This window comes from Rhinolophus ferrumequinum, chromosome 25 (assembly GCF_004115265.2).
Source record: "Rhinolophus ferrumequinum isolate MPI-CBG mRhiFer1 chromosome 25, mRhiFer1_v1.p, whole genome shotgun sequence".
Taxonomy (NCBI): domain Eukaryota; kingdom Metazoa; phylum Chordata; class Mammalia; order Chiroptera; family Rhinolophidae; genus Rhinolophus; species Rhinolophus ferrumequinum.
This window is the reverse complement of record NC_046308.1, coordinates 30,462,110-30,606,288: the sequence shown is the minus strand read 5'-3', so window position 1 is coordinate 30,606,288 and position 144,179 is coordinate 30,462,110. Positions and strand designations below refer to the sequence as shown.

At 38.4% G+C, this 144,179-nt stretch overlaps 1 protein-coding gene across 6 annotated transcripts; it reads left to right on the top strand.

The window, feature by feature from the left end:
• Positions 1 to 58,796: 58,796 nt before the first annotated feature.
• On the top strand, positions 58,797 to 139,234 carry ZBTB44 (zinc finger and BTB domain containing 44). 6 transcript variants are annotated; one of them, XM_033098329.1, is made up of 6 exons: positions 58,905 to 59,226; positions 110,024 to 111,097; positions 130,573 to 130,657; positions 133,214 to 133,377; positions 134,745 to 134,828; positions 137,314 to 138,384. In XM_033098329.1, exons 2-6 carry the CDS (start codon positions 110,080 to 110,082, stop codon positions 137,322 to 137,324), a joined length of 1,362 nt encoding a protein of 453 aa, XP_032954220.1. In that variant the 5' UTR covers positions 58,905 to 59,226; positions 110,024 to 110,079; the 3' UTR covers positions 137,325 to 138,384. The 6 variants fall into 6 exon arrangements, with proteins under 6 accessions (XP_032954223.1, XP_032954221.1, XP_032954220.1 ...); XM_033098328.1 differs by having other exon boundaries at positions 58,999 to 59,226; positions 133,268 to 133,377; positions 134,745 to 135,045; positions 137,314 to 139,234; XM_033098327.1 differs by having other exon boundaries at positions 58,999 to 59,226; positions 133,265 to 133,377; positions 134,745 to 135,045; positions 137,314 to 139,234.
• The last annotated feature ends 4,945 nt before the right edge of the window (positions 139,235 to 144,179 follow it).

Sequence of the window (144,179 nt, the reverse complement as noted above, 5' to 3'; positions counted from 1 at the left end):
GGAGTGGGAACCCTGACCAGTTTTCACCAGTATAAAGAGTCTTCCTCATGAGCAGCTTCCTCCTGGCAGCTTCCACCACAGACTCAGTGCCTCGGGGACACTGTGCCCTTCTCCTGGCTGCACTGACCCCATGGGTTCCCCTACTCTGGATTAAGGAGCTGCTCCAGCCCAACAAACACTGGTGTGAACCTCTAGGACCTGCTCCAACACTCACCTCACCAAAGGGCAGGAAATCTGCTCCTCTCAGTTTCTATTCCATTGTCCTCTTTGACTCCATATCATATAGACCTTTAGTCAAGTGTCAGACTGGCTTCTGTTGGTCACTAACATTCCCTAAACGGTTGGCGGTAAAACACCATTCGAAAGGCATTTCACCACATTGTACTCTGTCTAAAGTGTCCTTATCTTAACGTTAAAACACTTTTTAAACATAATTATCACACCTTCATCACACTTATCAAAACTAACTATAATTCCTTAATGTCCTCTACTACCCATCCCTACGCATGGTTCTTTCATTTTTCTCAAATACACCTTTTTATTGTAGATTTGTTCGAATCAGGATCCAGACAAGGGCCTCCATAGCACATTTGGTTGTTATCTCTTCTCAGTCTTTTTTATGGTATAATGGTTCATCCTCCTTTTTTCTCCAATGCTATTTTTGTTAGAGCATAATGCATATTTTTTGAAGAAACTGGGTCATTTTACCTATAGAATGTCCCAGCTTTTGGATTTTGCCGATCATATCCTTATCATTTAAATAGTTCTTCTATCCCTCGTATTTCCTGTAAACTAGTAGCAGTTCCAAATACTTGATTAGAATCAGGATCAATTTTTTTAGCAAGAGATCTTCCTGTTGCATCACCTCATGAGGCGTACAGTGTTTGGGCTGTCCCACTTCGGGAGAGGCTGACCCTCCCATTATAATGTTCACCGTTGACATTTCAGCTAATAGTTTTAGCTTCATTAGTGAATGTTGCCTAGATCAATTATTTCATTAAAGGTTGAAAATGGTGCATTTAAAAATTTTTATCATTCCTTCTGCATTTATTAGTCGGAATTCTTCTACTATAGGTAGGACTTACTTTTATCGCATATTTAGTCATCCTGATATATAGTCAGCATAGGAAAGATAAAATATTTTCTCATTATTTATTCATTTTCTGAATAACAAATTATTACTCTAACAACTTCTAATGGCAAGCTATTAGTTAGGGTTTGTTTTACTATTTTAGGTATCATTATGAACTCATAGTTTTTACATATTTGACAGGTTTTAATCCATTGTAGTTATCATTCTTTTTGATGCAGAAGTTGCCCAACTTTGGCCAGTGGGAGCCCCTTTAAAGTGGATCCTGTGTTGTTTTGACATAACCTCAAGTAGTCTGGGAGAGCTTCCTTGCAAAACAAGTTGTCCATGGCTCATCAGATAGCTTTCTTGCCCCAGACCCGGAATCAGCCATTTCACCAAGGGAAATGATATTTAGAGACCTGCTTCCAGATTAATTTTTTAAATTAAGCATTGTGAACATAACTGAGACTTCCTGTGTGGACATCTCCCCAATTTCATTGCCTTTCTTTTTCTGTTAGAGGTAAACACTACCATGAATATATTACTTATCGTTCTTTTTAAAGTTTCTATTATTTTGCTACATATGTATTTTACACACATATATAGTAAATGGCATTGTTTTGCAGACATTTAAATATTATAGGATGGTATTAAACTATATGTGTCTTATTCGAACCGGTTTTTTTCCTCAAAATACTATATTTTTTTGTATTTACCCATATTGATATAGTTCATTTTAACTGCTGCATGTTATTTCATTTCTTCCTGTTGATGAATTCCTAGATTTCCAAATTTCTCTATTACAAACAATACTGCATTGAATATTATTTTTTTAATTTTATTGGGGAATATTGGGGAACAGTGTGCTTCTCCAGGGCCAATCAGCTCCAAGTCATTGTCCTTCAGTCTAGTTGTAGATGGCACAGCTCAGCTCCAAGTCCAGTTGCCACTTTCAGTCTTTAGTTGCAGGGGACATAGCCCACCACCCCATGTGGGAATTGAACCGACTTCCTTCTTGTTGAGAGCTCGCGCTCTAACCAACTGAGCCATCCGGCCACCCTTCCAGCAGCTCAGCAGCAGCTCGTTGTCTTCAATGTACTTGTGGAGGGCGCAGCTCACTGGCCCATGTGGGAATCAAACTGGCAACCCTGTTTTTCAGAGCTCGAGCTCTAACCAACTGAGCCATCTAGCCGCCCCTGCATTGAATATTCTTGAACACATGTCCTGTGCACAGCATGAGAATTTTTCTGGGATATATTTCTAGATGTCAAATTGCTGAGTCATAGCATTTTTCAAATTTACTAGACATTGCCAAGTTGCTCTCCCAAATGGTTGTGCAAAGTTATACTTCTTTTGGTGATGTACATAAATTCCCATTTTCTTCCTGCATCCTCACGGAAACTTGGTATCATTAGACTTTTTAATTTTTTGTCCAACTCATGGCTGTGAGGTGATTTCACCTTGGGATTTTAATTTTCTCTTCTCTGATTGCTAGGGAGGTTGCGATTCTTCTTATATGTGTGTTGACCAGTTGGGTTGATGTTTCTATTGAGTTTAAGAGCGAACATCGTGGTTAAGACCCTAAGAACTGGAGACAGACTCCTTGGCTCAAGGACAGCTTCACTATTCTACTTACTAGCTGTGTGACTCTAAGCAAGTTATCTAATCCTTTCTGTGCCTGTTTCTCCTTCTGTAAAGTGGGTATAACAAACACCCGTCTCACAGGGACATGCCAAAAATTAAATAAGTTCATATATCTCAAATGCTTAGGACAGTGCCTAAGTATCATCATCATCGTTTTTGGTTTGTAGGGGTTCTTTCGATATTTTGAATACTATTTCTTTGTCAGAGTTTGTATTTTAAATATCTTTTCCCAAATGTCTGCAATTTGTCTTTTTACTTTGTTTATGGTATCTTTTGTTTTTGAAGAAAATGTAATGTTAATATAATGTAATAAAAACTTATACTTATTCTTTCCTATATAGTTTCAGGTTTTGGTATAAAGTTTAAGAAATCTCTCTATCACAAGGTCATAAAGATCTATATTTTCTTCTGAAATTCCAAAGTATATTTTTTAAATTGTAGGATTTTAACCCACCTGTAAGAGAGGGATCCAATTTTGTGTTTTTCCATACAGATAATCAATTTTGCCAGCACCATTTATTGGACAGTCGTTATTTTGCCATTGATTTGTAATTCTACCTTTATAATATATTGAATGTTCAGATATGTGTGAGTGTGTTTCTGGGATTCCCATCTTGTTCAGTTGATTAATTTTCCAATACTTGCACCATCCCGCTATACACTAATTTCAAAGACATTTAAAAATAAGTCTTCATATCTTATAGACCAAGTCTCACCATCTTTTTTTTTTTTAAATGGAATCTGGGTTCTGGGCTCCTTGATCTTCCACAGAGTCTCTCAGAGTTTAAAGAACAGTGTAGACTGTGTCTAATATTTGAAAAATCAAAACGATGAGAGACTGGCTGGTAGCTATTCTGATGCAGAGCAAATGGAGACATTAGGGAGCTCCCACGTTCCCAGAATTTACCTGAGCAAAGTAGGGGGATATTTCCCATGGGCCGGTTATGGGCTAAAAGAAAGAGAATGTTTCCCTTTGTGAATCATCCTAGTGCCTTTTAAGAAGGACAGCTTCTATAAAGAACTAGAGTTGCTATAGGAGGAATCCAAGTAACCAGGTAGAAAAGATTCCCCTGCATGAACGAAATTGCGTTTGAGAGATTCCCAGAAATAAGAAGACTTAAAAAAAAAAAAAAAAACAAGCCCAGAGAGGACTCCCATGATAGAAAAAGTCAGCTTTAAACTTCCACCTAGTCCAGGGTTTTCTGATACCAGCTCAAACAGTATTGGGCAAGTAGGACCTTTCCTATTTCCCTTCTCCCTACCCCTGCTTCAACCGTAGAGGAGTCAGAGAACACTTAATGCGTGTACAGGGAGGAGGAGGAGGAGGAAAATCTAGTCAAGGGAAACAGGTGCGACACATCCCATACTGTCTATTCCACTTGCTGCAGGCTCAGATTGGGAATGAGGATAAGCTTTAACTTGGTGATGTTGGAAGTTTTGACTATTACCTGGGACTTTTCAGCTGACACAGTTTTGTTTTGTTTTTGTTTTTGTTTTAATCACCAAAGGATTTTTTACTTGGAGTGGCAAAAAAGTCAATGACTTTTCACTTATTCAGGGGTAAGAAAGAACTAGCCCTGGACGGCTGGTTAGCTCTGTTGGTTAAAGTGCAGTGTTCTTGACAACAAGGTTGCCGGTTCGACCCCCACATGGGCCACTATGAGCTGTGCCCTCCACAATTAGATTGAAACAACTACCATGTTTCCCCGAAAATAAGACCGGGTCTTATTCCATATTTCCCTGAAAATAAGACCAGGTCTTATATTAATTTTTGCTCCAAAAGATGCATTAGAGCATATTTTCAGGGCATGTCTTATTTTTTCATGTACAACAATCTACATTTATTCAAATACAGTCATGTCATCTTCTTCTGGAACATCGTCATAACATACTAAATGTGTTCATCTGGCTGACGATATTAACTGGGGCTTATTTTCAGGGAAACACGATACTTGATTTGAAGCTGATGGGTCCTGGAAAAACACACTTAAAATAAATAAAAGGTTTTAAAAAAATGAAAGAAAGAAAAAGAAAGAGAGAGAGAGACAGAGAGAGAGAGAGAGAGAGAGAGAGAGAGAGAGAGAGAGAGAGAGAGAATTAGCCCCACAATAAGCTTACAAGGACAATTGCAGGAGGAAAATAGTGACCATGTCTTATGGATCTTATTTATGTGAAGTATCAGATACCTATTAGCTTGATAACATTGCTGAATTAAATTTACTAATATTTTATTTAGAAATCTTGCATCTACATTCTTGTAATTCATAATCTTGTTTTGTCCTTGCCAGCTTTGGTATCAAAGTTATCTGACTTCATAAAAGGATACGGGTAGCTTTCCCCCTTTTTATTATCTGAAAGAGGTATAAGGATTGTACGTTTGTTGATGACTTTGTAAAAGTTGTCTCTAAAACCACCTGAGCCTGGTGACTTTGGGAGACAGGAGACTGGATAAAATAATCTGTAATTCCACTTAGGTACAGACGAGGACTGAATTGCCTGGAAGCCAGCAAAGGATGGGGGCACCATTATCCCTCTGTATTGTGGGATACTCTCGCTCCTCTTAGGACACCTAAGATACCATAGATGGCTCTGGGCTCACAGTTGGGGGAGAATGCTAGTATCAATTTGAATATCAAATTTTAGTAAAACTGTATTTTTTAAGAAAAAAATAAATAGAAATTGAAAAAAAAGGGAAAATATAGCCTCCTTAGACCACTAGAGAGTGGACTGAGCATGACCAGCACCTAGAGAAATTCCCTCAGACTCTCTGTGGGGAAAGGGAGAGGGTAGGAAGAGGAGCTAGCATTGGGCAGTGGTCATTTGCAGTTTTTTTTTTACCTGTGGGAGGCAGCATGATATTGTGCATTGTCAAAGTAGTCTGATCATAAGAATCATTGAGCACACTTGTTAACAAAAGAGATTCCCAGACTTTAGCCCAGACTTACTGAATCATAATTGAATAAGGGTGGGAGAAAGGTGTACCAGAACATGTATTTTTAATAAACACTCCAGAAAGTGTTATAAATGGACAAGTTTGGGAAACACACAAAAGGAGAATAAGCATGGGCTTTGGAGTTAAGCCAAGGTTGAATAATGACCTACTCTTTAATAGCTGAGAACACGTCATTTAATCTCCCTGTGCTTCCATTCCCTTATTTAGAAAATGGGGTTAATCATACCTCCCTGGTAGGGTAGTCGTAAGGATTAAGTGAGAGGATACATGTAAAACACTTCACACACATCTGGCAATCAGTAAATGGTCACCTTTATTATAGACAGGGTTCTGGGAGAAGACGAGGCTTAAATTACCAACCTACAAAGACATTCATTCCTGAAATTGAGATGAAGGTATAGTACCTCGGTTTTTCTTGTTTGTTCAGCATCCAGTCCCCTTTTACTGATAACAGTGCCCGTTTTTTCTTGGAGAATCACCACCACCTTCTATTGCTCGTTCGTGTGGTTCAGGTTGATGGATTTGACACTGCCTTTCACCTCTAGGGGTGAAGGTGATCAAAGCGTGGCCAATCAGCATACTCCATTCCCCTGGCCATCATGATTGGTTTAGAACAAGGACCATGACCCAAGTTGATCAAATGAAATTCAGTCTTTCACTAGGACTTTCACTAGAGCTGTGAGCTTGGAGCTGAGCTGCGATCTTGCCAGAGGAAGGGAGGACCCACCTGAGAATGCAGCAACAGAGGAAAGAAGAACTGAGATATGGAGAGCAAGAGACCCAATCTTGAAGATATTTTTGAGCCCCAGAATCTAGACATGCTGAAGCAATTCCATCCTGGGACTTGCCAGTTAAGTGAGACAATAATATTTTTTACTTAAGACATTTTGAGTTAGACTTTCTGTTACTTGCATTCAAAAGGGTCCTAACAATGATTTTTAAGGCATTTCTTCTATTTTAGTCTCCAGCTAACTGTGTAATCGTGCAAGCCCTTTTCTTGTCTGATATATTTCCTAACTTTATTAGGAAGAAGCAATCCCATGGCCTTAGCATTTAGATTTGATGGATAGTGGAAATTGCTAAGGCATGATCACTCTCTGGGGATTAGAAAACTCAAATCCTTTCCATCTAAATGGATTCCTTTCTCACAGGGTGGGAAGGAGCTGATATTTAGGTAGGTCTCTGTTTTTGTTCTCCAAACTCTGAGAAAGGTTGCCATTAAAGGGCAACACAACAATTAAAAACTGTTGGATATGAGAATGACAAGCTTGGCTGGTATGCAATACTGTGCAGCTGAGATGATTATTCTCAATTAATAGGCAAACATTACACAATTGTCTCTTTCAAGTCCAGAGTGCTAATATATAATACACAATCAGAGGGCATTGTGCATTGGAATATAACTCATTAGCCAGTGCCAATTCTTTACCGCCTCGAAACAAAATAATCCATTGTCTTTGAAAGACGCAATTTGTGGCTATAGACCAGGTGAGGGATTTCAATTTGAGAAGACTCTAAATGGAACTGGGAATAGAAATTCCTATTCGAATTCATGAGTAAGGCAAAACCGGTGGTTTGTAGAATTGCGGAAGGGTGGAAAGTGGACTTTGACCTCCCATGACTCCCACCAGGAACACCATTCAAGGACCTTTGGCAAATCTGGCTGAGGCTGCATCTGCCCGGCTGAGGGACATCCCAGAATGGACATGTCCCTGTGTGACTGCCCAGTAAATACCAAATAGATTGGGTCATTTTATTCAAACCTGGAGGACTTGGCTGCCTGCGCACATGCTCGGTGGATGAACTCACTTTTCGTTAGTCCCACATGGCTTCCCAAGTCTGAGAAGCTCAGACAGCAACAGACAGAGGTGAGGAGAACACTGGGAGGGCAATCAGAGAAACCTAAGGCAGGGGATTGGATTACTGTCAGATTGCAGGGTGTGGGACAGATTGGGACAGATTGATGGGAGAGCCTAACCGGCTGGCAGGGAGTTAAGAACTGTCACAGTCGGCTGTGCTAAGACAGCTGTCTTGTGTGTGCAGAGTGCGGGCTAACTGGGAAGAGGAAATCTTAGCAGTTACCAAAAACACCCAGCCGTCCATCAGCCCACCAAACTGGAACACAAAGCATTCCTTTTGGACTCTAAATCCCCCAACCAAAGAGATGTCGACAATGTCATCCAGTTCCTTGCTTCCTAGGGCACGTCTCCACCAGTCTTTCAACAAACACTTATTAAGAGCCTTCTAAATGTGAGGGCTGTGCTAGGGGGGTGAGGATGTGGAGGAAATATGTACTTCTCTCTAAGGAGCTCACCACCTAGTAAACAATTACAAAAAAAGGAAAAAATGCAGTCGTAGCTTTGATCAAAGAGAGCACAGATGCTGTAGGAGCCCTGGAAACAGGCACCAGATCATGTAAGTTGCGTTCTAAAGCTAAAGAATTTGCGAATATCTTCAAACACACACAAACCACTCTTCAAATGCCACCCAACATTATGCCCACCCAACAGTTTTCTCGCATCCAATCTAGTCTCATATCCATGACCTCAACGTGGTAAAAATATCCTCCATGGCTGTTAAGGTCTAGCAATAATTTAATGTTGTGTTCTTTTCTGTGTATGTTCTCTATATGTTTTCACATCTTTGCTGTCTTTCTTTTTGAGTGTGTTATTTACCCTGGTTGGTAGAACATTAAAAGGTTAGGGCTTTAAATTTTATGGGCCATTTAGTTTCATTTTGAATAAGAATAAAGCACCCATGTCCAGAGGTTTACCCATCAATCTGAGCCAGAGGCCTAGCAAATGTCTACTGTATCCTTAGTCAGTGGGGTCCAGAGCAAGAAGTTATAAATGGTTAGCTCCATTCAAACCTATCATCAGATATGTCATCAGGGAGACACAGCCTTTAGGTAGTTTGGCGGCAGCATTATATTCATAAATAAGTGTAAATGTGCACACATACGTGCGTGTGTGTGTGTGTGTGTGTGTGTGTGTGATGTTTTGCAATCTCCTTGAAGGCAGTAGAAATAATTACAACTATGAACCTACAGGCATAATCCTAGATATTGACAAGGCACACTCCATCATATCTTTCATGTCTGTGCTCAGAAAGCCTTTCCCTGACCATAACTAGAATGTAAACTCACTGGAATTTTTGTCTATTTGTTAACTATCCATAAAAGTAACTACTGGACTTTTAAAATATCATACTCTACCAAGTACATTAAACAACACACTCAAAAAAGAAGACAACAAAGATGTAGAAATATAGATAGAGAACATACACAGAGAAGAACACAAATGTTGAATTGTTATGAGACCTGAGTGGCCTGGGAGATATTTTCACCATGTTTAGGTCATGAATATGAGACTAGGTGAGACAAGAAAAAACTGTTGGATGGGCCTAATAGAAGATGTGGCATTTGAAGAGTGGTTTATGAGACTGAAGACAACTCTTTACTTTTAGATCACGACTTAATATGATCTGGTGCTATCATCTGAGCGTAGTTCCTCGAACAGTGCCTGACACATGCTAGGTACTCAACATCTATTTATTAAATGTCTAGTTAGTTAATCAAGTGCTCTTTTAATGAAGATTTACTCTATTTCTTTTCTTTTCATTTAATTTTGTAAAAATGTAGTGTGTTGACATAATTCAACATTTATTTTAGTGTAAAAAGATAATGCAAGTTTTCTTCTCACCCCATTCCCTCTCTCTCCAGCTCCCACATCCTGCACAGCAACCTCCCCATGACCATTTTTGTTAGTTTCTTATTTATTCTTCTAGACTTTGTTTATGCAAATCAAATAAAACTATATTTTCATTTTGTTGTGCAAGAGATAACATACTATACACTCTAACCCTAGCCTTGCTTTTTTTTCACTAAATAATGTAACTTGACGGATGAATAAAGAAAGCATTGTATATAGCCATACAATGGAATATTACTCAGCCATTAAAAAGAAGGAAATCCTACCATTTGCATCAACATGGATGGACCTTGAGAGCATGATGCTAAGTGAAATAAGTCACACAGAGAAAAACAAGTACTTATGATCTCATTTATATGTGGAATCTGAAATAACCAAACTCATAGAAGCAAGGAGCAGATGGGTGATTGCCAGAAGCAGGAGGTAACAGCAGGGGAAAATGGGTGAAGGTTGTAAAAAGGTACAAACTTCCAGTTATAAGACAAGTTCTGGGGATGTAATGTACAGCACGGTGACCACCAGGTCTGACAATTAGGTTTGCGAACTCATCCTAGAAAAAGTGCTACATACCTCATTGCTGAATATCACTACAGTCACCTTCGAAGTACTCCCCTTGGGAAGCAATGCACCTAGTTCACCCTTCAAAGCAATTTTGGAACTCTTTTTCTGGAATGGCCATCAGCGCTGTCATTGTATTATCCTTGATGTCCTGAATGTCATCAAAATGTCTCCCTTTCAATATTTCCTTTATCTTCAAGTAAACAAAGAAGTCATTGGGGGCCAGATCAGGTGAGTAAGAAGGGTGTTCCAATACAGTTATTTGTTTACTGGCTAAAAACTCCCTCACAGACAATGCCTTGTGAGCTGGTGCATTGTTGTGATGCAAGAGCCATGAATTGTTGGGGAAAAGTTTAGATTGTCTTAACTTTTTCACGCAGCCTTTTCAGCACTTCCAAATAGTAAACTTGGTTAACTGTTTGTACAGTTGGTACAAATTCATAATGAATAATCCCTCTGATATCAAAAAAGGTTAGCAACATGATGTTGACTCTTGATTTGGATTGACGGAACTTTTTTGGTCATGGAGAATTGGCTGACTTCCACTGTGGACTTTGATGCTTTGTTTCAGGGTCACATTGGTACATCCATGTTTCATGACCAGTGATAACATGGCCCAAAACATCGTCTTGCCTCTCAAAAAGGTCTTGGTAAACTTTGACTCTCCTTTGCTTTTGTTCATAGGCAAGCTCTTTCGGGACCATTTTTGCGCACACCTTTCTCATGCCCAGATTTTCGGTTAAGATTTTCCTAACTGTTTCTCTGTTGATGTTTACTTGGTCTGCTATGCTTCTCACAGTCAGCCAACAATTTTGACACACAATTTGATGAATTTTTGCAATGTTTTCATCAGTTCTGCTCGTTATCAGCTGCCCTGACCTCTCTTCTTCAGTGACGTGTTCTCTCCCTTCAGAAAAACGTTTAATCCATTTGCACACTGCTGTTTTCTTCATGGCATTATCCCCACAAACTTAGACTACCATGTCCCTGATTTCACTTCCACTCTTGCCAAGTTTAACAAGATATTTGATGTTTGTTCGTTGCTCTAATTCAATCTCAGACATTCTCACGATGGCACACAAAAACACGCAACAACAATAATGAACGCCACTCAGCAAGACACCACTCATCGACTCAAACACAGCTGTGAGACACTGATATACGACGTTTATGACACCTTACTGAGCTGTTGGTACAGTGCTGCCACTGTAAATACATGGTGACAAGTTCGTTCCCCCCTTCCACCTCCCCCCTTCTCCCTCCCCCATTTGAGAACAAACCATTGTTCTCAATCTAGCTGTAGAGGGCTCAGCTCACTGGCCCATGTGGTGACCTCGGTATTAGGAGCACAGCACTCCAACAACCTGAGCCCCCCGGCCACCCCTCTACTTTCATTTTCTTTTGTAAAAGCCTATCCAGTTGTCCTACACCAGTTGTTGAATCATCCATTTTTTCCCACTGATTTGTAAAGCTCTTTCATATGATGCAGCTTTCTTGATTTTAATGATCATAGTATTTACCATTATTTGAATAATAAATTTCAATTTTGATTGTAGTTTATAAACAGCTTCCCTGTGTCTGCACATTTGAATTTTTATCCGGTAGTGGCAGGTTTGGTAGATTATAATAGCTATAATATTTTTATGCCCAGCATACTTTCCCATCTTCTGTTTCCTGAATCCTTTAGGGAATACTCCCTCCATGCTGTGAGAGCCTGGAGAGGCAGTCAGTTATGGTATTCTAACCAAATCATGGGTGATACATATGACCTAAGCTGGCCAATAAAAAAAAAAATTCCCACCACACAGTGATTGGCTAGGGTTTAGACGTCAGACCTGAGCAAAGCAATATCATCTTCCCTGGGAGTAATATTTGAATGAGATTTTTCTGTTGGAATTGTTAAGCTGTGAGATAAATTTTTTAAATCTTCTTAAATGACATAAATTAAAACTGCCTGAGGATAAAGCTAAGTAAAAACAAGCAGAGCTAAGAAATGGAGAGCTGGAGAGGTCTAAAGGCATCCTTGCTCAAAAGCCAATGCCCCTTAGACATCCAGGAATGAAAACCTCTAAGTTCTTTTTTCTTTTCAATTAATTTAATTTAATATGCCTTCTTGTAATTTGCAATCAAAACAGTTTTAACTCTTTTTCAATAGCTATTATTGTTCCCACATTACAGAGGAAGAAGCAGGCTGGGAGAGGTTAAATTCAATCACAGTGATAATGTATTTCCCACTCTTAACTCTTACTTTCTGGTAACCATACTTCTACAATTGGCAGACTGACACCCACTTGTGTACTGTATCCCAAAGATTCTCTGATGATGACTAGGAAGAAAGGCCATATAAAGGTATGGAGGCTGCTTATTCTCCTCTAAAATAGTCAAGATCTTGAATTAGAAGACCTGTTCTATTCCAGCTCATTAGCCTTTCTTTTCTCATAGCAAGGTGAAAATCTCCTTGACCTGACTTCTCAGGTCATAATACGGCTCATAATACAAGCATGGGCCAGGGAGCTGTGTTCTACACAACTAGATTGAGAAACAAGGGCTTGAACCAGAGTGGGGGGGGGGGGTGGGCAGAAAAAGGGAAAAATAAAAAAGAATGAATTGAATTATACAGGTTTTCTGAGCCCTGCGGGAAGGCTCTAAGTTAATGCCAGAACTAGTCATTCTTTTCACATATTCTTCTATTTGGTCATTTTTGGCATTGCTCAAGACCCTTCATGAGCTGGAATTAATTTGCATCCAGAAATCAGACCCAACCATTCATAGCATGTAACTGCAGCTGTCCCATGCTGTCAACAAACACCAGCTCCCCAAGCAATTTACTACCTGGACAGAACTCATTTCATATGTTTATCTGTTCTCAACTGTCAGCCAATATCCTTGTAGATTCTTCATCTATAAAAGTTTAATTCTCCAAACAAATTACTATTCCAGACCTCTTTACAGTGGCTAAGAGTGTCTTTGTTCCCACCATTTTTTTGTGACTGTACACACTTTCATTTAGGTTATACGCCAAGTCCTCTGATGATCCAAGTGAAGGCAAAGCTATGTTGAAGAAGAAAATGACAAACTAGAAAGTTCCAAGCTTTCAACCCCCCACAGAAATATTATTTTTTCAATTTTTCAATTACAGTTGATATATTAGTTTGAGGTGTACAACATAGTAATTAGACATTTATATACCTTATGAAGTAATCACCGCCATAACTCTAGTATCTATATGACACCATACACAATTATCATAATATTGACTATATTTCCTATGCTATACTTTACATCCCCACATCCCCATGACTATTATTATAACTGTCAATTTATACTTCTTCCTCTGTTTCACTTTTTTCACCATTCCCCCTAACCCCTCTCCCATCTGGCAAACATCAATTTGTTTTTTGTATCTACCCCCACAGAAACTGTCTGAACCAAGCTTATTGGAGCTCGGAAAACAGTCAGAGGTTTACAGCCATCAACCAAATGCCCAATAAAAAACTAAATAAAATTTTTAAAAAGTCATGTTTAAAATGATAAGAAAGTTTTGTGGCATTTTTACTCATTCTTACTCTACCCCTCCCCAGCATGGCAGTAGTTTTGGTCTTGAAGTGGTGGCAGCCTGGTTCACAGTACCATACCTCAAACTAGAAGGAGAAAGCAGACCTTATTTGCAAATTATTGTGTATATCTATTCTAAACTGTCTGGTGGATACCTGAAGGACTGACACAAGGAACTTGTCTATGTTCTCTTTAACTCAGAACTCAGGTGGGGAAATTGATGGACACTACTTGTAAAACTTGCAAGATGACTACAGACACAGACTCCTGGGGCAAGAGATTACAGGTGGAGACAAACAATAGACCATCTAAGGCCCAGAAGAAAAGCTGAGGTGAGACAGGAAAATTAGGACATTTAAAAGCAGACAAATATATGGGGGAATTTAGGAAGCTACATGCACAACCAGGCAAGATGTATGCTCAGAAAAGACCTGAGAAGATCGTAAGACCTTGAAAAGACCTTGAGAAGATCCTCAACTTGGGCTGATTGTTAGCTTCAGCTAAGTGTTGCCCTAGCACAGAGCCAAACTGCAAACTTACTTGAGACTCAAGGAAATCTCTGTCAAAATTTCAGATGAATGTGAGTTAAAGGAACAGAAACTAGTGAGCACACATGACAAGGAATAGCCTCTGCAAAAATAGTTAGGAAAACTCTCAAAATAAACTACAATAGCTTTCAACAACAACAACAATAATAATAAAAACCCTAGGGAAGCGGAGAATGTGATTTCCAGAGTTACTGTATTATAATAGTTACCTACCTAATTTTCAGCCAAAAAAAAAAAAAAAAAGAACATCACAGGGCATAAAAAGGAACAGAAAAACATGCATCATTCAAAAGAACAAAATTAATTCACAGAAATCATTCTTGAGGAAGCCCAGACATCAGACTTACTAGACAAAACTTAAGTATGCTCAAAGATTTAAAGGAAAACATAGATAAAGAACTAAAGGAAATTAGAAATATGATATATGAACAAAATGAGAATATCAACAAAAAAATAGAAATTATAAAAAGGAACCAAACAGAAATTCTGGAGCTGAAAATTACAATAATTGAAATGAAAATTTCACTAGAAAGATTCAACAGCAGATTTGAGCAAGCAGAAAAAAGAACCAGAAAACTTGAGAATAAGACAATGGAAATTATGGAGTCTGAGCAGTAGAAACAAAAACAAAAAAAAAATAACTAAACATAAACTAAGAGACTTAAGGGACACCATGAAGCAGACCAACATACACATATGAAAGTCCCCGAAGGAGAAGAGGGAAAAGGGGGAAAAAGAAAATAATGGCAAAAATATCCCAAATTTGATAAAAATTCAACCCAAAACAGTACCCAATGACATAGCTTTATAATTATTGTTGATGCGTTTGTCTCAAATCCTTTATCAGAGATCTTTATTTTTTCATACAGCTTGAAGTTACTGTCTAGAATCCATTCGTTTTAACCTGAAGGACTCCCCTTAGCCTTTCTTGTAGAGCAGGTCTAGTGGTAATGAATTCCCTTGGCTTTTGTTTTACTAAGAGTGTCTTAATTTCTCCCTTATTTGTTTTTCAACTGGGGAATATTGGGGAACAGTGTGTTTTTCAAGGATGTCAAGTCATTGTTTTTCAATCTAGTTGTGGGGGGTGCAGCTCAGTTCCAAGTCAAGTCGTTGTTTTTGATCTAGTTGTGGAGGGCACAGCTCACTGGCCCATGGGGGACTCAAACTGGCGAACTTGGTGTAATGAGCACCTTGCTCTAACCACTGAGCAAACCGGCTGCCCTCTCCTTTAGTTTTGAAGGAAAGTTTTACCAGATATAGTGTTGGGGTTGAAAGTTTTCTTTTTATCTTTCAGTACTTTAAACATTTCATCTTGTGTCCTTCTGGCCTCCAAGGTTTCTGATAAGATATTGGCTCATATTCTCATTGAGGATCCCTAGTATGTGATGATTCACCTTTCTCTTGCTGCTTTCAAGACTCTCTTTTTGTCTTTGGTCAGCTTTATTATAATGTGCTTTGGTTGGGTCTTTTGAGTTTGTCCTCCTTAGAGGTCATTGAGCTTCTTGGGGTTGCAGATTTATGTACTTCATCAAATTTGGGGTGTTTTGCCATTCTTTCTAGTTCCTCTGTCTAGAATTCCCAGTACAGTTTTACATAAAATTGGCAAAAGTGGGCATCCTTGTCTAATTCCTGATCTTATAGAAAAAGTTTTCAGTCTTTTCAGTATTGAGTATGATGTTAACTATGTATTTTTGATATGTGGACTTTATCAAGCCAAGGAAATTTATTTCTGTTCCTAGTTTATTGGTTGTTTATCACAAAATTGTTTTCTGTACCAGTTGTTTTTTTCCCTTCATTTTATTAATTCAATTAATAAAAGGTTTCCAAATTGGGCAAAAAAATAAGTAAAATTATCTGTGTTTGTGGACAACATTATTTTATATGTAAAAACCCTAAAGACACACACACACACACCCTGTTAGAATAAACAAATTCAGAAAACTTGCAGGATACAAAATCAACACTCAAAAACAGGGCATATCTATACAATAGCAACAATTTGAAAATAAAATTAAGGAAATTCCATTTACAACAGCATCAAAAATAATAAAATACTTAGGAATACATTTAACCAAGAAGGAGAAAGAATTGTGCGTTTACAATTATAAAATGTTGCTGAAAGAAATTAAAGACCAAAATAAATGGAAAGACATCCCATATTTGTGAATTGGGAGACTTACGATCATGATGACAGAAATGCTACCCAAAGCAATCTACTGATTCAATGCTATTCCAATCAAAATCCCAATGACATATTTTTTTTCAGAAACAGAAAAATCCACACTAAAATTCATGTGGAATCTCAAAGGACCTCAAATAGCCAAAACAACCTTGAAAAGTGAAAACAAACTTGACTTCTTAATTTCAAAACTTAATACAAAGCCACAGCAACCAAAACAGTGTGCTACTGGCATACAGACAAACCTATGAACCAATGAAAGAGAATAGAGACCCCAGAACTAAATCCTCATATATATGATCAAATGATTTCCAACAAGGATGCTAAGACTATTCAATGGGGAAAGGACAGTCTTTCAACAAATGGTGTTGTGAAAACTGAATATTTACATGCAAAAAAATGAAGTTGGACCCTTATCTTACATAATATGCAAAAATTAACCCAAAATGTAGCAAAGACCTAGACATAAAAGCTGAAACTATAAAACTCTTAGAGGAAAACATAGAGAAAAATTTCATGACATTTGATTTGGCAAAGATTTCTTGGATATGACACAAAGAACACAGACACAAAAGAAAAATGAGATAAATTGGACTTCATTAAAATAAAAACTTTTGTGAATCAAAGGATGCTATCAAGAAAATAAAAAGACAACCCACAAAGAGGGATAAAATATTTGCCAATCACATATCTTATATCCAGAATATATAAAGAACACTTATAACTCAACAACAAAAAAGTAAACAATCCAATTTAAAAAATAGGCTTGAAAAGACATTTCTCCAAAGAAGATACACAATGGGCCCTCAAGCAAATGAAAAGATGTTCAATGTCTCTAGCCATTTGGGAAATGCAAATCAAAACCACCAGGAGATGCTACTTCATATTCAAAATGATGGCTATTATAAAAAAAGGGGGGAAGGGTGGGAAGAAAGAAAAAGAAAATAACTGTTAGTGAGGATATGGAGAAATTGGAACCCTTGTTCATTACTAGTAAGGTAAAATGGTGCGGGCACTATTTTACGGTATGGAAAACAGTATGGTGATTCTCAAAAAAGTAAACATAAAATGGCCATATGATCCAGCAGTTCCACTTCCAGGTATACATATCCAAAAAAATTGAAAGCAGTGACTCACATAGATACTTTTACACCAATATTCACAGTAGCATTATTCACAATAGCAAAAGGTGGAGACAATCCAAGTGTTCATCAATATATGAATGGATAAACAAAATGCAATATATACATACATTGGAATATTTTTTAGCTTTAAAAATGAGTGAAATTCTAGTATATGCTACAATATGAATAAATCTAGTAGACATTATGCTAAGTGAAATAAGTCACAAAAAGACAAATATTGTATGATTCTACTTATTTGAGTTACCAAGCCTAGACAACAAATTCATAGAAATAGAAAGTAGAATAGAAGTTACCAAGGGCTGGGGGGAGGGTTGAATGGATACAAAGTTTCTGTTTGAGATAAGGAAAAAGTTCTGGAAAGGGTTAGTGGTAATGGTCGTACAATTTGAATATACTTAGTCTCACTGAAATGTGCACTTAAAAAGGGTCAATTTTATGTTATGTGTATTTACCACAATAAAAAATTAACTATATTAAAGATAAAATGTGTTTTCATAGCCCTCTGAAACCACCTATTAAGTGCCATTTAATTTTTTCCCTTTATTAACCAAAATGTATTGAATGCTAACCAAATGTCAGCTCTCTGATACGTCCTCAGCTTTCAAAGATACACAAAATAGTCTCTTTTTCATCAAAGACTTCATAATTTGTTTGGAACAACATGGAAGTAAAATTAACAAAAAAAACCATGTAATAAATACCATAATATTGGTAAATATAAGGAATTTAGGAAGGTAGGAGTGTTTAGCTTAGGCAGGAAATATCTGGAAACACTTTCGGAAAGATGGGAGTGACTAAGCTAAGTCTCAACGTATGTGAGTTAGCCAGGAGAAAGTGCAAAAGTATTTCTCAGGCAAGAGGAGTAATATGCAAAAAGGCAAAGAGAGTAAAGAGGACATGAGCATATTGGGAAAATATGATAAAATATGCTATTAAATGGGTGCGGGTGGGGTGGAGAGAGGAAGGCGAATATTGGAGAGCTGGATGAGGTTCAGAAAAATAGATATTTTACATAATATGGAAGTTTGTACTTTATCCTAAGGAAAATAAGTAGCCATTGTATAAAATTTCAGAAAGAGGAATCATGGGATCCACTATGTCTTTAAAGCAGACCTCCCTGACTACACTGGAGAATGGACAGAAGAGGGCCTTGACTCTGCAATCAAGTAAGTGAGAACTGATGCAGAGCCTGAATCAAGGCACTGGTAATGGCCATGGAGAGTAGTAGACAGAGTCAAGAAATGTTCAAGATAGTGACTCAGAAGACTAGTTACTGGTTGGAAGTGGATCTCAGGAAGACTCTTGGATTTCTAGCTTGGGAAATTTGGCGAATGGTAGTACAATTCAAATGAGAAAGTCAGATGAAGAAATAGGTCTGGGGCACAAGAGATCATTTCTGTTTGGAGATGTTGCATTTGAGGTGACTGTGGAGCAAAAACAGATGACTATTTAGGTGTGGGATTTAGGAAAAATGCTTGATAGACAGATATAGATTGGAGAGCCCACTGAATTGAAAAGAGAATTTCCTTAAGTTAAAGGAATTGGTGTCTAAATGTACAATCTCATTATAGAAGTAAGTACATTCCTTCCACCACAGGGTAATTTAAGGAATGGAGCAGCTCCTCCATATGGCATCAAAATCAAACCACATGGGCAGTTGTCCACTCAACATGGCATGTAATAAGCCTTATGAAAATGAACTGGTTATGGATAAACATGGAAGTTTTTCAAACTGATTTTTATTTTGAAGCAATGAGGGACTTCTAATACGTATTTTGTCTATGGTGAATCAAAATTCTGTATCTCTTTTTACTCGTATATTTTAGATCAATCCTTTGGGAATTTTGTCACTAATCAGAAAAAAAGTGACTAACAATCAAAAAACAAAATAAAATAAAAACAAAACAAGTGTTAGTGTGCTCTGTTTTTTTAAATGGGCAGTCATCAATTTTTCCCATATCTGTTCTTCTTTCCTTCCACTGCTGACAGAAATTCATCTTCCTAGCAACTGGATCTATCTGCAGAATTTCTAAGGAACTGGATCACATCAAATATGGAAGAAGAAGACTGGGTTTTAGAGTAAAAAGATGCTGAGTTTGAATTCCATTCTGCCATTTATGTGATTTACAGGCAAATTTATTTATTCACTCACTCTTTCATTCATGCGACAAACTTGTATAGAGCACATTCTACACCATAGAACCTGTCCTATTACATATAATACTGAGTTTAAAATGCAATTCTTGTTCATAGACCAGTGAGGAAGCAGACATACAAACCCAGAGTTATAGAATGATGTAAATGAGAGAAAATTGGGGAACTAGGTACATCCAACTCTACTTTTAAAAATTATTAAAATATATCTAACATACAATATTATATTAGTTTCAGACGTACACCATAGTTATTCAACATTATATATCTAAAGAAGTGATCAGGGGCCGGCCCGGTGGCTCAGGTGGTTGGAGCTCCGTGCTCCTAACGCCAAAGGCTGCCAGGCTGCCTGTTGGATTCCCACATGGGGCAGTGGGCTCTCAACCACAAGGTTGCCTGTTGGATTCCTTGACTCCCGCAAGGGATGGTGGGCTCTGCCCCCTGTAACTAAGACTGAACATGCCACCTTCAGCTGAGCTGCTGCTGAGCTCCTAGATGGCTCAGTTGGTTGGAGCGCGTCCTCTCAATCACAAGGTTGCAGTTGGACCCCCACCAAGAGATAGTGGGCTGCGCCCCCTGCAACTAACAATGGCAACTGGACCGGGAGCTGAGCTGCGCTCTCCATAAATAAGATTGAAAGAACAACAACTTGACTTGGAGAAAAAAAGTCCTGGAAGTACACACTGTTTCCCAATAAAAAAATTCTTGTTCCCCTTCCCCAATTAAAAAAAAAGTATGCAAAAAAAAAAAAAAGAAGTGATCACCATGATAAGTCCAGCAACTATCTGACCGTCCCACGCTTCCGTGTTTCCCTGAAAATAAGACCTAACCGGAAAATAAGCCCTAGCATGATTTTTCAGGATGACATCCTCTAAACATAAGCCCTGATGCATCTTTTGGAGCAAAAATTTATATAAAACCCAGTCTTATTTTCAGAGAAATACACTATCACAATATTATTGACTATATTCCCTATGCTGTACATTACATCCCCATGACTTATTTGTTTTATACCTGGGAATTTGGACCTCTTACTCTCCTTTATCTTTTCCCCCTCTTTTTGAATTTTTCGATTACAACTGACATTCAATATTATTTTATATTAATTTCAGGTGTACAACATAGTGGTCAGACATTTATATAATTTATGACATGATCCTCCTGACTAGTCTAGTACCCACCTGGCACTATGCATAGTTGTTACCATATTATTGACTATATTCCCTGCTTTACTTTACAGTCCATGACTATTTTGTAACTACCAATTTGTGTTTCTTAATCCCTTCATCTTTTCACCCTGCCCCCAACCCCTCTCCCATTTATCACCCCAATAAATCTAGTACCTATCTGACACCATACATAAATATTACAATATTACTGACGATATTCCTTATGCTATACCCTACATCCTCATGACTACTGTGTAACAACCAATTTGTACTTCTTAATACATTCTCCTTTTCACTCACCCTCAACCACCCTTCTATCTGGCAACCATTAAAATGTTCTCTGTGTCTATGAGTTTCTGTTTTGTTTGTTTATTTTGTTCTATAGATTCCACTTATAAGTGAAATTATATGAAATTTGTCTTTCTTTCACTACACTCAGCACAATACCCTCCAGGTCCATTCATGTAGTTGCAGATATCAAGATTTCATTCTTTCTTTATGGCTCAGTAATATTCCAGTGTATGTATGCACCACTTACTCTTTATCTATTCAACCATTCAGAGATACCCAGGTTGTCTTCATATCTTGGTTATTGTAAATAATGCTGCATATGGATGCATATGTCCCCTTAAAGTAGTGTTTTGGGTTTCTTTGGATAAATACTGAGAAGTGGGATTACTAGGTCCTTCTTAATCTCTTGTTTGTCCCTTTTTTTTTTTTAATGAAAGTTTATTGGGGTAACAACTGTTGATAAAGTTCCAGGTTTCAGGTGTACAATTCTGTAATACATCATCTATATATCACATTGTGTGTTCACCAGCCTTTTTTGTTTTAAAGTCTGTTTTGTCTGGTATATAAGTATTACTACTCCAGGTTTTTGTTGGTTTGTTTGTTTTCATTTTCATGAAATATCTTTTTCCATCTCCTTACTCAGTCTATGTGTGTGGCTTTCAATCCGAAGTGAGTCTCTTACAGGCAGCACATGTTGGGTCTTGTTTTTTTATCCATTCAGCCACCCTGTGTCTTTTGATTGGAGCATTTAATCCATTTACATTTAAAGTAATTGTTGATAGATATGTAGCTTTTGTTTCTATGTAGTTATTATTTCTATTTTCTTATCTTCTTTTTTTCCCCCATCTTAAAAAAGTCCCTCTAACACTCCTTGTAATACTGGTTTGGTGGTGATGAACTCCTTTAGCTTTCTCTTGTCTGAGAAGCTCTTTGTTCTTCAATTATAAATGATAGCTTTGCTGGGTAGACTAATCCTGGCTGTAGGTCCTTGTTCTTCATAAATTTGAATATTCCATGCCAATCCCTTGTGGCCTGCAAAGTTTCTGTTGAGAAATCTGCTGATAGTCTTATGGGAGTTCCCTTGTAGGGAATTAACTGCTTTTCTCTTGCTTTTGTTTTTTTATTTACTTTTTAATTAGTTTCAGGTGCACCTAACAATGTAATAATTAGACAATTACCATTTATATCCCTCACACAGTGACAACCCCCCTTCCCCCATCCACTACCCCACTGACATCGCACACATCCATTACATTTCCACTGTCTCTATTCCTAATGCTGTACTCCACTTCTTGTGTGTGTGTGTATATATATATATATATATATATATATACACACACACACACATATATGTGTGTGTGTGTGTATATATATATATACACACACACACATATGTATATATATATCAAACTGTAGTTGACATTGATTATTGTTCAGCTTCAGGTGTACAGTGCAGTGATCAGGCATCTACATCACCCCTGAGGTGGTCTCCCTAATGAGACAAGTGTCCATCGGATACCCTACAAAATATTTATGACATTATTGATTATATTCCCCAAATTGACTTTCATATCCCCATGGCAAACTTGCGGTTACTGACTGTGCTTTCTAATCCCCTCATCTTTCCCTTTACCCCCACCAACCCCTCCCATCTAGCAACCCTCAGTTTTTCCTCAATGTCTCTGAGACTGTTTCTGATTAGTTCATTCATGTATTCTTTTCTTCAGATTCCACATATAAGTGAGATCATATGGTATTTGTCTTTCTCTGTCTGACTTATTTCACTTAACATATGTTCTCTAGGTCCATCCATATTGTTGCAAATGGTAAGACTTCCTTCTTCTTTATGGCTGCGTAATACTCCATTGCATAAATGTATCACAGCTTCTTAATCCAGTCATCTACCGATGGGCATTTCAGTTATTTCCAAGTTTTGGCTATTGTGTATAATGCTGCAATAAGCATAGTGGTATATACATTTTTTTGAATTAGAGTTTTGGATTTATCCGGATAGATACCTAGGAGTGGAATTGCTAGGTGATAAGATAGTTTCATTTTCAGACTTTTGAGATACATCCATATTGTATAGTGGCTGCACCAATCTGCAATCCCACCAACAGTGCACAAGGGTTCCCTTTTCTCCACATCCTCGCCAGCACTTGTTGTTTGTTGATTTATTGATGATAGACATTTTGACTGGGGTGAGGTGGTATCTCACTGTGGTTTTTATTTGCATTTCTCTAATGATTAGTGAGGTTGAGCATTTTTTCATATGTCTGTTTGCCATCTGTATGTCCTTTTTAGAAAAATGTCTCTTCATGTCCTCTGCCCATTTTTTAATTGGTTTGTTTGGTTTTTTGGCGTTGAATTGAGTGAGTTTTTTAATAAATTTGGGATATTAACCCCTTATCAGATATATCATTGGCAAATATGTTCTCCCATTCAATAAGATCCCTTTTTGGTTTATTGATGGTTTCCTTTGCTGTGAAAAACTCTTTAGTTTTGATGTAATCCCACGTTTATATTTTCTCTTACTTCCCTTGCCCAAGGGGATATATCAGTAAAAATCTTACTCCGGGTAATATCTGTGAAGTTTCTTCCTATATTTTCTTCTAGGAATTTTATGGTTTCAGATCTTACATTTAAGTCTTTAATCCATTTTGAATTTATTCTTGTAAAAAGTGTAAAGAGGTGGTCTGGCTTCATTTTTTTGCATGTGTCTGTCCAGGTTTCCAAGCCCTATTTATTGAATAGACTGTCTTTACCCCACTGTAGCTTCTTGCTTCCATTGTCATAGATTAAATGACCGTATAGGCATGGATTTATTTCTGGGCTCTATTCTGTTCCATTGATCTATGTGTTTTTAAGCCAGTACCATGCTGTTTTGATTACTGCAGACTTGCAGTGTAATTTGATGTCAGGTATCATTATACCTCCCACTTTGTTCTTATTTCTCAAGATTGCTGAGGCTATCCGGGGTCTCTTATGGTTCCATATAAATTTTAGGATTCTATGTTCTATTTCTGCGAAAAATGTTCTTGGTAGTTTGATGGGAATTGCATTGAATCTGTATATTGCCTTAGGCAGTATGGACATTTTAACTATATTAATTCTTCCTATCCATGAGCATGGTATGTGTTTCCATCTATTTGTATCCTCTTTAATTTCTCTCTTCAGTGTCTTATAATTTTCTGAGTGAAGATCTTTTACTTCTTTGGTTAAATTTATTCCCAGGTATTTTATAGTCTTTGAAGCAATTGTAAATGGGATTGTTTTCTTAATTTCTCCTTCTGATATTTTATTATTGGTATATACAAATGCAACTGATTTCTGAATATTAATTTTGTATCTTGCTACTTTACTAAATTCATTTATCAGTTCTAATAGTTTCTTGGTGGAGTCTTTAAGTTTCTCTATATATAATATCATGTCATCTGCATATAATGACAATTTTACTTCCTCCTTACCAATTTGGATGCCTTTTATTTCTTTTTCTTGTCTGATTGCTGTGGCTAGAACTTCCAGCACTATGTTGATTATTCAACATAGTGGAGAAAGTGGGCAACCTTACCTGGTCCCCAATCTTAAGGGGAATAGTTTTAGCTTTTCCCCATTGAATATGATGTTAGCTGTGGGTTTATCATATATGGCCTTTATTATGTTGAGATATGGTCCCTCTATTCCCACTTTCTTAAGAGTTTTTATCATTAATGCCTGCTGGATTTTGTCAAATGCTTTTTCTGCATCTATTGATATGATCATATGATTTTTATTTTTCATTTTGTTAACGTGGTGTATCACATTAATTGATTTGCGGATGTTGAACCACCCTCGCATACCAGGAATGAATCCCACTTGATCATGGTGTATGACCTTTTCAATGTATTGCTGAATTCTGTTCGCTAATATTTTGTTGAGGATTTTTGCTTCTATGTTCATTAGAGATATCAGCCTGTAGTTTTCTTTTTTTGTAGTGTCTTTGTCTGTTTTTGGGATCAGGGTGACAGTGGCCTCGTAAAAAATGTTTGGGAGCCTTCCCTCCTTCTGGATTTTTTGGAAGAGCTTGAGGAGAATAAGTGATAATTTTTTTTTGAATGTTTTGTAAAATTCAAAATTCACCTATAAAGCCATCTGGTCAAGGGCTTTTGTTTGTTGGGAGCTTGTTGATTACTGATTCAATTTCCCTGGTGGTAATCAGTCTATTCAGGTTTTCTGTTTCTTCTTGAGTTAGCCTTGGAAAGTTGTATGCTTCTAGAAAATTGTCCATTTCTTCCAGATTGTCTAATTTGTTGGCATATAGTTGTTCATAGTAATTTCTTAATTTTTTTTTTGTATTTCTGTGGTGTTTGTTGTCACTTCTCCTCTTTCATTTCTGATTTTATTAATTTGGGTCCTCTCTCTCTCTTTTTTGATGAGTCTGGCTAAAGGTTTGTCGATTTTGTTTATCTTCTCTAAAAACCAACTCTTGGATGAAGCTCTTTATCTCTCCTTCAATTTCAAATGATAGCCTTGCTGAATAAAGCAATCTAAGTTGTAGGCCTTTGTTTTCCATCACTTTGAGTACCTCCTCCCACTCCCTGTTGGCCTGCAATGTTTCTGTAGAAAAGTCATTTGACAGTCTTATAGGAGTTCCCTTGTATGTAACCCGCTGTCTTCCTCTTGCTGCTTTTAGGATTCTCTCTTTGTCTTTAACCTTCGACATTTTAACTATAATGTGTCTTGGTGTGGACCTGTTTGGGTTAATTCTGGTTGGAACTCTCTGCACTTCCTGGGCTTGTATGTCAGTTTCCTTCACCAGGTTAGGGAAGTTTTCAGCTCTTATTACTTCAAATATGTTCTCAATCCCTCACTCCCTCTCTTCACCTTCTGGTATTCCTATGATGCTCATGTTGTTGTGCTTGATGTTATCCCAGAGGTCTCTTAAACCATTTTCATTGTTTTTCATTCTTTTTTCTTTTTGTTGTTCCATTTGGGTGATCTTTGCTAACTTGTCTTCTAAGTCGCTAATTCGATCCTCTGCTTCATCTAAGCTGCTGGTACTTCCTTCAAGTGTGTTCTTTATTTCAGTTATTGTATTCTTTGGTTCTAAGTGGTTGTTCATTATGATTTCTCTATCCTTCTTTATGTCATCTCTAAGCTCCTTAAACATTCTTATCATCAGTGTTCTGAACTCTGTCTCTGATAGGTTGGCTACCTCTATTTCATTTGGTTCCAATTTTGGAGGTTTCTTCTGTTCTTTTATTTGGGACATGTTTCTTTGTTTCTCCTTTCTGGCTGACTCTCTGTGCTTGCTTTGATGTATTAGGTAGATCCCCTACCGTTCTTGATTTTTGCTGGATTATCTTATGTAGTATGTCCTTTATATTTGACTTACACCACTTCCTTATTCTCCTGTGTGTTTGCTCCAAAGATGATTCTTGTGTCGTGTATATTGTCCTGTTAAAATTGATCTTTAATTGCTTTTGGCTTGTCAGTAGGTGGGACTGACTCCTAGGCTGACTAGTTGTGAGACTTGGCTCTGCCCACAGTGGATGTTCTGCTGCATGAGGGTTGATGGCTCAGATGAGGCTTGGCCCCTGTGGGCTCTTGTGCCTGTGGAGAATTCCCTCTGGGTGTGTCACTTGTAGGTCAAACCTGGTAATACTCTGGTTTGGTCTGGAGTTGGCCTCTGGGTGTGTTGAATCTTGTGCCTCTTGAGCTGGGCCCTGGTGTAGGGCAATTTCAGAACAAAGCAAATGACCAAGCACTACAACAACAACAAAGAAAAAACCAAATACACTCACATGTAAAAACAACCGATAACCCACACTCAACACAGGCAAAAATATCAAAAATACAAAAGCAAAACAAAACAAAAAAAGCAGCACCAGTCTTGTCTTAAGCCCACCAAGTAATCTCCAGGTTGTCCTCTGCTGTATCAGAGAGTCCTCTGTGTCTTGTACAGGAAAAGCTGGTCACCTGGTGCCCAGAGCTACCCTGGGACTGCATCTAGATGAGTGGGGTTATGGGGTCTGGATGGTAGTTTTTACAAAGTCAGTGCAGATTCTGCTCTTGCCTGCACATATGTGCACTGAGAGTGACACAACCAGTCCTGTGTTGAGCTCTCCTGAGTTTTAGAGCACTTATACCGTGTGTGTGTGTGTGTGTGTGTGTGTGTGTGTGTGTGTGTAAGGTGGGAGATTTCTGAGCTGCTGAAAGCCCAGAGCTGCGTCTGCCACCTGCTGCTGATCCCTGGGTGAGTCTCCGCAGTTGTATTGCCCTGCCCTAGGCAGGCAAGAAAAGGTGGGGGTTGGGGATGGAGGAGTTTTCTCTCTCCCAGCCCAGCAGTATCACACTCTTCCCTGTGTCAGAGCTGCAGGCCAGGTATTCCCTGATTCTGAGCGCCATGGCTCCTGTGTAATCTGACCTCTCTTGCTGCTTTTAAGTTCTTTCTTTGTCTTTAACTTTAGGCATTTTAATTATGATGTGTGTTTGTGTGGGCCTCTTTGGGTTCATCTTGTTTGGGACTCTCTGTGTTTCCTGGGCTTGAATGTCCATTTCTTTCACCAGGTTAGGAAAGTTTTCCATCATTATTTCTTCAAATATGTTTTCAATTCCTTGCTCCCTCTTTTTTCCTTCTGGTATTCTTATGATGTGAATGTTGATATGCTTGATGTTGTCCCAGAGACTCCTTAAACATACTCAGTTTTTTGCATTCTTTTTTCTTTTTGCTGTTCTGTTTGGCCGTTTTCCGCTACCTTATCTTCTAAATTGCTGATTCGATCCTCTGCTTCATCTAATCTACAGTTTGTTTCCTCTAATGTGTTCTTTATTTTAATTATTTTAGTTATTGTATTCATTATTTCTTTTGGTTATTTTTTATGTTTTCTATCTACATTTTTATTTTTTCTATCTCTTTTTTGAAGTTCTCCCTGAAATCATTGGGCATCCTTGGAGTCTCCCTGGTCACCAGAGTTGGATCCTCCAGGTGTGTCCCTTGTGTGGGTTGAGTGTGCCCTCCTGTTGTAGTTGAGCCTTGGTTGCTATTTACACATCAATGAGACGGATTGACCCTTGGCTCATTGGTTATGAGGACTGGCCCGTGACTATAGTGGAAGAGTTGTGATGCAGGGGCTGACCCTATGGAGCAGGATTCTCTTTAGCAGGGCTCTGGTGTCTGCCCAGTCTGCCCTTTAGGTGTGTCATACTTGGAGGTGGATGGGTGATGATCTGGCTCAATCCCAAGCTGATCACTGGGCATATCAGCCCCAGAGTGAACAAACACTCTTATCCAGGTTGATGGAGATTCAGATATGGTGGCCACCTGTGTCTGCACACCAGGAAAGGGGAGGGCTCAACAAAGAAATAATGGCTTCTGCCAGCTCCTCTGTCTGGGAGCAAGCTGCCTCTCCAGCCCTTGCCCTGAAGCCAAATATTTCAGTTCCTCCCTATATGTTCCCAGCACCTTTCGAGCTGTTGCCCCAGTGCTGTAGTCCAGAACAAGTGAGTCCATCAGTGAGTAAATCCATGCTTGAGTCATTTAAAAGGGGCGCCTGGGACTGCAGCCACCCTCCATCTCACTCAGCCACAAGCTCTGCTGCTTTTCACAACCAGAAGTTATGGGGACTTCTCTCCCTGGCACTGAAACCCTGGGTTGGGGGAGCCTGGTGTGGGGCTGGGACTCCTTGCTCTTCTTGGGGGGACCTCCACAGCCAAGACAACCCTCCTGATTTCTAATGGGCACACGTGAGTGTGGGACCAGCCCATTCCTACCAGCCTCAAGGTGAGTTCTTCTGTGTGCCCTTAGGTACAGTTAGACTTCAGGCAATTCTCAATGATGATTGTTCTGTAGTTTAATTGTAATTTTGATGTGGTCATGAGAGAAGGTAAACACAGCATTTACCTACTTCACCATCTTGACTGAAAAAATCCCTAACTCTATTTTTTAGGAAAGTTTTACTGAGGCTCGAAGGACAAAAAAGTGTTCATCAGGTAGGAAAGGTTATAAGAAGTCTAAGAGATTAAAGGGAGATAAGAAACAGAGAGGGATGGGAGATTCCTGGTAGAAGGAACTACAAGACCAAAGTCAAAGAGGCTTTAGATAGCATAAAGTTGGACTTCAGGTGTTTCAAATTATTTTTTATTGTTGGAAAGTAGAGTAGGTACATGAGTAATAAAGACATGTGATAAGGATTGATGCATAGGCAGGGGGCACATCATATATATTTTGCCTTCTTTGTTGACTGGAGCCACACTGAAGCAACCTCCTCCCTCTCCACATAGACTCAAGAAATACTACCCTGTTGGGTAAATAGTGCTGTTTTCATACTACTGCTGTCTCTTGCTCTCTACATTGGAAACTCTCACTCACTATTTTGGGACTTTGACATTATGTTCATAGCTTTTTCTCAAAATTCTGTGGCATCCTGTATTACTCAGGGTTCTCCAGAGAAACAGAACGAATAGGATATATATGTACACAGAAAGATGTTTACTTCAAGGAATCAGCTCACACAATAGTGGGGCCTGGCAAGTTCAAACTCTGTAGGGCAGGCCAGCAAATAGAAAACTTAGGCAGGGTTACTATGTCACAATTTTGAAGTAGAATTGTATCTTCTTTGGGAAACCTCAGTTTTTGGTCTTAAAACCTTCAAATGATTTGATGGAGCCCACCTACATTATTGGGGGTGGGTAATCTGCTTCATGTTAATCACATCTAAAAAGTATCTTCACAGCAACATGTAAACTGATATTTTACCAAACAACTGGGTACCATATCCTCACTAAACTGATGCACAAAATTAGCCATTACATATCCCTTGAGATTTCAAACTATCTAGCCATATCAGGAAGAGGTCGAGCATGAATCATAATTCAATGAGATGGTTTTTGTAAAGGGACTATCTTTAAAGGTATCATCAAGTTTAAGAGAATAAACAAGAGAGGCCATGGCACCTGTCAAGTATTGTGAAGGATCTGAGATTTTCCCCTATTTAAATGCTAAGAAGATAACCTGTTACGATTTCATGGATGCTGATAGAAGATATGATACTCCTTGGTCAAAGGTGAAGGAAAGTTTATTACCCACAGCAATAATAGTAGCCACAGCATCAGCATTTTGTTCTGGTTTCCCAAGCCTCAATTCTTACAGAGTGATTAGAAGAGAGCCTGGTAACATCTTCACAGGTAAAGAGTTGAGTTACAGACCAAAAAATCCTGAGCTTAGGAAACCCAATCTTTTATAATGGGCACTAAACATGTCTGCCCTTTGCTTCAGAGGAAGACATTATTTTTGTTATACTGAATAGTAAGTATGATTGCCTTTTGCTCTAGGGTAGACACTCTCTTTACTTTCTAAGGCTATTTTGTACACAAATATCCTTGAAAAGATAATCAGAAACAAAGAGCAGTTAATACCTTTCTCATAAGATGTGCAAAAACATGAGAAACCTATGGAGAATTACCTCCTGACAGTACCTAGAAACCAGCGGTGGTAAAAATCTGTTATCATTCATAAGGCCGAAATGCAAGAAGAAATAGTCATCTGAGCCCAGTGAGAACTGGAGCCATGGAAAAGGGGTCACAAGTGGAAACTTCAGTTATAGAGAGAAACAGCTGCTACTAGAGAAGCAATGCTGAAGCAGGGAGAGAGTGAGAAAGAAACTGATCTCTTTCTCCCACTCTGATTTTTGGCCAGTGACTCCAATTAGCCAAACCTCACATGAGGCCAGCTAGCAAGGAAACCTGGATGACACAGTTCAGTTTCCCAAGTCCAAAACAGCCTTGTGAGGAGATTAGAGAGTCTATCTGGAATGCAGTAGAGCACATTATATGGTCCCTCCAATATCTTAGCTTAGAAACTTCTTGACATTCTGGGATCAAATGATCTTCATTCCACTCATGCTAGTCAGTTGCTCTCAAGACTACATGGAACTTATCAACACACAGGACTTCTCAACCTCTGAAATATTAAGCCTCAAAATACCGGTCCCTGACCACACTTTCTAGACCTCCAGTTGGTTCACTCTCCTTTCCCCCAGTAGACCTGCTTTGCTTACTTGAGCACCACTGCTTCTTGCATTCCATTAATTTATTCTGGTTCCAATTTCCTTATAATTGAATTATGACATTTAATAATGCTTTCAGAGTCACTGAATGATAAATTATCAGTCTTTTGACTGCCTGAAATGTTTTTATACTATGCTCAATATTGTGTTATAGTTTAGCTGAGTATAGAATTCTAGTGTACTAGTTATTTTCTCTCAGAACTTTAAAGATATTATTCTAGTGTTTTCTGGCTTCTATTCTAGCTGATGAGATACTAATTTAATGTTTCTTTTCCTCTGTAGGTAACCTTTGTCTTTGTCTCTTGTGTCCTACAGTTTTTCTATAATGTGTTAACATAGGGATTACTATTGATTCATTTCACTCATGACTCAGCTTTCTTCAGTTTGAGCAATCATGTCTTGAGCAATTCTTGGAAAATGCTCAGCCCGTATTTTTGATATTGCCTTCCCTCCATTCTTTCTACTTTCTTCTCCTAGGAATTACTATTCGATGTGTGTTGGGTACTGTCCTCCATACCTCAACTTTTCTTTTATATTCTCCATCCCTTCTCTTTGTGCAATCCTCTGGTTACCTTATAACTATGTTCCAGTTCACTAATTATGCATTAATGTCTTAGTCTATAGTTTTACCCACTTATTCACTTTTAATTTCAGTAAAACATGTTTTTCATTTCTAAAAGTTCTATTTGTTTTGTTTTAATGTACCTGGTCTATTTTCACAGAGCCCTGTTCTTTCCTTATGATTTCTATACCTTTAATCATTAGCAAACTACTTATTTTATAATCTTTTCAAGACTGTTTTATGAAAACAAGGTTTTATGGTTTTAATTCTACTGTATCTGATAAATGTCTGCATAATGGGTTATTTTCCATGTGGTTTGGAAGATTTACTATCAGCTCATCTTCAACAGGAATTAGTTTTCCCATGTGAGTCTCCTGGATTATGGAAGTGTGCAACATAATGGCTTTATATGTACATCTTTCAAGCACAAATATAATTTCATTGTCCAGGATAACAAGCTCTCCATCTGCTTTTATACGAATATCTTCTCTTCAAGATTCCCATTAATGAGAACAAGATAAATTTAGATTCAAAATCTGAAAATAGGATAAAAATACATTTCCTTGTTACTTCCCTGGGAAGTTTCTAGTTCCCACTTTCACTGAGCGATAACTCTACCAGAGTCCTGGCTTGATTTAGGGATCTCAGCTCCAGCTTCCTGCTTTGTTCTATATTAAAGCCATATCTCCTATCCTTATGCAGGTGGTAGAAGGCTGGTACCTAGCCTCTAGAGTATATGTACTGCTTTATTTCCCTGACTGATGCATCAGGTTTACAGATCCAGATTCTAGTTCCTCTTTCACTTTTGGCACCCAGGAATACCATTTCTATGCCTTTGCAGTGAGAAGGGGTAGCAAGAGATCCTCATTGGCTCATTCTGCCATGATGTTTAAACTGGCAGTCCCCCCTGCATTGCTACTTTATTCCTATCTCTAATTCCTTTGTTTCTCCATTAGCTTCTGGGAACCTTACTCCATTCATGGCTTTGGTGCCAGCCCTATTCCGCCTAGAATCCACATTACACCATTCAACTACTCTACTTCCTACAAATTAACATTACAGACTTCTTTTGTTCTGCCTCACCCACCTCAAAAACACTCAAGACTGGATCTAGGTGAACAGCCCCTTTCTTATACCACACCCATGACAAGCATAGTACACAGTGAAAGCATGGACTTTGGAGTAAAACAGCTAAATTTGAATACCATTTGTGGTGCGGGGAGGCCTGCTCGCTGTGCCATTTGTCACATGGGGTCTCAGCTCCCACTCCCCACATAAGAACACAGGATATGGTGAGGCCAAAAAGGAACACCCACGGAACCATAGATGGGGGAGTCACACCGCTATAATCTTGCTGGCGGCATCTGCAATCCGCTCTTGCTAGCTCAGCCACCATCTTCTTGCTAGCCCCCATTTTTTTCTGCTAGCGTAGCCACAGCAGTTATATTAGTGGCCAATGGCTCACTGGTTACAGCTGACGGCCAACTAGCCACAGCTGATGGCCATCCAATCACAGTTGATGGCCATTTACTACCTGAGCCAGCACCTTTCCACGTGAGGCTGAGAGCCTGGAAACTGCACTTCTGGCTCTGTCCCCACACCAGTTCTGCCATTTACTAGCTGGGTAACCTTGGGCAAGTGTTTAACTTATCGAAGCCTCCATTTTCTCTCCAGTAAAATGTAAATAGTAAAAATTTTCTCAGCGTTATTGTGAAGATAAAATAAGATAATGAAGACAAAGCACTTAGCACAGCTCTTGACACCTTCAAGAAAGGTAGCTATTGTTAGGTTCTAGAGAAAATATCCAGATTGATACTCACAAATATTCGTACATTTTCTTCAACCTCAGCAAGACCCTCTGTTAGATTTGGGAACCTTTTAAATGCTGCCTTTCCTATTTCTCACAACTTTTCTTGCAAATCTGTAACCTTCTCCTGAAGCCATGTTCCAGCAAGTAATTTTGCTTCTTATTTCAATAAAAGCATTGAGAGTATCAGGTGCCTTCACCATCAATTTAGGCAATCAATGAGGGCAATCAGTTTTACTGCCCTCGTGTGTGGCTCGTATCAAATTTGGCCTCCATCTCACAAAAATATTTTCAGTACAGGCTGTGTGCCAGGCAGTAGTCATCTAGGTCCTGTGTGTAAGTCAATAAATAAAAGAAACAAAAACTCCTGCCCTATATAGTTTACATTCTACTGGGAAGAGAAAGTGAGAAACAAAATAAGTAAATTGTATTTTATATTAGAAGGTGACGGGCAATGAAGGAAAGTAAAATGCTGGCAGGGTCGCAATTTTAAATAGGGTTATCAGGAAAGTTCTCACAGGCGATGAAGGAGTGAGGAAACAGAAAGTGCAAGGACCTGAGGTGCAGATGCACCTGGTGTGTATGAGGAAAGGAAGTGAGGCCAGGATGGCTGAAGAGAAGAGAGTAAAAGAGAACTGTAGGAGGTAAGGTTGGAGAACTAATAAGGGCCCAGATTGTGTAGGGCCTTGTAGGCTATTACGAGGACACTGACTTTTATTTTAAGTTCGATGGAAAGCCTGTGTTGGATTTTGAGTAATGGGATGACATGAGAAACTTACATTTTAATGGCATCACTCTGCTACTGGGTTGACATTTGACTGAAAAAAGGTAAGAGCAGACTTAGGGAGACTAGTTAGAAGGCCATGGAAATAATCCAGGCAAGAGATGTTGGTGATTTGTCTCAGGGCAGTAGCAGTGAAGGTAGTGAAAAATGATCAAATTCTGTATATATTTTGAAGCACCAACAGGTTTTTTCAATTGAGATATAATTGACATATAATATGATTTGATATTTGTATATGTTGCAAATGACCACAATAACTCTAGTTACCATCATAGCTACAACTTTTTTTCTTATGATGAGAACGTTTAAGATCTGCTCTCTTAGCAACTTTCAAATATGCAATAGAATATTATTATTAATAATAGTCACCATGCTGTACATGAAATCCCCATGACTTATTTATTTTACAACTGGAAGTTTGTACCGTTTGAGCTCCTCCACCCATTCTGCCTACCCCAGCCCCTGCCTCAGGCAACCACCAACCTGTTCTCTGTATCTATGATCTTACTGTTTGTTTTTAAGATTCCACATCTGAGTGAGATCATACGGTGTTTGTCTTTCTCTACCTATTTGAGAAATGTTCAAATGTTCAAATTCTGTATATATTTTGGAGTGCCAACAATTTTTGTTAATGGACTGGATGTGGAGTGGGAAAGAAACAGAGGAGGAATCAAGGATGATTTAAGATTTTTGTCTAAGCAACTAGAAGGATAGAGATCCATCCAATTACTTAAGAATCACTGAGAGGATTGGGTGTTCATCGGGAGGATAAGGATGACCAGGAATTCAGCTTGGGTCATGTTAAATCAAGGACACCCACTTGATATTCAAGTAGAGATGTCAAGTAGATCATTGGAGTTTGACATTCAAAGGAGAGGTCCAGACTGGAGATATAAATTTGGAAGATGTCAGCATATTTTAAAGTCATAAGACTAGATGATATCACCAAGGGAGTAAGTACAGATAGAAGAGAGACTAGGTCCAAGGACTGAGGTGGGGGCAGTACAGATGATAAGCAAAGGGGATTAAGAAAGAGTGGCTAGCGAGGTGGGAGGAAAACTGTGAGTGTGCTGGTGTCCTGGATGTCAAGTGAAAATATTTCATGGAAGAGACAATGATCAACTCAGTCAAATGTCACTAATTTAAGTAAGATAAGGGTAGAGAATTGACCATTGTGTTTAGCAACCCAGAGGTAATCGTGACCTTGACTAGAGCAGTGGGAGTGAAAGCCTAACTGGAGCGGATTTAAGACAATTCATTCAAACAGATACATATATGCCAATGTTTATAATAGCATTATTCACAATAGCCAAGAGGTGGAAACAACCAAGGGTCTACCAACAGATAAATGGATAAACACAACTTGGTATATACATACAATGGAATGCTGATATAGACTACAAGATGGATGAAACTTGAAAATATTACACTAAGTGAAATAAGCCAGACAAAAAACAAAGAAAATTATTACATGATTTCACTTACATGAGGTACCTAGAATAGTCAAATTTATAGAAACAGAAAGTAGAATGGTGGTGACCAGGGGCTAGGATAGGGGTGGGGAATGGGAGTATTGTTTAATAAGCAAGAGTTTCTGTTTTGGATGATTTAAATGTTCTAGAAAAGTTCTATAAAGTCCTAGACATGGTGATGGTTGCACAATAGTTAGCACCACTGAATTGTATATTTAAAAATGATTAAAATGGTAAACTTTATGCCATGTATATTTATGCAAAAACGAAAAAAAAAAAGAATTGAAAGAGAAGAACTGGAAAGAATGTAGACAAATCTTTAGGAACTTTTGTTGTAAACAGGAGCAAAAAAAATGGGGCAATAAAAGGAAGGGAAGGAGGGGGTCAAGAAAGGATTTTGTTTTAAAAAGAGAGAAATTATGAGTCCTTTTTATTCTTTTGGAATGATCCAGGAAGGAGGGGGGAAATGATAATCTAGAAGAGAGGGGGTAGAATGGCTCCATCCTTGTCACTGAATAGAAGTGCAGGGCGTGAGGGCAAGTGCAGTGTGGTTTTTGCTAGCAGCAGAGGAAGAGACAGACAGTCTCTGAAGGGAAGTGCTGGGAGCATGAATTTTTCAACTACCCTAACAGGAGGGAAGGCAGAGTAATTGGATCCACACACAGGGGAGTGGGGTAAGATGTGGTAAAAACCTGTCAATTCTCTTCTTACTGCTTTTCTTTTCTCTCTGAAATGGAAGGGTTGTCATTGTGGTACACAGAGTAATGGCCCCCGAAAGATGTCCAGGTCCTACCACGTTTTCCCGAAAATAAGACCTAGCCAGACCATGAGCTCTAATGCGTCTTTTGGAGCAAAAATTAATATAAGACCACATAAGACCGGGTCTTATCTATCACAATATAATATAAGACTGGGTCTTATATTAATTTTTGCTCCAAAAGACGCATTAGAGCTGATGGTCCGGCTAGGTCTTATTTTCGGGAAAACACGGTAATCCCTGGAAACTGTGACTGTTACTTTACATGGCCAAAGGGAATTCACAGATGTGGTTAAGGATAATGACTTCACATAGGAAGATTAGGATGGATTATCTGTGTAGGACCAATCTAATCGCATGAGTTGTTAAAAGTGGAAGAGGGAAATGAAATATTGATACATGCTACAACATGGATGAAAACATGCTAAGTGAAAGAAGTCAGACACAAATGAGCACATATTTTATGATTCCATTTTATATGAAATGTCCAGAATAGGCAAATCCATAAATAGAAAGTAGATTAGTGGTTGCCAGTGTTTGGGGGTGGGGAGAATAAAAGGGACTGCTAAAGAGTACAAGGGTTCCTTTTGGGGAGGATGAAAACTGATGTATAATTGGTTGGGGTGAAAAATACACAATTCCACGAGTATACTAAAACTATCGAATTGTATACTTTAAATGGGTGAATTGCATGGTATGTTAATTATATTATATCTTCAACACAGCTGTTACTACAAATGTGGAAAAAAGAAACAGAAGATTGGGTCAGAGTAACATGTGACAACGGTGTGGGAAAGATGTTAGGAAAATTTGCCTTCATTGGCTGATGCTATCTTTTGTCTGTTCACTTTTTGTTCTTTTGTGCCCCCACATGAGAGACAGCATATGGGGTTCCCTCACATGAGATACTGCATGTGGGGTTCCCTCACTTGACAGACTGCACGTGAGGTACTGGTTAGCTTTTTGTTGCCTCACATGTGGAGGACTGCATGTGAGATTTGGTTTGTTTCTTCCCTCACATGTGGAGGACTACATGTGAGGTTTGTTCCAGACTAACTCTGAGTTGGTTTTTTAACTATTTTGCCCAGATCAGCAGATGAGGTAGGAAAAAGTAACTAAGTAAATCAGAATGATGTAACAGGCACGTTGCCAGGCTTTGGAAGGCCTGAGGCCAACGGTCCCAGGCAAAAACAGTAAGTATTTTTTGTCTGAATAAACTGGCCCTTCAGCCAGATAAACAATACTTTTATCACAGTAACTGCCAGACCCTCCCAGAACTGGCCATTCCCTGAGAGGGAGGCAGGAACAAGGAGCTTGGCTCTAAGGAACATCTGAAAAAATATATAAGACAGACCTCAGTTGGCAGTGTGATATTTTTTGTCTTTTGTCATTGGTGATTCTTCATCAGTCTAACATTTTGGAAACTCATATACAACATGCAGCTTACAACACCAGGAGACTCCCTGACTTCCAGCCGCGGATCTGGTGAGGTCTGGTTGGTTCCCTATCTCTCCAGTGTTGTTCCATATCCCGTCCCGACCCCCCACCCCCAACCCTGTTAGCCTTAAGAACTTGTTAGCCATTTTGGAAACTTGTATGCAGCTTGCAGTTTGCAGCATCGGGAGATGCCCTAACTTCCAGCAACAACAATGGCAACAGCAGTAGCATTCTTGGGAACTTATTAGCATTTTGGAAACGTGTATGCAGCTTGCAACATCAGGAGACGCCACAGTTTCCCAGCCGTGGACCTGACAAGGTTTTGATTCTTGACCTTTCCATTGTTGTTTCCCCAGAGTTTGGTGAGCTTTCGGCATCTACTGTAATAGTTGCTATCCTATAAAATTTATTTACTGCTTTTGGATACTCCTTATTGATGTTATTTGTGTGTTTGTCCAAGTGATTTTTGATCAATAGTGAACATATGTTGGGATCTCTTAAACTTATATATATGTATACTCCTTTGGTATATAGTTCAGTCTTAACCGCCTTTACTTTGTCATTAGCATATTGGTTTAATTGCCTTTGTCTTTTGCTACTGCATATTGCTAAATAAATTGATTAGATATTGCTAAATAAATCAATTAATCCCTCTCTAGCGTGTCCTCCCCTTTCTTTTCCCTGCTCGTTGTTACACATGGAAAAAGGGTCAGAGTTGCTGACTTTATACTTAGAAGGAGACCATGAGCCAAGGAATGCAAGTGGCCTCTAGAAACTGGAAAAGACAAGGAAAGTGTGTGGGGACAGAGTCCCAGACAGCAGTTTCCAGGCTCTCAGCCTCACGTGGAGAGGCACTGACTGGGGTAGTAGATGGCCATCAGCTGTGACTAGTTGGCCGTCAGCTGTAACCAGTTAGCCAATTAGCCACTGATATAGCTGCCACGTCTGCGCTGGTTGGAGTGAGTCGAGTCAGTCGGTCAGTTGGCAGGCAGAGGTGGACGGCAGGTTGCAGGTTGTGTAGATCCAGCCTCCGGTGAGACTATAGTGCCGCCAATGAGACGATAGTAGTATGACTCCCCTATCTGTGACTCCGTGGGTGTTCCTTTTTGGCCTAGCCATATCCTGCGTTCTTATGTGGGGAGCGGGACCAGAGACCCCGCAGGCCGCCTCGCACGACAAATGGCGCAGCGAGCAGGGTATGGCACCAGCCAAAACTTTCCAAAGGATGGTGGAGCAGTTTGTGTGTGTGAAAACTCAGTCTCGGGAAGCCCATGAGACGGGGAGCACAGTCTGGGAGAGACGTGACCCCTCGGTGAATTGGTGGTCCTCTCGAGCCTCCGGATGGCATGCCGCCCTGTTGGCCATAGCAGGCATTACCGGCTTTTTGGTGGACTGCTGCTGTAGGCTTCAATGGTTGCGGACATCTTACCCCGAGGTCATCACCCACTCAGACACCTGGCACGGCGAGCAGGATTCCGATCAGGTAGGAATGGCGTCTGACTCGGGGCAGCAGGACAGGTGGCCCCCACACAGTGTGTGGTGCCCGGTAGCCACTGTTCTCAGGAGTTGGACCCCCTCCTTGGGGGTACATGGATGGCTCTCTGGCCAGCGTGGAGAGGGCCCTGCAGGCTCTGGCTGAGCGGTAGCCGGAGGAGGCGAAGGCTACAGCCGGCCGCGTGGGCTGGATGTTCCTCACGGCCTTGAGTCTTAACACAGAAAATGTGCTTCATGAAATGGCCCAGGTGCCGGGCCAGGTGTCCCGGTAGGAAGCGCTGGAAGCTCAGGTCTACCTGTTAGAAGAGGGGCCCCACAGTGGAGACTCTGAGGCAGAGGCGGAGGAAGCGAGTGGAGACAATGTAGCTCCCAACCCCCAAGTCCGGCCAATCTTGAAGCAAAGGGTAAAACGTGAGCAACCTTTGGGCCCCTGGGGCGTTGCTGCCAGCAACCCAGCTGTGACTGAGTTCACAACCTACACCCCTTACACTCCCACTGAGTTGCAGGAGCTGGGGAGGCAGTACCGACAGCGCCCTGGAGAGCCAGTCTCGGCTTGGCTTTTACGTTTATGGGATGAGGAAGCAAACAAAATTCTCTGCTCCCCAGGAGAGATAGAAAAGCTAGCCTTTGTGACGGTGCATCCGTCCCTGCGACAAAGGTTACAGAACTGCCATAGGTTGGCTCAAAACCAGGGCAACCACACTCTAATGGAGTGGCTCACTGCTGCGGTACGCACAGTATGGGGACAGGCTGGCGAGCTGCCAGACACTGTGAGTCAATGGCAGTCACATACGGAACTTACTCAAATCATCTGTGAAATGGGTATGAGACATCCTATTTTCAATCCCAGCATGCGGGGGCTGGAAGACGAGCTTTTTACAGCCAGCATGAGAGATCTGCTTTTGGATCCTTGGTTGCCATTCTTACGCCCTATATGGGGCGACAGATCCATGAAGTTACAACTGCCATGGCCAACCTAGGGGATGTTGTAAGCCGGAGGCAAAGGAAGTTAAGACAGGAAGTCCGAGCAGTTGAGACCTGGAAGCCCAGATCAAAAGTAAAGGGGCAAGGTTGCGGGCCTCAGAGAGTAACACGCTCACAGATGTGGTGTGATCTTGTGGCAGCAGGGGTCGATCGGGAAAAAATAGACCAACAATCCAATGCACTCTTGTTGTAACTTTGGAAACAGTTGCGTCTGGAACAGCAATTCCGGAGAAGCCTAAAGGAGACGTCTGGGAAAGCGCAACCCGTGTCCCTCCAGGACGTCATGCGGCTGCTTGAGGCCGACTCCGTTCAGCTTGATTAGGGGTGGGGCCAAGGTACCCGGTCAGAGGGGACGAGCAGGGACTGGAGGCCTCACATGGAACTGTCCATACATTGGTCCCCTTCTAATGTGCAGAGGGTTTTGGCCCTAGTTGACACTGGCACAGACTGCAGTCTCGTTTATGGAAACCCAGAACTGTTCCCCGGCCATCTGCATTGATGGCTACGGGGGAAAGGCTGTGACTGTAAAAGCTGTTTCCTTACCACTGGGTATAGGAAGGCTTCCCCCTCGTACCTACAAGGTTTATGTCTCCCCCGTTCCGGAGTATATTCTAGGGGTGGACGTGCTACATGGCCTCACTTACAGACGTCGGTAGGAGAGTTCTGTCTCCGGATCTGGGTGGTGAAAGCGGTGACACGCGGGCATGCTCACCACCCTCCTCAAGTGTTGCCACAGCCCTGGCACGTAGTTACAGTGTGACAGTACCGCCTGCCAGGAGGGCAGGAGGAGATTGGTCGTACAATATTGGAATTAGAGAAGGCACATATTGTGAGGCCAACGCACAGTCCCTTTAACTCCCCAGTATGGCCTGTCAAGAAGCCAGATGGGACCTGGCGAATGACTGGGGACTATAGGGAGTTAAATGAGGTGACGCCACCTTTGCACGCAGCAGTACCTTCAATTCACAATTTGATGGATCGTCTGACTCTCCACCTGGGGACATATCACTATGTAGTGGACTTGGCCAATGCTTTTTTCTCCATTGACATTGCACCCAAGTGTCAAGAGCAGTTTGCTTTTACTTGGGACGGGCGGCAGTGGACTTTTCAAGTCCTTCCGCAAGGATACTTGCACAGCCCCACTATCTGCCGCGGGCTTGTAGCCCAGGATTTGGCACAGTGGGATCACCTGTCCTCTGTGGCCTTGTTTCATTATGTTGATGATATTTTATTAACATCTGATTCTCTTTCAGATTTAGAGCAAGCAGCTCCCTCTCTTCTCTGCCACCTGAAGTCACGTGCCTGGGCGGTGAATGAGGAAAAGGTCCAAGGCCCTGGCTTATCCGTCAAGTTTTTGGGTGTCGTGTGGTCGGGTAAGACAAAGCTCATACCTGAGGCTATTACTGACAAAATACAAGCCTTTCCCCGACAGACCAAGGTCTCCCAACTGCAGACGTATTTGGGTCTGCTAGGATATTGGTGGGCGTTTGTACCCCATTTAGCACAAATGGCAAGGCCCTTGTACAGTATGATAAAAAAGGGGACCTCATGGGATTGGACAGAGGCTATAGAGAAAGGCTTCGTTGCCACAAAACGGGCATTGCAGCAGGCACAGGCTCTGCAAGTAGTGGACCCCGGCCGCCCATTTGAACTTGATGTTCACGTAACCCAAGAGGGTTACGGTTGGGGCCTCTGGCAATGGCAGGAGCGTCTCTGGTTGCCAGTGGGATTTTGGTCCCAATTATGGAAAGGAGCAGAGGTCCGCTACTCTCTAATAGAGAAACAGCTGGCTGCTGTGTACGCAGCCCTAGTGGCCACAGAAGCCATCACAGGAACGGCACGGGTGTTGGTTCGAACAACCTATCCTGTCCAGGGGTGGGTCCGTACGTGGACCCAGGGACCCAAAAAGGGGGTGGCACAGACCACCACTCTCGCCAAATGGGGTGCCTACTTGGAGCAACGTAGCACCCTTAGTTCAAGCCCTTTGAGCACAGAGCTACAACAGGTCCTGGGGCCTGTGGAGCTTGTAGCCCAGGCTGAACCAAGCGCTCTGCCTAGAGGGGAGGACTTGGAGCCCTCGCCCTACAAAGAAGGACAGCCCCCAGTACCTGAGGATGCCTGGTTTACCGATGGTTCTAGCCGAGGGGCTGCAGCTGTTTGGACGGCTATTGGTGTGCAGCCCAAAGCAGACATCATTTGGTTTGATACTGGGATGGGCCAGAGTAGCCAGTGGGCTGAGCTACAGGCTGTGTGGATAGTAATCAGCCGCAAGCCCGGGCCCCTAGGTATTTGTATTGACGGCTGGGCGGTGTTCCGGGGCCTAACGCTGTGGCTCCCTACGTGGAAACACCAAAACTGTTGGTAGGACACTGTCCACTGTGGGGTCAAGCCACGTGGCAGGACCTCTGGGACCTAGGGCAGAGAAAGGATGTGACCCTAATGCATGTCACAGGTCACTCCCCTGTAGTGTCCCCAGGTAATGATGAAGCAGATGCCCTAGCACGGGTCCGATGGTTAGAACGGGCTCCTGCCACTGATGTGGCCCATTGGCTGCATAGGAAATTGCAGCACGCTGGAGCCGAACCATGTGGCAGGTGAGCAGATGCTGGGGTCTGCCTTTGAAATGGCAGGAGATAGCAGATGCCTGCTATGATTGTGCCGTCTGTGCCCAGGACAGCCCCCAAAGGCGGAGGCTCCCCTGGAGACACAGCAGATTACGCAAGGGACGGTGCCCCTCACTCGCTGGCAAGTGGATTACATTGGACCTTTGCCTAAGGCCTGTAACGCTATGTCTGCATTCATAGCAGTGGACACTGCTACGGGGTTGATGTTTGCTTGGCCGTGTCCGGCTGCGGATCAGCGGCATATAGTGGTCGCTCTTACACGGCTGTGCGCCCTGTATGGGCGCCCCCAAGTCATTGAAAGTGACAGGGGTACCCATTTTACAGGGAAAGAAGTGCAGTGCTGGGCTGCCAGGATGGACGTGCAATGGTTGTTTCATACCCCGTATAACCCACAAGCAGCTGGCATAATTGAACACTACAACGGCCTTTTGAAGCAAGGCCTCCGGGTGTCAAAACACCCTCCCACGATGCATGACTGGGCCTCGCGTCTATGAGACGTCTTAAAAATCCTGAATGAGAGACCATGGAAGGGAGAGACCGCACCAGTAGAAGCTCTGCTACATCAAATGGCCACTCCCATTCAATTACAAGTTACCACAAGTGAGACTCTGTTAAAGCCAGGCTATGGCAGGAATGGAAACATTTTGCTGCCAGCACCCACATGCTTAAAAGCAGGGGAACTGCAGCAATGGACTTGGCCCTGGCAGGTCAAAAGCCCCCACTGTCGGTGGTTGGGCCTGATAGCCCCATGGGGGGCTGGTTTGATCCACGATTTGCAAGTAACGCCAGGGGTGGTGGCCGAGTCGCCACCGCAAGTGACTGTGGTATATGGAGGTCCCGATACCGGGATGATTTTGCGGGGAACCTATGTGCTCTCACTATGGCCTTTTATGGGGTCCCCTATTCTGTTACATGTTGAAACTACGCAAGGGATCCCAAGCACTGCCATAAAGGTCTGGTACCACAAACCAGGAAAGGTGCCAGTGGCAGCGACCCTCCTTTCCCAGGACAAAAAGCTAGCATGTAAGGGATTTGCCATTGTTGGTTCCTAAGACTACTGTTTCTTTCCGTCCATAGGTGCCTGTAGGCTCATATGACACAGGGACCCTCACGGAAGATGCTTGTCATGTAAATTGTGAGGCGAGACCCTGTAGGGGTGGAGTGTGGGGACAGAGTCCCAGACAGCAGTTTCCAGGCTCTTGGCCTCATGTGGAGAGGTGCTGACTCGGGTAGTAGATGGCCTTCAGCTGTGGCTAGTTGGCCGTCTGCTTTAACCGGTTAGTCAATTAGCCACTGATATAGCTGCCACAGCTGCACTGGTTGGAGTGAGTCGGGTCGGTTGGCAGGTAGAGAGGTAGATGGCAGGTTGCAGGTCGTGTAGATCCAGACTCCAGTGAGACTATAGTGCCGCCAGTGAGACTATAGTGGTATGATTCCCCTATCTATGACTCCGTGGGTGTTCCTTTTTGGCCTAGCCATATCCTGCGTTCTTATGTGGGGAGTGGGACCAGAGACCCCGCAGGCCGCCCTCCATGACAAATGGCGGAGGGAGCACAGTCTCCCGCATGACAAAGGGATTTTCTTCTTAAGCTTCCAGAAAGGGCACAGCCCTGCCAACACCTTGATTTTAAGCCCTGTGAGAGCTGTGTCAAATTTTTGACCTACAGAACTCTAAGATAATAAATTTGTGATGTTTTAAGGCATTACATGTGTGGTAATTAATGTCATGGCGTTCATCAACTGTGAGTGAGAATAGAGAACAAGATATTGGAGGTTTGACAGAGATGTTAGGAAATAGTCATCAAAGAAAGTAAAAGAATGAATTGGCTAGGAAAATGTAGTATGGTTACCAACCGGCATTAGGAACACACTTAAGGGAATTGGGAACAACTTTTCCCCATCTAGATGGCTACTGTGGGAGTTTTGTTTCTTTATTATCCACCAGTGGGCAATATTTTATTGATTCAAAGATGACCATTTGTTAAAAGTTTGGCAAATCACTATATCACACCCCTAACCACAAATGATTTCTGGACTGGGTTATTAACAAACACTGTCCCTCCAAATGAAAGCAATAGGCAGTTAACTAAAGTCTTAAAGAACTAACAGCAACAAAAAACTCAATCCTCGCAAAGGGAGTTGTGATTATTGTTACACCCTTAAGCAGAGCCCCAGCCCAAATGTATTCACCAACAGAGAGTACACTGCTGAAATAGTCAAATCCTCTTCAGAGGAATCTGCCCCAAACTCTTTCTCAGGGATGGCCCTGTGGGATACAAACAAGGAAAATTCTACCAGATATAACCTGGACCAAAAATACTGAACTCATTCCATTATTAAGTGATTTAACAAACAGGTGCTGTGGAGACAGAGCCCCAAAGAGCAGTTTCCAGGCTCTCAGCCTCACATAGAAAGGTGTTGGCTCGGGTAGTAGATGGTCATCAGCTGTGATTAGTTGGCCATTGGCTGTTACCGGTTAGCTATTAGCCACTGATATAACTGCCACGGCTAAGCTCCAAAGTAGTGTAGTGGTGTGGTGGTGTGGCGTCCTGGCGTGGCGTGGCGTGGTGGTGTGTGGATTATGGATTACAGAGAGGCGGATTGCAGCTAGCAAGTGAGGTTGGTTGGCAGAGACAAGTGGATGGCAGGTTGCGGATCGTGTGGCTCCTGCTTCCTGTGTCTCCAACCCAGCCACCAGCGAGATTATAGTGGTGTGACTCCCCTATCTATGGCTCGGTGGGTTGTTCCTTTTTGGCCTCACCATATCCTGTGTTCCTATGTGGGGAGCGGGACCAGAGACCCCGCCTGACTCCCCCACATGACACATGGCACAACGAGCAGGGTACGGTGCCGGCCAAAGCTCTCTGAAGGGCGAAGGGCGGTGGAGCAGTTTGTGCATATGAACACTCAGTTTCAGGGAGACCAGGAGGAGCTGCTGCCTGACAGCTGGTCCCCTGTGGAGGGGTAGGAAGATGTGGATGGCATAGAGAAAGCGAAGGTTGTTGCTGCCCTGTGGGCTGGGAAGGCCCTCACCCCCAGGTTGGGGAGGACTTAGAGCCCTCGCCCTGTGGAGAGGGCACACGTTGTGGGGCCAATGCGCAGCCCTGGCGAATCACTGTGGACTATGGGGAATTGCCTTCCATCCCTGATTTGATGAACCCCTTGACTATTTGCTTGGGAACATACCACTGTGTAGCGGAACTGCTGGATGTTTGCTTCCTGTGTCTTGACCGGCCGCCATCGAGAGTATGTAAGCACCTTGACTGTGAGCCACTGTTGTTCCAGCCTGGTACCCTGAGAGGCCCAGAGAGTGTAGCAGTGCCCTGAGAAAGCCTGCCTGTGTCCGGGAAGTCTGGCTATGCCCAGAAAGAGTGGCGGTGCCCTGAGAGCCCTGGCTGTGCCTGGAGAGACTGGTGGTACCATAATAAGCCCAGGAAGTCTGGCGGTGCCCTGAAGGACTGGTGGTACCCTGAGAAACCCTGGCTGTGTCCAGGATATTGCATTCACCTCCAGGTTCCTTGCACAGGGAGCCTCCCAGAACACGCTTTTCACGTAGATTGTGAGGCGAGACCCTGTATGGGTGGAGTATGGGGACAGAACCAGGAGTAGTTTCCAGGCTCTCGGCCTCACGTGGAAAGGCGCTGGCTCAGGTAGTAAATGGCCATCAACTGTAATTGGATGGCCATCAGCTGTGGCTAGTTGGCCCCCAGTTGTAACCAGTGAGCCATTGGCCACTAATATAAGTGCTGTGGCTACACTAGCAGAAAATGGGCGCTAGCAAGAAGATGGTGGCTGAGCTAGCAAGAGCGGCTTGCAGTTAGCACAGCGGATTGCAGCTAGTAAGTGAGGTTGGTTGGCAGAGAGAGTGGATGGCAGATTGTGGATCATGTGGCTCCTGCCTCCTATGTCTCCAACCCGGCTGCCAGGGAGACTATAGTGGTATGACTCCCCTATGTATGGCTCCGTGGGTGTTCCTTTTTGGCCTCACCATGTCCTGCGTTCTTATGTGGGGAGCGGGACCAGGGAGCCCGCCTGACAGATGCCTGTGAAATTTGCTAATCCTATGATCTATGTTATTCACCTCCTACAGCAAGATAAGGTCTGTACCAGTCACCACTATATATTGCTTTCCTTCTTTTCTAAAAGGGTTATTTTTTTTAAGCTATGGATATGTTGTTTGTCTTTCATCATGTTAGTTGTACTCTAGAAGAACATATACACACACATTTAGTTCGCGTGGTCTTGAGAGACAGAGAGAGAAGCATAAGCATCATTTCACTTGGTGACTGCTCAGAATGAGCAGGAGATGGAAGACATGAATCTGTCACTTCCTCAGTTGGTCTTAGTTTCTGCGCATTTCTCACGGTGTGCACACCTAGTAATCTGAGTGCAAGTCTATAGTCCCTAAGCCAACAACGTCCTCCGATGCTCAATAGAAGAAGAAGCAATCTGTTCCAACACTGGGGGGGAAACCCACTAGGTTGGACTTATTGGGAGACAGCATGTCAGTCTCTAACATGGTTTATAAATACTAAATATTGTGCTTTATGGGTGATTTAGGAGATCTTCAAAGGTAATTTTGACTATCCATGATTTAGGTTTGTAACATGTGTTAGTTGTGTTAAGTTTTTGTTGTTGTTGTTTGTTTTTTAATAAATTTTATTGGGGAATATTGGGGAATAGTGTGTTTCTCCAGGGCCCATCAGCTCCAAGTCATTGTCCTTCAATCTAGTTGTGGAGGGAGCAGCTCAGCTCCAAGTCCATTTGTGGGAATTGAACCGGCAAACCTTGTTGTTGAGAGCTTACTCTCTAACCAACTGAGCCACCCGACTGTCCGAAGAATTTTCAATTTTACTGTAGATGATAAAAAACAAGGAAGCTAAATGAAACTGAGTATAGAAACAAATGGCATGTGAGGTATGTTGGAGATACAAAAATAAGTGGGGCATACATGTTCTGAACCAGATAGAAAGAAAAGAACTAAGACGTACCAATCTTCATGATTCACTAAATATACATGAGGCACATTAAGAATTCGACATTTATGAGGTCTAGAATCAGTCAGACATAAATGATACCATTCTGGCCCACTTGTCCCTCTGCCCAAGAAATGTAGATGAAATCCATAGGTACTCATCAGGCTAATTGGTGAGATACAGCTGTTTGCCAGGCACACCTGTCCCTGCATCTTTTCAACAGATTAGTGTATGCGTTGGCTCCATGCACTTTCAGTCTGTAGGACCTCCTTGCTCAAACCTCAACTGATCCCGATAATCCCACCATCAGAGAGGAAAGCTGACAAAGCAGAGAAAAAACAGGTATATGAATATTGTATGACCCAGATTCAGGGAGTAGGATTCTTCTATCCCACTTGTAACTCATCCAAAATGTGTTTAATCCTTTGCCACCCTTTGCCCTTTCTTCTTGCTGTGTGTTTTAAATTTTTCCAATTAACTGTGTGATTTGAGCTTTAGTTTGGTCTATGAGCCTTTCTTTTCTGTGGCCTCTGGGATATCTTTGCCTAAGAAGGGTCTTGGAGACCCTTGCCCCAAGGTAATTTCTCACATGGCAGGAGCTAACTTTAAAACCTTTGCAACAGATCATGACACTACTGTTTTAAGGGTCATTAAATTTGTCATTTGCCCATAGGTTGCAAAATTGTGTGCAACCATATCCAGATCATATCAACAGAGATTCTGGGAATCAGAGATGAATACAATAGCTAGTCATATCTTTGAAAACTTTCCCATTGAGGATACAAGGTATCTGTTGTTCTATGTGGGAAAACTACATTATGTGAAAGGGAATTTATGAAATTAGATGTACAGGAAGAAATACGTGTGTGCTCTACCCTGAGACCATCTGCCTGGCATGCTCCCTTCTACTAGAACCTGTCCCTCAGCATCCGGCATGGAAGTGACATGTGCTTATGGTGTTTTGATTATCATCTTGATTTCAGCTGATTGGTTTATGGATGAGTACTCAACCTGAGATAAGCTAATAAGCCCCTTCTCTGGGATTTTTGAATTTAGTACTCAAAGAATTAAGGTCAGTTCATTTCCAATGTAGACTCTGTGTGGTATAGTCCTATAGATTGCAATATATTAGGATTTTAACTTGATATCTTAGGTTCTAGAGCCAAATTGCTTAGATTTGAATCCTGAATCTGACATTTACTATCTATGTGAGCTTACACAATGGCTTAATCTCTCTTCAGTTTCCTTATCTGTCAAGAGAGACAATTATAATATCTGTTATTGTGAATATTAGAACTTATTGTGAATAAGGTAGAACACTACCTTATACTCAATAAATGTGAATAAGGTAGAACAATACCTTATACTCAATAAAGGTTAGGTATCTTTACTCTAGACAAATCGTGACAAAGGATTGTATTTTTCCCCAATCTGACTTCAATTCAGTGTTATTCAAGTCAACATTTATTTTGTACACATACTATACAGGCATCTGTATAATCTGTACACAGAGATCTTGTGGGTTTTGTTCCAGACCACCAGAATAAAGGAAGTCTCACAATAAAGCGAGTCAAAATCTTTTTGTTAGTGGAGGGTTTTGCCTTCAGTTTGTAAAAAATATAACATCTGTGAAGCATAATAAAATGAGGCACAATAAAACAAAGTATGCCTGAATTCCAAGTATTAAGTTTAGGAGAAAAAAATGGTGCCAAAAGAGACATGGTCCCAGCCTTCATGGAACTTATGTGGGGAAGCAAATATTAAACAAACAGTCATATAAAAATCATAAATACAAACTATGAGATGTGCTATGAAGGATAAGTAGAAAGTGATATGAGAAGTTATAATTGGAATACCAGTCTAGTTTTCCTTAAGAAAGTAATGTAATCCCAGACAAGGAAAAGCTGAAGGAGTTCATCACCACCAAACCATTATTACAAGAAATGTTAAAGGAACTTCTTTAAGAAGAAGAAAGAAAATCAAAACTATGAATAGGAAAATATCACAAAGAAAAAATTCTTACTAACAAAGGCAAACACATATAAAAGCAATGGATTAACCAACACTAAAACTAGTACAAAGGTAAAAAGGCAAAAGTAGGAAGATCATGTGTAATTACAAGAGTAAATTAAGGGATACATAAACACACACACACACACACACACACACACACACACACACACACACACACAGGGGCCCCGCCCGGCCCGGCCCGGTGGCCCAGGCGGTTGGAGCTTCATGTTCCTTAATGCCGAAGGCTGCTGGTTCGATTCCCACATGGGCCAGTGGGCTCTCAACCACAAGAATGCCGGTTCGACTCCCCGAATCCCGCAAGGGATGATGGTGTCTGCCCCCTGCAACTAAGATTGAACACGGCACCTTGAGCTGAGCTGCTGCTGAGCTCCCGGATGGCTCAGTTGGTTGGAGTGCGTCATCTCAACCACAAGGTTGCCGGTTCGACTCCCGCAAGGGATGGTGGGCTGCATCCCCTGCAACTAACAACGGCAACTGGACCTGGAGCTGAACTGCACCCTCCACAACTACGATCGAAAGGACAACAACTTGACTTGGAAAAAATCCTGGAAGTACACACTGTTCCCCAATAAAGTCCTGTTTCCTTTCCCCAATTAAAAAAAAAAATGCAAAAAAAGAAATAAAAAATAATGACAAAAACATAAACATGGAGGAAGTAAAAATGCTAGTGATTATAGAATGTGTTTGAACTTAAGTGGTCATCAACTTAAAATAGACTGCTATACACATAGCTTGGTATATATGAAGCACACGGTAACCACAAATCAAAAATCTGCAAGAGATATACAAGAAAAAATGAGAAACGAATCTAAACATAACAGAAAATCATCAACATACAAGAGAGCAAGAGAATGAGAAAGAAACAAAAAAGAACTACAAAAACAATCAGAACACAATTAATAAAATGATAATAACTATATACCTACCCCGTTTCCCCAAAAATAAGACCTAGCTGGACAATCAGCTCCAGCACTAATGTGTCTTTTGGAGCAAAAATTAATATATAAGACACGGTATTATATTATATTGTATTATATTATATTACATTGTATTATACCAGGTCTTATAGTAAAATAAGACCAGGTTTTATATTAATTTTTGCTCCAAAAGACACATTAGAGCTGATTGGCTAGGTCTTATTTTGGGGGAAATGGTATCAATACATACTTTAAATGTAAATGGAATAAATGCTCCAATAAAAAAATTAACGGATAAAGAAGATGTGGTACATATATACAACGGAATATCATTCAGCTATAAAAAAGAATAAAGTCTTACCATTTGCAACAACATGGATGGACCTACAGGGTATTGAGCTAAGTGAAATAGGTTGGACAAATGCATACCATATGATTCCACTTATATGTGGAAGCTACAATACAAAATAAATGAACAAACAAGACGGAAGCAAACTCATAGATACAGAGAACTGATGGTTGCCAGACAGAAGGGGGGTTGGAAGGATGGGTGAAAAAGGTGAAGAGATTAAACACAAATTGGCAGTTACAAAATATCACAGGGATGTAAGTACAGCTTGGGGAATATAGTCAACAATACTGTAATAACTATATATGGTATCAAGTGGGTGTAAGGCTTATCAAGGAGATCACTTTGTAAGTTATATAAAAGTCTAACCACTATGCTGTACACCTGAAACTAATATAATATTGAATGTCAACTGTAATTGAAAAATAAGTTTAAAAAAATTAAAAATTTAAAAAGCAATATAAAAGTTAGCAAGCGAAGAGGAAGTTGGAGAAAGCTTATCAGAGAGAGGAGTCATGTGCAAAGGCCCTGAAATGGGAAAGAGCTTGATGACTTAGGAAATGAAAAAAGGTCAGTGTGGCTTGGCTATAGTGAGAAAAGGAGGAGGAAAGTGGCATGAAATGAGACTGGAGAAATCGGCAGGACAAGGTCATTCAGGATCTTACAAGATGAGTCAGATACTAATAATTAAGATCTTGTAGGTTAGGTTAAGCATTTTTGATCAGGATGGCAGTGGTTGAAAATGAGACAGGGGCCGGCCTGGTGGCTCCGGCAGTTAGAGCTCTGTGCTCCTAACTCCGAAGGCTGCCGGTTCGATTCCCACATGGGCCAGTGGGCTCTCAACCACAAGGTTGCCAGTTCGATTCCTCGAGTCCCACAACGGATGGTGGGCTCTGCCCCCTGCAACTAAGATTGAACAGAGCACCTTGAACTGAGCTGCCGCTGAGCTTCCGAATGGCTCAGTTGGTTGGAGTGCATCCTCTCAACAACAAGGTTGCCAGTTCGATTCCTCAACTCCCACAAGGGATGGTGGGCTGCGCTGCCTGCAACTAGTAACGGCAACTGGACCTGGAGCTGAGCTGCACCCTCCACAACTAAGACTGAAAGTACAACAACTTGACTTGGAAAAAAGTCCTGGAAGTACACACTGTTCCCCAATAAAGTCCTATTCCCCTTCCCCAATAAAAAAAAAAAAAAGAAAAGAAAAAAAAAAGAAAATGAGACAAGTAGACAGGGTTGCAAGATATTTAGTAAAAGGGCAAGAATCAAGTGTTTATCCTGCTCTCTTACTTAAATTAAACTACAAAGTAATTCCATAATTAATTAAGGGTAATTTCCCTTTGTAGAAACACTGCAGCTAATAAGTGAAAAATGATAGAATTAGATCACCATTTAAAAATTCCTAAGGATGGGGCAGCCGGTTAGCTCAGTTGGTTAGCGCACGGTGCACTTAACAAGCTTGCGGGTTTGATCCCCACATGGGTCACTGTGAACTGCGCCCTCCACAAGTAGAGTGAAACAACTACTTGACTTGGAGCTCATGGGTCCTGGAAAAACACACTTAAAATAAATAAAAGTTTTGTAAAAAAAAAAAACTTCCTAAGGACTGAATTGATCCAGGCATTTAACATTGATACATAGCAGTTAACACTACAAAAGAGAGACAAGCACACACTGTGTGTCTCCTAATGGAAAATACATGGCCACCTATGAAAATACATTGCCAAAAAATTCACCATGAATCTGATAAAACATCTAGATTTACTACCAGTGTGCAGAAGACAATGGAACGTGTTAAAGTTCACTGTGGGGATGCCACTGACAAAACTCAGATTGTGACAAAAACTATAGGACAATCTAGTTCCTTAAATAAAAATTTTAAATTACTGGGAAAACAAAGAGAAAAAATACAGAGGACTTAAAAGGTATACAACCAAACACAATAAAGCTCCTCACTGAAGTATATTGTAAAAAGAAAAAAAAAAAGTAAGATTAATAAGTCTATTGGAAATGTGAATACTAACTCAACATTTTATATTAAGAAATCATTATTTTTCAATCACGATAATGGCATCCTGTGATTTTTAAAATGTCTATCTCTTTTAGAGAGCAATCTGGGATTTTCTTCAAAATAATGTGGGAAGGGGAAGGTTGATGGGGTATGGATGAAGCAGCATTGGCCACTGGGTGAATCTGGGGGCTTAGGTGATAGGTACAGGTTTACATTTTTTAAAAATTTTCTTTCTGTTGTTTATATGTTTGAAATTTTCAACAGTAAAAAAAGGAGTTTTTTGAAAGAAACTTGGAAAGTAAAACTAAGTTAATAATAAATTGGTTATTTGGCAAATATAAGTGTGATGGAAGAGTCAGAAATGACCCTGGGTTTCTGATTTTTGCGTTTGGATCTAAAGTGTTACCCTTCTGTGATTTAGAAAGCAATAAGCAAGAACTATGTTTATAGAAGGCCGTTAATCTACTTTGGACCTGCTCAGACTGAGGTATCTCTGGGACAACTAAGCAAAGTACAAATAGTAGGCAGTTAGTTGGGCAGATCTGGAGCTGGGCAGAGAGATCTGGGCTAATGTACATTTAAGAATCAATAGCTCACAGAGTTTATATGATTGAATGGGACTGCCTGCGCACTGGTTCTCAAACTTGAGCATGGATCCAAATTACCTGGAGAGTTCATTCAAAGACAAAGTGCTGGGCCCCAACCCAGAGCTTCTGATTTAGTAGGTCTAGGTGTGACTTCACAATTTACATTTCTAAAAATTTGACAGGTGATGCTGATGCTGTAGGTCTGGGGACCACATTTTGAGAACCACTGGCCTAGGAAGGTAGTATACACACTAGTTCTCAGCCTTGGATGCACAGTGAGAAGAATGTCAGGAAGACAAGGAAGAGAGAGCTTCCAGTTGGAGGGAATGCTCAGCAAGACCAAATGCTACTCAAAAGTCCAGTAGGATGAGGGTGAACAATGTCCTTTGGATCGGCACCATAGAAATAATTGGTGACTTTAAGGAGATACATTTCAGTGGAGAGAAGGGAAAATCAAATTAGACGGGTTAAAAAGTAAAGAAGGAGGTGCAAAAATAAACAGTGAGTACAGATAACAGTTTTGAGAAGTTTGGCTATGAAGCCTGTAAAGGGGAAGAAAAACAGCATTGTGGCTGGTAGGGAGGTAGGGCTGAGAGCAGACATAAACATTAAGATCAAATCACTGAGATCAAACACTGCCCTCCATTTGAATTAAAAAAAAAAATTAAACCACCAATTCCCTTTCTGAAGATGAGTTGTATTTCAATAGTTTTATCTTTAAAACCTGAAGAGTCTTCAAAAAATCCAAAGGATGGACTTTGATCTTGGATATTTTGGCATCTTGCAGAGGAATGGGTAAGTTTATAGAAGCACAAGCTTCTTCCCTGACATCACATGTCTTAGGAAGCTGCCATTCTACTAGCTGATAAAATTGACCTCCACTTTCATTTATTTCATCATTGACTCATTCATCCATTAAACATTCATCAAATACCTATTATGTGCTAGACATTGTGCTAGGCTCTGGGATTACCGTAGTGAATGACAAGAGTCATTAGAATTAGAGGTGTTAGAGAACTGCAGGGAGATCTCAGAATATATACCATAGGATGTAACGTAATCTGGTGAGCCAGGGGAAGGTGGCATTGAATGAATATGAAATGTCCAGAATCAGCAAATCGGTAGAGACAGAAAAGGTAGATATATTAGTGGTTGCCTATGTCTGAGGAGTTGGGGGGTGGGGGAATGGGAGTGACCGCTAATGGCTACGAGTTAATTTTTGGGGTGATGAGAATGTTCTACAATTTATTGTGGTAATGGAGGCACAACTCTGTAAATACACTAAAAACCACTGAATTGTACACTTTAAATTAGTGAATTCTATGGTATGTGAATTATATCTCAATCATATGTATGTCTCAATCATATATATGTCTCAATCATATATATGTATATATATATACATATGTGTGTATATATATATGATTTGAAGATTGAATTAGTTAAAGAATAAAGTAGTTTTTCACAGAGAGAATAATGCATACATTGGAAGAAAGAGTGTGGCATCTTAGATGTGAAAAAAAAATTCTGTGACTGGCATGTTTCTTGAGAGTATACGAGTACAATGAGAGATGAGGTTGAAGATATGGAAAGGGCCCAGATTGTGTAGTGTTGTAAAAGCCATGCTCAAGTTTTGGGATTTTATCCTAAGAACAATAGGAAACCATTGTTATGTGATATGGCTGTGCATTATAACTCTGCCTACCATAGAGAGTAAGAAGGGAGAGTATATTTGGGAAACCAGATAACTGATATTTCAGTTCTCCAGGTACAAGGCATTGGTATCTTAGATTAGGATGGTGGCAATGAATGGACAAATTCAGTAAGACTTGTTGATGGATTGGAATTGAGATTTGGTAGAGTGAAGTAGCAAAGCTGACTTGTTCACCCAGGTGGATGGCGAAATGGGAATACTAGAAGAGGTGCAAATTTCAGGGTGGGGAAGCATGACTGATTTTTTATTTTTTAAATATAGTTGGGATGCTCTAATGAGGAGCAGGGATGATTTGTGCAATAATGAGCTCTCCTCCATTGGAATTATTCAAGTCTAGAGATCTTTCTGTTGAGTGGAAAGCATTCTTGCTCTAAAATAAGTTGTGGACTAAATAACAAAGTTCCCGTTAAGCTCTAATTGTCCACCACAACAAAGTCCCCCCCCCCCCGCCTTTTTTTGGCCAGAATTTGGTCCCCCAAACAGCTCATGGCTGCAATAAAACCTCGTTGCCTGGAATTTGAATTCCTCAGAATAATCTGTACTAGGTTAATAATTGAAGGTTCCTCATACTGGTATCTACATGGTTTGCTTCACCTGTGTGCAGGATTCCAGTTTCATAAAATCCTTTCAGCAGTATTATTTAACCTAGTATCAAAGAAAGGTATAACCCAAAAGCAAGTCTCTACTGGCCCAGGAAGAAAAAGGTGGAAAGCTGCAGAAACCATAGAAACTGACCCTGCCCAAAGTCAAAACAGAGAAGAGGCCTCTTACATAGTTAATCTTAACATTTTTTTCTCACATCCACTTTAAGTATCTAGCACTCTGTCCTGAGGGGCCAACCATCATTTGTTGATTGATTTTCCAGATCTGGGAGGAGGGGGGAATGACAAAATTTTAAAATGTAACATGAAAAATAGAAAAGCACAAATGGGAGGGAAAGGGGGAACAGATGACAATCTAAGGAGGCTATTTTTTGTGCGTCAGCACTGCTAGGTTCCATGAAAGGCAGCGGCCATCTCATTCCCCTGAGAAACACTTAGTAAAAACTTGCCGAATAGGTCTTTCATTAACTGTCCTATTAAATGCCCTAATGTCCTATTAAGGGAGGTAGAGGGAATTTATTTGACTACTGTTAAAGAGAAAAACCACAGGCCCAAAATGGAGTCACTCGAGCTAAAGCCCATGACCCCAAACCTAGATTCGATACCTGACCTTACTGCAGTTTCAACCTTCTCCAGGAATGTAATTTTAGTCTGTCAGTCTGGAGTTTCTCTGGTCATTACCATTGAGGTCATCTGTCACCTGGGCTCATTCCATCCCCCAAAGGAAGCCAAGGCAATCCTGCCTTCCCCTAAGGGAAGGTAACCTTGCCTGAGATAATCCTTTCTTTTCTTTTGCTAATGACTTTTTTGTTCTGCCCAGTTTCTGCTTATAGAAACCTTCAATATTGTAGAGGAAACTTGCTAGAGGGGATGCTGCCCAATTCATGAATTGCTTCATATAAAGCCAATTAGATCTTCAGATTTACTTACATTTTTATTTTTTAACACTACTTTGTTCTCACCGATTCTTCTCCAGTTTTCCACCTTGCACATAATATTCTAATACACACCCTACCAATGCTTCCAGCTCCTGCCCTTTCATGAGTCTTGCTCTCCTGGAGTAAGCATTCCACCTTTTTCTTCCTTCTTCAAATCTCAGCACAAAACTTTTTGGGCCTAATTCACAACTTGTTAGTTTTCCTCATCTCTGAAATGGGAATAATAAAAAATGATGGTGGGAAAAATAGTAAAATCTATGCATTACAATTGCTGTGAAGATTAAATATTATATATACTTGAAAATTTGTTGTAAATGCAAAAGGCCTATAAAATTAGACATTTTCGTTATGTTTATTTCTAAAGTGATTTCAATTGTTAGAATTAGGGTGCTTGGCTGCTTGTGCCTCAGAAAAATCCACTATACTTCAAGTGGAAGTCAACTCACCTTGCACAAAGCCCTTTGCAGAGGTCTTTCGGTTTAAAAGCTGGAGGCGTGGGAAAACAAAGTACGCAAATCCAGAGCTCAGGAGGCCCACCAGGCCCACACCCCACTCCACCTCTAGGCACCTGGCAGGTAGGCTTCACCTGGGGTCGCTTCTGTCTGCTGCCTTCAGGGCCCCTCTTTACCACTAGGTCTGGGTCCGGAGCGCCTGGGGAAGCTAAGACTTAGGGTCGTGGGAGTTTTAACACTTTACACGATTTTGCAGGTGACCAAGAACTCTAACCCTCTGCCTCCCACCCCCCCACCCCAGGTAGCACCAGCAACTTTGGGGTGACCCGCACATTCCCCACGCTGAAATGAAAGGCTAGATGATGGTGTAATAAAGTGAGATACAAGGTTGTGGAAGGAATAGGCAGTTTTTGCAGCAGCTCTAGGTACCCTGTGTTAGGGGAAGAGACAGACTTGGGACTCGATTTTCCAGTCTTTTCAGAACAGCACGCCTCTCCCTGTGGCCCAGGAAAATGATAGAGCAATCTTCGGGCACTGATGCCAGGGGATGCAAAGGCGGTACGGAATGGGGGATACCTGGCCGGGGGCGGGCTGTCTGAAAAGGAAGCGGAACCCTCACCTGTCTGGGGCGCCACTCTTCCAAGGCTTCGGTTTCCAAGTGTGAAGAATGGGTGGATTACCAGCCAACCGCTCTTACCGAGAGAAAGGGGCTGCGGTGTTCCGGTTTCAGTCCGGCTACAGAAACCACTCGAGAAAACAGAGAAGTTTCTTTCTTTCGCTTTTAGTTCAAGAAAAAAAAAATTCCAGAAGCATAAACCATGCACAGAAATGCTTATGTCTGTGCAAGCGGGGACCTGGCTGAGGGGACAGCTGGAAGAAGGACAAGTTGGGCAGACCTTATGCAGCATATGAATGTAAATCTGCACGTGTGCACATATGCAAAGGTGCAGACAGTGTCGAAACCCACGATGTATAAGCAGACATACTCCCCAACAGTTCAACTCCGGACTACCGCGAGCGACCCCTTCTGCGCTTGCGCAATAACTCTGTGCCCCGCCCCCGAGCTCGCCCCGCCCCCGAGCTCGCCCCGCCCCGCCCACTTCCCCTCCCGCCCATTTCCCCTCCCTCCCCCCCAGCCCGGCCGCCTGCGCAGAGCATTGTGGGACACAAACAAAGTGCCCCCAAACAGGCTGGAGTGAACGGAGCGGCAACGGCGGCGGCGCCGGCCCGCACGCGCGCGGCGGCGGCTCCCTCCCAACCTCCCCCTCCCCTCCCCTCACTCCCCTTCCCCTTCCCCACCCCGCCCCGCCGGGAAAACGCGAGCGGTCGCCGCGCTGCCTAAACCGCCGTCTGCCTTCGGCCAACCGCCCCCAACGGCCGTCCCCTCGCTCCTCCCCCCTGGCTCCTCGGAGCGCCGCGGGCGCTTTCCTCCCGCTGCTTCACACTCTCCCACCTCGCGGGCACGCTGCTGCTGTGTGCCGCCATGCCCCAGCCACGGGCTGTCCACGGGCCTAGGCGCGGCGGCCCGAGATAGGGTCCCCTCAGTCTCCCGGGGGAGGAGAGAGGCAGCGAGCTGCGCGCTCCGCCCCCTCCCCCCGGGCTGTCGCCGCTGCCGCTGCCGCCGCCACCTCGCCGCCTCAGCCTGGCGGGGCGGAGGAGGAGGAGCACCAGGCCTCCGGGCCCCGGCACCGCCGCCCGCAGGTAATGGGAAGGGGAGGGCGAACGGGCCGCCTGGCCGGATCGGGGGCACTGGCCAGCCGCGCGTGCCCTCGGGGTGCGCCCGCCCGGGGGCTGACACTGCGCGTCCCCCATCTGGGCGCTGGACGGGAAGCCTGGTCTGGTCACCCCCATCCGCTCCGGGAGACACCCCACAGGGTCCCCTCAATGGCACTTAATGCTTCGGGGAGGAGACTGGCCTTGGGCCCCGCAGTTCAGGAGAAATTATCCGGACCTTGCAGGGTGCTGCCCGTCATTTGCACGCCCATTTGCCCAACACCCTAACCCAAAGGAGGCAGAGGTGTGCACCTCCTCTCACCTGGGCGAGCCCGGGAGCCCGAAACCTGACTTCTTTTCCCTCTACTGCCCTGCTGCTTTTTCTCTGGTACTGGAAAGAAAAGGACGGCACTTCTTTAAAAAAATATATAATGCAATCACCTCTTTTTCTTCCATACCTGAGGATCACTCAGCGTCTAGTCAATTTTCTGCTGGCCTAACCAGAAAAAGGGGTTATCTGAGGTGAGATGACAACTATGTTGGAACTGAGGAAAGGAAATTACATCCTTGTGAGTTATATGAATCTTAACCAGAATTTAGAATAAAGCCGAATAATTTTGTACCTTATTGGAACTTATAAAAATGAAGGCAAAAAAAATTTTAATTGTTCAACATATAGGTAGATAAGTAGATCTGTTGTGGTCAGGAAAAAAAATTCTCTTTAACTTCCACTTATTTTCTTATGTTTTACCAGAATATAGGCTAATATCTGAAGCAAACTTCACAATTGGATACATGGCAAGTAGTTTGGATAGGTAGAGATTAGAGATTTTTAAGGTTTCCTTTTGCCTAGGGTTTCAGTTGAAATTACGAGATTTTTAAAAAATTGTATATCTTCATTTACCCCATTGTTTCAGGTTGACTGCCAATGCATATTTAATTTTAACTAATGTAGTTTCCTCATGAATGTGAGAATAATGAAAGGAATGTTTTCCTATACTCGTGTTTTAGGATGATTGCATTCATTAATTATGAAAGCCAGATTTACTTATTTTGTGTAATACTGGTAGGCATTTTACATGTGATCTTATTTAATTCTCAGACCAACCCAATGACTTAGATATTATTACTTGAATTTTATAGATGAGACAGAAACTTAAGTGATATTAAGTAACTTGCCCTAGGCCACACAGCTAGTTAAGTAATAAAGGTGAGATTTGTATCCAGATGCAGTTGCAGTGTAGGTGTATTTTCTACTGAACCTCTCAGTACAGGTACACTTTTTAAAATTTTTATTATGAAAAATTTCAGTCTTACGGAGGTTAAGAAAAAAATACAACGAATACTCCACTACCTAGATTCAGTGATAAACATTTTTGCCATATTGTTCCCCTTCTCTTATCCCATTCTGTATGTGTCTGTGTGTAACCATTTGAAAGTTAAGTTGCAAACATTATGACACTCAAATATTTCAGCATGAGTTTCCTAAAAATAAGCACATTCTCCTTCTAACCCCAATTATCAACATATGCAAATTTCCTCAGTATTCCAAAGTCTCTTTGGGAGAGCCCACCCACCCCCCAGCTGTATTCAAACAAGATTCATGCATTGCATTTGGTGATTATGCCTTTAGTTCCTTAAAAAGAAAAAAATAGTACCCATCTCCTTTTTTTCTGACAATTGACCAAGCTATTTGACTTATAGAATGCTTCCACATTCTGGACATGTCTGTTTCCCCAAGTGTCATTTAATTTATTCCTTTATCCCCCTGAATTTCCTGTTACTGGAAGTTAGGTCTAAAGGAAATCTTGATTAGCTTAAATTTCCTTTGGCAAGAATATTTAATAGGTGATGCTATGTACTTCACACTATTAATGATTCTAAATGTGACCACTTGATTAAAGTGACTAACAGATGTTTTACAAAGGTGTGGTTTGCCTGTTCGTGATTTGTATATAATCTTGGGGTAGCACTTTAACACCAAGCAAATACCCTGTTTCTGACTACCTTTTTGCTTAGTAATTTTAGCACCCATAGATGACTCTGTATCAGTTGTTTTATGGAGATTTTCTATAAGGAAGATTTTTCTTCATTAACTAGGGGTGAAGTAAAGTTCCTCCTAGAAATGCAGAGCAAATCTTTAATTTCTTCTCTTTAATTATCAATATTCAGAGTAAAGAGCTGGGGAAATATCACCCCCAATGGTGGCAAGTGAGATTTTTTTTTTCTTTTTTTATGGGGATACCACTATGGGCTCGTGAGTTTCAATTTATCCATTTTTTTTTATAACCACTACAGTTTTTCTTTTTGATGATGAAATTGTCGCATATTTGGACAGTAGGACCCCTTTCAAGCTGGCTCCTGTGTCTTTTTAACACTTCTACTCACCATTTAGTTTTAGAGTGCTTTTTTTGTCACAAATTATCCCAGCCTTGCTTTGGTACTCTTATTTGTTCCAGATATGCAATGGGCTGTTTTAAGGAGTCTTGGTTCTTTTTAATGAGAAATGGTATGTGGAAACCAAGTACTGGGTGTTTGGCATGTTCATTGCTGCTGGAGTGTCTCTGCTTTTAGGCCCTTTCAGAGGAAAGAACTACAGCTGGTTTTTTATTTGTTTGCTTAATCATAAGTTCATAGTGATATATCCAATTTAAATTTAACATAGCAGACTTCTTGGCTTTTTTAATTGTCTCTTTTGTCTTAAGTGAAAATATTAGTGCCTGATAGAATTAAATGCTTTCTACTTGCTACTATGTATATATAAAATATTTCAAAATTACCATACAATATTACTGTCAGTAAACTTTTGAATAAAGTTTTAAGATTTTTTTTACATTTTTGTCCTTAGACTATATTACATGAAGGATGTACAATCAGAGTACTTACTGTATTCAGAAGTCAGTTGAAATACTTTTCTCTGTTTGGTTATGCTACTAATTTGATATGGTTCTTTGGTTTCATTTTTTATTTTAAAATTTTTTTAAATTTTATTTTTGAATATGTAAAATATATACATAGTTAAAAAGTCAAAAAGCGTGTTAAAAATATTCTTAAAGAAACCTCACCCAAATTAGTTTCTAAGATGAAGAAATATTCTTTACCTTTGCCATACCTTTTAATAGTTAATATTTTCTTATATACCTTAACTAGAAAGATTAGCAGTAGACAGGTATATTGAAGCAACATAGGAGTACGACTTAAATTTTTCAATTAGATTCTGATTCCTCTGGAAAAGAGAAAGAACTAAGACTGATCTTTAGAAAAGTAGATTTCAAGTTTGCTTTTGCAAGTTTCGCTTAAATATCATTTCTTTAAAGAGGCATGTAGTTGGTAGATCTTTTATGAATCTACCTACCTGTACTTGTATGTCACACAACAAAACTGACATATACATATGCTAGCTGCAAATATAAAAGGCATTTGGACATCAGTGAAGACAGCACATTTTGTTTGGAACAAAACTTGATAGAAATTATGTCTTCAAAAGAGGGTGCAATGGTTGTCTAAAGTAGACAGAGCACAGTTAGTTTGTAAGCCTCCTGTCACCCGGGTGCTGAAAAGCAAAAGATGTGTTTTTATGTGTACACCACTACTACCTTGGGTAAGAGAAAGAGCATCTGTTTCCTTTAGGGAGTGGACTGGGAAAATGGAGAATGCATGTGCATTGGACCCATTCACCCTCATTCTGTCTTTAATCTCAGTAAAATAGATTGCCCGAGATTATTAGAACATGTAGGTGATGAAAAAGAGGCCACAAAAAGTAGCATAGGTATGTATAACCACATATCGTAGCAGTTAGAACCTACTGTGGTAGGTTGAGTGGACTAATATGATGATGATGATAGTACTAACTTTTGTAGAGCCCTTTCAAAAAGCCAGCAGTATGCTAAACATTTTATACATCATCTCATTTAAATCTCACATTAACTCATTGATATTGCTGCTAGTTGTCTTACTTAGCAGGTAAGAAGCATGCTCAGTATCTCGTTTTCAAACTCAAGTCTGTTGGTCTTCAGAGTTAGTGCTTAACTACTTTGCTACAACTGACAAATATAACACATCATAACATGGAATATATTTTCATACCATGAATTAAAGGAACTACAATGATTGATTTTTGTCCTATAGCAACACCAAAGATTGCCTGCCAAGAGCCCCATGTGCTTGTATTGTCTATTACATATTCTTGGTATATCATCAGATCTTGCTTCAGAAACTGCATTTAGATAACATTTTAATAGGCATTTAAAAAGTAGAACATCAAAAACCAAGATGTATTGCTAGATTGATAGATACGTGATAAAACAAGTATAGTAGAATGTTAATGGTAGAATCTAGGTCTGGCTATTCAGGCATTAACCTGTAAAATTCTTTAAATTTGCTGTATCTGCAAATTTTCATTAAAAAAATGTTGGAGTGGCTACAACTATATTCTTGACAGTTGTATAAAAACCAATAACATGCTATATCCTCTATGTTTACAATGGTCCTCTTAAAAACTTTAGTACGTTGTTCTAGCCTTGTAAAGGATAAAACCGTTTTGTCATTGAATATGGTCAAGCATCAAAGACTATTATTGTAAAAGGATTTCCTTTATTAGGGGGCTCCTAATTAATTAGATTCCTTCCAACTATAATTTTTAAATATCTTTATAAATAGTACATATATCGAATACGAGTATATATGTATATTTTTTCCTTGTTGTTTTCTGGTATTTTGTAGACTGCTATTGAGCATGCTTTTTATATAAGCTTTATGGGTTTTTACTTTAAATGTCACCACATTCATGACTGAAACAGATCATTTTGCATGTACCTCAGAATGATTGCTTAAAATTTATCTCCTTGTTACGTTGAAAGCCACATTAGTTTTTCTTTGTTTTTTATATTACAAATACTTCACCTCATTTTAGGCAATGAGCTGGAAATCTCTAGATTTTTGATCACAGGATCTAAAATAATGTATATGTGCCTTTAAAAATATAAAGATACATCTGAAACTAAAACAAACAAATAAACATACATACATGCATACATTAGGTTTGTATTACACTCCTGCTTGAAGGGCACATTGAATATTAATTACATCAATTTCTTCACTAACATTATTATTAGTGCCAAGTGACCTTAGCCAGCACATTTTTACATAGCTGATCCTGGAGTAAATCCCTGACTTATGTTGTCATCGTTCACATTGATAATTTTGTCTTATAAGAGTGAATATTGGTAGATGAAACTTATTAATGTCTCACTCTTCTTGGAGAACATCTTCCTTGGTCCACATCGAATGTTCTTCCATTTTAATAATTTTCTTTCATAGCTTTTTAAAAACCTTAAAATTACAAATGTTTGATACCCAGTTTGCCATTTCAATATTCTTTCTATATTGCTATCCTTCTACAAGTACTACATGGTATATTTCTTTATGTTGACGTGATTTTCTATTTATTTGGTTTTGATAGTTTTTAATGCATTCAGCATAACTACAAACATCTTGGGATAGCATATAACTGAGACTATGAAACTCTGGAATCAGGATTTTGTGGAACCTATTACCTTCTGTCTTCAGAAGCAACTTTAGATAATTCCTTTTTTAAATGGTTTTCTCTTAATTCAGTTCTTAATCTGCTAAGACTCTGATTCCTAGCCTACTCTTAGCAAGCAAGTTTATTCATTACTACCCTCTATTAAATATTTTATTTATGTTCTTTGATAAAATTAGTAAAATCTTTGGTCCAAACAAAGAAAATGTAAGAGTTTTCAGAGACTCAGTCATACTTGCTTGACTTCTATTTCATTTTTCTCTTTTACCAGTATTTACTGGTGTGTGTATATGTGTTTTCTTCCACTTTTACCCTTTTTTACATGTTGACTCAGGGTTTTACTTTTTCCTTGGCTGTTTGCTTTCTTTTCTGCTCTGGATCTTTCAACACTGCTCATTTCCTTTTTGTGGCTTTCCATTACTGTATGAGGACAGTTTCTTTTATCTTTGGTGCCTTTTACATGTAGTTTAAAACTATACAAACCATACTTCTATGAGAATTATTTCTATTTACAGGAATCACTGCCTCTCTGTTTTTTGGCCCACCTGGTATTGTTTCTTCCTCATTTCTTTCTATTTTCTTCAAGTAGGTTTACTCAGCTTTACTTTGAGACGCAGTACAGCATACTGTTAACGAGCACAAACTGAGCAACCACCTGGATTCATATCTTGACTCTGATGCTTACTAGTTTTGTGGCCTTGGGTTCCTTAACTTCTCTGTGCTTCATTTTTCTTACTGGTAAATTAAGATACCAAGTAGTACCTGTCTCAAAAGGTTGTGTGAAAATTAAATTACTTAATATGTAAAAAGTACTTTTAAAAAATGCCTGGTGCGTACTAAGTACTATGTAAGTATTAACTGTTAGCTAATGATTATTGTAGTTAATTTTTTAGAAACTGATTCAAAGCCATTGATTATTTTTTGACAGTTTATTGAGATACGACTCAAAAGCCATAGAATATTGTCACTACAAATTTGTGGTCTCCGATTGGGTTTTCCAATTTGTGGTCTCCAATTGGGTTTTCAGTGCCTCCTAGCCGTCCTTCTTTTTCTTGTCTCCACACAGATTTCTTATGTTCTATTTTCCTCAAAATTCTGCCTTCTTTTCAAGTCTCCTTCTGCCTATAACTTCAAAGAGAAATGAAAGCCAAAGCTATCAGACAAAAACTTGTACTGCTTCTTACCACCCATCTATAAACTTAACTGTAACGACACCCTTTCTTTGCTTTGTTTTCCTATCACTGGGTCTCCTGTTTAAGGCTAATTCTTTCACTCATGCAATGAATCCAACTCCTTTCTACCTATCCAGAGACCTTATATTATCTGCTATCACCTTTTCCTGTTTCTTTAACTTTTCCTTCTTCTCTGCGTCTTTTTCCAACAACAATCAAAACATTCTCTTATATTTTACCACAATTAAAAAAAAAAGACATATCTGAGGGGAAAATTGTCTAGTTTCTCCCATTGTATAAAAATACCAGTATCCTCCCTTGAGCTCTTATTTTCCTCCAGCTAACCCCCTGCTCTATCTTTAGAACTAAACTTCTTAAGATTGAATTGTCTATACTCAAAATTTTCACTTCCTCATTTCTGTATACTCCTTATCTTTGTCTATCACAATCTAGCATCTGACTTTGCTACCTCTTACTTATGTGCTATTATAAGGTCATCAGTGACTCTTTGTGGATAAATTGAGTAGACTTTGGTCCATATCTTATTTGCCCTTTCAGTAGCATTTGACACTGTCAGCCACTTTTTGAAATAATTCTACCATCCTGTACATGTATATCTCTTTCCCAGGTTTTTTTTTTTCCTGCTGCCCCACCCCTTTTTTTCTCTTTTTTTCCTAGATCAGTCTAGCTAAAGGTTTATCAATTTTGCTTGTCTGTTCAGAGAACCAAGTTTTGGCTTTAATTTTTTTCTGTGGCTTCTCTGTTTTCCATTTAATTTATGTTTGTACTTTATTTCCTTCTATTTATTTTGGGTTTGTCTTGCACTTTTTCTCGCTTCTTAAGGTAGAAGACTAGGCCATTGACTTTTTTTTTAATTGTAGTGAAATTTTTAATGTTAAAAAATTAGCGCCATAACCATTTTTTAAGTGTACAGTTCAGTGGCATAAAGTATATTTTTACGTGTTGACTTTCTGGGTTTTACTTTTTCCTTAGCTGTTTGCTTTCTTTCATTCATCACCACCATTCATCTCCAGAACTCTTCATCTTGTAAAATTGTAACTATACCTATTAAACAAAAACTCCTCATTCCCCTCTGCCCCCAGCCCCTGGCAACCACCCTTCTACTTTCTGTCTCTATGAATATGACTACTCTACAGACCTCATATAATTGGAATCAGATAATATTTGTCTTTTTGTGTCTGGCTTATTTCACTTAACATAATGTTCTCAAGATTGATACCGCAGCACATACCAGAATTTACTTCTTTTAAAAGGCTAAATAATATTCCCTGTCTGTATATACCACATTTTATCTGTTGTGAATAATGCTTCTATGAACATTTGTGTACAAATAGACGTTCATGTGCTCACTTTCAATACTTCAGGATATATACCCAGAAGTAGAATTGCTGGATCATATGGTAATTCTATTTTTAATTTTGTGAGGAACCAGCATACTGTTTTCCATAGTTTCTACACTTATATTTCCATCAACAGTGCTCATGGGTTTCATTTATCCACATCCTTATTACGTTTTTTTTTATAGTAGCCCTCCTAATGGGTGTGAGGCAGTAGGGTGTGTAGTGGGAGGCCATTGATTTTTTTTACTTTTCCATGCGTGAGCACACACACGCACATATGCAGAGGGTGCCAAAAAAATGTATACACATTTTAAGAAAGGAAAAACTGCATTAATATATACTGATAACAAAAGATAAATACAGGTCACATTTGACTTCTGCAAATACCAGAGGTGCTCAAAGTGGTTACCATCAGCGTCCAGACACTTCTGATTATGGAGAACTACTACTGCTTGAGCAACGTTGACCAAAGTGTTAACGTCTCTTAAAATGTGTGCATTTTTTTGGCATCCCTGGTATATATATGTATATATGCATACATACATACACACACATATATTCATATATGTATATATTTAAAGCAGTGGGAGGAAATTCTGATAGTTTAATGTTATTGATATGAGTTATTGTATAACTCCAGGTAAATTTCAGTCTCTCTTTCTCAAAGCTCTAAACTGGAAAGGACTTCTTTATGTAGATGTAGTAAAATGATTAAAAAAACAGCTAGTTATAAAAGTTAAATGAATATGAATGTCTAACTACTGTGATACACCCGAAACTACTGTAAAATAATATTCAATGTCAACTGTAATTAAGAAATTTTTAAAAAATTAAAGTTAAATGACATTTTTTATAACTCAGATACAGTAACCCATTTGCAATTCTTCCTGAAAACTTAATAAACATTTAAGGAAGATCCTTGGGAAATAAACCATCATCAAATAAAGGTCACATACACTTTTGTTAGTGTTCAAAGTAAGTAAAAGCATGTTCTCAAATATGAGTACTTATGTGAATTCATTATAAAATGTGGTTCCTTTCATGAAAAAAGTATAGATATTTGTTCTTGCTTACATTGACAACAGAGTGATAATGCTTTTTTAGAACAAAACTTAAAATATGAGGTACTGTATGTAATATTTGTAAAGAAAATAGTGAAAAACTTCTTATTTTAACAGTAACTTTCTGGAAAAGTAAGTAGAGTTGTCATTTTCACTGGTTCACTCAAATTTTCTATGTAAGTTTAGACTGAAGTTTTTCCTTTGAGTTAGGGCTCTTCCATTCTTAAACCATCTATATTAACAAATTTTCTCTAAAACGTTTTCATGTGTTATATATGTTAAATTCTTTAAAAATATTTCTCAGGTTCTGTTTTGTTCATCATTTGTTGTTATACTTTTATTAATGTGATTAAATATAAAAGAATATGCTTATTCCAAAACAAACACCGTAAACCACAAACATTTATTCAACATCCTCTCTGTGTTAGGCAGTTACAGAATACACACAGGCTCAGCCTCTTCCCTCAAGTAGCATGTGGATCTATAGAAAGCAAGATCTGTAAACGACTAACTGATCACCTATTGTACATAAAGTACTCTATGAGTAATAGAGCAGTGATCTTTTTGTGGCCATAAAGGGATGCTCAGTTGAGAATTACTGCACTATAATAAGCAGTATTGCTGCTTATTATAACACATGTTGTAAATGGTGTGGAAACAGCAATGATTAAGAACCTCTGCTGGTGTGGCCACAGAAAGACCTGTACACACATGTTCACAGCACCTTTATTTATAATAGCCCCAAACTGGAAACACCCTAAAAGTCTATCAACAGTTAAATGATAAACATTATGGTACACCCATACAATGGAATAGTATTTAATAATATGAAGGAACAGAAAAATTCTTGAGCCTGGGGCCGGGCCGGTGGCTCAGGCGGTTAGAGCTCCATGCTACTAACTCCGAAGGCTGCCGGTTCAATTCCCACATGGGCCAGTGGGCTCTCAACCACAATGTTGCCAGTTCAGTTCCTCGAGTCCCGCAAGGGATGGTGGGCAGCGCCCCCTGCAACTAAAATTGAACCACGGCACCTTGAGCTGAGCTGCCGCTGAGCTCCCCGATGGCTCAGTTGGTTGGAATGCGTGCTCTCAACCACAAGGTTGCCGGTGCGACTCCCGCAAGGGATGGTGGGCTGTGCCGCCTGCAACTAGAAAAAGGCAACTGGACCTGGAGCCGAGCTGCGCCCTTCACAACTAAGACTGAAAGGACACAACTTGAAGCTGAACGGCACCCTCCGGAAGTAAGATTGAAAGGACAACGACTTGACTTGGAAAAAAGGCTTGGAAGTACACACTGTTCCCCAATAAAGTCCTGTTCCCCTTCCCCAATTAAAAAAAAAAAATTCTTAAGCCTAACAACATGGATGAATCTCAAAAATAATTATATCCAGTGAAATAAGTCAGATCAGTAAGAAAGCATATGTTATATGATTCCATTTATATAAAATTCTAGAAAATGAACCTTACCTAAAATAGGAAGCAAACCAGTGGCTCCTGGGGAGGGGCAGGAGGGAGAGACTTGCAAAGAGGCAGAAAACTTAGAGGGGTCATGGAAATGTTCCTTATCTTGATTGTGGTGATGATATATATGTCAGAACTGATCAAATTGTACATTTCAAACATATGCAGTTTATTGTGCATCAGTTTTATCTGAAGCAGTCAAATGAGGTTTTTTTAATAAATTTTATTGGGGAGTATTGGGGAACAGTGTATTCCTCCAGGGCCCATCAGCTCCAAGTTGTTGGCCTTCAATCAAGTTGTGGAGGGCTCAGCTCAGCTCCAAATCCAGTTGCCGTTTTCAGTCTTTAGTTACAGGGGGCGCAGCCTACCGTCCCATGTGGGAATTGAACCGGCAACCTTGTTGTTGAGAGCTGGCGCTCTAACCAGCGGTGCCATCCGGCCGCCCCTCCGGAAGCTCAGTGGCAGCTTGTTGGCTTCAATATAGTTGGTTGTGGAGGGCGCAGCTCACTGGCCCACGTGGGAATCAAACCAGCAACCTTGTTGTTCAGAGCTCATGCTCTAACTGAGTCACCTGGCCAACCTTCATTCAAATGATTCTTAACACAGGTATGATAGATTCCAAAATATGTTGGAATTATCCTTGGAGAGACAGGACATATACTCTGGTAAACCTAAGTTGGTGTTATATCAAATGCCAGATCAGTGGTCATGACAGATAACACAGGAGTTCAGTGAAGGGACAAGCAGCATAGGTTAACAATAAAAAGAGGACAGGATTTAAATAAAGTCAGAGTTCCTGATTTTGAGCCCCTACTAGGCCACTTATTTTCTCTGATCTTTATGTTCCTTGATCTTTAAACTTTCCTCATCTACTTCATAAGGTTTTTAAAATCCAAAGAAAATGTATTTAAAAACACATTGTAATCTGAAAAGTGACATACAAATGGAAGGTATTGCTGACCTGTAGGGTGAAAGGAAGAACAAAGCAGAGAAGTATCTGACTGTTTAGAGCAATAAGGAGGGGAGTTCCAAAAAGAGACCAGAAGCGGGGAAATGTAAATCCATATGGTGTATTCAGAGAGTAAGTCAAAATCAATTTGGAGTTAATAATTAATATTGCAGACTAAGGAAAAGGTAGCAGCCTAAAGCATCTCAAGATATAAAAGAGCTGAGAGAATGTGAGGTACATGGCAAGAAAACTTAGCATCAGTATGTAAATTGCTGTTTACTAGCGCTATGACCTTGGATGAGTCATTTATTCTCTGAACTTCAATTTCTTTATCAATGTAATTAATGGGAGGATCTCAAGGGTTTTATATATTGAACTTGGTATCAATTGGATACAAAAGTGTTGAAAAGAACAAAATGCTATTAAGAGTTGTTCAGTGTGACAACGAAGGCATGAGGTAGTAAGTGCTGGATTCAGATTGTTTATTTTAGAGGGTATTTGAATAATGGAGGATTTATTCAAGGCTGGTGACACTAAAGGCAAGGAGACCAGTCAGGATGCTATTTAAGTAATCGTAGGCACTGACTAAAGGAGAAAAGAAAGAGTGGATCTGAGAAAGGTCTTGGTATCCAAGTCTGTGTTTGGAGGAAAAGGGAAAGATAGAAGTTGTATTAGTTTCCTGTGGCTTTTATAATAAATCATCATAAACTAGATGGCTGAAAACAACAAATTTATTCTTATAGTTTTGGAGCACAAAAGTTCAAAATCAGTATCACTGCGTTGAAATCAAGGTTTTGGCAGATACCTACTCCATCCAAAAGCTCTAGGGGAAAATCCATTCTTTGCCTCTCCCAGTTTCTGGTGGCTACAGGCATTCTGTGGCTTGTGGCGACATCCCTCTGATTTCTGCCCCATCTTCTCATCACCTTCTCTGCTATGTATGTCATCTCTGCCTCTTATAAGGATGCTCTTTAGAGCCCACCCGGATAATCCAGGCTAATCTCCCTATGGCAAGATACTTAACTTAATCACACCTGGAAAGTCTTTGCCATAAAAGTAACATTCTCAAATTCCAGAAATTAAGACACAGACATATTTGGGGGGAGCGACCTTTTTAAGTCTACCACAGAAGTCAAAGATAACTCTCAGGTTTTCTACTTTTTGGAATGGTGGTATCATAAAAGAAAATACATTTGAGAGAAATGACAATGACTTCATTTGGACCTGCCGAAGTACGTACCTATGGGATTTCTGTGTGTGGATACTCATTTTATGTATCAGAAAATCTTGAATTAAGTGGCTTAAATGCCAAGGACATTTATTTTAAATAAAAACAAAACAAGGAATCCTGGAGTAAGGCAGCTTCAGACTTGATTATTAGCAATTCATTGACATAATCAGGGACCTAAGTGCTGAACTTTTTTCTTTGCCATACTTAAACTGGCTCTCCTTATGATCACAATTCTAGGTCTTAAATCCAAACATGAGCACATATAGCTGGCTTGTTTTGTGTGCCTTGTTTTATCAGCAAGGAGACCTAACCCTAACCCCTGAAGCTCCCTAGCAGTCTCTATTCCTCTTTGCCAGATAGACATTTAAAACATTTTCTTGATTATCTTTTACCTAAATAGACTTATTATATCTACATTGCAAATTTGTTGAGGTAGGTACCCCCCAACCCTTCCCCCACACTGTACACAATCCTCCTTTATGATTATCGTAAGTGACAAATGGATTTTACTGCTCATTGATGTGCAAATTTGAAGATAGGAAACCAGCTTTTTCTGGCGTGGGTCAGAAGTTTAAACAACAGCCCATTCACCTTAGCCTTCTTTAAGTTCTTGTTAACAGTTTCCTGTCTCCTGATTTAAACATTAAGGCAGTGGTTTAATGTGATATGGGGACTTGCCTGGGGATCCCCAGAACCTTTCTGAGGGTCCACAAGGTCAAAACTTTTTAACAGTATTAACATATTATTTGTCATTTTCATTCTCATTCTCATGATATTCAGTGGAGTTTTCCAAAGGCTACTTGAAATATAGTATCACAATAGACTCAATACAGATGCAGATAAGGGATGTGGCTGCTGTAATAAATCATACTTCAAGAGATTTGCAAAAATCAGTGCTACTTTTTCTGAGAAAATGTAGTTTTTTTAAAAAAATGTCAACATGTAATAGGCTTATTTAAATAAATCAATTTTTTACATTTCTAAATTTTTTTACTTATGATATAGTAATTATGAGTAGATATCCACATAAACAAGGGGTCCTGAGACTAAAGAGTTTGAAATCTTGCCATCTAGTGTTGATGCTACTCTAATTACAGTCAAAAGTTTTCCTATTTCACCAATCATTTTCCCTTGTTACTTGCTGATTATTATCAATTATGTAGACAAAGCATCTTCATATGTTGCAAGATTTGTTGTGGGTACTTCAGAATCATTCATACTATTCAGTGATTTATACTATTTCAGTGATTTATCCCATTCATGGAGCAGCATGCTTTCTTACTCTTTATTAATATGTTTAACTGCATTTTATTTCCACCATAATTACAGACTTCTGTGAATCACAGACTAACCTCTAAGATAGTATTCAAGTTCACACTTTTAGCAATCTTGGGATTTTTTTGCTTAGTGACTATGCTGGATTTAATAATATCCATAACCACCTCAAAACTAAGCAGAGGGCAAAGTAATGAAGACTAGAGAGCAACAACTCAACAACCTTGCAAGGCCATTATCATCATCTCTTGGTAGTGGGCATAATTAGCTCTCTTGCTCTGGAGAATGACTTTGATTTATGAATAAACATTCATAAGCTGAAGAGTAATTTTTCTAAATTTGTTTGTAAATGGAGAATAGCTGAGGGAAGATTTCCAGGTGTTGACAAAAGATGGGAGATGGTGAATCAAAAACGAGTACCAGATTTTAAGCTCTGGGTGACTGAGCAATTGAAAGCATCCATCATTAACAGAATTAGAAAGTCTGCAGTGGCGTATCGTTTGAGGAGAAAGAATTTAAGTTCGGTTTCAGGTGGTGAATTTGAAAGATAGCAAACACATTTAAATGAAATTGTCCAGCATTAGCTGGTCATGAGAGACCCAGAATTGAAATTCAGGAAGGATAATGGGGTTAGAGATTGGAAATGAATTCAGCCAGAATTGATAGAGTCAGAGATCTGTCAATAAAGGTACTTCGTCTGTTACTCAGTGTTGTGTCATATTCTTGTATATATAGTATGTGTTATGCGCAGGTGCTTTCCATATACAGATAGTCCCTGACTTACGAAGTTGACAACAATTTTTCAACTTTACAGTGGTGTGAAAGTGTTACACATTCAGTAGAAACTGTACTGAAACCGATGAGTTTTGATCTTTTCCTGGGCTAGTGATAGCCACTATGAAACTCTCGTGATGCTAGGTTGTTTTGCAGCAAGTACTACAACTAATACTCAGCTCGTAAAATTCTGGCCTGATAGCAATGTCTTTTTCAAATATCATTTTAGTATAGAATTTGCCTGACTTTCTATCAGTTTGACAATTTACAAAAGTATTTACTGGAATGAGTCATAACCTTCCCATTCCAATCTGTTTAGTTGTATAAAAGCAGTTTGTCATTTTCAATATAGTTTATTACTAGTTTGAACAGATTGACTGTGAGTTCTAGAAGTAATAAGATAAAATTTTATTTCAATAAGAACAATTGTTCCTATATGGAAACTGAATTCTTCTTACAGTATTATCAAATTAATGGCAAGAGTGCTTTAACTTAGGAATACTGGCTCCAGGGCCTGTTTTTAAGTATGGTTTTTATACAAATCAGTGGATTCCCAAGAATAAAGTAATCTGGGTTCCACTACCATCTTCCATTAATTTACTGACTTGGTTAACCTTTCTGGGATTTTTTTTAGCACAGCATCTAGTCCGATAAATGTTTCTTGAACTAAATTTAATTGCTTAAACTATAAAATAATTTCCTTATACCCCTTTCAGCTTCAAAATTCAAATTCCTTTATTCTATTTCTGAGGGGTTTTTTCCCAGTTGAGGGAGGAAAAATACCTCTTTTTTTAAAAAAATTTATTGGGGTGACAATTGTTAGTAAAATTACATAGATTTCAGATGTACAATTCTGTATTACATCATCTTAAATCCCATTATGTGTTCACCACCCAGAGTCAGTTCTCCTTCCATCACCATATATTTGATCCCCCTTACCCTCATCTCCTACCCCCCACCCCCTTACCCTCTGGTAACCACTAAACTATTGTCTGTGTCTATGAGTTTTTGTTTCTCGTTTGTTTGTCTCGTTCTTTTGTTGTTTTTGGTTTATATACCACATATCAGTGAAATCATATGGTTCTCTGCTTTTTCTCTCTGACTTATTTCGCTTAGTATCATACTCTCAAGATCCATCCATGTTGTCACAAATGTTCCTATATCATCTTTTCTTACCACCGAATAATATTCCATTGTGTATATATACCACAACTTCTGTATCCATTCATCTATCGAATGACATTTTGGTTGTTTCCATGTCTTCTTGACCACCGTAAACAAAGCTGTAATGAACATTGGAACCACACATGTCTTTGTGTATAAATGTTTTCAGATTTTTTGGGTAGATACCCAGGAGAGGGATTGCTGGGTCATATGGTAATTCTATTCGTAATTTTTTGAGGAACCTCCACACTGCCTTCCATAACGGCTGCACCAGTCTGCATTCCCACCAACAGTGTATGGGGGTTCCTTTTTCTTCACAGCCTCTCCAACACTTGTTACAATTTGTCTTGTTGATGGTAGCCATTCTAAACTTGGGTGAGGTGTTTTCTCATTGTGGTTTTTATTTGCATTTCTCTGATGATTAGTGATGTTGAGCATTTTTTCATGTCTGTTTGCCGTTTGTATGTCCTCTTTGGAGAAATGTCTCTTCAGGTCCTCTGCCCATTTTTCAATTGGGTTGTTTGTTTTTTGTTGAGTTTCATGAGTTCCTTGTATATTTTGGATATTAGCCCCTTATCGGAGGCACTGTTTGCAAAAACCTTCTCCCATTCAGTTGGTTGCCTCTTTATTTTGTTGATGGTTTCTTTTCCTGTGCAGAAGCTTTTAAGTTTCATATAGTCCCATTCGTTTAGTTTAGCTTTTACTTCCCTTTGGAGTCAAATTCATGAAATGCTCTTTGACCCCAAGGTCCATAAGTTTAGTACCTATGTTTTCTTCTACGCAGTTTATTGTGTCAGTTCTTATGCTTAAGTTTTTGATTCATTTTGAATTAATTTTGGTACATGGTGACAGATACCAGTCCAGTTCCATTCTTTTGCACGTGGCTATCCAGTTCTCCCAGCACCATTTATTGAAGAGGCTGTCTTTCCTCCATTGTATGTTTTTAGCTTCTTTGTCAAAAATTATCTGTCCATATTTATGTGGTTTTATTTCTGGGTTCTCAATTCTCTTCCATTGGTCTATGTGTCTGTTTTTCTGCCAATACCATGCTGTTTTGATTATTGTAGCCCTGTAGTACAAGCTAAAGTCAAGGAGTGTGATACCTCCACTATTGTTCTTTTTTTCTCAAGATTGCTTTGGCTATTCGGGGTCTTTTGTGGTTCCAAACAAATCTGATGATTTTTTGTTCTATCTCTTTAAAAAATGCCATTGGGATTTTGATGGGGATTGCATTAAATCTGTATATTGCTTTGGGTAATATGGCCATTTTAACTATGTTGATTCTTCCAATCCATGAGCACGGAATGCCTTTCCATTTCTTTGTGTCTTCTTCAATTTCTTTCAAAAATGTCTTATAATTTTCAGCATATAGGTCCTTCACATCCTTGGTAAAGTTTATTCCTAGGTATTTTATTCTTTTTGCTGTAATTGCAAAAGGAATTGTTTTTTGTATTTCTTGTTCTGAGATTTCATTGTTAGTATATAGGAATGCAATGTACTTTTGTACGTTGATTTTGTAGCCAGCAACTTTACTGTATTCGTTGATTGTTTCTAATAGCTTTTTGGTGGGTTTTCTATATATAGCATCATGTCATCTGCAAAGTGTGACAGTTTAACTTCTTCATTCCCAATGTGGATGGCTTTTATTTCTTTCTCTTGCCTGATTGCTCTGGCAGTGACTTCCAACACTATGTTGAAGAGCAGAGGTGATAGGGGACAGCCCTGTCGTGTTCCTGAATGTATAGCAAAGGGCTTCAGTTTTTCACCTTTAATTATGAGATTAGCTGAGGGGCTTGTCATATAGTCTTTATTATGTTAAGGTATTTTCCTTCTATACCTATTTTAGTAAGTGTTTTAATCATAAATGGATGTTGTATCTCGTCAGATGCTTTTTCTGCATCAATTGATATAGTCGTATGATTTTTGTCCTTTATTTTGTTCATGTGATGTATCACATTGATGGATTTGCGGATGTTGAACCATCCTTGTGCCCCGGGGATGAACCCCACTTGGTCGTGATGAATAATCTTTTTAATGCATTGTTGTATTCGATTTGCTAGACTTTTGTTGAGGATTTTTGCATCTGTGTTCATCAGAGATACTGGTCTGTAGTGTTCTTTTTTTGTGTTGTCCTTACCAGGTTTTGGTATCAGGGTAATGTTGGCCTCATAAAATGAGTTAGGGAGTACTGTCTCTTCTTCAATTTTTTGGAAGAGTTTGAGCAGGATTGGTATTAGATCCTCTTTGAAGGTTGGTAGAATTCACTAGTGAAGCCATCTGGTACCGGACTTTTGGTTTTGGGAAGGTTTTAGATGACTGATTCAATTTCGTTACTGGTGATTGGTCTGGTTAGATTTTCCAATTCTTTATGGTTCAGCCTTGGAAGGCTGTGTCTCTAAGAACTTGTCCATTTCTTCTAGGTTATTGAATTTGGTGGCATATAGTCCTTCATAGTATTCTTGGATAATCCTTTGTATTTCTTTGGTGTCCGTGATAACTTCCTCTTTTTGATTTCTGATTTTGTTAATTAGTGTCTTCTGTCTTTTTATCTTAGTGAGTCTAGCCAAGGATTTGTCAATTTTGTTAATCTTTTCAAAGAACCAGCTCTTTGTCACATTAATTTTTTTCTATTGTCTTTTTATTCTCTCTTTCATTTAGTTCTGCTCTGATTTTTGTTATTTCCTTTCTTCTGCTGACCTTGGGTTTCACTTGCTCTTCTTTTTCTAGTTCTTTAAGTTCTTTAAGTTCTTTAACATGAGGTTATTTATTTGGGATTTTTCTTGTTTCTTGAGATAGGCCTGTAATGATATAAATTTCCCTCTTAAAACTGCTTTCCATACATCCCAAAAATTTTGGTAGGATGTATTTTCATTGTCATTTGTTTCTATGTATCTTTTGATCTCTCCTATAATTTCTTCTTTGACCCGGTCGTTCCTTAAAAGTATGTTGTTCAATCTCCATGTATTTGTGTTTTTTCCTGCTTTCCTTTTGCAGTTGATACCCAATTTCAAAGCCTTGTGATCAGAGAATATGCTTGGTATGATTCAATCTTCTTAAATTTGCTGAGGCTGATTTTATGTCCCAACATATGGTCTATCCTTGAGAATGTTCCATGTACACTAGAAAAGAATATATAGTCTGATGTTTTAGGATGAAGTGCTCTATATATGCCAGTGAGGTCCATTTCATCTATTGTGTCATTTAGGGCTGATATTTCGTTATTTATTTTCTGTTTGGATGATCTATCCATAGCTGTCCATGATGTATTTAAGTCCCCTAATATAATTGTGTTTTGGTCAATTTCTCCCTTTAGTTCTGTTAGTAGTTGCTTGGCATATTTCGGTGCTCCCTGATTGGGGGCATAAATATTGATGACTTTTATGTCTTCTTGTTGTATAGTGCCCATTATGAAATGTCCATCTTTGTCTCGTTATCTTTTTCACCCTGAAGTCTGTTTCATCTGATATCATTATGGCTACACCTGATTTTCTCTGGATACCATTTGCTTGGAGTGTCAATTTCCACCCTTTCACTTTGAGTCTGTGCTTGTCCTTGTAGCTGAGATGTGTCTCTTGGAGACAGCATATGGTTGGTTTAGTTTTTTTGATCCAGTCTGCCTTGAGGATTCTTTATTTGTTGTTGATTTTAGACAGCTTCAATACAATGTGCCTTGGAGAAGACCTGTTGGGATTGATGTAATTAGGTATTTTATTTGCTTCTTGGATTCGAGGATCCAGGTCTGTCCACAAATTTGGGAAGTTCTCATCAACAATTTGTTTGAATATATTCTCTGTTTAATGAACTCAGAAACACAATCAAAGAACATCATGACCATTTCACGAGAAAGACTGAAATTTTAAAAAAGAACCAAGTAGAATTTCTGGAGATTAAGAACTCAATAGAAGAAATGAAGAATGAAATAACCAGCTTAGGTAGTAGAGTTGACCAGATGGAGGAAAGAATCAGTGACATCGAAGATAGAAACCTGGAAATTACACAGATGAAAGAAGAAAGAGACTAGAGACTTAAAAGAAATGAAAGAACTCTACAAGAACTTTCTGACTCCATCCGAAAGAGCAATATAGGAATAATGGGCATACCAGAAGGAAAAGAAAGACAGAAGGGAACGGAGATGTTTGAAAACCGAGGTACTACTGTATATTTCATCTTGGCCCAGAATCTAGTCTCTTGCCCATTTTTTCATTGGGTTGTTTTTTTTCTTACCATTGAGTTGTAAGAGTTTTTTTTACATAGTCTGGGTACAAGTTCTTTGACCGGTGTGTGATTTGCAAATAATTTCTCTTAATGTAGTATTTTCACACAGCAAAAGTTTTCAATTTTCATGAAGTCCATTTTATCATTTTTTTATTTTGATTGTGCTTTTCATTTAATTTCTATGAATTCTTTGCATAACCCCTTATCCCCTACCTGGGCATACAGGTTTTTTCCTATCTTACGAATGTTTTATAGTTTTAGTTTTACATGTAGATCTATGACCCATTTTTAGTTAATTTTGGGATAAGGTGTGAGGTTTTAGTCAAGGTGTTTTTTTTGTTTGTTTTGAGTGTAGTTTGTATATGGATGCTCAATTGTTGCAACATTTATTGAAATGACTGTCTTCTCTATTGAATTGCTTTTGCACCTTTGTCAAAAATCAGCCATATTCGTGTGCACATATTTTTGAACTCTTTTCTGTTCCATTGATCTCTGTGTCTATCCTTTGGCCAGTACCACTCTGTCTGGGTTACTGTAGTTTTATAGTAAGTCTTTAGTGTGATAAAACTTTTTCTTTTTCAAAACTGTTTTGTCTATTTTAGTTCCTTTGCTTTTCTGTATAAATTTTAGAATCAGCTCGTTTATATATACAATATAATATATATATATATATAAATCCTGTAATTGTAATTGTGTTAAATCTCTATATCAATTTAAGTAGAACTGACATCTCTACTATGTTGAATCTTCAGCGCGTGAACCTGCCTCTTCATTTACTTAGGTCTCCCTTAATTTCTTTTTATCCGTGTTTTGTACTTTCAGCATGTGGGTTCTGTACATGTTTTGTTAGATTTATATTTAAGTATTTTGTTTGTTCTGGAGCTGTTATAATGATACTGAATTTTTTCAAGTTTAGATTTCTTACTTTTCATTGCTACTATATAAAAATATAATTGACCTTGTGTACTGTCATGTTCCTCCTGTATCCTGTCACTTACTAGCTCTAGGAGGTCTATTTTTTTTTTTTTTTTTTTGAGATTCGTTGGGTGTAGACAATCATGTCTAAGTAGGAACAGTTATTTTTTTTCCTTTGCAATATATATATACACCTTTTGGGTTTTTTATTCTTGCCTTTTTTCCTGATTATAGTGGGAAAGCATGTAGTCTTCAACCAGTAGGTGTACCAATCTGTAGATTTTTTTTGTAGTTGCCCTTTAACAGGTTGAAGAAGTTCCCTTCTATTTCTAGTTTGCTAAGATTTTCTCATGAAGGAATGTTGTTTTGGGGGGTTTTTTTGATGCTTTTTCTGCGTCAGTTGAAATTATGTGGTATTTCTTCCTTAAACTGTACATATGGTGGATTAAATTGATGGATTTATTTTAAAATTGTACCCCAGGATAACTCCCTTCCCTTGATTGTGGTATTGTTTGTGTTGCTAAATTTGATTTGCTATTATTTTGTTGAGAATTTTTACATCTGTGTTCACAGGGGATATTGTTTTGTAGTTTTTTTGTACTGACTGTCTGGCTTTTATATCAGAGTACTGCTGGCCTCATAAAACAAGAAGTGTTCTTTTTTTTCCTGGAAAAGATTGTATGGTTGGTGTTATTTCTTTAAGTGTTTGGCAGAATTCTATACTGAAACCATCTTGGCCTTGAAGATTTCTTTAGAAGGACTTTAATTATGAATTCAATTTCTGTAACACAGGATCATTCAGGGTATCTATTTCATCTTGGTTGAATTTTGTGTGTGGTTATCTCAAGAATTGGCCCATTTTATCTTTGTTGTCAAGTTTAGGTGTGTATAGTTGTTTGTAATAGTCTCTTATGCTTTTTATTTTTGTAGTATGTTAAAGAAAAAATCCAACAATCATAAATTTTGACAAGATCTGGTTGACTTTATTCAGCAATTCATGAATCTGGCAGTATCCAGTCTAGAGGTAGAGTGGAGCTCCCAAAGAGTTGTATAAAGTGAGAGAATTTTATAGACCAAAGTGAATAGGATCAAGGAAGTTTTACTGGGCATTTGCTGTTTGGGTAAGACAGGGTTACTTTCCTTATATGGAGAGAGGTCTTGCAGCACAGTTAGGTAACTTGTGCTGAGCAGGCAAGTGCTGATTGGTTGGCTCAGGCCTTTTCTGGGAGAGCCGAGTGTAGAAACTTAGTTAAGTTCCAGTTTGCTGACATGGACCTTAGGATAAGCAACTCCATCTTGGGCCTGTTTGGACGCTTCAGCAATTGATAACCCGTTTTTCAATTCTCATATCAGTAATTTGTTTCTTTTCTTTTTCTTTGTCAATCTTGCTAGAGCTTTATCAATTGTATTGATCTTTTTAAAGACCAAACATTTGGTTTTATTGATTTTTTTATTTTCAATTTTATTGATTTCTGCTCTTTATTAATTGCTTCCTTCTACTTGCTTTTGTTTTGTTTTGTTCTTTTCTAGTTTCTTAAAATAGAAGCCCTAGATTACACATTTGAGACCTTACTCACTTTCTGATATAAGCTTTTAATGGTATAAATTTCCCTCTAAGGGGGTTCTGTGTTCAATTTTCATGTGGAGGGAGTGTCCCCACACCAGCAGGCAATTCTTCGACACTAGCTGGGTGTTTTACAATTTAACTAAATTCTGACATTATCCGAAGATGGCATCAGTCTCTCCATTTAAGGTATTGGTCCTATAAGACTGTGCTCTCTCACCCTTACTGCGTGGGCCAATCAGAAGTCCAGGTTGTCACCTATGCTTCTGACAGACCAGCTGTAGATTGGAGGTTCCTACGACCCCTTCCTTGGAAGTTTGATTAATTAGAACTAGAGCAGCTCATAGAACTCAGGGAAATGTTTTACTTACTAGATTACTGATTTATTATAAAACTAAATAACTCAGGAAAAGCCAGATTGAAGAGATGCATAGGACAAAGTTTGGGGAAAGGGCGTGAAGCTTTCGTGCCTTCTCGTAGTATGACACTCTCCCCCAAATCTCCACACGTTGAACTTCCCAGAGGCTCCCCAAACCCCATCCTTTGGGGTCTTTATGGAGACTTGATTACATAGGCATAATTGATTCACCTCGAGTCCGTCTCCTCTCCCTGGATGTCAAGGGGGTTGGGAATGAAAATTTCAATGCTCTAAGAATCATATGGCTGGTGCTCCTGGCAGCCAGCCCCCATCCTTACGGATGTTCTGAAAGCCAATTCATTAACATAGCAAGAGACACCTTTGCTGCTGTCATCACTTAGGAAATTCCAAGAGTCTTACTAGCTCTGTGCCAGAAGTGGAGATGAAGACCAAATATATGTTTATTATAAATCACAGTATCACATAAATTTTGATACATTGTTTTTGTTCAGTTCAGTATACTGCCTGACTTCCCTTATGTCTTGCTCTATGATCCATGAATTACTTAAAAGTATGTTGTTTAATTTACAAATGTTTGGGGATTTTTTTTGTTATGTTTCTGTTACTGACTTTTTGTTTGTTTAAATCCATTAGAATCAGAGAATATACTTTGGAAACAATGTATATTCTGTTAATGGGTGGAATGTTTTATGAATATCAGTGTTATCCAGTTGGTTGATTGTGTTGTTTAGTTCTGCATCTTTCCTAATTTTCTGTCTGCCAATTCCATTGATAGCTGAGACAGGGGTGTTGAAGTTTCCAAATAAAATTGGGGACTTGTGTATTTCTCTCTTCATTTCTGTCAATAACATTAATAAAAAATTCACTAAAGGTGAAACCAGTGTAACTTTACTAACAATTGTCACCCCAATAAACTTTAATTTTAAAAAAAATCCACTAAAGGGACTCAACAGTAAGTTTGACCTGGCAGAAGAAAGATTTAGCAGCCTTTGTCATAGCTCAATAAAGATTATGCAAACAACAACAACAAAAAAAAAAAAAACAGAAAGGGGAGGGGAAAGGATAAAGAAAAGTAAACAGTCTCAAAAAAAATGTGGGTCACCATCCAGCACACCAACATAAGTGTAATGGGAGTGCAGTGATACCTCGGTTTTTGAACATCTCCGTTGACGAACATTTTGGTTTACGAACACCGTAAATTTTATGGATATGGTATCATTAGATAGTAAAATTCATGCTAAATTTGCATTTTTAGGGGTTGATTTTAAAGGTCTGGAATGGATTAATCCATTTTGCATTACTTTCTATAGGGAAACGTGCCTCAATTTTCGAATGTTTCAGAACTCAGTCTTCTGGAATGGATTATGTTCAAAAACCGAGGTACCACTGTACTAGAAAGAGAAGAGGTAGGAGTAGAACAAATAATGGCAGGAAACGCCCCTAATTTCTTGAAAAGTAATAATCTACACATCCAGGAAGCTCTATGAACTCCAAGTAAGAAAAATACAAAGAGATCTACAAATATACATATCATGGTAAAAATGCTGAAAGTTAAAGACTAGGAGAAAAGTTTGTAAGCAGAAAAACAACTCATCACTTACCATGGAATACCCCTCCCCCATGCAATTAACAGCTGACTTCCTATTAGAAATAGGGGAGGCCAGAAAGCAGTGGGATAACATACTCAAAGTGCTCAAAGAAAAACTGTCAAGCAAGAATCCTTTCTTTCTAAAATGAAAGCAAAATACTTTCCTAGATAAACAAAAAATGAATTTCTTGCTGTCAGACCCACCTTACAAGAAATACTAAAAGAAGTTTTTAAGGCTGAAAGAAGATGACTCCCAGATGGTAATTCAAATGTACACATACAAAAAAGAACACTGGTATAGGTAAATATGTAATTATGCAAAATAATAGAAATTAATATTTCCACCTTTCTCCTCCTCACTGATTTTAAAAGCAATTTATAAAATATGTGTTTAATGTAATGTGGAGCCTATAATATAAAGACGTAATGAATGTATAATATTATGCCAATCACACCACAAACACGGTAGGTAGGAGCAAAGTTGTATTGGGCTACATGAATTATTACTGATGGTAAAGTAATAATTATAACAATGTGTTACTGTGTTTTTAACAATATGTATGTATATAATAAAAAGGGGGAAGGACTAGAGCTATATAGGAGTAATGTTCCCATATATCACTAATGTTAAGCTAGTAAAAATCAGAAGCTGATTGTGATAAGTTAAGATTTATATGGTAAACTCGTGAGCAACCATTGAAAATATGACTCAAAAATTGGAAAAATTGTTAAATAACATTAAAATGATATATATATATTAGAAAATGCTCACTGGATGGATTCACGATGGCAGCATAGGAAGATTCCGAACTCACCTTCTCCCATGGAAATACCTAATATAGAGCTACATAGAAATCAACTTTCTCTGAAACAAACTGAAAACTAGCTGAACAGCTTCCACAACAAAAAATGAAAGGCCCACATTGAGACTAGTAAGAGAAGCAGAGACATGGTCTCGCAAAAATCCTACCCCCATCACCCACAGTTGGGAGGGAATCTCAAAAATACAGAGTTTCTCCCTAAGGAGTGAGGGATTTGTGTCCTGCATTAGGCACCCCAATTCTTGGAACCTACACCAGAGATATGAGCCCACAAAACACCTAGCTATGAAAACCAACAAAGTTTACATCCAGGATATCCAAAAGCCTGTGGGGAATGGAAAGTCTGCTCTTAAAGGGCTCATGCTCAGACTCATTTATCCCACAACCCAGGACAAAAGCAAAAGTTTGAAAGCGTCTAGACCATACATGGAGATTCATTAGCTAATCTTAAAGCATCTGCTGAAGGCACAGGAGTATGTTGGGTCTTTCTCCAGGGATGGAGATGCTGGTGGGCACCATTTTTGTGCTTTCACTCTACCTTGTTACCGTGTTTCCCCAAAAATAAGACCTAGCCAGGCAATCAGCTCTAATGCATCTTTTGGAGCAAAAATTAATATAAGATCCGGTATTATATTGTATTATACTATATATCACATCATATATCATATCATATCCTGGTCTTATAGTATAATAAGACCAGGTCTTATATTAATTTTTGCTCCAAAAGATGTATTAGAGCTAATTGTCCAGCTAGGTCTTATTTTTGGGGAAACATGGTAGCACTGACACTGATAGGTGCCATTTTGAACATCTTCTACCTTACTAGGGTCAGCAGGCTTGCCTTGGCTCTGGGCTCCCCATTGAGCCCGCTGAAGTTAGTGGGTGTACACAGTCCAAACAAGATGCCCCTTGAGCACTTGGCTCTGGTGGCCAGGAGGGCCTCAGTGCTGGGCTCCAGCATAACTAAAACAATCAGAGAGACAAGGTACCACCCTAGGGTACAGCACAGACAGCAGACTGAAACACAACCCCAGTTTACCTGTGGGAAAAAGCCTATTGTTTTGGAGCTTCAGCCTGAAGGCAGGTTTCAGGTCCATCACACATCTAGGGCTACGGAGGATCTTTCAGGGAATGTAGGCCAAAGGGCATCACTTTGCATTCTCCCTTGGCCACACAACTTGCTGGAACCTCCCAGAAAGGAGATTATACACTTGTCTGGATCCCCCATTTTTGTAACTGTCCCAAGGAAACACCTTCAGATATGCTGGCCTAGAGATCAGCAGGGGATTATGACTGCAGTCCCAGAAGACTGTTTAAGTTTTCATACTTTAAAAGATGCTGCCTGAGGGTTTGGCTTCCATTCAGCCTCAGTCTAATTGCTGAGTGCGATCCCTCCCTTTGAAACACTGACAGCTTGGCACAACATCAACAACTGTGACCTATCAAGGGTAAATCAGGCTACATAGACAAGAAAGGTTCTAGAGCCAGACTATAGAGCTAGGGCAAGGTTGAAAAACAAGGTTCATTGCCTACACAAGGCCATTTCTTTGAGAGGTAGCTGTCTCACCAAATACATAGAAGCAAACACAGGGAGATAAGTATAATGATGAAACAAAGGAATGTGTTCCAAATAAAAGAAGATAAAATCCCAGAAAAAAACCTTAATGAGATGGAGGTAAGTAATTTACCTGATAAAGAGTTCAAAGTAACAGTCATAAAGATGCTCACTGAACTCAGTAGAATGAATGAACTAAGTGAGAACTTCAACAAAGAGAGAAAATATAAGAAATTATTAGATAGAAGCCACAAAGTTGAAGACTACAATAACAACTAAAAATACACTACAGTATCAGATAAGATGAAGCACCAGAACAGATCAGTGACCTGGAAGAGAGGGTAGTGGAACTCACCCAAACAGAGCAGCAAAAAGAAAAAAAAAAAATGCTAAAAAAGTGAAAATAGATTAAGGGACCTATGGGACAACAGTAAACAGAATAATATTACAGGGATCTCAGGCGAAGAGAGAGAGAAGGGCAGAAAACCTATTTGAAGAAAAACTTCCCTAACCTGCACCTAACCAGGTCCAGGAAGCACAGAGATTTCCAAATAAGATGAACGCAAAGAGATCTACACCAAAACAGATTATAATTAAAATGTCAAAAGTTAAAGAATCTTAAAAGTAGCAAGAGAAAAACAACTTATTACATACAAGGGACCTGCCCCCATAAGACAATAAGCTGATTTTTCAGCAGAAATTTTTCAACCCAGAAGGGTGTAGCATAATTTAATCAAAGTACTGAAAGATGAAAGCTTACAACCAAGAATACCCAGTAAGGTTATCATCCAGAATTGAAGGAGGGATAGTTTTTCAGATAAGCAAAAGCTAAAGGAGTTCATCACCATTAAACCAGCCTTACAGGAAATGTTAAAGGAACTTTTTTAAGCTGAAAAGAAAAGGCACTAACTGGTAACAAGAAAACATGAAAGTAAAAAGCTCACTGGTAAAGACAAAAAATAGTAAAGGTAGTGGATTTGCCATCTATAAAACTACTATGGAGGTTAAAAGATAAAAGTACAGTCATGCACCACTTAATAACAGGAATAAGTTATGAGAAATGAGTCATTAGGCAATTTCGTCATTGTGCAAACATCACAGAGTATACGTTTGCAAACCTGGATGGTATAGCCTGCTACTCTAATTGTATGTGCTATACTTTTATATGACTGGTAGTACAGTAGGTTTGTTTACACCAGCATCACCACAAACATGAGTAATGTGTTGCACTACAATGTTATGATGGCTGCAGTGTCACTAGGCAATAGGAATTTTTCAGCTCCATTATAATCTTATGAAACTACCATTGTCTCTAAAGTCCATCATTGATAGAAATGTCATTATGTGTCACGTACTGTAATAAAATTAACTATAATAATTAGTTAAGGCATACACAAAATGGTGTAAAATATGACATTTGAAACATAAGAGGAAGTAAAAATATAGAAGTTTCAGAATGCATTCAAACTTAAATTATCAACTTAAAAAGACTAATGTGTGTTTATTTTGTGTGTGTATGTGTGTATATACACACACACACATATGTATGTGTATCTATATATAGCAGGAGAAGTAAGGAACAGATAGCAAGATAGCAAGAGAAGTAAGGAACAAAGAGAAACTACAAAAATAGCCAGAAAAATAGTTAACATACTGTCAATACCTGTCAGTAGTTACTTAAATGTGTATAGACTGAATTATCCAATTAAAAGACTTACAGTAGATAAGTAGATTAACAAAGAAAGAAGACCTATCTATATGTTGCCTACAAGAGAGTCACTTTAGATCTAAGGATACACACAGAGTGAAAGTGAAGGGATGCAAAAAGATCATCCAAACAAATGGAAATGGAAAATAGTAGGTGTAGCTATATTTATATCAGACAAAATAGACTTTTAAAAAAACTAATAAAAGACAAAGGACATGACATAATGATAAAAAGGGGTCCAACATCAGGTTATAACATTTGTAAATGTCTATGTTCCCAAATAGGAACACCTAAATATAGTATAAAGCCAACATTAACAGACCTAAAGAGAGAAATAGCACAAAGATAGTAGGAGACTTTAATACCCCACTTACATTAATGGATAGATCATGCAAACAGAAAATCGGTAAGGAAATATTGGCCTTACATGACACATTTGACCGTATGGACTTAATGGTCATATAGAGAAGAACATTTCATTCAAAAAACAACACATGGAACATTTTCCAGGATAGATAACATGTTAGGCCACAAAACAAATACTAATAAATTTAAGAAGATTGAAATCATAAGCATCTTTTCTGACCATAATAGTATGAAACTAGAAATCAATTACAAGAAGAAATCGTGGAGATTAAACATACTCCTGAACAACCAATGGATCAGCCACAAAATCAAAGGAGAAATCAGAAAATACCTTGAGACAAATGAAAGTGGACATACAGCATTCCAAGATCTATGGGATGCAGCAGTAGCAGTTCTATGAGGGAAATTCGTAACGATGCATACCTACTTCAAGAAACAAGAAAAATCTCAGTCTAACTTTACACCTAATGGAACTGTCAAAAGAAGGACAAACGAAGCCCAAAGTTAGTAGAAGGAAGGAAATAATAAAGATCAGAGCAAAAATAAATGGAGGACAGAAAAACAATAGAAATGATAAATGAAACTTAGAGCTCATTCTTTGAAAACATAAGCAAAGTTGACAAACCTTTAGACTCACCAAGAAGAAAGAGGATTAAAAAAATAAAATCATATAAGAAGTTACTACTGATTCCACAGAAATACAAAGAATTACAAGAGGCCTCTCTGAACAACAATACACCAACAAATTGGACAACCTAGAAATGGATAGTTTCCTAGAAACATACCATCTCCCCAGACTGAATCATGATGAAATAGAAAATCTGAGTAGTAATCATACTAGGGAAGAGATTGAATCAGTAATCAAAAAACTCCCAACAAACTAAAAGTCCAGGACCAGATGGCTCCACTAGCAAATTATACCAAACATACCTGTCCATCTCAAATTCTTCTAAAGAATTGCAGAAAAGGGAGAACTTCCAGGCTCATTTTACAAGACCAGCATTAGCTTGATACCAGACCTTGACAGGGACACCACAAAAAGAAAAAAAAGAAAAGAAAGAAACTTATAGGCCAATATCCCTGATGAACATTGATGCAAAAATCCTCAACAAAATATTAGCAAGTTGAATCCAACAATATTAAAAGGATTATATACCATGATCAAGTGGGATTTATTCCAGGAATGAAAGAATGATTCGATGTCTACAAATCAATCAATGTGATACAGCACATTAACAGTGAAGGATATAATCATATGATCATCCAGTAGATACAGAAAAAAGCAATTGACAAAATTCAACATTTATGATAAATATTCTCAAGAAAATGGATATAGAGGGAATGTACCACTACATAATAAAGGCCATATGTGACAAACCCACAGGTTACACCTTACTTGGTGAAAAGCTAAACGTTTTTCCTTTAAGATCAGGAACAAAAAAATAATGCCCACTACTTTTACTCAACATTGTATTGGCTAGTCCTACTCATAGCAGTTAAGAAAGAAAAATAAATAAAAAGGATCCAAATTGGAAAGGAAGTGGTGAAACTATAACTATTTACAGATGACACGATTCTAGATATAGAAAACCCTAAAGACTCCAACAATAAATTGTTACAACTAAAGAATGAGTTTAGTCAAGTTGCAGGGTGCAAAAAATCAATATACAGAAATTTGTTGTGTTTCTATACAGTAGTTTTGAACTATCAGAAATAAATTAAGAAAAAAATTAAAAATTTACAATTGCATCAAAAAGAATAAAATACCTAGGGATAAATTTAACCAAGGAGGTTAAAGACCTGTACACTGAAAACTATAACACATTGGTAAAAGAAATTGAAGACACAAATGGAAGGATATCTTGTGTTTGTGGATTGGAAAAATTAATACCATTAAAATGTCCATAATTCAAAGCAATCTATAGATTCAATGCAATCTCTATCAAAATTCCCATCACAGTTTTCACAGAACTAGAACAGTAATCATGAAATTTGTATGGAACCACAAAAGACCATGAATAGGCAAAGTAATCTGATAAAAGAAGAACAAAGTTGGAGGTATCATGCTCCCTGATTTTACTGTACTACAAAGCTATAGCAATAAAAAACGTGTGGTACTTGCACAAAAATAGACATATAGATCAATGGAACAGAATAGAGAACTAGAAATATACTTAACACATATGTAGTCAATTAAGTTGCAGCAAAGAATATACAGTGGGGAAAGGATAATTTCTTCAATAAATAGTGTTGGGAAAAATGGACAATTACATGGAAAAGAATTAACCTAGTGCTCTATCTTACACCATACACAAAAATTAACTGAAAATTGATTAAAGACTTGAATGTAAGACCTGAAACCATAAAACTCCTAGAAGAAAACATAGGCAGTAATCTCTTTCACATCCATCTAAGTGTTGCCTTTTGGATATGACTCCAAAAGCAAAGGCAACAAAAGGAAAAATAAACATGTGGGAATACAACAAACTAAAAATCTGCATAGCAAACTAAAAATCTTCTGCATAGCAAAGTAAGTCATCAATAAAAATGAAAAAGCAACCTGAATGGTGGAAAATATTTGCAAATCATCTGTCCAGTAAGAGTTTAATAACCAAAATATTTAAAGAACTCAATGGCAAAAACACATACTTCTAAATAACCAATGGGTCAAAGAAGAAATCAGAAAACACTCTGAGGTGGTTGAAAATGAAGATACAGTATCCCAAAACTTGAATGCCATGGCAATCTGGAGACATATTTGTTGTGGGGACTATGTGCCAACCACAAGAAACATTTCACGCACAAGCGAAATTGGTATTCAAGAGCAAGGCTCTTGGCTTCATGTTGCAGATGGCTGAGTAGGAAGATTCCAAGCTCACCTCCTCTCATTGACACCAAAACTACAACTACACATGGAACAGCTACTGTGTTTCCCTGAAAATAAGACCTAGCCGGACCATCAGCTCTAATGCGTCTTTTGGAGCAAAAATTAATATAAGACCCGGTATTAAATTATACTATATTACATACCTGGTCTTATTTTAATTTAATTTAAAATCCTATTTAAAATAAGCCTGGGTCTTACATTAATTTTTGCTCCAAAAGACGCATTAGAGCTGCTGGTCCGGCTAGGTCTTATTTTCAGGGAAACACGGTATCTCTGAGAATAACCTGAAGACTTGCGGATCAGATTTTCTACAAGTAAGGATATAAAGAAAACCACATTGAGCCAGGTAGGAGGGGCAGAGACTCAATCTAGTCATGATGCACCGTACTTCCCACTTCCCATGCGGTGACCCACCAGTGAGAGAGATTTCACAACCTTGGAGGTCTCCCCCCGAAGAGTGAGGGACCCAAACCCCAGCCTGGGGGACCTGTACCAAGAAGGGGAGCTCCATAACATCTGGCTTGGGGCTTGCATCTGAGAGAGCCAAAGGGCTGTAGGAAACCAAGGTTGGGCTTTTTCCAAGTCCCAGTGCAGAGGCAGCAGTTTGAAAAGCCCCTGGCTTATACGTGAATGTGATACATTGACTAATTTTAGGGTGTGTGTTGAAGAGGCAAGGGTCGGTTGGAACTTTCTCCAAGGACAGAGTACTTTTGGGTGCCCTTTTTTTTTTTTCCTGTTTCTTTATTCTCTTGCCACCTATATGGTCTGACACTGGTAGGTACTATTTCTGACACACTTCATTAACCTGTTAATGAACACTGTTAACTGTAACACTGTTAACCCCACAGTGGCATTTTCCTGAGGACCCATCCTGGCTGGGACCCTTCCAAAGTGGCTCCTGCTCTGCCACATCTGGTGGGTGCCCTCAGCCGGCACTGGTGCCCCCCCAAAGCAGCCCCTGCCTCACCACAACCAGTAGCAGCCTCAGTCAGCACCAGTGTACAGCAGTGTCTCTGCCACAGTTGAGCCTTGGCCTCACAGCCAGCCACCAGAGGCCTGCCCTGCACACCAGCATACCAGCAGCAGTTGAAGTCAGACCAACCAGCCAGCTGAACCGGGAGTGGGGGCTACCCTGCACACCAGTGTTCCCGCAACAGTTGTGGCCAGGCCTCACAGCCAGCCAGGCCAGGGACCAGCCTCGCCTGCCAGTGTGTCCATAGCAATTGTGGCCCAGCCACAACAAGAGACCATACAAGTCCACACAGGGAACACCTCTGAAGTACCTCATTCTGGTGACCACTGGGCCCCACAGGACACCTTTTACATGATGACACTTTTTCAAGACCAGGAGACATAACTGATCTACCTAATATATAGAAACAAACAGGTAAAATGAGGAGACAAAAGAATATGTTCTAAAAAAACAACAAAAAAAGACAAAACCCCTGAAAAAGAACTAAACAAAATAGAGGTAAGCTGTCTGCTAGATAAAGAGTTCAAAGTAATAGTCATAAAGATGTTCGTTCATCAAACTCTGCAGAACAGTGGGTCAATTTAGTGAGAACTTCAACAAAGACATCAATAATATATAAAAAAGCAACAATCAGAACTGAAGAATGTAACAACTGAAATGAATAACACCCTAGAGGGAATCATCAGGTCAGATGATGCAGAAGAATGGACCGGGAATCGAGAAGACAAGATAGTGGAAATCACCCATTTGAAAGAGCAAAATGAAAACAGAATTAAAAACAATGAGGATAGCGTAAGGAACCTCTGGGATAACATCAAGCGTACTAACATTCGCATCATAGAGATCACAGAAGGAGAAGAAAGAGAGAAAGGGACAGAATACCTATTTGAAGAAGTAAAGGCTGACAACTGCCCTAACCTGGCAGAGGAAACCAACATCCAAATCCAGGAAGCACAGAGAGTCCCAAACAAGATGAACCCAAAGAGATGCACACCAAGACACATCACAATTAAAATGTCAAATGTTAAAAAAGATAAGGCGAGAATCTTAAAGACAGCAAGAGAAAAACTACTAGCTAAGTACAAGGGAATGCCTATAAGGCTATCAGCTGATTTTCAGCAGAAACTTCGCAGGCCAGAAGGGAGTGGTATGATATATTCAACACGACAAAAGAGAAAAACCTACAACCAAGAAAACTACTCGTCAAAGTTATCATTAAGAATTGAAGGAGAGAGTTTCCCAGACAAGCAAACCCTAAAAGAGTCCGTTACCACTAAACTGGCATTACAGTAAATGTTCAAGGGAATCTTTAAGTGGAAAAGAAAAGGCCAAAACTAGAAATAAGAAAATATGTGAATGCAAAAAATTCATTACTAAAGGCAAAAATATAGTAAAGTTAGTAGACCAACCACTTATAAAGTCAGTATGAAAACAAAAATGGCAGTAAGTACATACATATCAATAATTACTCTAAATGTCTGGATTGAGTGCTCCATTCAAAAGACATAGGTTGGCTGAATGGATTAAAAAACAAAACCCACATATATGCTACCTACAAGAGACTCACTTCATATCTAAAGACACATATACTGAAAGTGAAGGGATATAAAAAGATATTCCATGCAAACGGAAATGAAAAAAAGCTGGTGTAGCAATAGTTAGACAAAATAGACTTCAAAACAAAGACTGTAACAACAGACAAGGGTATGACATAGAAGGAATCAATCCACCAAGAGGATATGATACAACACTTGTAAACACTGAATACACCTAACATGGGACCACCTAAATGCATATACCAAATATTAACAGACATAATTGGAGAGGTTGACAGTAATACAATAATAATAGGGGATTTAAATACCCCACTTACATCAGTGGATAGATCAGACAAAATCAACAAGGGAACATTGGCCTTAAGTGACATATTAGACTAGATGGACTTAATAGATATGTCCAGAACATTCCATCCCCAAACAGAATACACATTCTTTTCAAGTGCCCATGCACATTCTCTAGGATAGATCACGTTAGGCCACAGAACAAATCGCAATAAATTTAAGATTGAAATCATATCAAGTATCTTTTCCAAAAATAATAATAATAAACTAGAAATCAATTATGAGAAGAAAACTGGAAAAAAACATGTAGCTGAACAACATGCTACTAAACAACCAATAAGTCAGTGAAGAAATCAAAGAGGAAACCAAAAAAATAACTTGACAAATGAAAATGGAAACGTTACACAATCTGTGAGGCACAACAAAAGCCTTTCTAAGGGGGACGTTTATAGCAATACAGCCATATTTCAAGAAATAAGAAAAATCTCAAATGTAACCTTACACATACAGAACCAGAAAAAGAAGAACAAAGCCCAAAGTTAGTAGAAGAAAGGAAATAATAAAGAACAGAGTAGAAATAAATGAAATTGGAGACCTCACTCTCCAACTTCAAACTATAGTACAAAGCTATAGTTATCAAAACACTATGGTACTGGCACAAAGACATAACGTAAGTCTATGGAACAGAATGGAGAGCCCAGAAATAAATCCAAATGTACATAATTACATTTACAACAAAAGAAGAACGTACACTGAGGAAAAATCTTCAATAAATGATGTTGGAAAAACTGGAGGGCTACATGAAAAAAAAAAACCAAAAAACTGGACCACTTTTACCATATACAAAGATAAACTCAAAATGGGTTAAAAATTTAAATGTAACGCCTGAAACCATAAAACTCCTAAAAGAAAACATAGTAAACTCTTTGGCATTGGTTGTAGAAATACATTTTTGGATGTGTCTCCTTGGGCAAGGGCAACAAAATAAAAATAAATGGGGTTACATTAGAACAAAAAGTGTTTGCACAGTAAAGGAAACCATAAAACAAAAGGGCAACCTACTGAAGGGGAAGACATTTGCAAGTTATACAGCTGATAAGGGATTAATATCCAAAATATATAAAGAACTTAGGCAACTGAACATTAAAAAAATAATAGTCCAATTCAAAAATGGGCATAAGACCTGAACAGACACTCTCCAAAGAAGACATGGAGATGGTGAACAAACACATGAAGAGATGCTCAACTTCACTAATCATCAGGGAAAAGCAGGTAAAAACCAATGGTACCTCACCTCACCTCACCCCTCTCAGAGTGACTTTCATCAAAAAGACAACAAAGAACAAGTGTCGATGAGGATGTAGACAAAAGGGAACCCTTGTGCACTGTTGGTGGGATTGTAAATTGGTGCAGTCACTATGGAAAACAGTATAGAGGTTCCTCAAAAAAGTAAAAATAGAACTACCGTATAATTCGGCAATTCCAGTTCTGGGCATTTATCCTAAGAAAATTAAAAAACTAAGACAGCATGTGCCACCCCTATGTTCATTACGGCATTATTTACAATAGCTATAATATGGAAGCAACCTAGATATCTATTGGTAGATGAATGTATAAAGACGTGGTGTGTATACACACACACTATGGGATGAGATCTTACATTTGTAACAAGATGGATGGACCTAGAGGGCATTATGTGAAGTGAAATAAGTCAGAGAAAGACGAATACTCTGTCATTTCACTTATATGTGGAATCTAAAAAACTAAACAGATAAACAAACAAAACAGAATCATATAACAGAACAAACTTGCCAGAGGGTTGGGTCTTGGGGGTGGGCAAAAAAGGTGAAGGGGATTAAATGGTGCAGTTTATAACAAGTAAGTCATGGGGATGTAATGTACAGCATAGGGAATACAGTCAGTATTGCAGTAACTCGGTTATTGGTTGGTTATTGGACAGATGGTTACTAGACTTCTCGTAGTGATCACTTCGTCAGGTATATAAATGTCAAATCACTATGTTGTACACCTGAAACTAACATATTTTATGTCAACTATACTTAAAAACTTTATATTCCAGAAAAGAAAGATATACCAAAATTTATGGTATCCAGCTTTAGCAGTGCTTAGGTGGATATTTATGGCTGTGAATGCCTATATTAAGAAAGAAAAAAGACCTCAAATTAATCATCAACCTCCCATCTTAAAACACTGTAAAAAAGCATACTAAACCTACAGCAAGCAGACGGAAGGGAATAATAAAGACTATAAAGGAATACTATGAACAGTGAACCATCAAAAAGTTAAATTAGGAATACAGTTCTATTCACAGTTGCATCAAAAAGAATTTCCTCTGTAAAATGAGATTATCATCTTACCTCACGTGAGATATCTAAAGCTCCTAGTGTTATATCTGCTACATAGTAGGCAGTCAACTAGTACGGACAACTTCATATATAAATTTCCATATGGATATACCGTTTACAGGAATATTAAACTCTGTATGCTCTTCTCCTAATCTTCTTTTCTGTCCTTAATTGGTTTTAATTAGAATATAGGGTGGGAATGGAATCGTCTCAGTTCAGTTTTAACGTAATTAAAATCTCGTATCACTTGTAAAGTTTTGAGATGTGGCTGGGTATTTATGCAAATTCACATTAAATACCACATTTCCCCTTCCTCCCAAATTACTTTCAAGGTTAGCAGTCTCTCATTACTTTCCCTTTAATCATTTTAATAGGAGACTACCTTACTTTGTATGCTAAGAGCTAATACTCCAATTTAATTGGATCCTCTGATAATTCTCATGCACTAATCTTTACAGCAAAATAGGCATATTGAAGATGTGCTCTATGTCATATAAGAAATACAGTAGACATTTTGAAATTTAATCTGTTTCTTTTTTATTCACATTTTTCCCTAGGGTAATAGTAGTAGTAAACATGTATTGAATGCTTACTTTATGCCAGGAATTGTGCTGTTTAATCCTGTTGACTATCTTGAAAGTATAATTTTCATTACTCCTGTGTTACATATGGGAAAACTAAAGCATAGACAGGTAAAATAACTTGAGTAAGATTTAATGCCTGACTGGTAAGTGGAAGAGCCAGAATCCAAAAGTTAGGATTTGTGTAACTAAGAATTCTCTTTTAAGGAGTACGTTATATGAGGTCTGACAATTAAGTTCGTGAACTTGTTGCAACGATGTTGCTAACCTTCTTTCGCTATCAGAGGGATTATTGGTTATGAATTTGTACCCACTAGACAGTTGACCAAGTTTACTATTTGCAAGTGCTGGGAAAGCTGTGTGAAAAAGACTGCTCGAACTTTTCACCAACAATCATGATAGTGCACCAGCTCAGTGAATACCAGAACCCATATATCTTTAAGAATAAATGTTTTCAGATTTTTGGGGTAGATACCCCAGGAGAGAGATTGCTGGGTCATATGGTAAATCTATTCTTAATTTTTTGGGGAACTTCCACACTGCCTTCCATAGCAGCTGCACCAGTCTCCATTCCCCCCAACAGTGTATGAGGGTTTCCTTTTTCTCCACAGCCTCTCCAACACTTGTTACTGTTTGTCTTGTTGATGATAGCCATGGGGTGAGGTGATATCTCATTGTGGTTTTTATTTGAATTTCTCTGATGATGAGTGATATTGAGCATCTTTTTATATGTCTATTGGCCATCTGTATGTACTCTTTGAAGAAATCTCTTTTCAGGTCCTCTGCCCATTTTTTAATTGGATTGTTTGTTTTTTGTTGTTGAGTTTCATGAGTTCCTTGTATATTTTGGATATTAGCCCCTTATCGGAGGCACTGTTTGCAAAAACCTTCTCCCATTCACTTGGTTGCCTCTTTATTTTGTCGATGGTTTCTTTTCCTGCGCAGAAGCTTTTAAGTTTCATATAGTCCCATTCGTTTATTTTAGCTTTTACTTCCCTTTGGAGTCAAATTCATGAAATGCTCTTTGACCCCAAGGTCCATAAGTTTAGTACCTATGTTTTCTTCTACGCAGTTTATTGTGTCAGTTCTTATGCTTAAGTCTTTGATCCATTTTGAATTAATTTTGGTACATGGTGACAGATACCAGTCCAGTTTCATTCTTTTGCACGTAGCTATCCAATTCTCCCAGCACCATTTATTGAAGAGGCTGTCTTTCCTCCATTGTATGTTTTTAGCTTCTTTGTCAAAAATTATCGTTCCATATTTATGTGGTTTTATTTCTGGGTTCCCAGTTCTATTCCATTGGTCTATGTGTCTGTTTTTCTGCCAATACCATGCTGTTTTGATTATTGTAGCCCTGTAGTACAAGCTAAAGTCAAGGAGTTTAGTTTAATCTCCATGTATTTGTGTTTTTTCCTGCTTTCTTTTTGCAGTTGATGTCCAATTTCAAAGCTTTGTGATCATAGAATATGCTTGGTATGATTTCAGTCTTCTTAAATTTGCTGAGGCTGATTTTATGTCCCAATATATGGTCTATCCTTGAGAATGTTCCATGTACACTAGAAAAGAATGTATAGTCTGAATGTATAGTGATACCTCCACTATTGTTCTTTTTTCTTAAGATTGCTTTGGCTATTCGGGGTCTTTTGTGGTTCCAAACAAATCTGATGATTTTTTGTTCTATTTCTTTAAAAATGCCATTGGGATTTTGATGGGGATTGCATTAAATCTGTATATTGCTTTTGGGTAATATGGCCATTTTAACTATGTTGATTCTTCCAATCCATGAGCACGGAATGTCTTTCCATTTCTTTGTGTCTTCTTCAGTTTCTTTTAAAAATGTCTTATAATTTTCAGCATATAGGTCTTTCACATCCTTCGTTAAGTTTATTCCTAGGTATTTTATTCTTTTTGCTGTAATTGCAAAAGGAATTGTTTTTTGTATTTCTTTTTCTGAGATTTCATTGTTAGTATATAGGAATGCAATGGACTTTTGTATGTTGATTTTGTAGCCGGCAACTTTACTGTGTTCGTTGATTGTTTCTAATAGCTTTTTGGTGGAGTCTTTAGGGTTTTCTATATATAGCATCATGTCATCTGCAAAGTGTGACAGTTTAACTTCTTCATTCCCAATTTGGATGCCTTTTATTTCTTTCTCTTGCCTGATTGCTCTGGTGAGGACTTCCAACACTATGTTGAAGAGCAGAGGTGATAGGGGACAGCCCTGTCGTGTTACTGAACGTAGAGCAAAGGGCTTCAGTTTTTCACCGTTAATTATGAGATTAGCTGAGGGTTTTTCATATATAGCCTTTATTATGTTAAGGTATTTTCTTTCTAAACCTATTTTATTAAGTGTTTTAATAATAAATGGATGTTGCGTCTTGAGATAAGCCTGTAATGGCATAAATTTCCTTCTTAAAACTGGTTTTGCTGCATCCCAAAACTTTTGGTAGGATGTATTTTCATTGTCATTTGTTTCTGTTTATCATTTGATCTCTCCTCTAATTTCTTCTTTGACCCGGTCATTCCTTAAAAGTATGTTGTTTAATCTCCGTGTATTTGTGTTTTTTCCTGCTTGCTTTTTGCAGTTGATGTCCAATTTCAAAGCTTTGTGATCATAGAATATGCTTGGTATGATTTCAGTCTTCTTAAATTTGCTGAGGCTGATTTTATGTCCCAATATATGGTCTATCCTTGAGAATGTTCCATGTACACTAGAAAAGAATGTATAGTCTGATGTTTTAGGATGAAGTACTGTATATATGTCAATTATGTCCATTTCATCTAATGTGTCATTTAGAGCTGCTATTTCGTTATTTATTTTCTGTTTGGATGGTCTATCCATAGCTGTCCATGATGTATTTAAGTCCCCTAGTATAATTGTGTTTTGGTCAATTTCTCCCTTTAGTTCTGTTAGTAGTTGCTTGGTATATTTCGGTGCTTCCTGATTGGGGTCATAAATATTGATGACTGTTATGTCTTCTTGTTGTATAGTGCCCTTTACCATTATGAAATGTCCATCTTTGTCTCTTGTTATCTTTTTCACCCTGAAGTCTGTTTCATCTGATATTATTATGGCTACACCTGATTTTCTCTGGATATCATTTGCTTGGAGTGTCATATTCCACCTTTTCACTTTGAGTCTATGCTTGTCTTTGTAGCTGAGATGTGTCTCTTGGAGACAGCATATGGTTGGGTTTAGTTTTTTGATCCAATCTGCTACTCTGTGCCTTTTTATTGGTGAGTTCAGTCCATTTACATTTAGGGTGATTATCGATATGTGAGGATTTCGTGTCATTCTATATTTAGTTTTCTGGTAATACTGTGTCTCCATTGTCTCTTTGCCTTTTTGTTGTTGTCTATTATTTCTGTGTGGTGGTATTCTATGATGTTTCCCCTCTGTTTCTTCTTTTATTACAATACATATTTCAGTTCTGGATTTTTTTTTTTTGAGTGGTTACCCTTAAGTTTATGTAAAAGAAAGTTTGATATTTAGAGTATTCCATTTTCTTCAGCACGCTTACTTTCTCCATTCCCATATTCCGATTCAGGCCTTTACTCTCCCCCTTTTTATGTTTTGATTGCCACAAATTGTCCCTATTGATGGTGGTCGAATAGGCTCTTTTAGTATTTCTTGTAGTGCAGGTCGTGTATTAGAAAATTCCCTCAGCTTCTGTATGTCTGGAAAGGTCTTTATTTCTCCTTCATATCTAAAGGATATCTTTGCTGGATATATTATTCTTGGTTCATAATTTCTCTCTTTCAAGAGTTTGAATATTTGGTTCCACTGCCCCCTGGCTTGTAGTTTCTGCTGAAAAATCTGATAATAATCTAAGGGGCTTTCCTTTGTAGGTTACCATCTTCTTTTCCCTGGCTGCCTTGAGGATTCTTTCATTGTCGTCGATTTTAGACAGCTTCAATACAATGTGCCTTGGAGAAGGCCTGTTGGGATTGAGGTAATTAGGTGTTCTATTTGCTTCTTGGATTCAAGGATCCAGTTCTGTCCACAAGTTTGGGAAGTTCTCATCAACAATTTGAATATATTCTCTGTTCCCTTCTCTCTTTCTTCTCCTTCTGGTATGCCCATTATTCTTATATTGCTCTTTCTGATGGAGTCAGAAAGTTCTTGTAGAGTTTTTTCATTTCTTTTAAGTCTCTAGTCTCTTCTTCCATCTGTGTAATTTCCAGGTTTCTGTCTTCGATGTCACTGATTCTTTCCTCCATCTGGTCAACTCTACTACCTAAGCTGGTTATTTCATTCTTAAGTTGTTCTATTGAGTTCTTAATCTCCAGAAATTCTACTTGGTTCTTTTTTAAAATTTCAGTCTCTCTCGTGAAATGGTCATGTTGTTCTTTGATTGTGTTTCTGAGTTCATTAAACTGCCTTTCTGTGTTTTCTTGCATCTCGTTGAGTTTTTTTCAGAACTGCAGTCTTGAATTCTCTGTCATTTAAGTCACATATTTCCATATCTTTAAGTTCCTTTTCTGGAGACTTTTCACTTTCTTTGTGAGCTGTCTTGTTGTCTTGGTTATTCATGGCAATTACTGATTTATTATTTCTCTTCCTAGACATGTACAGGAGTGGCTTCTGCAACAGGTTGATAGGAAGAGGTTTTTCTTTTGTTTTCCCGTACTTGTTGGTAGAATGTTTTATTTTCTCTCCGACTGCAGCCATTTTTTTTCTCTCTCACATGGTAGTGCTATGTTTTCTCTGCACTATTCCAGCTTCTCACACAATGGGGGGATTCCCTGGGAGACGGGCTTCTCCTCTTTTAATAGTTCGCCTGGGTCACAGGGCGCAGTGTCCTTGTGGGTATGCGGAGAGGTTTTGAAGTTCCAAAGCTCTTCCTGCACCAGATTCAGAGCCCGTATGTTTCAGCAGTTCTGTTTACTCCTGCAGGGATCTGCCCAGATAGGTGGGGCCAGGGGTGGTGTGAGTTGTGAGAGGTGGCCCAGAGCAATGGTGGCGACCACCACCACAGCCGGTGCTGCTTCCACAACTCCCTCCCCTTTGCCAGAACTAGTTGGGCTGCGAATCTGTGTCTGCAGTCCACAGTTCTCAGAACAGCAAATATTCTGGTTTTTGATCTGACACTGATACTGTTCTGCTTCTAGCACCAGGCAGGTGGGGGGTCGGGCGAGCTCTGGGTGCATAGGGAGGGGGCGGCTAGTTTCTGTGCCTAAGGCTTCCATTCTGAGCCTGGCAGTGAGGGCTTAAACCACCGTTTTCAGCCTTCTTCCCTCAGTCTTTTCTTCGAGGTCTCTATTGTGAGCGTTGGGTTCATCCGTGTTATATGCTGTCCCCTCAGCCCTGTTGGCCATAAGTGAAGCCCTAGCAGTCCGAGTTCTTCTCTCTCCCTCAGCTGTGGTAGTTCCTGGATGCAGCGAGCTCGGAGTACTGAGCTAGGTCTGCATCCTGCGCCCGCAGGGCTCCATTTTCGCACTTCACCCATCCGTCCTTCCCCGCTCGCGTGATTCGCCCATCTTTAGGTGAATTCAGTAATGAGCCTCTTCATCTTGCCTGTCTGCTGTTCAGGGAGTCCTTTGTGGAGTTATAGTTGTTCGATTAGTTGTAAATTCCAGGGGAGATTTACAGAGGCTCACCTCTCGCGGCCATTTTGATGTCGTCTCCTCGTCAGCTTTTTGTTCCCTCATATTAGAGACTGCATGTGTTATCTTAGGGTCAAGAAAATTCTCCCTCGTCTCATCCTCAGCAGGAGAGATACGAGATAATGTTGCTTTCTGTCTGTTTTGTCCGCATCAGTAGATGAGGTAGAGAAGTAACTAACTTATATCAGAATGATGTGGCAGTCATGTTGCCAGGCTTTGGAAGGCCTTGGGTCGATGGTCCCAGGCGAGAACAGCAGGTGTTGCTTGTCCGAATAAACTGGCCCTTCAATCAGATAAGCAATATTTTTGTCACAGTAATTGCCGAACCCTCCTTGAACTGGCAATTCCCTGAGAGGGAGGAAGGAATAAGGAGCTTGGCTTGGCTCCAGGGACATCTGAAATAATATATGACAGACCTCAGTTGGCAGTGTAATTTCGTCATTTGTCATTGGTGATTGTTCATCATTCTGACATTTTGGAAAGTTGTATACAACGTGCAGCTTAGAACATCAGGAGGCACCCTGAGTTCCAGCCGCATACCTGGTGAGGTCTGGCTGGTTTCCCACCTCTCCAGTGTTGTTCCCCATGATTGGCCTTCTTGAGAACTTGTTAGCATTTTGGAAACTTATATACAGCTTGCAGCATCAGGAGACACCCTAACTTCCAGCAACAACAACAGCAACAGCAGCAGCATTCTTGGTAACTTGTTAGCATTTTGGAAACTTGTATGCAGCTTGTAGCCTCAGGAGGCACCTCAGTTTTCCAGCCACGGACCTGGCAAAATTTTGATTTCTGACCTTTCCAGTTGTTTCCCCAGTTTGGTGAGCTTTTGGTGTCTACTGTAATAGTTGCTATCCTATAAAATCTATTAGTCCTTTTAGGTACTCCTTATCGATGTTATTATTGTATTTAGCCAACTGATTCTTAATTATTAATAATCATATGTTGGGATCTCTTAAATTTGTATGTATGTATACTCCTTTGACATGACATTGTTATCAATGTATATAGTATAGTCTTAACTGCCTTTACTTTCTGTCATTAACACATTCTTTTAAGTACTTTTGTGTTTTGCTATTGTAAACTGTTAAATAAATTGATTAGATATTGCTAAATAAATTAATTAATCCCTCTCTAGTGCGTGCTCCTCTTTCTTTTTCCCGCTCGTCATTACAGGTGGACACCAGGTTAATGTAGATTCTGGTTTGGTGCTAGTGCTGAGCCTGGAGCTAGCTACTCAGCAAAAGTCCCAGAGCACATTGAGGCCAGCTGCCCCCTGCCTGGGATCTACCAACCCCCCAGAGTTGTCTAAGAAAGTATGCAACACAGGTGGCGCTGGCTGCTGGCTGAAAATGTTCCTCTGGTGTTCCACAAGTTGGGTGGGGCAGCATCCCAGGGATTCACCAGGGTGGAATGAGCAGAGCTCACCAAGCCAGTCAGATTCAGATTTGGCCTTTGAGGGAATGTTCAACACAGGAAAGATGGCACCCACCTGCTGGTTGCATAAGAGGAAGATTCTATACAGAGGAAATGGTGACTGTCCCTTTAGTCCTTGACCTGAATCCACACAACTCAGTCTTTCTCTGTGTCTCTGACTCCTCCCAACTGTCCCTCCACCTTCCGCCGGAGTCCAGGGTGAGTGCCTGCAGGTGAGTGAATCTCTGGACAGGCCCATGCAGAGGACATCTGGGTTTTCTGCAGCCTTCCATCTCACTTGGATAGTCAAAATCTCCACTTTTTTTCACAGCCAGATGTTGTAGGGGTTGGCTCCTCTTCCCAGCACCAGTACTCTGAACTTGAGGCCCCGATGTGGGCTTGAGGTTCCCTCACTCCTCCAGGGGGTCCTCCACGGCTGAGATATCCCTCCCGATTCTCAACCGCCCCACACAGGTGTGGTGCTGTCTCTACCCATCTTACCCGCCTTGACCTGGCTTCTTTGTATCCTTAATTATAGGACTTCTGTTCAGCTAGTTTTTAGATTGTTCTCCAAGTTGATATTCTATAATTTGGTTGTAATTTTAACGTGATCACAGGAGGAGGCAAGCACAGAGTTTGTGTACTCTACTATCTTGGATCATCTTCTCCACAATATTGCTTTTGCATACTGTTGGGAAATCATAAGTAATCTTCATTGTCTTGGCCAGAGAGTAAATCAGACTTGTCCCCCTCCAATTTTTCTGAAGTGTCACACATTTTGCATAGACCTGAGACAGAGCATCATCCTCTTTCCCTAGTTGAGGAGTAGGAGGGTGTGAGATAGGGTTTGGAACTCACAACCTAGTGATCACTCTCCACAAAAATTCTTTTCTAATATTTAACTCTGAACATTGAAAGTAGGTGTTACTCAAGGTGGAAAAATAGTATTCCACCAACTCCTTGCATAAGTGGCCTTGCATCTCACTTTGTTATTTGGGGCCTCCACCCAAACCAAGATTGAAATGGTTTCATTTTAACACCCTGTTGCACATATTCTCCAGATATGCTGTTTAATTTCTTGCCTTTACACTGTTGTTCATACATATAGTTGCTAGATTAAGACTATGTCACATACTCTGAAGGCGTGTTTCCTCCCAGAACCACACGATCCTAGTCAAAATAAGCACTCGATGGCCAGGCTTTTAAAGAAGAAGCCAATTTACTGGAGTGTAGCAAATGAACAAAAAACTTTATACAGCCCTCCCGTTTTCTTCCTCTTCATCTCATTCCTATGAGAGAGAAATCGGCAAATATGGTAAATGATGGTTTGTTTAGACCAATCCTTTGTCTAAGTGTCTCATTTTGTTACTTGTCTTTGGAAAAGTATATGGAACAAGTTTATATTTGAACTGTTAACTTTGATTATGGTCAGCATAATTATTTCAGTGATCTTACCTGGCTTTCTTTGCACAGGGTTTTATGCCTTTTATCCTATAGTGTTAGTCAGACAGGGAAGTGTCCCAGATTGATCATTTTGTCCTCCCATATTAGAATATTCAGTGGCCGTTTTGTGTTTATTCAGCAGAAAATCTGTAGGTTTTTTTTTTTCCTTTTCTGTTTTCACATTTACCTACATAGAACATTTGAAGGGATGTTTATGTAATGGATTGTCTGTTTCAACTGACATTGCCCTCTGCATGCTCACATTTAGAATATCTTACAGTGCCCGTTTATAAGTTGCCAGTACAGTGCATACGTTGCACAGGGAGGCACATCAGGATGGAGCACTCACCAAGATTGTGTGTGATCCCATGATAGCCTGGAACTGCCCTCTATGATGCCTTTTGCACCTTGCAGATTGAAAATTAAGTATTCCATAGTACTCCATTTTTTACTTTCAAAATCACTGCAGCACACCTCTTACAGTCTTAGGCACTTGCGTCTTCTTCATAGGGCTGTCAACTGCTGAGGTCAAGGAGAATATTTTATTAGTACGTGTGTTCCTCCTTTCACATAACAAATTGTCTCATATTTAGTAATTATTATGCTAAGTTTGGGATAACATAAACAAAATCATTGGTATGATTTGACTGTCGGAATATCTAATTTAGTCTTACTAATATTTTTGTTTAGACCAAGGAGGTAAAAGTACTAAAGTGTGCTCAATTATAATCCTACCGTACGTATCATATTGTGTGGAACCAGTGTTAAAGGAGTATTGGGAGGTGGAGATTGTTTACAGCAGAGCAATCTGGATAGCAGGGGTCTTAGTCAGATTTTAAGGAGCACCAAAAGGGACTAGGGATATTTAGTTTAAAGAAGAGAAACTTCAGGAAAGAGTGAAGTGGGACTGCCATCTTCAATTTTTGAAAGTCTTTTCAAGGGGAAAGGAAAGGAAGACCGACTATGTATGGCTTTTAGAGTTTGAAACAAAAATTCTTGAAACCCCATGGTTTTGCAGCAGTGTGCTGTTTTGGTTTTGTTTATTTAAGGGAAAAAAGTTTGTTTAATGTGCAAAAAGAGTGAAAAATACCCATTCTACTACCAGTGGTTCCCTTGGGTCTGATGAAAGCTACTGTATGTATCTGGAGACATTCCATATACAGCTTCAGAAGGATCATGGCTTCCTTAGAGAATCCATGAATCTCTAGTTAAGACCTCATATTCCCTTGCTCTGTGTGTGTGTGTGTCTACAAATACATATATGTATTTCAAAAAAATGGTGTTATAGTCGATATTCTTTGGTTACATTTTTCACTAAATATATACCATATTTTGTTGTGTATAATGTGTACTTTTTTGCCCAAATTTGTGAGGGAAAAATTAAGGATGTGTGCTTTATACAGGAGTAGTACTAATTCCATATCTATATAAATGTTTTTAATTCTTATGCTTATGAGCTAAAAGTGTAACTCTATAACGATATCTGTATGCAAAATAATACTCTGGAATATTATAATTGGTTTTGTTGAACTTACGACAAACTTGCAATGACGAAGAGTTCTTGGCCTTCTATAATGCATAAATATCATAAATTTGTTACTGATACATAAAATTTCTTGTACCTTGTATCTGTTTTTGTTTTATAATTTGTTACATAAAATTTCTTGTACCATAATATGTTAAAAAATAGATGCTAAAATTCCTTTATAAGACAAAAAACAAGTACCTAAATGTAAAATAAAAATTTGAATTAAATTAAAACGAAAGATTTGTTTCCCTGAAAGTTTGGGCCAAAAACATGGGTACACATTGTATTTTTACACACGAGCACATTATACATGGTAAAGTAACGGTAATAATAATAATTACCACTATTGAGTATTCAGTGTATGTCAGTAATTGTGCATTCGTTTAATACAGACAACCAAAGATTTTTCCCGGTTCATTAAATATTCATATTTAACATAATTTTTAATTGGTGGTTATATTTTTGAGGCATTTGGTATCTTTTTTATCTAGAGATAATTTTTTACAAACAGTATTTCCCCAGATTTGCTTTGTTTTTTTTGTTTTTGCATTTATTTCAGACCAACTAGTTAAGAAAGTTATTTGTCTTAGATGAAATAATTGATATACGTTCTGGTTGCATTGGAAAAGTACTGTGACCCGAGAGTCAGAAGACTCAGATCCAGCTTTGGTTGTCATTTATTTGTTAGTCACTTACTTTTCTGAGCATTAGTTTTCTTATCTTTATCAAAGGGCTTAATATAAGCTTCCCTGACTTTTACATAGAGGGTATAAAAAGAGGTTAGAGGGAAAGTACTATTAAAACTGAAGCATTATTGGATTTGCCAATTTAAAAGTATTTGAGAATGTCAATTCTTGATATTTTTAGTAAATAAATGTAAAATCTGATAGTAGCAAACCAACTGCCTTTTTCTTTTTTCTCTCTTTTTTCTTTTTTTCGTTTTTTTTTGGAAAATCCAATGAGATGATTGATTACTAAGCATTTCTTAAATTTACTTCCAGAAAAGTTGTTTTCTTATATTAGTAATATAAACAACAATAATAACTGCTTTTATTTGGTGAGCATTCATAAAGTGCGAAATACTGTGCTAAAGCATTTACTACATACATTGTTTCATTTAGTCCTTATAACAACCATGGAGGAATTGTTGAGGAAAGATCCAGACCTGTCACATTCTAAAACCTGGACTCTTAACCACTTATATTTACTCACTTTATATTCTGAAAGAGGCAGTATGTGGCATTGAGGTTAAGAACATAGGTTCTGGAGCCAGCCTGCCTAGATGTGAACCCTGGGTCTGCTACTTAGTAAGTTTTTGCAGCAAGGTTGTTAAACCCTTTCCTGTCAAACAGAGATAATAATGCATATATTGATAGAGATACAACAATCAAATGATCAAGTGTTAAGCATTTAAATAGTGTCTGGCATGTAGAAAAAACTCTATAATTGTCATAATTTACAAACTTATTATTTAAAACTATGTAGCTGATTAGACAGTTTGGGAGCCTGGGAATTCTTTTTATATTTTCTTTTTTTTTTCTTTAATGTAAAGGTTTCCATGAAAAGATGGTTGTATTTTTTTTATTAAATTTATTGGGGTAACTTTGGTTAATAACATTACATAAATTTCAGATGTACATTATAATTCGACATCTGTATACTCTATTGTGTGCTTACCATCCAAAGTCTAGTCTCCTTTTGTCACCATATATTTGATCCCCTTGACCCTGTTCACTTTCCCTGACTGCCCTTGCCCTTTAGTAACCACCATTCTGTTGTCTGTGTCTATGAGTTTGTTTTTGTTTGTTCGTTTGCTGTTTTTTGTTTTATATCCCACATATAAGTGAAATCATATGGTTCTTGTCCTTTTCCAGCTGACTTACTTCACTTAGCATTATACTTTCAGGATCTATCCATGTTGTTATGAATGGCAATATTTCATCTTTCTTAGGGCTGAGTACTATTCCACTGAAGTATATGTTTACTTCATCTTCTTTATCCAGTCATCTGTCTGTGGACACTTAGGTTTCCATTTCATGGCTGTTTTAAATCATACATAAGGGTACATATATCTTTACGAGTAAGTGTTTTCAAACTTTTCAGGTAAATACACAGAAGAGGGATTGCTGGCTCATATGGTAGTTGTGTTCTTATTTTTTTGAGGAACCTCCATATACCAATTTACATTACCACAGCAGCGTATGAGGGTTCCCGTTTCTCCACATTCTCTCCAACACGTATTATGTCTTATTGATAATAGCTACTCTTAACAGGTGTGAGGTGCTGTCTCATTCTGGGTTTGATTTGCATTTCCCTAATAAGTAGTGATGTTGAACATCTTTTCATATGTCTGTTGTCCATCTGTATGTCTTCCTTGGAAAAATATTTAGTCAGGTCCTCTGCCCATTTTTTTAAATCGGATGGTTTGGTTTTGTTGTTGTTGTTGAGTAGTATGGATTCTTTATATAGTATTTTGAATATTAGCTGCTTATTGGACGTATCATTTGCAAATATCTTTTCTCATTTGGTTGGTTGCCTTTTTGTTTTGTTGATGGTTTCTTTTGCTGTACAGAAGCTTTTTAGTTTGATATAGTACCATTCATTTATTTTTACTTTTGTTTCCTTTGTCTTTGGAGTCAAGTTCACAAACACATTTCTGAGACCAGTGTCCATAAACTTAGTGGGATGTTTTCTTTTATGTATTTTATTGTTTCAGGTCCTACATTCAAATCTTTAATTCATTTTGAGTTAATTTTTTGTATACAGTGTAAAATAGTAGTCTAGTTTCATTCTCTTACATATGGCTGTCCAGTTTTCCCAACACCATTTATTGAAGAGACTTTCCTTTCTGCATTGCATGTTCTTGGCTCCTTTGTCAGAAATTAGTTGCCCATATGTGTGTGTGGGAATATATTTGAATATGTTCCCTACCTTGAACTTTCTCACAGCCATATTTCAGCTTTTTGATTTAGCACAGTGGCCACATAATAACTATCTAAATCACCTATTTCAACTAATGCTTATTTTATATATTTTTTAGGTCATTTCTGATTCATTTGCATCTTTGAAGAGCATCTGTAGAAGAGGAAGGAAAAGATGGGTGTGAAAACATTTACTCATAGCTCCTCTTCCCACAGCCAGGAAATGCTTGGAAAGCTAAATATGCTGCGAAATGATGGACATTTTTGTGATATCACTATTCGTGTCCAGGACAAAATCTTCCGGGCACATAAGGTGGTACTAGCAGCTTGCAGTGATTTTTTTCGCACCAAACTTGTAGGCCAAGCAGAGGATGAGAACAAGAATGTGTTGGATTTGCATCATGTTACAGTGACTGGCTTTATACCCCTTTTAGAATACGCTTACACAGCCACTCTGTCAATTAACACAGAAAATATCATTGATGTTCTAGCTGCAGCCAGCTATATGCAAATGTTTAGTGTTGCTAGCACCTGCTCAGAATTCATGAAATCAAGCATTTTATGGAATACACCCAACAGCCAACCAGAAAAGGGTCTAGATGCTGGACAAGAAAATAACTCTAACTGCAATTTTACTTCTCGAGATGGAAGCATTTCTCCAGTGTCTTCAGAGTGCAGTGTGGTAGAAAGAACCATTCCTGTCTGCCGAGAATCCCGGAGAAAGCGCAAAAGCTACATTGTTATGTCTCCTGAAAGTCCTGTAAAGTGTAGCACACAAACAAGTTCTCCCCAGGTATTGAATTCTTCAGCTTCCTACTCAGAAAATAGAAATCAACCAGTTGACTCTTCTTTAGCTTTTCCCTGGACTTTTCCTTTTGGAATTGATCGAAGGATTCAGCCTGATAAGGTTAAGCAGGCAGAAAATGCCCGGACTTTAGAATTACCTGGCCCATCTGAGACAGGTAGAAGAATGGCTGATTTTGTGACTTGTGAGAGCACAAAAACTACCTTGCCTCTGGGTACCGAAGAAGATGTCCGGGTCAAAGTAGAAAGATTAAGTGATGAGGAGGTCCATGAGGAAGTATCCCAGCCTGTCAGTGCATCTCAGAGTTCACTGAGTGATCAGCAGACAGTGCCAGGAAGTGAACAAGTCCAAGAGGACCCGCTGATTAGTCCACAGTCTTCCTCTATAGGTATAATGTCTTCTGTGTTTTTCATGGTGCTATAAAGTCAGTTCAAGAATTTTTAAGTACTTACTTGATAAAAAGTATTTTGCTGGGTCCTATGAGAAATATTAGGAAGAATAAAACATGATAACTGGATTTTCAAAGATGCTACTAGTACTATAATTTTTTTTTTAACAAGTTATGCATTGGGATAGAAAGAAAATAGTTGAACATTATCTAATGGGACAAAGGCAGATATAGACGAATGAATTGTGAATTACTTTCAATGCAAAAAATACCAGTTTAAAAAAATCCAGTTAGTGTTTTATTCTTCATTAAAATTATATATTGAACACTTCACATGTGCCAAATATTGGGAATACATGATAAAAAAGAGATAGTTGCTGCATCTGAGGAGTTACTGGACAATCAGCTCTAATGCGTCTTTTGGAGCAAAAATTAATATAAGACCTGGTCTTATTTTACTATAATGTAAGACCCGGTCTTATATAATATAATATAATGTAACATAATGTAATATATAATGTAATACCAGGTCTTATATTAATTTTATTTTTTTAATTAGGGTTTTATTTTTAAATTGTTTTTCTGTTTTCTTTCCCCCTCCCCCTTTGTACGTCCTCCCCCCACCACACTCCGGTTCAAGCCGTTGTTTCTCAGTCTAGTTGTGTAGGACACAGCTCTCTGGCCCGTGCTGGTATTATGAGCCTGAGGCAGGTGGTCGCCGGTCGTTTGTCTGCCTCTCATGGCAGCACACAGCAGCACACAGCAGCCCATGGCAGCCCACGCCAACCTCTGGCTGCTCACAGCAGCCCAGCTCCAGGGAGAGTTGTTGTTCACAATCTTAGTTGTAGAGGGTGCAGTTCACTGGCCCATATGGGAATTGAACCGGCGACCTCAGTGTTCGGTGCACGGCGCTCCAACCACCTGAGCCACCGGGCTGGCCCTTATATTAATTTTTGCTCCAAAAGATGCATTAGAGCCGATTGTCTCGCTATTGTGTTTGGGGAAACACAATAATAGTCTGAGAAAGCAGATGTGTAAATCAACAATTGATGCTAGCCTAGAGGTATGAACAAAATGTTAGCATGTTCACAAAGGAAAGAGTAAGTTAATGCTATATGTTTGAGCTGGATCTTAACAAGTAGGAGTTTGCCCAGGCAAGGGAATGCCATTTCTTTGAGAATGTATAAAAGCACAAACGTGTGGTAGAGCATTGCCTGTTTGGTAAGCAGTGAATTTGATGCAAAATGAGGCAAATAAATCATGAAAGCCTGCAAGTATGGAAAATATTGGGATGTAAGACAAAATGAGTGATTGAGAGCATTTTGTGAAGAGCCTTGTATACTAGTTAGGATTGCATTCAGCTACATGTAACAGAATCCCTTCAGAGTGGTTTAAACCAAACTGGATTTTATTTTTATTGCATAAAACTTTCAGAAATAGGAAGTCCAGGGCAAGTATAGTAGCTCTACAATGTAATCAGTTGTTGGGCCCTTGTATGTTTATAACCCACCATCTTTTGTTTGTCAGTTTGATTTGTATGCTTATTGTTTCAGGGTTACAAAATGCTTCATTTTTAGCCTTATATTCTAGAAAGGAGTAGTGTTTATATCAGGAAAGCACAGATGTTCCCGGAAGTCCCTAAAGAGCTTCTGCCAGATTATGTCACATGGTTTTTCTAGCTGCAAGAGAATCTGGGAAGACATGTATATTAGTTGGGTGTGTAATTGCCTCAGACACAATTAGAGGAGAATGGATATTGTATGTAACTAGCAGTGTCTGCCACAGCTACACCAAGTAAGCTTGGATTTTATCCTACCGTGTTTCCCTGAAAATAAGACCTCGCCAATCAGCTCTAATGTGCCTTTTGGAGCTAAAATTAATATAAGACTTGTATTATATTATATTTTATTATATTATATTATATTATATTATATTATATTATATTATACTATATTATATTATTATATAAGACCCAGTCTTATTTTTCTTAGTTTACTTATAATAAAATAAGACCGGGTCTTACATTAATTTTTGCTCCAAAAGACGCATTAGAGCTGATTGTCTGGCTAGGTCTTATTTTCGGGGAACACGGTAGTGGTGATAAGGAGTCTAGCTTAAAGGGAGTAAAAAATAAAACATTTACAGATATTTTAGGAAAATTAATTTGGTATTGGTATAACTGGGCAAAGACAGTCTCAGAAACCAGTTACCATATAGTTGTCTTTGTGTAAATGTGAATGGATATGCTTAGAGTAAAACTATAAAGAAAATGGGTATTAAGAGACTTTGTAAAGGAAGAATCATTACTACCTGATGATATCTGAATATGTGGATTGAGTGGGAGGGGTCAGAGTACTCTGGATGACTAGGAAAATATTGATAACGTTATATTTGTTGATTCTGTCACAATTTTTCATATTATCTGAATTCAGATGTGTCTTACAATTAAGTCTTACAGTTTTCTTAAATGGTACAAAAAAAATAATGGTAATTCTATAAAGGAGTCCATTAAATGCAGTAACTACTATATAAACATCAGAAGGAAATGAGAACCCAATTTTAAGAGTAAATCAACAAAGTCAATGCTGTATGATTTATACTTGGGGGATGACCATGCAATATGCCAAAAAGCACTTAAAAAGGTAGGATTGGTGAGCTCATGACTGAAGATTACCAATTTGGGTCTTTTCTTTTAACACTGACAGATTGACTCTCAATGGGAAATTATATATATAATTTTGCCAAAACCAAAGGGCTGATCCTTGAGAAATATCTATATTCAGGGAGAGAAGAAAAGCCAACAAAGAATAGTAAAGAGGATTTCTCAAAATGATTGAAGAACCAAGAAGGCCATAACAACTTTGTTACTTTCTTGAATTTTGACCCACTACATAAGTTTCCCAGTGTTGCCACAACAGAGTATCACAAACTGGATGGTTTAAATAACAGAAATTTATTCTCACAGTTCAGGAGGCCAGAAGTCTGAATTTAGGTGTCAACAGGGCCATAGTCCCTTTGAAAGCTATAGGAAAGGATCTTTCTTTGCCTTTTCCTATCTTCTGGCAGTTAACAGATACTCCTTGACATTCTTCAACTTGTAGCTACATCCCCCCAATTTCTACCTCCATCTTCATGGGACATTTCCTCAGCTTCAGATCCAAATCTTCCTCTCCTTATCAAAGACACCAGTCATTGGATTAGGGCCCACCCTATTCCAGTATGAGCTCATCTAACTTCATTACATCTGCAAAGACCCTATTTCCAAATTGGCAAATTTACAGATACCAGGGGTTAGGACTTGAACCTGTCTTTTTTTTTTTTTTTTTTTTTTAAGTGGTGAAAAAGTAGTTTATTAGAAGAGATAGTACACTCCAAAAAATTAGGAGTGGACCCAAACAGCAGAGAATGGCTCAAGGGCCGCCACTAACCTTGAATATGTCTTTTGAGGGGGACACAGTTCAACCCACAACACCAACTAAAAATCATATTCCTGAATTTGAGTCAAGATACTTTTGAAGAATTCAAGTGACCACACATCCAATAAGATATTTGATGACGAGATCATAGCTATTTGTTGATATGATACAAGTTTTTGTTAAGTTACTAGAGTCCTTAATTCTGAAACAGCTTGATACCTTCTGAATAATGAGCTGTTTAATGAATTATTACTGTTTTAATCATTTGTCTGAGAACTTAGAAACCAAATATTAATATAAGTGAATATCTTGCTAACTAGACATGTTAAATAGTCTTATTTTAACACTTTCAAATATATTAATTTATATTTTTTTTACTGTATTAACATGATTAAACAGTTATATAAGCATAATTTATTTCTAATATACTATTATGAATGTAGGTTCTATTATAAAGCAGACACAACTCTGATCTGAATATCATGTAATCAAATAATACAGATGAAGTTTTCTTCCTTGCCTTCATACCAAATGTACTAATCACTCTCAACTAACCTGTCTTAAATCCAAACCTATGCACTAAAACAAAGCCTTACAGAAAAAAGTTAAATTCCTGGTATGTAGTAGGCAGTCAAAAAAATGTGGACGGGAGAAAGGGAAGATGTGTATGATACTTTTTTCCATGTTCATAGGAATGCTTCATAAGAGTACTTAATTTTACTAACTTACTCAAGAAGATACCTAAAGGTAGTTTGTCATTCTAGAGACTAAGACTATAATATTTAATATATTCGTTATGAAATTCTGAAATAATAATTATTTGATTATCCATGAAATTAATTCAAATAAGATTTTACCTGTTCTTTTAAATTCCTTTATTACCAATTGCCCACCAAAAGATTGTAAAATCTAATACCCACAACATAGGGTAAATAAAAGCAATAAATACAGCAAACTTAGAAAAGAGACTGGTAAGTTCAGGTTGGGTTTTGCTACTTACTCAAAAAGGTGACCATAAGTATCTGAGATACTTTGAGAAAAAATTTATAAATGAGAAGGAGTTTTATGATATGGCTTCGTTATTTATCTTGAAGTATTCAATTATCTGCATGCACCAATGACAAATATAAATAGTTCTAGGTAGGGAGTGGCCGGTTAGCTCAGTTGGTTAGAGCGCAGTGCTCTTAACAAGGTTGCCAGTTCAATCCCCACATGAGCCACTGTGAGCTGCGCCCTCCACAACCAAATTGAAACAACTACTTGACTTGGAGCTGATGGGTCATTAAAAAAAAAAACCCACACACTTACACACTCAAAATAAATAAAAGTTTTTTTAAAAAAGAAATACTCCTTTTAAAAAATAAAATAAGTAAATAAATAGTTCTAGGTAATCCACGGTTTGCTATGTTAACAAAGGAATTCAGTTTTTTCCAGACTCTAAAATCTTCCATTAAAAGAAAAGTGATCATGATGGTGGTAGGTAAAAATATTAAGAAATAACTTCACAATTTACTCAGCAGTAGTGAATAGATAAACTTGTTGAGGTGGGCAGTATCTGAAAATCCCTCACAGTAACCCTAAATACACAGAATAAGTTAGTGTGCAGCACACGTGTATAACTCCCCTGCACGTAAGTAGTATCCTAGTGGTAGGAGTATTGGAAATACAAGTGTCAGTCATTACAACAAGAGTGAGCCAATTTTGTGTCCCTTAAAATGGACAAATTCCTGATGGAGAGATCCAAGATGGTGGAGTAGATAAACACTGTGCCTGTTTCTTTCCATGAACACATTAAAATTACAACTAAATTATAGAACAATCAACCTGTAGAACAATCTGAAATCCAGCTGAACAGAAATTTTATAACTAAGGATATAAAGAAGAGGCCATGTCAAGACTGGTACGAGGGACGGAGACTTGAAATGCACTCGCCCCAAACCTGTGTGTGACGGTTGAGAATCAGGAGGGATATCTTGACCATGGGGGTTCTCCCAGTAGGAGCAAGGGACCCCAGCCCCACACCATGCTCCTCAGCCCAAAGTATGGGTACCAAGAAGAAGAGCCCCCACAACATCTGGCTGTGAAAGACAGTAAGGATTCTGACCATTACTGTCTTTCACAGCCAGATGGTGGGATGAAAGACAGTAGGAAACCCAGACATCCTCTTAAAGAGCCCTCCCACAGTCTCACAGCCAATTACCCTGGGCTCCAGCAGAGGATGGTGACTAGTGGGCCATCAGAGGCATACAGGGGGTGAGACACTGAGGTGTGTGGGTTTGGACAGGGCTGGTGGACAGTCACCATTATCCCTGTGTGGGATCCTTCTCATGCAGCTGGCAGGCAGGCGCCATCTTTCCTTTGTTGAGCCCTCCCCACACACAGCCAAATCTGAATCTGGATTGGTCTGGTGAGCTTTGCTGGGACTCTGCCCCACCCAACACTGGAAGCATTTTCTTGGGGAGCAGCCAATGCCGCCCACATTGCACTCTTTCTTGGAAAACTGTCGGAGTCTGCAGGCCCCAGGAAGGCGACGACTGGCCTCAGTGTGCTCTGAGACTTTTCCTCAGTCACTCCAGGCTCAGCACTGGCACCAAACCAGAATCTACATTAGCCTGATTACCTCAACTCTTCCCACTCTAGTGACGCCCTGAGACCCTGCCTCACCCACTTGCATACCTCACGAGGCTTTATCAGTGGCTAAACCTTAAGGGAGCCAGAAGGTGGCAGCAGCCTAGGGTTGTTCTGGATTTTTGCAGAGCTACCCCAAGCCTAGCACTGGTGGCAGGCATCCTTGGTTTGCAGTGTGGCCTCTACCACATGCCTTTAGGTTTAGCACAGGCAGCAAACAACCGCGGATCACTTTGCAGCTCTTACCAGGTAGTCCCCGGCCAGTTACCGGCAGTGGGTGACCTGGGTCTGCACTGGAGCCCCTCCCAAGAGGCCCCAGAACCAAACTTTGAGGTTGGCTTTAGACCATAGCAGAGCACCACCCAATTAGCCCCACAAGCAGCACACACACAGGCACTAGAGTCTGCTGGGGCGAATCCCACTCAGTGGAGTAAGCCCCCTGCACAGCAGCCCATAAGCTGTGGACATGGCCAGTCCCCACAGCCAGTCAGCCTGAGGTCAGTCCCAACCACTGATGTGCCAATAGCAATCAAGGCTCAAGTATAACAGGAGGGCACACACAACCCACACAAGGGACATTGCTGGAGCACCTGGAGCAGGTAACCAGGGAACCTGTGCCAGGGCCCCACACAGCATCTACTACATAAAGCCACCTGGCCAAAACTAGGAGACATAGCATATCTACCTAATACATAGAAACAAACACAGGCAGCCAAAATGAGGAAACAGAAATACATCCCAAATGAAAGAAAAGGAGAAAACTCCAGAAAAAGAACTAAACGAAATGGAAGCAAGCAACCTACCAGAGACAGAGTTTAACCCTTTTGCCGTGACAGTCGGGTATATCCAAATGAATACATCCAAAAATTTTATACATAAAAATAATGTCATTTATATACAAAGCAGCTCAAATTGCTATTAAATGCATAAAATAGTCAAAATATCAACTTTTTGTGGATTTCTGACACTGGGGAGAAAAACTTGAAATCAACACAGCAAAAGTTAAAAACAATGGTTATAAGGATGCTCAAAGAACTTAGTGAGAACTTCAGCAGAGAGATAGCAAGTATAAAAAAGACATAGAAACCATAAAAAAGAACCAGTCAGAAGTGAAGAATACAATAACTGAAATGAAGAATGAACTAGAAGGAAGGAAGGAAGAATGAAGGAAGGAAGAAGGAAGGAAGGAAGAATGAACCAGCAGACTAGCTGAAACACAGGACCGAATCAACAATTTGAAGACAAGATAGCAGAAAACACTCAGTCGGAACAACAAAAAGAAAAAAGAATCCAAAAAAATGAGGATTATTTAAGAGATATCTGGGACACCATCAAGCTTAACAACGTTTGCATCATAGGGATACCAGAGGGAAGAGAGAAAGAAAGCAAGGGACTGAGAAGCTACTTGAAAAAATAATGACCGAAAATTTTTTTAACCTGGTGAAGGAAATAGACATACTAGCCAAGGAAGTGCAGAGTCCTAAACAAGATGAACTCAAAGAGGCCCACACCGAGCACATTATAATTAAGATGGCAAAGGTTAAAGCAAAGAATTCTAAAAGCAGTGAGAAAAAGGCAACCAGTAACTTAAAAGGGAGCTCCCATAAGATTGTCAGCTGATTTCTCAACAGAAACTTTGCAGGACAAAGAGCTTCCCAGAAAAGGAAAAGCTAAAGGAGTTCACCTCCAAAACAATATTACAAGGAGTGTTAGATGGACTTGTTTAAGACGGGGCAGGGGTGGGGGGGGAGATAAAAAATACGAATAATAAAATAGCAATAAATACATATCTATCAACAGTTACTTTAAATGTAAATGGATTAAATGCTCCAATCAAAAACATGGGGTTGCTAAATGGATAAAAAAACAAAACCCTTATAAGAGACTCACTTCAGATTGAAAGACACACACAGACTGAAAGTAAAGGGATAGAGAAAGTTATTTTATGAAAATGGGCAGGGGGGAGGGGAAAACTGGTATAGCAATACTTATAACAGACAAAATAGACTTTAAAACATGAGACAGAGATCTAGTAATCTTACTTCTGTGTATTCAAAGAAACCCAAAACACTATTTTGAGGGGACGTGCATTCATATGCTCATTGGAGTCTTGTTTACAAAGGCCAAGATGTGGAGGCAACCTGGGTGTCCGTTGATGGATGAGTGAATAAAAAGGAGGTGGAACACAGTATACGAGAACAGACAATTAAGTTCACAAACTCATCCTAGAAAAAGTGCTACATACCTCATTGCTGAATGTCACAATGGTCACCTTCGAAGTACTCTGCTTGGGAAACTATGCACCAACGCCAGCGCCTAGTCCATCTTTCACAGCAATTTTGGAACTCTGTTTTCTGGAATGGCCACCAGAGCCATTGTCGTATTACCCTTGCTGTCCTGAATGTTACCAAAATGTCTTTCTTTCAATGTTTCCTTTATCTTCGGGTAAAGAAAGAAGTCATTGGGGGCCAGATCAGGTGAGGAAGGAGGGTGTTCCAATACAGTTATTTGTTTACTGGCTAAAAACTCCCTCACAGATAGTTGGTGTGAGCTGGTGCATTGTTGTGATGCAAGAGCCATGAATTGTTGGCCAAAAGTTCAGGTCGTCTCACTTTTTCATGCAGCCTTTTTACCACTTGCAAATAGTAAACTTGGTTAACTGTCCAGTTGGTACAAATTCATAATAAATAATTCCTCTCATATCAATAAAGGTAAGGAACATCGTTGCAAAAAATTCGTGAACTTAATTGTCAGTCCTCATATACAAAGGAATATTACTCGTCCAGGGAAGGGAATGGGTTCTTGCCCTGTAGCAGCATGGATGGACTGAAGGGTATTGTGCTGAGTGGAGTATGTCAGACAGAAAAACAGGTGCAGTGTGATTTTTCTTATATAGAATCTAAAGAACAAAAGAAACAAAACAGAAACAAACTCATAGATACAGAGACTATTTTGATGGTTGCCAGATGGGAGGGTGTTCGGGTGGAGCAGGGTGAAAAAAGGGAAGGGATAAAGAAGTACAAATTGGTTGTTACAAAGTATTCATGGGGATGTAGGATATATATAGCATAAGAAATACAGTCAATAATATTGTAATAAGTATGTATGTTGTCATATAGGTACTAGATTTATTGGGGTGATAAATGGGAGAGGGGTTGGGGGCAGGCTGAAAAAGGTGAAAGGATTAAGAAATACAAATTGGTAGTTACAAAATAGTCATGGGGATGCAAAGTAAAGCACAGGGAATATAGTCAATAGTATGGTAATAGCTATGTATAGTGCCAGGTGGGTACTAGACTAGTCAGAAGGATCACTTCTTAAATTATATAAATGTCTAACCACTATTGATGTATGCCTGAAATTAATATAAAATAATATTGAATGTCAGTTGTAATTGAAAAATTAAAAAAGGAAGGAAAAGGTGAAGAGGAATAAGAGGTCCAAATTTCCAGATATAACACAAGTCATGGGGATGTCATGTACAACATGGGGAATATAGTCAATAGTATTGTGATAGCATTGTACGGTGTCAGATGGTTGCTCTGCTTATCATGGTGATCATTTCTTTAGGTATATAAATGTTGAATGACTGTGGTACACCTCTGAAACTATTGTATGTTAGCTATATTTTTAATAAAAATCTAAAAACAAAAACAAAAAAATGAGCAAATTCCTTTAATGGAGTTGTAAACAGTTCCAGCAAACCAGGCTGAAGTAGCTCTGAAGAGAACAAAGTATCATAGTCAGGGTAGCTCCAGTATAAGTGTTTTTCTGATTGAATAGGCCTTCCTGATAGGATTGCAGTGACTTCAGCGGAAGCTTTTTGATGATGTAAGTCAAGGCCCATTTATTTTTACAAGGCGAGGGCTGGAATGTGGTATGATACAAGGGGCCTGTAAAAGAGAATCTACCTTCTGAAGTATTTAAATAAGCAGTTACTAAAAGTTTTGTTATCAGGTAAGATGGAGGATAATGTGTCCAGCAATCTGTCAAATTCAGAGTAGTACCTATGGTCTGGAAGTAAACATACAAGAGTTTTTGTTTTTCCTTAAGTGGCAGAAGGAGATCTTAGCGGGGTCAAAAACAATAGGATGAAGATGAGAGATATTAGTTATAATAGTCAAGATTAGTAGTGATCAGTAGTAAAGATACAGAAAAGAATACTGAAGAATCAGAAAATTAATTTGATTTTGTCATCTTGGGTTGGAGCTGTCCACTTGTGAAGTAATATCTTCAGGAGAATCCCTCAGAAGGAATGGATGTACAGTATGTCTTTAAAGTTGCAAAACGCGAATCCAGTGAACAACACCTTGAAGTTTTACAGCTGAGTCAGTTAACAATATCTGATTAGTTTCTTTTTACTGCTACTCAGTGGCAAGCTTCCTCTGGTAGCATCTTTTCCAGACAACCAAAACTCCAGGGTATAAATGATTCAGAAGCTGCTCTGGTGAATGTAGCTCATACCTGTTTGTGATAAAGCTAGAGGCATCATAAGAATCTCTTGTAGTGTTTAATCATATCAGATGGTAATAGGGTAGAACCTAAGACTTAAACTAAAATTTCCACTTGTGAAAGGCAGCCTATTGTTAACTACAATTTATCTTACTGCCATCAGGCTTTTGGCAGTACTTGGGGTTTGGCAGTACTTAGAAGAATGAGGGTGTTTGAGCACTTTGATTATTATAGTTATCTTTATTTTATTTATTATCTTTTATTTTCTTTATTTTGACCTTTGCGGATAAGGACAGTGAATGGTCTGAGTGAACATAAAGCTTACGTCTTTCTTTAACAACAATATCAGTGTAATGTGTGGTCCTGCTACTGGAGAGATAAGCTGGGATTTCTCTAGTCAGGAATACAGACTCTAGTACCCCTTTTTCTACCATTATAGCATAGCTTTTTAGCATGAGAAAACCTCAGTCCACCCTAAAAATAAATAATATACTCATAGTTTCATTGGAGGTGTACCTCAATGCTTGGTTCCTATTCTCGTCTTACCAAGGTTGTATCATTGACAGGAAGGCCATACATTGGAAACATCCACGGCAGTACCTTTTAAAAGCCATACTCTAATTTTGGTACAGTGCTAATACATCTCAGATGAACAGCCTTTTCGTGGCAGAAACTCCCCCCAAAATGGCCACTTGCAACTCCAAAGTGTTCTTGGTGAAATTCAGTCAGTTGAGAGATAAGTATAACCAAGCTAGTGTTACAGTGAGAAAACATGAAGCAGATGTTTGGCCTGGAAGAGGTTCAATTTTAGTTTGAAACAACCCATGAGAACTGTAATGGTCCATAAGAATAATGCTTATATAACTTTATTTGCAGGGCTTGGCTAAAGGCCAGTTGTCATTGATCAGGGACCAGAAAAAACTTGATTCCGGTCATTTGAAACTAAATAAGCAAAGCAGTTCTCAGGACACAAAGACAAAATTGAAGAAGTCCTTATAAGTTTTTTTTAAAAACATCTTCATTAAAATACAACTTACATATCATAAAATTCATGCATTTAAAGTGTATTCTTAGTGGTTTTTTTAGTATATTCACAGTTGTGCAACCATCCCCACAATCTAAGTTTATAACATTTTCATCACCCTGAAAAGAAACTGTACCACTTAGCAATGACTCCTATCCCTCACCTAGCTCTAGACAACCACTAATAAACTGTCTCTATAGATTTGCCCATTTTGAATATCTCATATAAATGCCATCATGCAGTATGTGGTGTTTTTTACTAGCTTCTGGCACTTACCATATTTTCAAGGTTTATCTATGTCATACCTTTCAAAGTTTTGAAATGTTTTTGCCAGTCACAGTCTCCAGGGCCAGTTCAGATAGACTAATCTCGCCTATGTTCATCTGCTCATTATAGTCTATTCCTCTTGTAGACAAGTGTCAACGCACTAGACAGATCATAGGAACAGATGTTAGAAGTCTAGAAAACAATTTAACCAGGGAACAATGACATCTAATTGGATAACCAAAATATTTCCCAAAGACCTTTTTCTGGGAAAACAAGCCCAACACTGAAGGCTCCAGTGAAATATTTCAGCTCAATTCAACATGAACTTACCTCCCAGCCAAGGGCATGTTATACCTCAAAAGGGATTTTAGACATGCACTCTATTATTGAGGTTCCTAGTGCAAGGCAATGGGAACTATAGCTGAATCTTGATGGGTCCTCCATTTCTGCCAGTGCCGTTACCAGCATCAACCCAGGAGCACATGTGTAATTAAACAAGTTGAGTTCATTGCTCATTTGCAACATGGGAGATCACATACCATGGGATCTTTAGGGCTTATCAGTAAGAGGGTTTTAGTAAGTACTTAGAGGATTTGGACTTGTGTTTAGGTGATTTTTAAGGAGGATTCAAGAAAGCGGGGTTTTCTCAAGACTGGTGATGTCAGAAAGCAGGGAGAATCCTATGATTGAGTATCTTAACAAATGCCTATAAAGACCAAAGTGGACCTAAAGCAGACTTGTATTAGCTACAGAGCAGGATATTGGCAGTTTTGTGATTGCATAGTGATCTTGTTCTTGTCTGTACTTAAACAAAATTATGTGTTTTGTCTCAGACCAGTGTGATCTGGTCTGATGTTGGGGTTCTGTGATACTGTTTTATGTCCAACAGGAAAATACCAGGACCTAGCTGTGAACACCAGGCACACTCATAAGTGTCAGTTTCAGTCCAGTTCCTAAATATTAGGGGCTACTTTTCTCTTCCTCAAGTAAGAAATGAGATACGGTATGTAAAACATTTAATTTAGAGCAGTGGCTGGCACATGGTAAATGCTTAGTAACTGATGGCCACTGTAATTATTTTTTACCACTATAAGAGTTTTTGTAAGTGTCTTACATACTTGATGGGTAGCAGCAGAAAACAGGATGCAGTTTAATGCCACAGTAGCTTTCATCCAGCAGTCTTGATTGGTACAGGAGAGTAGCATCTCTCTTGATAAGGTAGCACTTACCATATAAAGCTGGTTGTTTACTGTTTCATAAGGTGAGAGGGTTCTGTTCAGAATTCCTAGCCCTGATGACTATGAGAGCAGAATCCCTGTAGTGTAGAAAGGAAACTTCATTTTAATAATTTTAAGAAATACAACTGTCACCTCAGGAAAGTAATATTGTTGGTATATCCTGTCATTAAATCAGTTCAATTAAAATTCCAATTTATATGATTACTTTTGTTATTGGTAAAAACCATCATCTCAGGAAAAAGAGTTTATAAGATTTTTTTTTGCCGATATTTTTAAGTAATACAACACTATGTGTTATAATGTCCAGTCGATAGAATTCTAAAAGTATATTTTGTTTTAACTCTTAATTTAGCTTGGAGTGGTTTTTATTTTTATCTTTTGGTGCATTTAATAGCCATGGGCAAGAGGCGAATGCCCTTTGTTTTACTTTCCATGCTCCATATCCATCAAATTAGGGATCTAGAGGCCAAGCTTTAGATGATATTTTAGAATGTGGAAATAAATAACTTTGTTGTAAGAGAGACCTTCTGCTAGATGTATCTTGTACTCTGTTTTAGTTCTTTTTGACCAGCTTTTTAAGCAAACTCATGACAAGATCAGTCAAAAGCAGAATGGTTGTGTATTTTCTCCTTACCAAGACCTCATCCCCTCCTAGAAATATAGCTTACCTGATGGTGAGGAGCAATTGTCAGTTAGATCAGTCTTCCTGGCTGGCCTTACTCACACTTCCAGCCTTTTTTTGCAAGTCTTTGCCTATAGGTTTTAATATTGGCTGTATTCTGAATATCTGCAGAATATTGCTATAAAGTAGTTTTTTATGTGTGTCCATGGTGACCAGTTCCAAATATTGGGATTTTTCCACTTTTTATCCTAGGACAGATTGAAATATTAGTTCCCTTTTCTTTAAGGAAAAAAGTGAGAATGGGAAGACACTAACAAGTGAACAGCTATTTCTTATACTGCAGCATTATCTGGCCCTCGAACCCACAGCTGAATTAAAAACAAATCAGAAGGATCAGGAATAAGTTGAATATGTAGGCACAGGGGAAAAGCCTAAATGTCTTTGACAGTAAGGGAAAGAGAAAAAGAAAAGGCATACATAGAAATCCTAAGCACATACCAGTAAGGGTGAGATGGGGTGGGGGCAGGAAGAATGGGGGTACAGTTGAGGATGAATGTAAATGCATATAGTCTTACCTCCTTTCGAAAACCACTGTCAGTGTATTAGAACATAGTGTAATAATTGGTGTTCTTGATTTTCATGAGTCATCAAGAAACGGAAAAAAAACAACTATCATTATTTAAGAAATCAAGGCAAAATATAACCCTGTCACAAAATTTCTAGTACAAATAATTTAATAAATAAAGTAAGTTTGAATGCGTTAAAAAGGGATTAAGTTAGTGTTTTGGACAATTTTTCTTAAGTGGAAAATGTATTCATTTCCTAATAATGTCAGCTAATTGAAGTGTTCCAAAGGGGAAAGCTGAAGTATTAGATTGCAAATATTCATTGGAAGGAAATTTCACCCTATGTATCTATTAACAGATGATATTTATTAAAATATACATGGTGTTGACAAGCTGTTATAATTAGCACATTTTAGTTTCCATTAAAATATTGCAACCAAAAATTGCTTGCTGTTAATGGACTACACAGCTTCAGCAGCTCAGATTTGTTCATTTGGTGCAGCGCAGCTTATTTGCATATGGTAAAGACATTGGCAGAGTTCTGTACCTGATAAGAACAGGCTAGGCTGTTTAGATCTACCCTCCCACTAAAAACAACAGTATGATTTTTTTTAAGGCACTTAAAAGTGTTTGAAGAGTTGGTTAGGGTACTGCCAGGTTGATTTTAGGGGGACAGCCTGCCCCAGAGAGGTAAGTAGATATCAGAACACTAAAACCAGTGTTTCCCTAAGACATTTGCTAAACTATAAATGGGCTTTGGTTCATCAACTCAAAGAGGGAACTAGAAGTCAAGGCCCAGAGGATATGAAAGTTGTGAAATCTTAGAGAAGTTGCTCCACACATTAAGTAGGGACCCCTAAGTTCTATAACAGGAGAACTAAACCTGCTCTGCTTCCTCCCAACTCCAGGAGACTATAGAAACAGCTGCCTTGGCAATTGGCAGACTAGAATTTTAAAAAGCAGAAAGGAAGAAACACATCTCTGAGAAGTTGTGGCCACCAGCCAGCCCTCTTGCAGATTTATATCTTAATTATTTCTTGCACAAGTAGGCCAAGGAATCTCAGTGAGTTTGGTTTAGCAGTGACCTCCAGGAATCTAGCAGAAGCAAACATTAAGCTCCGAAAAGGGGCATATTCATCCTAACCTTAGCAAGTCAGTCCCTTACAAACCATTTTCAAGGGCCATAGCTCACTGTCAAAAACACACAAGGAAACGTAGCAGAAGAGAACCAACTGGAAAATAAATAAATTGGCACAGCTAATTGTCATAGGTTTCTACACACAGATATATATAAATAAATATCCTTACTATGTTTAGCAAAATAAACAAGCTTGAATAATAGTGTCAGAGAACAGTAAAATAAAAAATGATATAGCAGATTTGAGGGGAAAAAAACAAGTAGGACTTTTAGAAAAGAAAAAAAATGACCAAAATAAAAAAACTCAGTCAACATTTTCGCAGTAGATTGGACTTAGCAAAGAAGAGAATTGGTGAATCAGAAAATAAATTAGAAGAAATCACCTGAATGCTGCACAGAGACTGTATTAGCATTCTCCAGAGAAACAGAACTAATGGGCTATATATAAATATATAGAAAAAGATTTATTAGGAGGGATTCACTGACATGATTATAGAGAATGAGAAGTTTCACAATTTTCCATCTGCCAACTGGAGGCAGCTGGTGGTGTAGTTCCAGTCCAAACCCAAAGGCCTGATGGTATAAGTCCAACAAGTCCAAAGGCCCGAGAACCAGGAGTATTGATGTCCAAGAGCAGGAGATCGATATCCCAGCTCAAGCAGGGAGAACAAATTTGCCCGCCTACCTTTTGTTATGTTTGGTCCACGGATTGGATGATCATCTTTACTCAGTCTACAGATTCAAATGCCAATTTTTTCCAGAAACACCCTCACAGACACACTAAGAGATAATGTTTTACCAGCTCTGTGGGCATCCCTTAGCCCAGTCAAGTTGATACATAAAATTAACCATCACAGAGACAATGGTAGAGACTACAGTGCAGAAAATTAGGGCTATGGACAAGACAAACGTAGGTTTGATGGAAGTCCTACAAGGAGAAAAGAGAATGGCTGAGAATTTTCCAGAATTGACGAAAGACACCAGTCCATGCATTAAAGGCCAGCAAAATCCCAAATAAGTAATAAAAGAAACACAAACCTTAGACACAGAGACAATTCAGAAAAAAATTTTTAAAAATGGCTTTACCTTCAGAATGTCTGCCTTTTTATAACATCAGAAGCCAGTGGAATGATTATCTTCAGTATGCTGAAAGAAAATACTACCAATCTAGATGTCTACACACAGTGAAAATATCTTGCAAGAAAGAAGATGATAACATATTTACAATGAAATACTACTCAGCCATAAGGAAGGGTGAAATACTGCCATTTGTGACAACATGGATGGATCTTGAGAAAATCATGCTAAGCAAAATAAGACAGGAAAAGACAAAATACGTATGGTTTCACTCATGGGGTATATAAAACAGAAAGCAACAAACAAAAAGAAAGTCATAGACACAGATAACAGTATGGTGGTTACCAGAGGAGTGGGGAGGGGAGGATGAAGAGGGTAAAGGGAATCAAATAGATGGTGATGGAAGGAGACTAGACTGGGTGGTGAGCACACAATGCAAAATACAGCTGACATGTTATAGAATTGGTCACTTGAAACTCATAAAATGTTATTAGCCAATCTCACCCCAAGAATGAAGGTGAAATAAAGACATTTTCAAAGAAACCAAAACAATTCATCAGCAGCAAATCATCACTAAGGAAATTCTTAATTGGTACATACTACAGAGGAATATGTTACTTGGCTATAAAAAGGAATGAAGTCTTGCCATTTGTGACAACATCAATAGACCTAGAGGGTATTATGCTAAGTAAAATAAGTCAGAGAAAGACAAATACCATATAATACCACTTATACGGTATGTAGAATCTAAAAAAACAAATGAACAAACAAAACAGAAACTCAGATACAGAGAACAAATTGATGGTTGCCAGATGGTAGGGGCTTGAGGGGAATAGGTGAAAAAGGTGAAGGGATTAAGAAGTATAAACTACCAGTTATAAAAACAGTCACAGGGATATAAAGTACAGCATAGGGAATATAGCCAATAACATTGTAATAACTATATATGGGGTCAGGTGGGTACTAATCAGGGTGATCACTTTGTAAGTTATATAAATGCCTAATCACTATGTTGTGCACCTGATATATATAATAATACTGTATGTCAACTGTAATTGAAAAAAATAGGTGACTGATTTCTAAAGTAAGCAGTAAAAAAGAATAGGAAAGGATTGTGTAATTTCCAAACTAATAAAAGGGGAGAAATGGAATGATTATCGTCACTTGTATTCAACAAGCTGATTCTGAAACATACAAAGAAATGCAAAAGGCCAAGAATAGCTAAGATATTCAGGAAGCAGATGAACAGGGTGAGAAGATTTGCTCTACCTGATACCAAGATTTATTATAAAGCTGTGGTAACTACAGTTTGGCATTAATGCAAGTACAGACAAGCAAACGGAACTAGTAGAAAACCTGGAAACACCCCTGCGTTTAGAGCACTGCAAAGCAGAAAAGATGGGTTTTTCAATAAATGTTCAGTCACAAAATCAACTTCAGGTGGATTAAAGAAAAGACCTAAATGTCAAGGAAAAAATATAAATCTTTCGTAAGATAATTTGAGATAGGGAAGGATTTTAAAAACACCACCAAGAAGCCATAACCATAAAGGAAAAGACTAATAAATTCAATTAAATTAAAACTTTTGGTTATCAAAAGAAATAATTAAAAAGATAAGCCGTAGAAGAGGGAAAAATACTTGTAACACGTATCACTGACAACGGGCTTGTATCAGAAATATGAAAAGAACTCTTATAATAAAAAGCAAACAACTGAATAACAAGACTTAAACAGGCATTTCCCAAGATGGGACTCAATAAACATATGAAAAGGTACTCAGCCTCATTAGTAATGAGGCAAATGAAACTCGAACAGTGAAATACTGCTACATACCCACCAGATTGGCAAAATTTCAAAAATCTGATAATACCAAGTGTTTGTGAGGAGGTAGAGCAAAAGAGCTCACACTACGTGTAGTCATGTAAATTTAGTATAATCACTTTGGGAAAGAGTCTGGTATTTTCTAATAAAGTCAAAGATAAACACACCCTGTGATCCAGCAATTCCATTCTAAGTATAGATACCCTAGAAAAAAAACATGCCTATATGCATTAAGTTACTTACACAAAGAATATTCCCAGTAGCATTGTCCATAACAAACTGTCAATCCAAAGTGAAATGGGTAGATTATAAATATCATACAGCAATTTTTAAACTTACACTAGGTAAGTTTAAACAACATGGGTAAGTCTACAATCTTGAAGGAAAGAAGCAAGATATAAGAATACATGCTATGTGACTCAATTTATATAAGTTTACAACCAGACAACACTAAAGTGTATCGTTTCTGGTGACAGTGGCAGACTTTCCCTTAAAGGGCATGATAGTAAGTTTTTAGACTTAACTGCCACTTTGTCTCTGTTGAAACCTCTATGACTCGACTCTGCCACTAGTGTAAAAGCAGCCATAGACAGTACGTGCCTGTGTTCCAGCAAAAACCACTTCTAGTTTCTGGGTACATGTATTTGAGATAAAATTGCTTTTAAAAAGAAGGGAGACAAGAAAAAAAGGAATGGAATGCTTACCAGAAAGGACAGGATAAGGGTTACTTCTTGGAAGGAGGGCTTTGTGATCAGGGAAGGGTGAATGGGAACTTCTGGGAGGCTGGCAGTGTTTCAGGGACTTGTGTAGAGCTCACACAGGTGTTCACTTTATAGCTATCTTCACTATGTAAAAATTGTATGTCCAATAAATAAGTTGTATGTCACAAATAAGTAAAAAAATAAAAACTGATTGTTACATGTAATTTTATGTGAATTTTTGTTTAGTTTACATTTGAATTGCTCTGCTTGTTTCTAAAATTTGTATCAAAGAAATATTGAAAGAATTTAAGTAGTAATACAAGGCTGTTGTCTTACATATGATTTTTTAAATCACATAAACATTTAATTAACATAAAAAAGTAAAATATAGAACACTTAGTTTTGATTAGTAATTCAGGATATACCTATACATTAGTCTGTGTTTAGAGGCTTGGAGATAGAGCTTGCAATTAATGCCTTGTCTTATTTACCTCACAATATTGACAACTGTCCTCTTCTTTGCAGGCTCAGTAGATGAAGGCGTCACCGAAGGGTTACCTACACTTCAGAGCACTTCTAGCACTAACGCTCACCCAGATGAGGATGATCGGTTAGTACCAACATAGTGTGTCGTTTTCTTGTAGGGGCTATGCTTGCAGCTCTTAAATTTAAGCATTTTATCTGTGAATTATATAAGTTTATTGGGACCTCACTTCAGTACATTTTTCAGAGTAATGAGGTAGCATCATCACATAAATCAGCTCACTTATGCGAGCGTTTTTTGGCATTTCCAAAACCGCCCAGTCCCATCACTATAATAGTATTTATATCAGAGGTTGGCAAACTATGGACCACAGGCTAATTCCAGCCCACCAACCTTTATTTGTAAATCATGTTTTATTGGAACACAGCCGCACTCATTTGTTACATATTGACTGTAGGTCGCAGAGTTGAATGAAACAGAGATCCTGTAAGTAAAAAATATTTACTTACCCAACCCGCTACAGAAAATGTTTGCCAAACCCTCATCTATACCCATAATTCCCAAGTCATTATCTTCAGATTGACCGTCTCTGCTTGATTATTTCCACATAGATGTATCAGGGGCATTTCAGAATTAACGTGGCCGAGACAAAAATGCAAACTTCTAACTGCCCTTCAAAGCCCGCTCCTCCATCCAGTCGTTCCCATCTCCGTGAACAACATCGTCACCCCCGACATTTCTCACGCAGCGTCTCTGGGAATTATACGTGATCCTTTTTTCCCTCACCACTCCCCGTTGCCCCTCCCCGTATTTAATCCTTAAGCAAGTCCTGTCAGCCCTCCCTCTAAAACATATCCTCCACCAGTCCACCCCTCTTCTACTACCACCACCTTAGCCCAAGTCACCACCATACTTTGCATTGACTACTGCAGTGGCCTTCAGCTGGTCCCTGATTTCATCCTACCCCTACTCCAGTCGTTCTCCATGTAACAGCTAGAATGATCTTTTTATTTTACTAAGTCAGGTTATGTTGCTGTTCTAAACCATAAATTCTAAATTTTTCCTATAGATTCATACTTCAAATCTAAACTCCTGGTTAGGCCTTTTCAAGCCCTATATGACATGACTTCTGCCTAACTCCCTTCAGACCATTCTTGCATGGTCTGAAGCCATATAGATAGATCTCCTTTCAGTTCCTAGAAGAGTCCATATTTGCTTCTGCTTTTGGATCTTTCTGCCATGTAGGGCCTTTACTCTCCCTGAAATGCTTTCTCCCTTGATTTTTACATTGTTGGCTCCTTCTTGACCTTCAGATCAATGTCTAGATGTCAATTCTCAAGGAAGCTTTTCCTGACCACCAGTCCAAAGTAAAGCAGTATCAGTCACTCTTGGATCACCCTGTTTTAATTCTCTATTCTGATAATTTTCTTGAGTTATTGTATGTCTGACCACTGAATATGGATTCCACTGAGTTAGTAACTCCTCACAGACAGTCCAGGACAGACCTAAAAACTGTTATTTGTTGAAAACTTGAAGGATTCAAAGAACTCAAACAAGGTGTATTCTTGAATAGCTAAACCTTAATAGAGCAGGTTATGTACCAGAGTCATTTAAGTAAATTAATTAAGGTGTAAACAAATGGAAATGTGCCTAGATTCCTTAATTTCAAACATTAATGCAGTTGTCTTGTTCTATACCAGATACTGTGCTGAGGAGTGGAGATACTAGAGACGAAATATGTAGCCCTTGCCCTCAAAGAGATCAAACCATTTAAGGGGGAGGGAGAGAGGTTGAAGATAAGTAAACAAATCTGCAGAGGGTTCTGTTACTCTGCATAGAAGGATACCTACTTAAGCCACTGGTGAATCAAAGGCTTCTCAGGAGGAGGAGGTGACTTTGCTACAAGTCATGAGATGAAATGACTAGGTGCTATCTAGGCAAAGAAGGTAGCCTAATAGAGGAAGTTAAATGTACAAAAGCACAGCATTGAGAGAGAACTATTAGGAGGAACTGCTTGGTATAGGTTATATCTGGGGAGTATGACAAGATATGAGGCTGGAAAAGTCCACAGAACCCAGATGAGGAGTGCCTTGCAAAGGGGTTTAGACTTTCTTCTGAAGATAACAGTGAACCGTTGCAGGAGTTTAAACTGGGGGCCGATTGAAACAGTTAAGAGGGCTTTAGGGCTAAAAGAGAGGGTGTTGTTAATTCAACCTTGTATTGATGAAGGCCAAAATTAAAACACTGGTCAGAAGGAAAGGGTTAGAAAGATTAAGGATATGGTCAAATATATGGTGATGGAAGGACAACTGACTCTGGGTGGTGAACACATAATGCAATATACTATAAATTATGTATTATAGAATTGTACACTTGAAACCTATGTAGATCAAACCTATGTTGACCATTGTCACCCCAATAAATTCTAATTTGAAAAAAAGAAAGATTAAGGATACCTTAGGTAAAATCGTTTATGATATATTAAGTGGCCTTATGTCCTTGCTTAACTTAAGATGGTGGACCTTCTGGACAATAATGTTTTTCATATTGCTGTAAATGAAACATTAAAACAGTTTCAAAAAGTCTTTAAGTGTTTTTTCTTTTGTTCATTTCAAGTTGTGTAGAAGTATTTATTCAACTTAAAAATCAGAGTCTGGTTGCCCTCTTTGGTCTGTTTTTTAGATTGGAAAATGTTCAGTATCCCTACCAACTCTACATTGCTCCTTCTACCAGCAGTACAGAACGGCCAAGTCCAAATGGTCCAGACAGACCTTTTCAGTGTCCAACTTGTGGGGTGCGATTCACCCGTATTCAGAACCTAAAACAGCACATGCTCATCCACTCAGGTAATGTCATCTTCCCTATTATAGTGTAAATGAGTACTCTAAAACATTTTATTTTGGAATCCCAATTAAAAATAAAAAACAGGTGTAATTGAGTTAAAAATATATATATAGTTCTGGGAAGTCAAATGAGAACAGATGGGTCTAAGTCTATTGCTGAAATGGGACAGTGTCAGAAAGCTGTTTGCTTAATACATTTTCCATTGGCATAAGCATTCTGATTAAAACTTAGAGCAGTGTATGTGTGTAATACGTAAATTAAAAAGATACTGGATATATTAGGTGTATTGTATATATATGAGGTAGAAAAGCACGTATACAGATGGTAGAGCAAATGGGGTTAACAAGGTATATATTAGATTCCTTTGTATGTAAGTTTGAAATTATTTCCAAATAAAAAGTTTTTAAAAATTTAGTAATAATAATTTTAATTCTGCAATCCTGAATTTCTCTGTAGCTAGTTAGCTCTGTAGTATTTATTTATTTATTTATTTATTTTAGTATGAAAGAGATTTTGAATAAATAATGTGTAAAACAGATTTGAAACTTAAGTTCAGTGATCACATAAAGGCAACAGAAGTCTTGTGGGTAAAACACTGATCTCTGATAAGAAATCTTTGCTGTTGTTTTCAGCTGTGTTATCATCTCATTTTCCTCTTCTTTAGATAGGTCTAATAGTCCCTTTGACCAACACCAATTCTCTATGACTTTGTTAACTCAACAGATTGTATTTTGAAGGTTTTATAATTTTTTTGCCAAAACTGTGATAGTGAATTGGAGGAGACCATTAATATAATTTATAATTCATTAATTTCTACATATTTTTTCTATCACTGTTACATTAAATACCCAAAAACCCAAGTCATCAAATGATAGTTCTGTCACGATCATTAATTATGTTCAGAGATGTTAGAATTTTTTTTTCTCTCATTTCTCTTTGAGATAGGGGAGGAAGAGTTAGGTGCTGATCATTTTCACATCTTTTCAATATAAACCTCATTACTTTAATGAAATGAAATAAATGTGATACGGGGATCTGAGTTCCGTTTAAATACTGTGGGTAAATTATGTTTTCAAGTCTGTGAAATAGATAATTTAGAAGGGTATTCAAAAATCAATTTGAGTATATGTTACCTAGTTTACTCCACCCCCTCTTGCCCTTGTGGTTTTTTTAAAGCACTTTTTTTAAAAGTGCTTCTTATGTTCTATACTTTTTCTGAGATAATGAATTGGAATTTATTTTTAGTGGTAATTTTTGTATTTTCAAATTCATCTATTGCTGCAAAATTATAGTTCAGAAATTTGTGAGGTTTATGACCTTTCAGTTGATTTTGTTTTTAGATAATATTTCCTTTTGCTTTATTTTATAGGAATTAAACCATTTCAGTGTGACCGCTGTGGGAAGAAGTTCACCAGGGCTTACTCGCTAAAGATGCATCGCCTAAAGCATGAAGGTAAACGCTGTTTCCGGTGCCAGATATGTAGTGCCACTTTCGCTTCCTTCGGGGAATATAAACACCACATGAGGGTTTCCCGGCACATTATCCGCAAGCCTCGGATTTACGAGTGCAAAACATGTGGCGCCATGTTCACCAACTCTGGAAATTTAATCGTGCACCTGAGGAGTCTGAACCATGAAGCGTCAGAGCTAGCAAACTACTTCCAGAGCAGGTGAGGTGCACAACGAAAACTGAACCAGGAAAACTGCTTTTTCTAAACTCTCTTTTCCTGCTTTTAGGGCAGCCTGCTGTGTTTTTATCAGGTTGCCAGGTAATCAGTAACATTCCTTTTAAATTCCCACTGTCCATACTCTGATCTCCTGATCTGATAAAATTTTGCTGAATCTTCTAAGTATATACAATTAAAAATATTACAGTTGGAATTAGAAATCTTTTCCTACAGGAGTAGACTACTTATCCACTTGGGGGTTTTGTTTTTATAATATGAAGTTAAAATAATTCTGTAGTGGATCTTAAATGACCTTATTGGAAAATTTACCATGTCAGATGATACTTAATGGTATTGGATTACTTCAGACTCTTTGGACGTTAATAAAATTCTTAACCACTTCTCTCTCTTTTCTTTAAATTTTATATAAAGGAATATACAATAAGAGAGAAAATTTAATAGGAGTTACGTATAATGGATTATTTATTATTTAGATCAAATGAAGTTTTCATTTTTTCTTTCTGCTTAAAGCTTCATGCTTTTACTATTAATAATTTAAAATAGAGTTACCTTTCTGATTTATGGTATATCCAAGGAAATCAGGTTCTAGTTCCAGCTCTGCCACTAATTGCTGTTATGATTGAATATGTCACTTGACAGATGAAGAAGCTTGAAAGTTAAAGATAAAATGTAAGCTTTAAAGGTGATTTCTAAGGTCTCACCTAGATATAAAATTCTATTGTCTATTTTTAATACATCTATAGGAATCCTTAGTTTCTTATAAAATGAAATCTTAATTTTAAACCACTTTTATTTTTTAATAAATTCCAGTTTATTCCTGGGTAGATTTTGTTTTTCTCTTCAAATCAGACATTCATTTTGTTTAATGTAATCATTTCTAACTCTGAGTGTCTGCTTGTCATTATCACAAAGCTTAAGTTATACTTGTCATATGAAACATTGTTCAGGACTAAAATAGTGTCTCAGTTAACCACTCCTATTGTCTGTTGTATCTTCCCTATACACAGCTCTTTATTCTCCACTCCTCTTGTCTAACACCTGAAGACTTTTTAGAAAATATAAGACATCTTAAATTGCTTTGTATTGAGCAGATTTTAATTTTTTTATTAATACTTGACAAATTATAAAACAACCTTACTCAGTATGTTAGTTGTTGACATTCCTGGTATTATGAAGCAGTAAAAATTTAAAGCACCTAAAATAAGACTTATTTCATAATGTTTGTTTTAACTACCAAAATACTTACAGTAGAAAATTTAGAAAACAATAAAGAAGTTTAAAATATAAGAAATTAAAGATCTTTTCTGATTTCACCACTCAGGAATAATGTCCACTGTTGTTAAAATTTTGGCATATTTTACTGTCCACATTCAGTAATCAAATTTAATTGCTGTATCAATAGAATATTAAATACTTTCAATATCAATACATTAAATACTTTCTGAGGACTAACATGTAACTAATCTCGTGGCATTCATTTCCAAATACTGATTCAAAAATAAATATTACTCTTTTCATAGACCAAATTTAATAGCAGGACACACATAAATTAGTTTTTTATATTTCTCTATATCGAAGATTTTGCATAAGGTCACTTATGCGTAAGGATTTAGTTTCTTAACTAACATTCAGGAAGTAAAGAAACTAGGTTTATATACTTTTTAATTAGTGTGTAATTCAAGAAAGGTTAAGCACAAATTATTCAAATGGTCTTTGCTTAAGTGAGCATGCTAATTGCATTTGTTTTGTATACAGAAACTCTTCTACATAAAACAAGACTATTTAGGTGCCCAAGGTGCCACTGAATTTTATCTGTTGGTGGTGGTGAGGGTTGATATACTTTGGTTCTAATGTATGGCTTTGGTTCATATTTAGCCCTTTTGCCTCGATGGTTGGATATATCCGAATGAATATATCCAAAATTTTTATACATCAAAATAATGTCATTTATATACAAAACAGTTCAAATTGTTATTAAATGCATAAAATAGTCAAAATAGCAACTTTTTGTTTTTTGTGGCTATCTGACACATTTTGAAAAAAAAACCTTGAAATCAGTTAATGCAGCAAAAGAGTTAAGAAAGTTTAGAAGTTGAAAATTCCTGAGTTTAATCTTCATTCAAGGATCATCATTCAAGAATTAGAAAAATGAAAACTCCCAATCCTGTTTTACAAATCAGGTCTTTTTATGTGTCTTACTTAATACTGGTTTGAAAGTTAACTCCATTTCATCCTTTGCCTCTTATCTAGTGATTTCCTAGTACCGGACTACTTAAACCAGGAGCAAGAAGAGACCCTTGTTCAGTATGATCTTGGAGAACACAGTTTTGAAAGCAACTCCTCTGTTCAAATGCCTGTAATTTCACAGGTCTCCTCAACCCAGAATTGTGAAAGCACTTTTCCCTTGGGGTCTCTTGGTGGGCTGGCAGAAAAGGAGGAAGAAATGCCAGAGCAACCAAAGACCAGTGCTTGTGCCGAGACTCCCGGAGGTGACCCCCCGAAATCAGAGCTGTCTTCTGTAACTATTGAGTAATTTCATGGTTTGGCTTCATTTTTGGTTTTTGGAAAGTGCCTGTGCTTGGTCTTGTACATTTAAATTTAGTTCAATTTTTTTAAAGAAAAAAGGGTTTGGGAAGGAATTTCCCTTTTTTACTTTGTAAACCCTGCAACTGATGTTTTATTTTTTATGACTGAGAGATTGCTTCTGTAAGTTCACAATAACATTATGTTGAAACATAATAGATGCTATAAGACTTAAGGAGAACCAGTTGACTTAAAACATATATCAGTTTCTCCTTCCATTGTTAAAAGTAGGCTAATAACAGATTATTAGGTAAAGAAGAAATCAGATCAATATTGACCTTCCTGAGATGAAACGGTACACCAGAAACAAATTGTTAAAAAGAATTTGACAAATGGCCCAAATAGATATTTGCTCCTATACACAGGACGTTGTACAATATTTTGTAAAGCCTGTTGTTTTTGGAAGTATTTAAGGTAAGCTTTCTTAAAAATTATTCGGGTAAATACTGCTGAAATCCAACATACTCCTTTTTTTTTTTTTTTTTTTTTTTTTAAGCTTTATCATTTTTATTCTGATTTTTTTCATAGTGAAAATTTGATACTGGGGTAGGCAGTCCCTGTACCTTATAGTACTACTCATTCAAATAATCTTTCTTCTATAAAAGAAGACAGAGAACCATGATTGAGAATAGTCAAGCTGTGCATGGGGTGACCAGGAATGGAGAATGTAGTGTGTAAATCCCAGCTTCATAGGAACTCTAATACTGCTTTTCTGGCTGAAATTGTTATTTACCTGGTATTTGAATGTTAATGCCTGACTAATTATGTCACTGCCAAAATCAGTTTTCCTCTTGCCCCATTGACAATACTTTCACTTGCATATACTGGCGTGATATTATATAAAGGAAAAATATTGGAGATAGTCTATATTTCATATGTAGGTTTATGTATTGTTGGGGATGTTTTTATTGTGCTGTTTTGGACAAAATAAAGAATTCTCTATTAAGGCTACATTCTTAACCCAACTAAGATTGTTTATAAAAACCCCATATGACAGTGAAACATTGTCCTTGTTCTAAAAAACTTTTAACTATTGCCAAGTTTATTAAAAGTAGTTCGTGTAGTTTTTACACAATGTAAGCAATAATGTAAAAGATGAGAAAAGCCTATAAAATGATCTCTGACTCATAAATCTGGGGGAAAATATTAAGACTAAAGAAAAACTGAAAACCTTGAATTAATGAGTTTCACCTCTTTTGCTGCTAAAAAATGAAACTTTCTTTTTTAGTTGAAATTTATGATACTCTAGGCTGGAGTATACTTTTCATCTAGTGCCATTTACAGTATCAGTTTGATCCTAAATATTCATGAGTTCATGAACAATGAACTTTTGGGTAACTTTTATTTATATATATATATATAAACTTTAATAATTATGAAAGCACCTGATTCAATCAGAAAAAAGAAATAAAATATACTTTCTTATTCAACACACAAGATCTGAATTTTGTCCAGGTGCTAGACCTTAATGATAAAATATAGTTTTAAGTTTTAGTGATTTAATTGTTCCATTTTTTAAAATATGCTAATTCTGTCATTTATTTTGCCTCCTACAAATGGAAAGAAAAGGAAAGGAAAGTCATTGAGGAGTTTTAGGCTAATGTTCTTTCTGTCTCTTTCCACATTCTGCTGTCTTTTACTTGCTTCCAACTCCTTATGTCCCTCATGAGCCTGGTTTTACCCCTTTGCTCTCAAACGTGGGTGTATTACCTTCAGGAAAGTCAGCATAGACAGGCTATGATGGGCTTCCACCGTTTATGCATCTTTACTAACAGGGTTGAATTACTTTGTGCAACAGATTGGTACTTACTAGTAATGGCACTGCTGTGTCTCAACTGGAAAGGTCAGGAGTTTTTATTTTTAATGTCATATATATTCTTTGAAAACTGTTACGCCTACCAATAGATAAATGTCAAAGTTAATGTAAAATCTTATATGGACAAGACACAGAATAGGCAAAATTATGACCAGCAATTGTTGTTGCCTTCAGTTTTAAGAGTTACTAAAAAAAGAAGAAGAAAAAGGAAGGAAGAAAATAAGGAAAGAAATAGGGCTAAAGAAATGTATTAGAATCATTTGGGGATTTGTTGACTGAAAGTGTTTAGCGCACCTCCTGTCCTGAGACCTCTACATTAAGAGAGCCTTGCACAGTTTTGGCAGTTCTGAGGTGTTCTGTGTTCTCACAATATAGAATTACCACCACTGGCTATTCTTTCTCAAATGGAAATTTTACATTTTCATTGGTAATTACAATTGCACAGATTTCCAAGTTATATGAAAAATTTAAATGCAGTACTGTGAAAATGCATACTTGGTTAGTTGTCTACTTCCCAAATCTTACCAATACAGTTAACTAATTAATATCCAACAGAGTCCTTCCTTTTTTCTGTTTCAAGGAGGCTCTGCATTTTTCTTGTTACACGGTTTAAGGATATTTAGCTTACAGATCTGTTTTAGGAAACGAAGCTGCAAGGGATAACTGTATATAGTGTTACTTAGATTTATTTAAAGTTCACTAAGAAAGGGATGTTTGGATATATACTTTTTACCAAAATATATGGAAAACATTGCAAAGAAATGAAAGGCAGTTACATTATCTTATTCATTAGAAACTACCAGTATAACTAAACATTAAAAATTCCAGGTTAAAATACTTAAGCATAGCTGTCTTAAGTCCCATGAGGGTAACTGTGATATTTAAGGGCTTAAATTTTAGAATACAGGATAAGTTGCCTTTTTTAAACCAAGTATTTTATACAAGAAAAACATTTATTTTCCATTTTTAAACTACCAAATAGGTATGATATACTTTAGAAATGAGCAAAGATATTTGCCATGATATTGGATATACACTTCCTGCAGTCTTTCTTTGCATTTTTAAGGGTGTATTCTAACAGTGGAGGCATCTACCGTGTTTCCCCGAAAATAAGACCTAGCCAGACAGTCAGCTCTAATGCATCTTTTGGAGCAAAAATTAATATAAGATACGCTCTCATATTATAGTAAAGTAAGACCAGGTCTTATATTAATTTTTGCTCCAAAAGACACATTAGAGCTGATTGTCCGGCTAGGTCTTATTTTCGGGGAAACATGGTAGCCTATCAGTGATTGTACTAATTCAGAAACAGAGGGATTAATATTGGTTATTTTTTTGAATTTTTAAGTTTTTTATAAAGGGGAGCAGATGGAATTTGTCACCCACCAATATATTTAAATGGATTTTTCTTAATTTGAATTTCAAGTAATCTTAATTTCTATCTCAAGTAATTAGTTATACATTTAGTACATTACCAGCTTCTAAAATTCTCAATTTCAGTGAGACAGAGTACTAAAAACTAAAATGTCTTACATTTTAACATTTCAGCAACCATTCTGGTTTACAGTAATTTGGTTCCATGTTATGACATATGCCCTTTGGCTTTTAAAACAAACAAAAAACCTTCCATTATTGTTAAACTATTTTTATCAAATGGAATGGACTAATTCGGACATCTAATGTACTTCTCATCAGTAACTCTGTTACCTTCTAACTACTGAGCCAGTCGTTCCCGATGTATAAATGGTTCTCTGAAAGCCTTTGAAAGCTGTATTATCTTTCAGTCTTTTCTCTTATTTTTTATTCTTGTACTTACCTTATGCTAAATAGAGGCCACTCACCTAGTTTAGTGGCTTGTATTTTGAAGATTCTCAGATCATATTTTAGTCTCTTTTAACGTTGTAGTCCCAGAAAAATACATTACCATATGGTAATTTGTACTAGTATACCACATGGAGAGAATTATTCTTATTACTTGATGAATGAACAGTCCTAAAATTGTAATATTTAACTGAAAGGAGTTTGAGATTTGAGGAATGGATGAAGAGAATTAGATACTTTCATGCAGCACTTACTCTATTTTCACTCATCTGCAAAATGTGAAGTTATAACTGAAATCTACATCCAAGTGAGGGAGAATAGTTTTCTAGATGTTAATATTAATTGGGGAAGGGGGACTAGTAAAGTTTGCTTTGGAAGAGACCCATAGTTGCTAAAAGGTAATAAATGTGGTTTTTTTCACTGTAAGTTATTGACATAAGATACTTTATTTATAATATATTTAGATTTTGAAAGTTACTGAGAGGAGAATATATAGAAACTTGATTTTCTTTTCTGAAGCAGTGAAACAAAATTGGAGAAAGCTCTGTTATAGTAAACACATCTATGAGGAATGTTTATCACTAAACATAGACCTTTAAGCTAAAATCGTCAAAATTTAAATTAAGTTATTCCTTACTTTGCCTATACCCATTTTTATCTTTCCGTTTCTTGACAGAATGTGGTGACAATAGAGTATTTTTTTATTTGGAAAGCCCTCAGCAAGACACTATTGCCAAAAGCAATAATGGTTCAGATTAAACAAAGAAGTAGAATTGAACCGATTTCTAGGTTTAACTAAGGAACAGACACTCTATGGATATTTCATTTTTAGATTATAAATGTGTTGAGATTTATTAATGGGGAGTTAAGTCTATGTCAGATTATGGGAAGAAGACTCTTGGTGACATCATAGTTGTACTTTACTTCATACTAAACTAATAGATATTCCATTACGTCATAGTGATTATATTTTTGTGATAGAAAAAAATAATAGATCCATGTCTTTACAAATAGTCTCTGCAGAGATGTCAGGCAATGTTATCGGAATCTTATTTTGGCAGTATCCGAAAATGAGACTGCCTTAGTTTGTGTTATTTTAATTAAGTAAGCTCCCTCTGTATAGGACACAGGCCAGTTCCAACTAATACCAAGGTTCCTGTTTACATAGTAGTTTACAGAGAATTTAAGAGTTCAAACCATTGATAGAAAACAAAAACTTTTTAAAAAATTTTTAAAAACTCAATTTTTTAATTTCAGTTTGAAGTGCCTGGTTTATAAAATCAAATTCTTTGATTATTGCCTTTCACTTTTCAGTTGACTGATTTTGCTGATTAAGCTTAAAGCCCTGGGCTCAATTGGGATGATTTATTGATAAAATTTCTGCTTGATGGTTTGAGGGGCTACATTTTCATGACTTTATTAAATTGTCCTTGTTTTCCTAAATGTCGTCTAACCATATCCAGATTTCATTATTCAGTTAAATAAGTTAAAAAACCTTCCTGTAAATGAAATTCAGGTTGCCAAAGTACATCACCTACCGAGGAAGGATAAATCTTCCCTACGTTAAGAGCCCGTCACCTCTTAACACACATCGTTTCCCTCAGTGTTAGTGGGAGTTGTGATCATTTAAAGATGGGAGGCCTTTGTGCAGTTCCTAGAAACACCTGTTTTCTACCGTAGAGGGAACCTTTTCTATGATTAACTTATAAGTGTGTTTTCTCTAAGAGCTTTCTTTTATTTCAGTTATCAATTGAATTTTCCAGTTGACAGAAGCTATGTAGTAAGTCTCTCATACTGAGAGTAGTCCATTAAGTTATTGGAAGTTGCACTGCTTTTCATCTTTCAGGTGCCTGAAATGAATGCCATCAGGTATTTGGAAGGAGTCAGATCATTGAATTTTATTCACTTTCTTCCTTGTACAAAGTGATGGCTTCAAATGCCTATATTTCAAGATACTTTTAAAAAGCAACAGTCCCTAAAAGGGTAAAATTTGTTTCAATCCAAGTCCCAATAATATATTTGATTTTTCTGTTGTTACTGATGCCTCCCGTTGCATCAGCCAGAGATTGCCTGCCTCTTTGTAGGGCACACTTATGGCACCTTATGTCCAGTTGGAGGATAGTGTGTGGCTTCTTTGTGCCTCTGCTATCTTTTCAAAAGCCATTTTATAAAAATCCTATGTAGCCTATTTTAATATTTAAATATATATATTTGTGAGAGATACTTTTAGAACAGACTTTTTTTTTTCACTTTAAAATTCCTGTATTTCCATTTTTAAGAGTAGATTTAAGCTTTCCAGGATTAGGACATGTCTTTTTCCACCACAATATAATGAGAAAGTCAGATTGAGATAAAAGACCATAATTCAGTGATTAAAGAAATTGGTGTCTGGTTAAAGGAGATAAATGTGAAGGGAAAAAAATGTTTCAATGTAACAAATGAATTTTTAAATAAAATTGTGTCTTTGTGTAATTTCATATTTGCTGCTACATTAGCTCAATATTTTCCAGAGCTAACATATAAATCTGGCTCCATTTAAAAACTGGAGTACTTTCTAGTACAACCAGCCTAGGAGGAAACTGCACCACAGTCTTCCAGATGAGTGACTGCTTTGTTTATCTGATGCATGCTTTAATATTTGCCTATAGCCCAACATCAAGGAAGTTTGGGGGAAGCTTTTGTACCTTGCTAGTTATAGCATTATGATTCTTTGGGGGCACTGGCATTTTGTGAAACCCTTGGGGGTGGGTATGCTAGGGAGGAAATGTGAATTAAATTATGTAAATGGGTGTTTTTATGTCTTCTACCCTCACCTAGAACCAATACAGTTCTCTAAACTGTGCCAGTCCCCAATTCACCAGCTTTGTATCCAGTTGTCATCTCATTCAAGTATGGC

Excerpts from the sequence above, each read along its gene's own strand:
- ZBTB44 (XM_033098326.1), top strand. The coding sequence starts at position 110,080 with ATGGGTGTGAAAACATTTACTCATAGCTCCTCTTCCCACAGCCAGGAA. Across the intron at positions 130,658-133,213 it reads CACCCAGATGAGGATGATCG|ATTGGAAAATGTTCAGTATC; the intron begins GTTAGTACCAAC and ends TCTGTTTTTTAG. Across the intron at positions 135,046-137,313 it reads GCAAACTACTTCCAGAGCAG|TGATTTCCTAGTACCGGACT; the intron begins GTGAGGTGCACA and ends CCTCTTATCTAG.